Source organism: Phyllobates terribilis, unplaced genomic scaffold (genome assembly GCF_046119375.1).
Source record: "Phyllobates terribilis strain yellow unplaced genomic scaffold, ASM4611937v1 Scaffold_5__5_contigs__length_657084704, whole genome shotgun sequence".
Classification (NCBI taxonomy): domain Eukaryota; kingdom Metazoa; phylum Chordata; class Amphibia; order Anura; family Dendrobatidae; genus Phyllobates; species Phyllobates terribilis.
Genome location: NW_027362765.1, coordinates 249460463 through 249587458, shown reverse-complemented (window position 1 = coordinate 249587458; position 126996 = coordinate 249460463). Strand labels below are relative to the sequence as shown.

The 126996-nt window shown below is 44.1% G+C and overlaps 1 protein-coding gene across 2 annotated transcripts; it reads left to right on the top strand.

Annotated features, from left to right (window-relative positions):
* Positions 1-7695: 7695 nt before the first annotated feature.
* UNK (unk zinc finger) lies at positions 7696-126581 on the top strand. Of its 2 annotated transcripts, XM_073683992.1 has the most exons (17): positions 7696-7925; positions 52755-52964; positions 83409-83585; positions 83727-83857; positions 84929-85064; positions 86025-86142; positions 86224-86308; positions 86466-86608; positions 98925-98972; positions 108770-108955; positions 109102-109167; positions 110707-110881; positions 119353-119454; positions 119537-119725; positions 121117-121298; positions 121807-122067; positions 124155-126581. In XM_073683992.1, exons 1-17 carry the CDS (start codon positions 7732-7734, stop codon positions 124311-124313), a joined length of 2562 nt encoding a protein of 853 aa, XP_073540093.1. In that variant the 5' UTR covers positions 7696-7731; the 3' UTR covers positions 124314-126581. The 2 variants fall into 2 exon arrangements, with proteins under 2 accessions (XP_073540093.1, XP_073540094.1); XM_073683993.1 differs by lacking the exon at positions 98925-98972.
* The last annotated feature ends 415 nt before the right edge of the window (positions 126582-126996 follow it).

Sequence of the window (126996 nt, the reverse complement as noted above, 5' to 3'; positions counted from 1 at the left end):
GTGTAACATACCTGGCGGCGTCCTTGCATGGTGGTCCATCTCCCACTGTGCAAGAGCGCGCACTTGATCTCCAGTCCAGAATGTCTCTCTGGCTTCCCTCCTTGCTGTCTGTTTGTCTGTTTCTGCTGCTTAAGGGCGGCGCCCGATCACTTCCTGCTTTTTGTACCTGCTGTGGGTCACACCCCTTGTGCGTCCTCAGCCTATTGCTGTCTGTCACCTGGTATATAGCTCAGCTGCTCCCATCTATCCCTGCCTGTGCATAGTGTTTCATTCAGTGTGTGCTTTCACTCTGAAGGTGCCAGGTCCCGTTCTTTGTCTCCTGCCTTGCGGTATCAGTTCCCGTGTCTGAACTGAGTCCTGTCTATGTCTCCTGCCTTGCGGTATCAGTTCCCGTGTCTGAACTGAGTCCTGTCTACACGCTCCTTGCCTGTTCGTCCCGCCTCTCTGGGGGCCGATTACCCAGACCTGCTCCTGTATCTTGTCTGTCCTGTCTGAACACGCTCCTTGCCTGTTCGTCCCACCTCTCTGGGGGCCGTATTCCCAGACCCGCTCCTGTGTCCCGCTGCAGTGTCGGTCTCGTCCGTACACTCAGTTCCAGTCTGTACTCTCTCCTATCTTTCATCTGTCTTTTCTCTATGTCCATTCCTTTCCTTTTTCTGCAGAGTCTGAACTCGTACCTAACTCCTGCCTGTTGTCTCTGTACTCCCGTTTGTGAGTTTGTGGTCCACTCGCTACTTCACTGCAAGTACCCTGTGGGTGTCTGGCTCTGCCTTTCCCTTCCTGTCTGTTCCGTGTGAACAGAGCCCTGTCCCCCCTACTCAGCCTTGCCTGCTCTGACTCCTTTGCTCACCGCTCCGGCGGTTCTAGTCTGCTCTGACTCCTTTGCTTACCGCTCCGGCGGTTCTAGCCTGCTCTGACTCCTTTGCTCGCTGCTCCGGCAGCCTTGCTCCGCTCTGACCCTTTTGCTCGCTGCTCCGGCAGTCTCGCTCCACTCTTGCTCACCGCTCCAGGCGGCCTCGTCCTGCTTTACTCTTGCTCACTGCTCCGGCAGTCTCGCTCAGCTCTGACCCTTTGTTCACCGCTCCAGGCGGCCTCGTCCTGCTTTACTCTTGCTCACTGCTCCGGCAGTCTCGCTCAGCTCTGACCCTTTGTTCACCGCTCCTGGCGGCCTTGTCCTGCTCTACTCTTGCTCACCGCTCCAGGCGGCCTTGTCCTGCCCTGTTCTCGCTCACCTCTCTGGGCGGCCTCACTCTGCTGTGTTTGTCCGCCACATCTGTGGTTCTGTTCCTGAGTCCCAGTGTGTACTGGGTCCTATCCCGCCAGTGTCCCTACCTGCTAGTGCCTCCCTGTCTGCACTCTAGCTGTGCTTGCCTGTACCCCTCTGCCTGTATTGTTCCTGAGTCCCAGTGTGTACTGGGTCCTATCCCGCCTGTGTTCCTACCTGCTAGTGCCTCCCTGTCTGCACTCTAGCTGTGCTTGCCTGTACCCCCCTGCCTGCTTACCCGCCTGCCTGCATACCAGTCATGCCTACCTATACCCACCAGTCTGTGTGCCAGCCTACCAGTCTGTTCCTGTATTCCCCTGTGTGGGTCAACAGCCGTGTCCGGGGTCTGTCCTGGAGTAGCACCTGGTCCCTCTGCTCGGTTCCTCCTTGGTGCACTGGCGTCGTATGCCGTCGTGCGACCCTGGTCAGATCGGGTGAATACCTAGTTAAGCCCCTCCAGGCATTCACTCTCCGGCACGGTCCAGTGGAATCACTACAATCACACGCACACGCCGCTCAGCCCGGGCGTGTGCATTACAGAAGGACTATATAGGGCCCATTATTCTGTACGGAGGACTATGTGGGGCCATTATATTGTATGGAGGACTACGTGGGGCCCATTATTCTGTATAGAGGACTATGTGGGGCCCATTATACTGCATGGAGAACTATGTGGGGCCCATTATTCTGTATGGAGGACTATGTGGGGCCATTATTCTGTATGGAGGACTACGTGGGGCCCATTATACTGTACTTTATGGAGAACTATGTGGGGCCCATTATACTGTATGGAGGACTATGTGGGGCCCATTATTCTGTATGGAGGACTATGTGGAGCCCATTATACTGTATGGAGAACTATGTGGGGCCCATTATTCTGTATGAAGGACTATGTGGGGCCATTATTCTGTATGGAGCATCATGTGGGGCCATTATACTGTATGGAGGACTATGAGGGGCCATTATACTGTATGGAGGACTATGTGGGGCCATTATACTGTATGGAGGACTATGTGGGGCCCATTATACTGTATGGAGGACTACGTGGGGCCCATTATACTGTATGAAGGACTATGTAGGGCCCATTATTCTGTATGGAGGACTATGTGGGGCCATTATACTGTATGGAGGACTACGTAAGGCCCATTATTCTGTATGGAGGACTATGTGGGGCCATTATTCTGTATGGAGCATCATGTGGGGCCATTATACTGTATGGAGGACTATGAGGGGCCATTATACTGTATGAAGGACTATGTAGGTCCTATTATACTGTATGGAGGACTATGTGGGGCCATTATACTGTATGCATGACTATGTGGGGCCCATTATACTGTATGGAGAACTATGTGGGGCCCATTATTCTGTATGGAGGACTATGTGGGGCCATTATTCTGTATGGAGCGTCATGTGGGGCCATTATACTGTATTGAGGACTATGAGGGGCCATTATTCTGTATGGAGCACTATGAGGGGACATTATTCTGTATGGCGGACTATGTGGGACCATTATTCTGTATGGAGGACTATGTGGGGCCATTATTCTGTATGGAGGACTATGTGGTGCCCATAATACTGTATGGAGGACTATGTGGGGCCCATTATTCTGTATGGAGGACTATGTGGGGCCATAATACTGTATGGACAATTATGTGGGGCCCATTATTCTGTATGGAGGACTATGTGGGCCCATTATTCTTTATGGAGGACTATGTGTTGCCCATAATACTGTATGTAGGACTATGTGAGGCCATTATTCTGTATGGAGGACTATGTTGGGCCTATAATACTGTATGTAGGACTAGGTGGGGCCATTATTCTGTATGGAGGACTATGTGCTGTCCATAATACTGTGTGGAGAACTATGCGGGGCCCATTATTCTGTATAGCAGACTATGTGGGGCCCATTATTCTATATGGAGGACTTTGTGGAGTCCATTACACTGTATAGTGGTTGGCCCTCGACTTTGTCCAAGTTTTTAATTTTGGCCCTCTGTGTGTTTGAGTTTGACATCCCTGATTTATTCAAAGGGCTTAACCCACTGTCCATGCAGCCTTCTTTTAGATTAGAATTTGATTGACATGCAAATTACACCGCGTGCAGAATTATTAGGGAAATGCATATTTTGATCACTTTGATACTTTTTATACATATTGTCCTACTCCAAGCTGCATAGGCTTGAGAGCCAACTACCTATTAAGTAAATCTGGTGATGTGCATCTCTGTAATGAGGGGTGTTGACTAATGACATCAACACCCTATATAAGGTGTGCTTAATTATTAGGCAACTTCCTTTCCTTTGGCAAAATGGGTCAGAAGAGCGGTTTGACGGGCTCTGAAAAGTCCAAAATTGTGAGATGTCTTGCAGAGGGATGCAGCAGTCTTGAAATTTCCAAACTTTTGAAGCGTGATCACCGAACAATCAAGCGTTTCATGGCAAATAGCCAACAGGGTCGCAAGAAGCGTGTTGGCCAAAAAAGGCGCAAAATAACTGCCCATGAATTGAGGAAAATCAAGCGTGAAGCTGCCAAGATGCCATTCGCCACCAGTTTTGCCATATTTCAGAGCTGCAACGTTACTGGAGTATCAAAAAGCACAAGGTGTGCGATACTCAGGAACATGGCCAAGGTAAGGAAGGCTGAAAAACGACCACCTTTGAACAAGAAACATAAGATAAAACGTCAAGAATGAGACAAGAAATATATTAAGACTGATTTTTCAAAGGTTTTATTGACTGATGAAATGAGAGTGACTCTTGATTGGCCAGATGGATGGGCCAGCGGCTGGATCTGTAAAGGGCAGAGAGCTCCACTTCGACTCAGACGCCAGCAAGGTGGAGGTGGGGTACTGGTATGGGCTGGTATCATCAAAGATGAACTTGTGGGACCTTTTTCGGGTTGAGGATGGAGTGGAGCTCAACTCCCAGATCTACTGCCAGTTTCTGGAAGACAACTTCTTCAAGCAGTAGTACAGGAAGAAGTCGGTATCGTTCAAGAAAAACATGATTTTCATGCAGGACAATGCTCCATCACATGCATCCAACTACTCCACAGCGTGGCTGGCCAGTAAAGGTCTAAAAGAAGAAAAATTAATGACATGGTCCCCTTGTTCACCTGATCTGAACCCCATAGAGAACCTGTGGTCCATCATAAAATGTGAGATCTACAGGGAGGGAAAACAGTACACCTCTCGGAACAGTGTCTGGGAGGCTGTGGTGGCTGCTGCACGCAATGTTGATCGAAAACAGATCAAGCAACTGACAGAATCTATGGATGGAAGGCTGTTGAGCGTCATCATAAAGAAAGGTGGCTATATTGATCACAAATTTTTTTTGTTTTTGTATGTCAGAAATGTTTATTTCTAAATTTTGTGCACTGATATTGGTTTAACTGGTGAAAATAAACAAGTGAGATGGGATTATATTTGGTTTTTATTAAGTTGCCTAATAATTCTGCACAGTAATAGTTACCTGCACAAACAGTTATCCTCCTAAGATAGCCAAATCGAAAAAAAAAAACACTCCAACTTCCAAAAATATTAAGCTTGGATATTTATGAGTCTTTTGGTTTGAGAACATAGTTAGTTGTTGATCAATAATAAAAATAATCCTCTAAAATACAACTTGCCTAATAATTCTGCACACAGTGTAGAAATGAACAATGAAATAAATAGGAGCATTAGGAAGTAAATATACAGTGTACAATGCAATAGAAAGTGACTGATGTTGTTTTCTTGCAGAGATAAAATGTTAAAACCAGAAATCCCCTTGCATTTACAAAAGCATGTATTACCATCCAAGAGAAATTTACTGATTTTTTGCTCAGGTGTTATCGTAGTTGCTTCCATTTTTTTTCACTGAAGGAGGTAGACTGTCTGAACTTTTTTTTTATTAATTGACTCTTAGGGCACGCTCCTACGAGCGTAGAACACGGCTGAGTTCTGTTTGATGTTTTATCTGATATCACTCGGCTCACTGTTATACTATGGGGCAGTGCCAATCTGTGATTATTTTTTCATGCTGTCGTTTTTTCTCCGTCTTCTCCGCACCTGTGCTGTGAAGCTCTTATGCGAGAGAATCCAATCACACTCAGCTCAATCTCTGACATTGTTTGATCCGGGAGTATTTGCCTAATTGGCCTGATTCTCTCGCATGAGAGAATCGACGACCGTGTAACCCCGGCCTTAGCAATGGATCATGGATGGAAAACTGACGTACAAAGTATGTCTTCTGTTTCATCCCCAAATACTACAATGTCTGATCCCCAAAACAGATGAGAATGGTATCTGGTCTGAGTCTTATGGACCAAAGACAAGAATATGTTTTTTAAAACAGATGTTTGTATGGATCAATGAGACTCTATGGGTCTGTGTACAATCCAAGATAAAGAAGAAAATCACATGGATGTGAATGCAGTCTAAGGGCAAAGACAGACTGCTGTATAACTTGTGCCATGACCGCATCGCAGTGCACGGACTGACCGGCACCTCTCCTGACCTGAGCATGACAGCGTGATGGATTTCTATGAATCTGTCAAGCTCAGGTCAGGAGAGGTGCCGGCCAGTACAAGGTTTACCATGCGATCCTCGCACACGAGAAATACAGCAGTCTGACTCTGCTGTAAAGCTGGGAATACACAGCAATTTTGGAAAAGACACAGGTAGTGCTGGAAAAAAAAATAAATGTTTGTGTTACATCACAGAATAATGCACGTGAATGGGGTCACAAAGTACCACAGCAAGTAAGTTGCAAAAGATCCAACTGGTTGCAACTTTTTAATACTTGCTAGTCGCTGTACCTTTCAGATTGCAATTCATGTATTTGCATAATGCGTGCGGTAGCAGCCAGCAATCTTCAACCACATGGCCTGTGTCGCAGTTAAAGCCCCACACTAAAGGGGCATTTACACTGCAAGTCCAAGGCCACGTTCACACGATCAGTATTTGTAAGTCAAAACCAGGAGTGGGTGATAAATACAGAAGGGGTGGCGTGTTTCTATTATACTTTTCCTCTGATTGTTCTTCATCGGGTTTTCGCTTACAAATACTGAGGAAAAATACCGATTGTGTGAACATGGCCTCAACACGCTGCTGATCACCCAGTGAATGAGCAAAACGCTTGTTCATTGGGTGAAATAATTTTTGGTTTTCACAAGAGCTTTTCGTTCTTCGCAGCACATGTCCTGTGATAACTGGACAATGGCAGCCTATGCGCACTAACACTCTATTACAGACTGCTGCAAAATCAGGTCATCTAAACCCACCTTTACGTAAAAAAAATATATTTTTGATCAGCTGCCTTCTGGTCAACATTTATCATACGTGTGTGGCCAAGATAAAGTACCAGCCAAATGGGCTCTTTATTGGAGCAATTATAGCCTCATACACAGATTTGGGCTGATGGTACACTACTGCAGACCCCAGGTTACTGCACAATCTGCTGACACGTGTCACACACTAAGGAGCTGCTGTGGTGAAAGCCCATCACAGACATGTGATCGCTAGGGTGAGAGCCCATCACAGACATGTGATCGCTAGGGTGAGAGCCCATCATAGACATGTGATCGCTAGGGTGAGAGCCCATCACAGGCATGTGATCACTAGGGTGAGAGCCCATCACAGGCATGTGATCACTAGGGTGAGAGCCCATCACAGACATGTGATCGCTAAGGTGAGAGCCCATCACAGGCATGTGAACACTAGGGTGAGAGCCCATCACAGACATGTGAACGCTAGGGTGAGAGCCCATCACAGACATGTGATCACTAGGGTGAGAGCCCATCACAGGCATGTGATCGCTAGGGTGAGAGCCCATCACAGGCATGTGATCGCTAGGGTGAGAGCCCATCACAGGCATGTGATCGCTAGGGTGAGAGCCCATCACAGACATGTGATCGCTAGGGTGAGAGCCCATCACAGGCATGTGATCGCTAGGGTGAGAGCCCATCACAGACATGTGATCACTAGGGTGAGAGCCCATCACAGGCATGTGATCGCTAGGGTGAGAGCCCATCACAGGCATGTGATCGCTAGGGTGAGAGCCCATCACAGGCATGTGATCGCTAAGGTGAGAGCCCATCACAGACATGTGATCGCTAGGGTGAGAGCCCATCACAGACGTGATCGCTAGGGTGAGAGCCCATCACAGACGTGATCGCTAGGGTGAGAGCCCATCACAGACATGTGATCACTAGGGTGAGAGCCCATCACAGGCATGTGATCGCTAGGGTGAGAGCCCATCACAGGCATGTGATCGCTAGGACACAGACTTCTGCTAGTGCAAGCTTTACTACAAAGCCAGCCGGAGCGCAAATTCCTATTTATTAAACTACAACTCCCAAGATGCCGTGCGGCACACACCTCCCACGTCACAGCTTGCTATTTACAGCGCTTGGCGCCCTCTAGCGCTCTACCATTCACACTGCACAGTATTCCCTCAGTGCCTCGGAAGCACTTCTCATTTCCTTTCATGGCGGCCGCGCAGGCGCATTTGGCCTCCACCGCGGCGTTCCGCGTAGACCCAGCGATAAAAGGAACGGAGGAGGGAGGCCAAAGGATGTCTAAGGGCCCTGTCCCAAGTTCCCCGTCCGCTTCGGCTAGCTCCCCGGCAGCGGCGGCAGGCGGGGCGCTCCAGGCGCAGCCCGAGAAGCCTCAGCACTACACGTACGTAAAAAAAAACCAGCTCGAGACGGCTGACGTCAGCGGGGAGGCGTGAGTCACGCGGAGTGCCCCGCGCCCAGGCCGGCGGGAACCGGTCAAAGCTGGCTAGTGCAGGGGGCGGGGCCGGGGCCGCTGGGGCGATGCCTGCTCTGTGCCGCCTGCCTCACACCGTGCCAGGCTGTGCGCCTTGTGCTGCCGCAGGGCTGCATTCACATTGAGATAATAGTGTACAGGGTGCTCTTCTGTAGTCACAGGGTCTGCTGGTATTACCACTTCTTATATATTAAAGAAACAATACATGCAAAATGGTGGCGGCGCCTGAGGGTCTGCGCCGAGCGGACTGACCGATCTCTGGGCCATTCTAAAAGAATAATGAATTGATTACCGGTTTGTGTATACAGGTACCGTGCAGACCAATGTGTCTCCATGGTGCAGACTATACAGTACTCGCCAGGTCTTGTCACCCATGGCTGAAGTACAGAAAGGGGTTGTGGCCCCGCTGTATGTAGGTCCGGATGCACCACTGTGCCATACCAATGGACGCCCAATGCTGCCATTCAAGGGGGTCTCCAAAATCGCCCCCCCCCATCGCACTGGTCCTAGTTAGGTAGTAATGTGCATCATCAAAAACTGCTTTAACCCTTTGCTGCCGCAGACGATTTTTGTTTTTTCAGTTGCATTTTTGCTTCCCCTTTTACCCCAAAAGCCATAACGTCTCTCCCTCCATCATCCTAGCCACACGAGGGCTTGGTGTTTTATTTATTTTTTTTGGGATGAGTTTTAGTTTTGAGCGACATCATTAAAGGGGTTGTCCACTACTTTTTATTATCCCCCTAATGTACCCCCCCCGGGGCCCATAAGGGTTTTTGCAACTACCTTGCGTTGCAGTTACTGCCTGTGAGCGGCGCCATCACTGGCCACTCACAGGCATCACGTGACCCCCGGCTGCAGCCGGCTCTGACATCCGCTGACGTCACTTCATGATTCCGGATGCAGCTGGGGGTCTCTCTCTGCTGCGTTCCACGGTGGATGCTTGGCTGTTGGAGGGGTTACCCGCGTGTCACACCCGGCATCCACCGCATACTCTCTCCTCATTCATTGGGAAAGCGTGCAGTGGATGTTGGATGTGACACTGTAGGAAACCCCGCCCACAACCCAGCAGCCACCGCGGGGACCGCGTCACTGATGTCACACCTCACTTGACATGACATCAGCGGGGAGTCATGTGATGCCTGTGTGCGGCCAGCGATAGCGCCGCTCACAGGCAGAAACTGCATCGCAAGGTAATTACAAAAACCCTTATGGGCCCCGGGGGAATACAGAAGGGGGATAATAAAAAGTACTGGACATCTTCTTTAATCTTCACCTGTAATGTACAGAAAAAGGAGGAAAAAATTCTAAGTGGAATAAAATGGTAAAAGAAAAAAAAAAATAATGCAATTTCACCATTATTTTTTAGCTTTTGTCTTTATGACTTTGATTGTATGGTCAAAATGACCTGGTCAGTATTGCATAGTTTTTTTTTAATTACTTGGTAAAAAAAATAAGCAGAAGTTTTGTTTAAAAAAGCAAAAACAAAAAACAAAACATAGTCAATTTTCCGAATCCTGTAACATTTTTATTTTTCCGTCTACTGAGCTGTGTGAGGTCTTGTTTTTTGCCGGCTGTTATATTGCTATGGATTTGAGGCACATATGACATTTTGATCGCTCTTTGTGGCTTTTTTTTCAGGGACCACACAGCCATATATTTTTTTAAGTAAGGGGGGTAATAGGGTAATTCAAATTTTTATATTTTACCAGCTTTTTTTTATTTTGTTACATTAGGGGACCTGAACTTGTGATCACCCTCGTTATTACTATATACTGTAAAACCACAATATTGTAGTATACAGTGAAAATCTGTTTTCTCTGAAGCTAAGCTACAAAGATGGCAGCAATTGTTACCCCATCTGTTCCCCATGATCACATCGTGGGGGGCCGATGGGAGCAAGTGCGCACAGGCACTTGCAACCGAACCATTTAAAGGGGTTATCCAGGACGATTTAATTTTTTTTTTTTACTATGGGCCTAAGAACTAACAGGCAGGTTGTTGCTAACTACCCGCGTGTTGTGCCTGGCGCCAATCTCTGCCAGGCTAATTGCGTGGAGCCGACTGCGAGTTCGGCAGTCAAGCCCTGTCGACAGACAAAGCTGGAATTGACAGGGCTGCTCCGTTGACATGGAGCAGCTAAATTGCCAGCAGGAGCAGTTGGTGACCGCTCTAAGCCGGCGCGGGGTAGAACAGACAGGTAGTTGCCTCTGTTAGCAACTACCTACCTTTTAGTTTTTAGGCCCATAGTAAAAAAATAAAAATTAATAGTCCTGGACAACTTCTTTAAACACTACTGTCAGAGAATGACAGCAGCATTTAAATGGTTGACAGCAGCAATCGGTGCTCAGCTGCTGTTAGACACAGATACTGACTGCAACATAGCTGCGATCAGATGAGAGTTTAGCTCCTGAGCCCCCCCCCCCTCCATGTGGCCCTCCGCAATTACGTACATGTAATTGTTTATGTGTTGGGAGGTTTAAAAAATGATTGAATTTTATGACCACCAAAAAAAAACCATTACATTTGCACCTAAAACTTTGCCCAGTTTGCGATTATTTCCTTGTAAATTTGTGCTCCTCTAATTTATAAACATCAAAACTCAATCATGAGCTGAACAGAGGGGGACGAGCAGGACATGATTGTCAGGAATCGAAACACAAAGTTTATAAACTTTTCTTTCCATAAGACTGGAAATCCCCTTTATGATCATTGTCTCATTACTCTGGTATTGCAATGTTGGTGGTTTGTGCAATAAATTATTGCTGATTTTTTTTTTACTGTGGCCTGGAGGAAAGAGGCTTGTAGAGCGACCCTTTTTTCCCCCTTTATGTTCGATTTCGGACTTCCGATATTTTTGTTTTCGGTGAGATAAGTTGCTGTCAGAAGAACACAGGAGCGCTCGGCAGAGTGAGCCGACCATTATCTATTGTGTATGGGGTCGCTTAGGCGAGGGGCAAATGGTGATGTATGTCGCATTGCATTTAATCCTATGGAGTTTCATTGTGACTTACTGCGACTGCAATGAAGAGTCGCAAATATTTTCATAAGTGTTGTTTGCAAGTCGCCCATGACATACCGGCCATAGACCAGGGGTCTCAAACCCGGCTAAGTATAGAAAAATGTGAATTTGAAGCGCCGCATTCTTTGCAGGATGAGATGACATTTTTAGTGATACCATATTATTTTTTTCTATACACCTTTTGATCATTTCTTTTTAAACATTCATGGCTTGTTTATTTTATTCTTTTAAATTGCATTCATCGTATGGGCTCTGGTACAGTTTTATAGCTTGGGTCATTATGGGTGCGGCGATGACAAACATGCAGTTTTTTTGTTTACTTTTAGTTTATACATAAAACAGCTTTTTTTACTGTAAAAACATTTTCATACTTTTATTTTGATATATATTTTTTTCTTTTACAATTTTTATTTCCATTTTGTGTTCCCTAATAGGCCACATACAGTAATTTGTCTTACAATTAGCACCATATAGTAATGCTGATCAACATCTTATACAACCCCTGGCAAAAATTATGGAATCACCGGGCTTGGAGGATGTTCATTCAGTTGTTTAATGTTGTTGAAAAACATCAGATCACAGACATGGCACAAAACTAAAGTCATTTCAAATGGCAACTTTAGGGCTTTAAGAAACACTAAAAGAAATCAAGATTAAAAATTTGGTATTCAGTAAGGGTAATTTTTTTCAGACCAAGCAGAGGGACAAAATTATAGAATCACTCAATTCTGAGGAAAAAATGATGGAATCACCCTGTAAATTTTCATTTCCAAAACTAACACCTGCATCAAATTAGATCTGCTCGTTAGTCTGCATCTAAAAAGAAGTGATCACACCTTGGAGAGCTGTTGCACCAAGTGGACTGACATGAATCATGGCTCCAACAGGAGAGATGTCAGTTGAAACAAAGGAGAGGATTATCAAACTCTTAAAAGAAGGTAAATCCTCACGCAATGTTGCAAAAGATGTTGGTTGTTCACAGTCAGCTGTGTCTAAAATCTGGACTAAATACAAACAACATGGGAAGGTTGTTAAAGACAAGCATACTGGTAGACCAAGGAAGACATCAATGCGTCAAGCAATAAAGCAATATGTCTCCAAAACAGGAAATCCACAACAAAACAAATGAGGAACGAATGGGAGGAAACTGGAGTCAATGTCTGTGACCGAATTGTAAGAAACCGCCTAAAGGAAATGGGATTTACATACAGAAAAGCTAAACATAAGCCAACATTAACACCTAAACAGAAAAAAAAACGGTTACAATGGGCTAAGGAAAAGCAATCGTGGACTGTGGATGACTGGATGAAAGTCATATTCAGTGATGAATCGCGAATCTGCATTGGGCAAGGTGATGATGCTGGAACTTTTGTTTGGTGCCATTCCAATGAGATTTATGAAGATGACTGCATGAAGAGAACATGAACATTTCCACAGTCATTAATGATATGGGGCTGCATGTCAGGTAAAGGCACTGGGGAGATGGCTGTCATTACATCTTCAATAAATGCCCAAGTTTACATTGATATTTTGGACAGTTTTCTTATCCCATCAATTGAAAAGATGTTTGGGGATGATGACATCATTTTTCAAGATGATAATACATCCTGCCATAGAGCAAAAACTGTGAAAACATTCCTTGAAAGAAGACACATAAGGTCAATGTCATGGCCTGCAAATAGTCCGGATCTCAATCCAATTGAAAATCTTTGGTGGAAGTTGAAGAAAATGGTCCATGACAAGGCTCCAACCTGCAAAGCTGATCTGGCCACAGCAATCAGAGAAAGTTGGAGCCAGATTGATGAAGAGTACTGTTTGTCACTCATTAAGTCCATGCCTCAGAGACTGCAAGCTGTTATTAAAGCCAGAGGTGGTGCAACAAAATACTAGTGATGTATTGGAGTGTTCTTTTGTGTGTTTGTTTTTATGATTCCATAATTTTTTTCTCTCTGCTTGGTCTGAAAAAAATTACCCTTACTGAGTACCACATTTTTAATCTTGATTTCTTTTAGTGTTTCTTAAAGCCCTAAAGTTGCCATTTGAAATGACTTTAGTTTTGTGCAATGTCTGTGATCTGCTTTTTTTCAACAACATTAAACAACTGAATGAACATCCTCCGAGTCCGGTGATTCCATAACTTTTTTTGCCAGGGATTGTAGTAGTGGCCTCATCTTGTAGTACGGTAATTTCCTCCCCATCTTGTAGTGTTCCCATCCTGGAACCCCATCTTTCCCCAAATCTGCCACTCTTCACATACACATTAAAGAAACAATCCTTTGTCACCTGACTTTCTCTCCCTCGGCGAACAGCGTCCTCTTCGCCGCCGGCTTGCCAACTACAGCCGAAGCCTCTGGTTGGCCGGTGGCTCGTATATACAGCGCAAGGATATTTGGTGTCTGCGCAGCAATACATTTCAATTGAATATGCGTCCAAGGACGCATATTCAACTGAAAAGAATTGCTGACCGATAGCCCCTGAGACTGGGCTGCTATCATCACGGGACCTCAGGGACCGCATGCAGCCCGCGAGCCGAGACCATGCAACTTGTCAGTTGATTTGTTTTTTTTTATACTTACTGGTACTTGGCTTTGACATAACTTTGATACATGTTTGTACCAGTAGAATTTCCATATCTGATGCAATTCAACCGGGAAAAGCCACAAAACTGTTCCCACAAAAGAACTTGACATGTTGCAGATTTAATAAAAACGCACCGCAGGTCATTTTATGCAGCTTAAAAAAAAAAAAAAAAAAAAAAAAAGCCACAGTGGGCATGATGTTTCTATAAATCTCATCCACTTTGCTGGAACGTTAAGGCCACAGTCACATGTTCCGTATTTGGTCAGTATTTTACCTCAGTATTTTTAAGCCAAAACCAGGAGTGGGTGATAAATACAGAAGTGGTGACGTGTTTCTATTATACTTTATCTGATTGTTCTACTCCTGGTTTTGGCTTACAAATATGGAGGTAAAAAAGTCACCAAATACTCAACGTGTGCATGTGCACAGTGAAGATACTGTACAAAGTGAAAAAGTGATTGTGGGAACTTCTAAGGCTATGTGCCCACGATGCAGAAATGATGCAGAAAATTTCTGCATCTCCCTGGCAGAAAAAACGCATGCAGATTGTGCATGCGTTTTTCCTGCCGAATACATACGGAATACATGCAGATTCACATGCGTATCCACATGCGTTAACGCATGTGTTTCCGCATGCGGACTGACAAGCACTTTCCAAGCAATAGCATCAGTTGGAAAGTGCTTGACAACTAGGTCACACTGTATAAATCCATGCAAAAGGCATGGATTTATACAGTGTGACCGTAAAAATAAAAAAATAAAGCTATACTTACCCCCGATCCCCCGCCGCGTGTGCTGTCGCGCTCGTCCTGGCTTCTTCCGGGCTTACCGGCACATCGGCTCCAGTGCTATGGTCACTAGTTAATAAAACAAGTAGTGAACTCCAGTGCTATGGTCACTAGTTAATAAAGCAAGTAGTGAACTCCAGCGTTATGGTCCCTAGTTAATAAAGCAAGTAGTGAACTCCAGCGCTATGGTCACTAGTTAATAAAGCAAGTAGTGAACTCCAGCGTTATGGTCACTAGTTAATAAAGCAAGTAGTGAACTCCAGCGTTATGGTCCCTAGTTAATAAAGCAAGTAGTGAACTCCAGCATTATGGTCCCTAGTTAATAAAACAAGTAGTGAACTCCAGCGTTATGGTCACTAGTTAATAAAACAAGTAGTGAACTCCAGTGCTATGGTCACTAGTTAATAAAACAAGTAGTGAACTCCAGTGCTATGGTCACTAGTTAATAAAACAAGTAGTGAACTCCAGTGCTATGGTCCCTAGTTAATAAAACAAGTAGTGAACTCCAGCGTTATGGTCACTAGTTAATAAAGCAAGTAGTGAACTCCAGCATTATGGTCCCTAGTTAATAAAACAAGTAGTGAACTCCAGTGCTATGGTCACTAGTTAATAAAACAAGTAGTAAACTCCAGCGCTATGGTCACTAGTTAATAAAGCAAGTAGTGAACTCCAGCGCTGTGGTGACTAGGTAATTCTGCATATAAGCCCCCAACACGACCTGTAAGTTAAGAAAAATACTTTTTATTATACTCACCTGGAGGGGCGGTCTGGTCCGATGGGTGTCGCTGGTCTTGGTCCGGCGCCTCCATTCTTCTTGCGATGAAGTCCTCCTTTTGTGCTTCATGTGGATGAAGCATCCTTACGCCATCCACGCGGTTCCCTGCATCGCGCTCCTGCTCAGCCGTACTTCTCTGCCCCGTCGTGGGCAGAGCAAAGTACTGCAGTGTGCATGTGCTGGAAAAGGTCAAAGAGCCCCGGCGCCTGCGCACTGCAGTACTTTACTATGTCCTCGACAGGCCAGAGAAGTACACCTGCACAGGAGCGCGATGCCGGGAACCGTGTGGATGGTGTATGGGACGCGTCATCCACACGAAGCACAGAAGGAGGATGGCATCAGAAAAGAAGGGAGGCATCTGACCAAGACCAGGGATGCCTTTCGGACCTGATCTCCCCGCAGATGAGTATAATAAAACATCTTTTTCTTGTCTTGCAGACCAGGTTGGGGGCATATATACAGCACTCTAAAATACTGTATATCAGGGCTGAAAGGTGGTGGTCTTACCTCATATGGGACAAACCTGGTGACCTATTCCGCAACATCTGTAACCCATGTGGTTGGTGATAAATATGTAATCACAGAGACCCCATTGATTATGTAAATGGGTCTCCTGTGTGAATAGAGAGGATGAGGCTGAGTGCCCACGTAGCGTTTTTCAAGCGTTTATGCTGCGGAATTTCCGCAGCGGAAACGTTTGTAAAACGCTAGGTAATCCGCACCCCATGGTCCCCAAGGGGATTCCGCATGTTCTATGCACATGCTGCGGATTTTTCTGCAGCGTTTATGCTGCGTACAAAAATCCGCAGCATGTCATTTAATTTTGCGGAAGCGCAGCGGAACTCCTGCCATTGACTTGCATTGAAACGCATAGAAACCGCGACTGTACATTTTTACAAGCGGCTTCTATGCGTCTCTATGTGCGGATGGTACCCAGTTCTGGAGAAGAGGAGACTCTCATCCAGACCTGGGTACCATTGTACCTGTTAAAAAAGAATAAAATAATAAATAAAGTTTTATATTCACCTGTCCGGCGGCTTCTCTCTGAATGCCGGCATCGCTTGAGGACCTGCGGTGACGTCACAGTCATGTGACCGCAGGCCCTTCACCGCTCTGTCTCACGATATGCCGGCAGCCGGGAACCAGCCAGGAAGCAGCGCTGCAGCCACGCCGGGGCCTCGGGGGTGAGTATAGCTTTATTTGTTTTAATTTTTACTGTTCACACTGTATAAATCCATGCTGTTTGCATGGATTTACACAGTGTGACCTAGTTGTCAAGCACTTTCCAAGTGATGCTATCGCCTGGAAAGCGCTTGTCAATCTGCATGCGGGAACGCATGTGAATCCGCATGTATTCTGCAGGAAAAACGCATGTACAATCTGCATGCGTTTTTTCTGCCAGGGAGATGCAGAAATGCTGCAGAAATTTTCTGCTTCATTTCTGCATCGTGGGCACATAGACTGATGCACACATGGGTAATCACAGCTCTGTTTATTTTCCCATGGATCTCTATATAGTTGTTTTTTTTTCCTGTTACGGAACACATGTATGAATGTGACTTGTATTTTGATATCCCATCATGTAGTCCTTTGAAAACTCTTAGGCTGTGTGCCCACTATGCGTTTTTCATGCGGAATTTCCGCATCGTAAACGCTTGCAAAACGCTTGGTAATCCGTGCCCCATGATCCCCAATGAAAATCTGCATGTTCTGTGCCCTTGCTGCGGAATTTTCCGCTGCGGATTTTCCTTGCGGAAAAATCTGCAGCATGTCCATTATTTGTGCGTTTCTGCATGCGGATTTGAAGTCCCAATGCATTTGAAAAACGCAAGTCAAATCCGCATGTAAAATCCGCAAGCATTTTTGACTGCCAAGAACATGCAGAAACGCTGCAGAAATTTTCTGCATCGTGGGCACATACCCTTAGGATCACATGATCAATGAATCACATGATGCTTGAAACTATTCAAAAAATAAAAAAAAAGCCACATTTACTTTAACTAAGCAACAAAATAGGAAAAATGACATCAAAAATTAATGTAGAAAAACACTTGACTTTTTTAATTTATTTTTTTGCTTTGTGTTTTTTAGATCCAAGCCGTGATGGTATCCTTAAAGGGGTTGTTATCAATATCAGATTGTTGGGTGTCCTTCACCCAGCACCCCCTTTTGTATTCCATTGGCCAGCTACCAGTAAACAGCACGACTCCATCCAGTGCGTAGTGGCCATTGCTGAGGACTGCCGCTTAATTCCTATTTAGGTGAATAGGAGCTGAGACGCAGTTCTAGGCAACGACCACAACACAAAAAGGGGAGTCGTGCTGTTCTGGCTCAGTATCACAAAGCAGGTAATTCTTATAGGCCTTGCTCCCACATAGTGTTTAACTCTGCGGTTTGTGCGAGAAATCTGCTGTTATTAGTAGAGTTAGTGCAAATTAATTTGAAAGACGCAGTCCATTATCCACGTCAGTATTGTGTGGCTGCTCGATGGAAGTCCAGGGCTGTGGAGTTGGTAAGCCAAACTTCTGACTCCTCAACTCCTCTGACTCTGACACCACAGCCCTGCCTCACTACTGAGCATGTACATAAAGTGCAGCACAGATTCATCTCACTGCCTCACTACTGAGCATGTACATAAAGTGCAGCACAGATTCATCTCACTGCCTCACTACTGAGCGTGTACATAAAGTGCAGCACAGATTCATCTCACTGCCTCACTACTGAGCATGTACATAAAGTGCAGCACAGATTCATCTCACTGCCTCACTACTGAGCGTGTACATAAAGTGCAGCACAGATTCATCTCACTACTGAGCGTGTACATAAAGTGCAGCACAGATTCATCTCACTGCCTCACTACTGAGCGTGTACATAAAGTGCAGCACAGATTCATCTCACTGCCTCACTACTGAGCATGTACATAAAGTGCAGCACAGATTCATCTCCGCTAAAAGCCTAGATCCTTGGATCAGGAACAGACCAGACATTTATAGGACATTTCATAACTTTCCCAAATTCTTAAGAAAACATTTTACAGTGCATCCTGCACAGGGCTGTGGAGTCTGTAAGCCAAACCTCCAACTCCGACTCCTCAATTTCTGTAACATCGACTCCGACTCCACGACTCCCTTATACATGGCTCATGTTTAAGTTATAAATTTACTGTAGCACAGATTCATCTCAGCTAAAAGTCTAGACCCTTAGATCAGGAATAGGACATTTCATAACTTTCCCAAATTCTTATGAAAAAATATTCCCCACAAACTGCATTGAACTACTGTACCCAATTTATTATACATTTTAGGAGTCGGTCCATTTTATACTGACTCCAACTTCACAGCCCTGGATGGAACCCCTGAGAACTACCTTTTACGTGCCAGCATCCATGGCTCCTCTTTTGATTATCCTGCCTGGAGCGATGTTACAGCGCAACAATGACTCCAAGCTTAAAATTGTCATTTTAAGCTTGGAGTCCATTCATTTCTGCAATAAAAACTGCATTAAAAAGTGCTATGTTAAATATGCATCAAAAATGGGGAAAATGCAATAATCGGAGGGGGAAAAAACGCATTTTTACCACATTTGAGAACATGACCTTGAAGTGTAACTACATTTACAGGTAACTTTTCAGCGTCTACATGAGGGACACCAATATTTCTGGCCATTTTATGTATCCTGCACTTTCAGCTATTCTAGAGGCCTCAGCACTAGTGTTGAGCGAGTATGTTCTGACCGAGTATGCTCGGGCCGAGCTCCGAGTAGTTACAGCTGCTCGGTGATAAGGTTGAATCGCTCCCGTGTGTATGATTTGCAACTGTTTGACATCTTTATTACATGGGAGGAATGTGTAAGAAATAGACATTCCTCACATGTAATAAAGCTGTCAAACAGTTGCAAATCATACACACGAGAGCGATTCAACCTTAACACCGAGCAGCTATAAATACTCGGAGCTCGGCCCGAGCATACTCGGCGAAAGGGTTAATAGAACATACTCGCTCAACACTAGTCAGCACTTTTTCCTTAGGCCCGTGTGTGTAATAGGATAACCAATTTATCCGTGTATTGTATTTGAGTCCATTAGTCATTTTAGTTTTTAGTTAATTAGTAAATGTTAGAGATGAGCAAATTACTTCAAGGCAAATTGAGTTCAACTGGAATTTGAAAAAAAAAAGAGATATACGGTATATGGATTTGCCAGAATCCATTTTTTTTCAATTAGATTAATGTGAATCATGCAAAATGGTGGCTAGACAATCAGCGTTTTGCTGGAATCAAAAGTCTTCACCGGTCTTCTTTGGTTATTGGTGCTGTCTTTGCTGGGTCATTTTCGGCGTCTCCTGCGCTAGCCTAGTAAGTGCTGGATACCAGAAAATGCATAAGATTTTTTTTTATCTAAATGTTTTATTATGCTTTGGAGAGACCTCAGGTTATAATGAGGTCCATTTCATTTGCATAGAATAAATGCGGTGCAAATCGAATTTCCTGGATCAATTTGATTGAACTTTTGAATTTTGGAAATTCGCTCATCTCTAGTAAGTGTTCTTTTCAATGGACATATTTCTGAGTACTGATCAGTGCTCACTTAACATGGCACAATGTGGGAACAGTTTGCATATTGCTGCCAGCACATCCCCAGTGCATATGGGAAGATGTGTTGCTGACAACAATTATTTTGGGCTGCATGAAAGGTACAATCAGCCCTTCGCCTGCTGATCGTTCTCATGTGATTGGGAACAAGCGTTCTCATCCTTGCAAGCATTTGCCCTATCAGCTGCCTGTGCCATAACATTGTTTAGTGGTGCGATCTCAGTAGACTTGCACCCTTGTCTATAGAGTTGGTAGCTGGGCGGTATTATAATGCCTGTTGACCAGGTTGTGTTCTGTAGTGTGTAATCATCATGATGTTTGTGGGCATTGTGAAGCTGATACACAGAATAGAAATACTGTACAGTGTCCATTTTAGGACATGATCAGATATCAAAATCAAACATCAGAATGATGTAGTTTGAGGCTAAATACCCTGTCTGAGAACTGATTCTGACGAGCGACTTTTACAAATGTAGTAATTAATAATAATAAAAAAAAAAAAAGTAACTAGTTGCTGATGGGACTTGAACCCAAAATTCTGTGTCCCAAAGCCAGTGCACTAACTAACTACTAAGTAGTGTTGAGCGATACCTTCCGATATCGGGAAATATCGGATCGGATTGGATCGGACCGATACCGAAAAAGTATCGGATATCGCCGATTCCGATACCGGAAACCAATGCAAGTCAATGGGACATAAATATCGGAATTAAAATAAACCCTTTCTTTCCTTGTAGGTTATTTCTACATGAAGGAAAACAACTAAGAATAATGTAGAATGTATTGGGGGAGGTGGGGGAGACAATAAAGGCATAGAGGTTTAGCCCAGTCAAATGGAATAGCAGGAATTAATATTTTTTTATTATGTTCTGAGTTACGGAAATATTAACTATGTTAAGTATTTTTATATTTTGTCAGATATTTATGTTTCACTACTTCCATGCTCTTCACCTTCTTTTTTACTTCTCCCACACTTTCTCCTTCATCATCCTCAGCATCTTTTTCATCCACTTCTTCTTCACCTTCTTCTTCTTCACCTTCTTCGTATTATTCTTTTTTTTACATTCTTCATATTCTACTTCTTCATCTTCTTCATATTCTTCTTCTTCATCATATTCTTATTTGTGACAGGCATTCCTGTAGTTGTTATCTATAAAAGGTTGGACATTACACCTTTCGTTCTGCCCGTCACAAAAGATTTACAACAGGATTTGTCCGCGTTCAGTTTGGCCTGCAGCAGCAGGTCTTTTCCAGGGGCACCACGAGGAGGAACGGACTCACCCCCATACACTGCTTAGTCATCTTCTGCTTATAATTTAGATATTATCTTTTGCTCTGATTTTTAGTCTTATGCTTAATGTTCTTCCGCTTTTTGTTCTGCAGCTTCTTGTATTTCTGCTTCTTGGTTTTCTGTCTCTTGTTTTTCTGTATCTTGGTGCTTGTCTTCTCTTCTTTGTCTTCTTGGTCAACTTCTTCAGGGTCATCTTCTTGGTCTTCTTCGGGGTGGTCTTCAGGGTCGTCGTCTTCGGGGGTCCTCGTCTTCGGGGTCCTCGTCTTCTTCGGGTTGGTCTTCTGGGTCCTCGTCTTCGGGGTCCTCGTCTTCTTCGGGGTGGTCTTCAGGGTCCTCGTCTTCTTCGGGGTGGTCTTCAGGGTCCTCGTCTTCTTCGGGGTGGTCTTCAGGGTCCTCGTCTTCAGGGTCATTGTCTTCGGGGTCCTCGTCTTCTTAGGGTTGGTCTTCAGGGTCCTCGTCTTCAGGGTCCTCGTCAGGGAGATCCAGAGTGATTACCAAGAACCATTTCAAAAAGCTTGAACTTGGAAATGTAGCAGAAGGTACAAGAAAGCTGAGGAACTACCGAGGACCAGCTGATGTTACTGGAACCCGGATGGGTAGCAGAAGGTACAAGAGCCAATGGAACTACCGAGGACCAGCTGATGTTACTGGAACTCGGTTACTAAGCAGGAGGTACCTGTGCCAGAAAGCACTACCAAGGACCAGCAGACGTTGGTGGAACTTGGATACCGAGAAGGAGGCACCTAATCCAAAGGCACTGCCGAGAACCAGCTGACGGTACTGGAACCCGGATGGGTAGCAGAAGGTACCCATGTAAAAAAAAAGTTCAAGGCCGCGAGCCGGCCGCAGTTACCAAAACCCACAGTCCTACAGAGGGTGCTTGTCCTATTGGCACTATGGAACCAGCCTTCATTGCCAGATCCCGCAGCCCACATAGGAGTCACCTAAACTGCAGGCACCATAGAGTCGGCTAACCCGACCGCAACACGACAGGACAACGCATTGGAGGCAAAGTGACGTTGACACTACCCGGAAACAGCTGGCGTGCTGGAACCAGGCTGGGCAGGAGGGAGTACCCGTGCCAAAGACACTGCCGAGAACCAGCTGACGGTACTGGAACCCGGATGGGTAGCAGAAGATACAAGAGCAAATGGAACTACCGAGGACCAGCTGACGGTACTGGAACCCGGATGGGTAGCAGAAGGTACAAGAGCCAATGGAACTACCGAGGACCAGCTGATGTTACTGGAACTCGGTTACTAAGCAGGAGGTACCTGTGCCAGAAAGCACTACCAAGGACCAGCAGACGTTGGTGGAACTTGGATACCGAGAAGGAGGCACCTAATCCAAAGGCACTGCCGAGAACCAGCTGACGGTACTGGAACCCGGATGGGTAGCAGAAGGTACCCATGTAAAAAAAAAGTTCAAGGCCGCGAGCCGGCCGCAGTTACCAAAACCCACAGTCCTACAGAGGGTGCTTGTCCTATTGGCACTATGGAACCAGCCTTCATTGCCAGATCCCGCAGCCCACATAGGAGTCACCTAAACTGCAGGCACCATAGAGTCGGCTAACCCGACCGCAACACGACAGGACAACGCATTGGAGGCAAAGTGACGTTGACACTACCCGGAAACAGCTGGCGTGCTGGAACCAGGCTGGGCAGGAGGGAGTACCCGTGCCAAAGACACTGCCGAGAACCAGCTGACGGTACTGGAACCCGGATGGGTAGCAGAAGGTACAAGAGCCAATGGAACTACCGAGGACCAGCTGATGTTACTGGAACTCGGTTACTAAGCAGGAGGTACCTGTGCCAGAAAGCACTACCAAGGACCAGCAGACGTTGGTGGAACTTGGATACCGAGAAGGAGGCACCTAATCCAAAGGCACTGCCGAGAACCAGCTGACGGTACTGGAACCCGGATGGGTAGCAGAAGATACAAGAGCAAATGGAACTACCGAGGACCAGCTGACGGTACTGGAACCCGGATGGGTAGCAGAAGGTACAAGAGCCAATGGAACTACCGAGGACCAGCTGATGTTACTGGAACTCGGTTACTAAGCAGGAGGTACCTGTGCCAGAAAGCACTACCAAGGACCAGCAGACGTTGGTGGAACTTGGATACCGAGAAGGAGGCACCTAATCCAAAGGCACTGCCGAGAACCAGCTGACGGTACTGGAACCCGGATGGGTAGCAGAAGATACAAGAGCAAATGGAACTACCGAGGACCAGCTGACGGTACTGGAACCCGGATGGGTAGCAGAAGATACAAGAGCAAATGGAACTACCGAGGACCAGCTGACGGTACTGGAACCCGGATGGGTAGCAGAAGGTACAAGAGCCAATGGAACTGCCGAGAACCAGCTGGCGGTGCTGGAGCCCAGGGTAAATACTAAAAACAGAAGAGCCAGAGGTGTATTTGGAGGAGGTTTTAAATCCGTACTACAGTGGATGTGGACAAAGCAGGAGAATTTGCCGGACACACAGCTGGGGATCAGCTGACGTTACTGAATCCCAATAACACTGGAGCAAGCGTTGACTGTGCAGACGGCACTTCTGAGCAGCAACTAGCGGTATTGGAGCCCAGGGTAAATACTAAAAACGGAGGAGCCAGAGGTGTAATTGGAGCAAGTTTTAAATAAGTAGCACAGTGAATATGGACAGAGCAGGAGAAATTGCCGTGAACACAGCAGGGGAACAGCTGACGTTACCGAACCCCAATAACACCGCAGCAAGTGTTGACTGTGCAGACGGCACTTCCGAGCGCCAACTGGCGGTGCTGGAGCCCAGGGATAAGAATGAAAACAGAGGAGCCAGAGGTGTAATTGGAGCAACTTTAAAATCTGTAGTAGTGAGAATGTGGACAGAGCAGGAGAAATTGCCGTCCGCACAGCAGGGGAACAGCTGACGTTACTGAACCCCAATAACATGGTAGCAAGTGTTGACTGTGCAGACAGCACTTCCGAGCGCCAACTGGCGGTGCTGGAGCCCAGGGATAAGAATGAAAACAGAGGAGCCAGAGGTGTAATTCGAGCAACTTTAAAATCTGTAGTAGTGAGAATGTGGACAGAGCAGGAGAAATTGCCGTCCGCACAGCAGGGGAACAGCTGACGTTACTGAACCCCAATAACACGGCAGCAAGTGTTGACTGTGCAGACAGCACTTCCGAGCGCCAACTGGCGGTGTTGGAGCCCAGGGTAAATACTAAAAACGGAGGAGCCAGAGGTGTAATTGGAGCAAGTTTTAAATAAGTAGCACAGTGAATATGGACAGAGCAGGAGAAATTGCCGTGAACACAGCAGGGGAACAGCTGACGTTACTGAACCCCAATAACATGGTAGCAAGTGTTGACTGTGCAGACGGCACTTCCGAGCGCCAACTGGCGGTGCTGGAGCCCAGGGATAAGAATGAAAACAGAGGAGCCAGAGGTGTAATTCGAGCAACTTTAAAATGTGTAGTACAGTGGATTTGGACAAAGCAGGAGAAATTGCCGTCCGCACAGCAGGAGAACAGCTGACGTTACTGAACCCCAATAACACGGCAGCAAGTGTTGACTGTGCAGACGGCACTTCCGTGCGCCAACTGGCGGTGTTGGAGCTCAGGGATAATACTGAAAACAGAGGAGCCAGAGGTGTAATTGGAGCAAGTTTTAAATAAGTAGCACAGTGAATATGGACAGAGCAGGAGAAATTGCCGTGAACACAGCAGGGGAACAGCTGACGTTACCGAACCCCAATAACACCGCAGCAAGTGTTGACTGTGCAGACGGCACTTCCGAGCGCCAACTGGCGGTGCTGGAGCCCAGGGATAAGAATGAAAACAGAGGAGCCAGAGGTGTAATTGGAGCAACTTTAAAATCTGTAGTAGTGAGAATGTGGACAGAGCAGGAGAAATTGCCGTCCGCACAGCAGGGGAACAGCTGACGTTACTGAACCCCAATAACATGGTAGCAAGTGTTGACTGTGCAGACAGCACTTCCGAGCGCCAACTGGCGGTGCTGGAGCCCAGGGATAAGAATGAAAACAGAGGAGCCAGAGGAGTAATTGGAGCAACTTTAAAATGTGTAGTACAGTGGATGTGGACAAATCAGGAGAAATTGCCGTCCGCACAGCAGGAGAACAGCTGACGTTACTGAACCCCAATAACACGGCAGCAAGTGTTGACTGTGCAGACGGCACTTCCGAGCGCCAACTGGCGGTGTTGGAGCTCAGGGATTACAGTTCAGGTGGTAGAAACATGAACAGAACAGGAGACCTGGATACTGTTGCCAACCAATTATTTATTCTGGAAGAGGACTGGCAAATTCATGAGAGATCCAGGCCTTGTTCATTTTGAGAAAAGTAAGCCGGTCAACGTTATCGGAGGATAGTCGCATGCGACGGTCTGTTAGTACACCACCTGCGGCACTAAAGACGCGTTCCGATAATACACTAGCAGCAGGGCAAGCTAGCACCTCCAGTGCATACTGACTAAGCTCTGGCCATGTATCCAGCTTACAGACCCAAAACTTGAAGGGAGAAGAGCCGTCTGGGAGTACACTAAGAGGGCAAGACATGTAGTCTGTCACCATCTGACGGAAACGTTGCCTCCTGCTGACTGGAGCTGTCTGTGATGGTGTAGACATTTGTGGCGGCGGGGACACAAAACTTTGCCACATTTCGGCCATACTGGTCTTGCCTTGTGCTGAGGCGCTGCTTCTGCTCCCTCTTTGTGCAGAGCTTCCTCCACTGCCTCGACGCACTGAGCTGCTTTGTAAAGCACTAGCAGCACTGCTCTCGGTTGGAATGGAGAACATGATGGAATGCACCAGTGCGTCTTGGTACTCCCGCATTTTACGCTCCCGGTTCAATGGTGTTATGAGGCTTTGTAAGTTGTCCCGGTAGCGAGGATCTAGGAGGGTGGACACCCAATAATCAGCCGTGTTGAGAATGTGGGCGATGCGGCGGTCGTTTCTGAGGCACTGCAGCATGAAATCAACCATGTGCTGCAGACTGCCAACTGGCCAAGAAACGCTGTCCCCTGCTTGAGGCGTGATCTCTGCCTGCTCTGCATCACCCCACCCTCGCTCTAGATACTGACTACTAGAGCATTGTGTACCTCCCTCCTCTGGACAGATGTCTTCCTCATCCATTGACTCCTCCTCATCCTCCTCACAAAGTGTCCCCTGCCTAGGCCTTTGTGAGGAACCACGTTGCGCAGACTGTAGAGAAGCAGATGGCATTTGTGACTCCTCATCCTCCACCTCTTCCAAAACCTCGTCCCTTAGTGCTTGCAGTGTTTTTTCAAGCAGGCAGATAAGGGGGATAGTCATGCTGACTAGTGCATCATCTGCACTCGCCATCCGCGTGGAATAATCGAAGGCACGCAAAACGTGGCAAATGTCCTTCATAGAGGCCCACTCAGTGGTGGTGAAGTGTGAACGGCGCGCACTGCGACTTGTTTGCGCCTGCTGCAGCTGGTACTCCATTACTGCTGCCTGCTGCTCACACAACCTCTCCAACATATGTAACGTTGAATTCCACCTGGTGGGTAGGTCACATATGATGCGATGTTCCGGAAGACATAATCGGCGCTGCAGAGCTGCAATGCGTGATCTTGCATTGCTGGAACGCCGCAAGTGAGCGCACTCTATGCGGACCTTGTGAAGCAGTGCATCAAGATCCGGATAGTCCCTCAAAAAACTCTGCACGACCAAGTTGAGCACATGTGCCAGACATGGGATGTGAGTGAGGTTGCCTAGGCCCAGAGCTGCCACCAGATTTCGGCCATTGTCACACACTACCATGCCTGGCTGGAGATTCGCTGGCACAAACCACACGTCACTCTGCTGCTTGATGGCATTCCAGAGCTCCTGCGCTGTGTGGCTTCGATTCCCCAAAGAAATTAATTTTAATACGGCCTGTTGACGTTTGGCCACGGCTGTGCTCATATCGGTCATCATAACAGGTAACCGTTCACGGGTCGATGTGGAGGTAGACCGTGACGGCTCCTGCAGCGCTGATTCAGAGGAACTGGAGTATGAGGAGGAGTCAATGTGTACAGACTGGATTCCTGCAATCCTTGGAGTTGGCAGAACACGTACAGCGCCACTCTCAAGATCTGTACCCGGCTCCACAACATTTACCCAATGGGCAGTGAGGGAAAGGTATCGTCCCTGTCCATGCTTACTGGTCCACGCATCAGTGGTCAGGTGGACCTTGCTACTGACGGCGTTTTGTAGCGCATGTTTAATTTTTCCCTCCACATGATGTTGCAGGGCAGGGACGGCTTGCCTGCTGAAATAAAAGCGGCTGGGCACGTTGTATTGTGGGACTGCCAATGCCATAAAGTTACGGAATGTGTCAGTCTCCACCAGCCTGAATGATAGCATTTCAAGGGCCAGTAGTTTAGCAATGCCAGCATTCAGAGCCTGTGCTCGGGGGTGGTTTGCCGAGTATGGGCGCCTTTTCTCCCATGCCTGTGCTAACGATGGCTGTAGACTGGCCTGGGAGTGTGAGGATGACTGGGAAAGTGGTGCTGTGGGTGGAATTACACTGTGTCTCTGTACAACAGTGCCAGAGATTCTTCCATGGCGATCCTGTGAGGAAGCCGAACCAGCTGTGTGTGAGCTGGAGGAAGAGGCTACAACACGAGCTGAAGAGGTGGTAGGTGGCGCTGTAGGTTGGCCTAGGTCTTCAGTGTGTTTGTGTAACTCCACCACGTGCTTGGTCCGCACATGTTTCCACATATTTGTGGTATTGAGGTTGCTGACACTTTTCCCTCTTTTCACCTTCTGATTACACAGCTTGCATTTGACAAAGCAAATGTCATCTGCAACTGTGTCAAAAAAGGACCAGGCACTGCAAGTCTTGGGAGCGCCCGCTTTGGATTTTGGAAGAGCCATGCTCCTAATGGGTGCCGAAGTGGAGGCTACAGGCAACCAAGTCTGCCCCCTCCCTCTCCCTCCTTTTTGGGCCGTTCGGGGAATCTCTTCCTCAGAGCTGCTCCCACCACCTTCCTGTCCCTCACGCCATGATGGGTCAAGGACCTCATCATCTACACCACCCTCTTCAAACAACTGCTTCTCCTGGGTAGTCTCGACAGCACAGTACGCACCAGAAAGTGGCACCTGAGTCTCATCATCAGATGCGTACTGAGGTGTGCTGCTGACCATAGGCACTGGCCCACCCGCCTCTTCAGATTCAGAGAGACAAAACGGTTGCGCATCACTGCATACTACCTCTTCTTCAAATTCTCGAATTCTGCTTGGCTGGCCCCCTCTTTCCAAGCCAAGAGATTCAGAGAACAGAAGTAGAGATGGCTCCTGTCCAGGGCTCTCTGACTGCCTGGGCAATTTGGCAGGTGGTGAAGAGACAGATGGGTGCTCTTCAGTGCTCAGGACCTGAGAGGATCTGGAACTAATTGAAGTCGATGCGTTAGCTGCCATCCATCCGACAACGGCTTCAATTTGGTCCTCGCGCAGCAGTGGGGTACGGCTAGCTCCTACAAAGCTGCGCATAAAGGACTGTTCCCTGGTAAAACTGGGGGATGCTGAGTCACTGGTGCCCGCAGCAGGCACAGAATCCCCACGTCCTCTCCCTGCAGGCACAGAATCCTCACGTCCTCTCCCTGCAGAAACTCCACGCCCACGCCCACGACCACGACCACATGCCTTACTCCCTGCCTTCTTCATCTTGGTAGACTGATAAAGATAGGCAGAAAAGTACTAAGGGCTTAGTGTGCTTATTCCTGAACAGCTGCTAACAGGTATAAGAAACACTAATTTTATAAAGTGTGGACTAGACTTTAATATGAGCTAATGTGGCCTACACAACTGTAAAGTGGAGTGTTTGGTGAACTTTATTTAGGTTTTTTTTGTCACAAAAAGACACTGGATGTGCCTAAAGATGTAATAACGATAGTATCACAAACTTTTTGTAGCTATTACAATGTAGGAAGGTAACCTACAATGCAATAGATGAGGCTGCAAAAAATAGGCTAATACTAATCTGGCTGGGGCTGCAGGGCCCAATGCTGCAGAAAGGCTCCTCTATCTACTCCTATATAGTGTGTTTGGAATCAATTTAGCTGAATATGGATGGAACCACCACACTAATAGGAGATATCAGGAAAAATTATGAATTGGCAATAAAGGACAATGTATGAGGCAGTGACACACACTGAGTGCACTACAACCAGACGGGGTTGAAGCACACACTACAGGGTGAGCTGCACTCACACACCAGACCTTGCAGACAGCGGTGAACAGTACAGATGCAGAGCACTGTGCACTAGTGCTGCAAGACGGAAAAAAAATTCTCTATCTACTCCTATATAGTGTGTTTGGAACCAATTTAGCTGAATACAGATGGAACCACCACACTAATAGGAGATATCAGGAAAAATTATGAATTGGCAATAAAGGACAATGTATGAGGCAGTGACACACACTGAGTGCACTACAACCAGACGGGGTTGAAGCACACACTACAGGGTGAGCTGCACTCACACACCAGACCTTGCAGACAGCGGTGAACAGTACAGATGCAGAGCACTGTGCACTAGTGCTGCAAGACGGAAAAAAATTTCTCTATCTACTCCTATATAGTGTGTTTGGAACCAATTTAGCTGAATACAGATGGAACCACCACACTAATAGGAGATATCAGGAAAAATTATGAATTGGCAATAAAGGACAATGTATGAGGCAGTGACACACACTGAGTGCACTACAACCAGACGGGGTTGAAGCACACACTACAGGGTGAGCTGCACTCACACACCAGACCTTGCAGACAGCGGTGAACAGTACAGATGCAGAGCACTGTGCACTAGTGCTGCAAGACGGAAAAAAATTTCTCTATCTACTCCTATATAGTGTGTTTGGAACCAATTTAGCTGAATACAGATGGAACCACCACACTAATAGGAGATATCAGGAAAAATTATGAATTGGCAAAAAAGGACAATGTATGAGGCAGTGACACACACTGAGTGCACTACAACCAGACTTGGCTGAAGCACACACTACAGGGTGAGCTGCACTCACACACACAGACCTTGCAGATAGCGGTGAACAGCACAGGGAACTGTGCACTAGCACTGCAAGGCACAGTGATTTAGAAAGTAGCTTGGGTAAAGCAGTATAGAGCAAATAGGTAGCTAAAACTGTCCCTCAGAACAACAGCGTCCTATCCCTAACTGAATTCACAGCAGAGTGAGCTCAAAATGGCGGCGGTGGCTTTTATAGTGCATCATGACATCATTTCAGCAGCCAATCACAGCCATGCCATTAGTTAAGATGCCTACATGCCTAACAGGATGTGCCCACACTTCTTAGGATCCTCATTGGCTGAATAAAATGAAAATGTCTCATTGCATTATGGGAACTTCCGATTCCGGTATACGATATTGCAATAGTATCGGAATTAAGTATCGGAATTCCGATACCGCGAATATCGGCCGATACCCGATATTTCAGTATCGGAATGCTCAACACTACTACTAAGCTATTAACTTAGTTGTAAAAACCTTGGAGTTCTACTTGGTTATATAATTTTCAGTGCAAACTTGTCTAAAACCCATTGGTACTTATGTACAGACTGCAAGCAAGCCAAATTCAAGTGATGTTTGATTCTGATGTGAGTCTGATGTGTGACTTTCTTCAAACATCAGAATCACAATGACTTTTAGTCACCCTGAGTATTTTCATGGTTGATCTCATAAGACAAGAAAAGCTGCCAGTTACTATCACTTGACTGGATAGTGCAATGGTAAGGTATCAGCCTCTGAAACTACAGATGTCATTGTTCAAATCCTAATAGAAATTGGAGTTATTTTTTTATTATGCCTGTTTAGCACACAAACTACAGGGGTGTTTTACTTTTAATATCTGACACTGATTATCATCCTGACGTGTTAAGAGTTTCAGACACGCTGTCTATTTGCATGGTAAAAACATTGGCAAAGTAAATTGGGAGGCAATAATTTATTACATATCTATTTCCAAGTGACTTTATATTTGCATAATTTCTTAAAGGGGTCTAATGATAAAATGTCTTTATTGTAAATTTTTATTTCCATCCACCCAAGAACTGGCTGCAAACTCCCAATTTACTTTGGCTATGTAATTTACCATGCAAATATACAGCATGTCTGAAACTCTTAACACATCAGGATGACAATCAGAGTGTCAGATATTAAAAGTAAAACACCCCCTGTAGTTTGTGTGCTAAACAGTCATAATTTAAAAAAAAACAAACAAAAAAAAACATTCATCTTCCTATCAGGATTTGAACTCTGATACTGTAGTTCGAGAGGCTGATGCCTTACCGTTGTGCTATCCAGTCAAATGATAGCATCTAGTAGCTTTTCTTGTCTTATGACATCAACCATGAAAATACTCAGGGTGACTAAAAGTCATGATTCTGATGTTTGAAGAAAGTCACACATCCGAATCAAACATCATTTGAATTTGGCTTGCTTGCACTCTGTGCATACGTCCCAATGAGTTTTAGACAAGTTTGCACTGAAAATCATATAACCAAATAGAACTCCAAGTTTTTTACAACTAAGTTAAGTGGTTAGTGCACCGGCTTTGGGACACAGAATTTTGGGTTCAAGTCCCATCAGCGAATAGTTACTTTTTTTTATTATTATTATTATTACAGTTGTAAAAGTCACTTGTCAGAATCACTCATCAGAATCAGTTCTCAGACAGGGTATTTAGCCTCAAACTACATCATTCTGATGTTTGATTTTGATATCTGATCATGCCCTAAAATGGACACTGTAATACTGGTGTGCTAAGAAACATCAGGATCTATTCACATTGACATTCACATCTGCTCTATGAATGATTTGACTGACTCATTTCAAAAAAAGATGAAAGACACACATGCACAAGATCATTGCACTTCCTAAATTTAAAAATGTAACTTTTTATTAAGTAAGAAACACAAAAACCTAGACCAGACAAATAAAAACATTTAAATATGGGCACATTGTGCAAGATCCTGTTTCCCAGTCCAAACTTCGGCACTGAGATGCAACCCATGCCAACTGCATGATAATCAATAGAGGCATGTGAATGTGCTGGATATCTGAGATAAGTATGATGGACACTGCCCCTAAAGTAATGTCTAGCAGTATTCAGCAAAGAAAGGCGCAATGCACATGTACAGACAATAAATAATGCAGTATCAAAAAAATATAAAAGAAAGTATGCAATAACTATGTGCTATAAAGTGTCATGTGCAGAGTAAACCATATAAATTGGCTCATAGGAAAAGCATCATATAAGGACCCCACGTGTATCGTCACTGGAGGTGGCTTCCTCAGGGGTTTGACCCACACACATTAGAAGATTCTTATACCAGGATCCGTAACTTGCTGCCTATTGTTTTGACTGGAAGAATAACACTTCCTGTCAAATCTGACAATCAGAGTTTTCAACACCGATGTGAACAATGCCTAACAGAAAAAGAGTTATGTGCAGTAGCATGCACCCGTGAAAATGTATAGAATAACAAGAGATTAATGATGATAGAGATGCTGTCTATTCACATCGTCATGTAATAAAACAGTAAGTGGATATTTCCTCATGTACAAATACGGTACATGCAGAGAATCTATATAGAATGCAAAAGTTACTTCAAAGTAACAAGCCATCCTATAGGTGCTGGCAACTAAAATCAGCAGGTACATTCCTTTACATGTCAATAGAAAATGACCTATTGTTTAAACTAGTTCTTTATCTAAACTGTATCTTTTTTTATTTATTTGATAATGTTCTGGGATTTTTCTTTTCATATCCTGATCTGTATTACAAATCTTGTAATTTCTCACACTGGCCTCTAGACTTGATATTGGATTCCTGCTATATGTTGGGCTCATGGTCATGAAAGGGTTAACACCCCCCCCCCCCCAAAAAAAAACAACAACAACAACAAAAAAAAACCAAAAACAACAAGTTATCCTCTATCCATATTGATAGCCAAGAACTTGCTTAATGCTGGGGGTCTGACCGGTGGTACCCCCGGCGATCCCGAGATCGAAGTTTCAGAACCTGAGAACTGGGCTCTGCTGTCCTGTTCTGAATGGAGCAGAGGAGTACATGTGCGGCCTCCACTCAATTCATTGTCTATGGGACTTGCCGTGCACTGTTCTCAGCAGTTCTATAGACAATAAATGAAGCAGAGGCTGCGATCAGCAAGTTAATCCCTATGCTATTTTTTTTGGTAAAGACCCTTTAACCCCTTAAGCCCCGAGGGTGGTTTGCACGTTAATGACCGGGCCAATTTTTACAATTCTGACCAGTGTCACTTTATGAGGTAATTACTCTGGAACGCTTCAACGGATCCCCCTGATTCTGAGATTGTTTTTTCGTGACATATTGTACTTCATGATTGTGGTAAAATTTCTTCGATATCACTTGCATTTATTTGTGAAAAAAACGGAAATTTGGCGAAAATTGTGAAAATGTTGCAATTTTCAAAATTTGAATTTTTATGCCCTTAAATCAGAGAGATATGTCACACAAAAGAGTTAATAAATAACATTTCCCACATGTCTACTTTACATCAGCACAATTTTGGAATCAAATTTTTTTTTTGTTAGGGAGCTATAAGGGTTAAAAGTTGACCAGCGATTTCTCCTTTTTCCAACAAAATTTAGAAAACCATTTTTTTAGGGACCACATCACATTTGAAGTCACTTTGAGAGGTCTTTATAACAGAAAATACCCAAAAGTGACACCATTCTAAAAACTGCACCCCTCAAGGTGCTCAAAACCACATTCAAGAACTTTATTAACCCTTCAGGTGCTTCACAGGAATTTTTTGAATGTGGAAGAAAAAAATGAACATTTAACTTTTTTCACAAAAATGTTACTTTAGACCCAATTTTTTTTATTTTCACAGGGGTAACAAGAAAAAATGGACCCCAAAATTTGTTGTGCAATTTCCCCTGGGCACGCAGATACCCAATATGTGGGGAAAAAACACTGTTTGGGCGCACGGCAGGGCTCGGAAGGGAAGGAGCGCCATTTGACTTTTTGATTGTAAAATTTGCTTGAATAATTAGCGGACGCCATGTTGTGTTTGGAGAGCCCCTGTGTGCCCAAACATTGGAGCTCCCCCACAAGTGACCCCATTTTGGAAACTAGACCCCCCCAAGGCACCTATCTAGATGCATAGTGAGCACTTGGAACCCCCAGGTGCTTCACAAATTGATTCGTAAAAATGAAAAAGTGAAAAAAAAAACACTTTGAGAGCTATAATTTTTCCAGATTTTGGCAGACAGTCATGTGACGACTCGTTTTTTGCGGGATGAGTTGACGTTGTTATTGGTGCCATTTTCAGGCACGTGACATTTTTTGATCGCTTTCTATTCCGATTTTTGGGAGTCAGAATAAACAAAAATCAACAATTCAGGAATTGTTTTTTTTTTTTTTTTTTTTATTCTGTTCCGCGTGTGGTAAAAGTGATAAGGCAGCTTTATTCTTCGGGTCAGTACGTTTACAGCGGTACCACATTTATATCGTTTTTCTATGTTTTGCACTTTTACATAAAAGCAATTTTATAGAAAAAAATATTTTTTAGCATAGCTTTATTCTGAGAGCTATAACTTTTTTATTTTTCGGCTGATGGAGCTGTATGTCAGCTTGTTTTTTGCGGGACGAGATGACGTTTTCAGCGGTACCATTTTTATTTACATTCGTCTTTTTGATCGCGTGTTATTCCATTTTTTATTTGGCGGTATGGTGATAAATGTAACGGGTCCGGGAGGCGGAACCTCTGAGCTACTATACAAGGGGGCGGCCCTTGTAAGGGAGCGGGTGGCAGTCTCTGGGTGAACGGACAGGGAGTTACGGCAAGTGATCAGGGCAGTCTCTGGGTAAGGGGTAGGTACGACCTGTGATGGCAGAGCCTCCGGGTAGGCTAGCAGGGAGATGGTAGATGTGTGCTCCCAGGTGAGCAAGCGAGAGTCTCTGGAATAGCAGGTGGTCACGGCACGTGACGGCGGAACCTCCGGGCTGGCAGGCAGGTAGGTAACGGAGAAGCGCTCCCAGGTGAGCGGGCAAGAGTCTCTGGAATAGCTGGTGGTCACAGCACGTGACAACGGAGCCTCCGGGCTGGCAAGCAGGCAGATAACGGAGAAGCGCTCCCAGGTGAGCGGGCAAGAGTCTCTGGAATAGCTGGTGGTCACAGCACGTGACAACGGAGCCTCCGGGCTGGCAAGCAGGCAGATAACGGAGAAGCGCTCCCAGGTGAGCGGGCAAGCTGGTCCATAGACAGACTGACCGGAGTAGTAAGGCAGACCGTCGGACCTCAGGCAAGCAGGCAGGTAGCTGATATGCGCTCCCAGGTGAGCGGGCAGGCTGGTCCTTTAGACAGACTGACAGGAGTAGTAAGGCAGACCGTCGGACCTCAGACTGGCAGACAGGTAACAAGTATTCAGGCAGGAATCAGGCAGGTAACTGGCAGGTAACTGGCAGGTAACTAGCAGGAAACTGGCAGGTAACTGGCAACGGGACCTGAGGGCTGAAGCACAGGTGAGACACAGGTGCAAACAACATTGCTCGGGCACCTCCATTTTGGAGGAGGTGCCTTATATATGATGAAGTCCTCCGGCCATTGGCCGGGGACTCTTTAGGGCGGCGCGCGCGGCCCCTTTAAGAGGAGGGGAGCGCGCGCGCCCTAAGCGCAGGGGCCGGGAAGGAGCGCGCGCTGAGAGCAGAGCAGGAGGAGGACGCCGGGACGGAGCGCGCGCTGACAGCAGAGCGGGGGGAAGATGCCGGGCACGGAGCAGAGCGGTGAGGGGAGCAGCGTCCCTGCCTAGCAGAGGGCAGGGACGCCGGCACTACAATAAAGCATTGTTTTTTGCTTCGTTTCCTTTTTTTTTTTTTTTTTTTTTTTTTTACCGTGTTCACTGAAGGGGTTAACTAGTGGAACAGTTTTATAGGTCAGGTTTTTCCGGACGCGGCGATACCAAATATGTGTACTTTTATTGTTTTTTTTTATAATAATATTTATTGATGGGTACATTATATTTTTATTTTTTGTGGATTTTTTTTTTATTTTTTTTTATATTTTTGCAATTTTATTTTAATTTTTTTTTTTTCACTTACTGACAGTTTTTATACTTTATTACTTTGTCCCACTATGGGACTTTCACTTTTTTTTCTCTGATCGCCTGCATGGCACAGGAATGCAGCACCATCCCTGTGTCATACAGGCTATCAGCGCTGCACAGTGAGAAGATTGTTTGGACATGCACTGCGCATGTCCAAACAATCTTCCTGCTGTCTGGTGACCCGGATGTTGTCATGACGACATCGGGTCGTCATGGCAACACCCGGGAAGCCTTTGCAGACAGTGCTGGAAGCCGGAAGAGGAGGTGAGTATCTGCGATCACCTCCCCTTGCCCCCGCAATGCTGCGATCAGCTGCGATCGACTTCGATCGCAGCATCGCAGGGGTTAATGTGCTGGGAGCGGTGCAGGACCGCTCCCTGCACATAGTGACACCCGGCGGCGATCGCGCCCGCACAGCCTGTGTGCGCGCGCGATCGCGATGACGTACTAATACGGGTCTGGCTCTTAAGTCCCAAGGCACAGACGCGTATTAGTACGTCAGATGTTATTAAGGGGTTAAAGGGGTTGTCCAGGCTTGGAACAAAAGTCTGCAGTTACTTTGTGACTGCACACTGTTATAATTCCCCAGTATTCCCAGTGCAAGCGGGCAGTCACGTATGCATGCTTGTGGTCACATGCCGACTAGACTCGTCCAATTTTTCTCAATTCACTTCTGTTGTGAGAAACCAAACTTGTCTAGTCGGCATGTAATCGCAAGTATGCAAATCACATATTTGTGCTCACGTGAACACTCAGTCAGACTGTGAATATCGGGGATTTGTAACGGCTTGTGCACCACATGCTGTCACAATTTGGCAGTCACATAGCATGACCGTAAATTTTTGTCCCAAGGCTGGACAACCTCTTTATTGCAAAAATATTGACCCAGGCCTTACTGAATTGTATTGACATATTTAATGAGCACGCTTTTATCATGGCAAAAATTATTGTGCAGAATAGGTGATCTGTGACATCATCTACAGTCCTGCTCATCGTTATTGGCACCCATTAAATTTAAAGGGAACCTGTCACATTATTTCTAGCATCTAAACTGTCCCCAGTGCGTTGTTAGTGATGTAATGTGCATCACTAACACGTTTTTTTCATTAAAACGGTGCTGTAATGATGTCCAAAGAGCATTTTATATAGTTAGATCGTACCTGCTCATTTAGTCATATGGGTGTGCTTCATTTTCGTTCAGTTACGGGCATGGCCGCCCACTCAATTTGATTGATTTTCCTGGTTGCGCCGATGTCATTTGAATCCCGCGCTTGTGCAGTGTTGATCGGCGCAACCAGGAAAATCAATCAAATTGAGTGGGCGGCCATGCCCGTAACTGAACGAAAATGAAGCACACCCATATGACTAAATGAGCAGGTACGATCTAACTATATAAAGCGCTCTTTGTACATCATTACAGCACCTTTTTAATGAAAAAAAAAACGTGTTAGTGATGCCCATTGCATCACTAACAACGCACTGGGGACAGTTCAGATGCTAGAAATGACATGACAGGTTCCCTTTAAGTACATAATGTGGAATATCTCATGAAAAAAAATGAATCAAGTGAAACTGTTTTTTTGTATAGTATGAAAACACATTTTGACTCGCCTGTGGTAAATCACAAGAGATTCACCTGTGATTAATTGTCGGTGCCCATGGGACAAGAATTAGCCAATGAATAATAACTTCAGTGTTTTAAATAGCCCCATGGTAGGCCCTGTTCCTTTGTCACAATGGTGAAGACAAAGGAGCTGTCTGAGGACATCAGAACTGCTATTAGCCAACACAAGTCTTCCAAGGGTTTAAGGCAATATCCAAAGACCTTGGTATCCCAGTTTCAACAGTGCGCAAGGTTATTAAGAAGTTTGCCAAGCATGGAAACGTCAAGAACCTCCCTGGATGTGGGGAAAAAAGGAAAATTGACAAGAGATGTATTCGAAGCTTGGTGCAAATGGTGGAAAAAATCACCACGTCAAACATCCAAAGACCTGAAGGCCAACCTGGAACAGTCTGGGGTCATGTTTTCAACAAGTACCATACGCCGTACACTAAACCAAGCAGAGCTTAATGGGCGAAGGCCAAGGAAGAAACTATTGCTGAACAAAAGACTTAAAAAGGAACCACTGATCTTTGCCAAAGATTACCTTGACAAACCACAATCCTTCTGGGATAATGTTCTATGAACAGATGAAACAAAAATAGATCTTTTTGACAATGCAAAGCAACACTTTGTTTACAGACAGCGCAATGAAGCTTATAAGGAAAAGAACACCTTAACAACTGTTAAGCATGGTGGAGGATCCATAATTCTGTAGGGTTGCTTTGCTGCATCTGGTACTGGAGGCCTTGACCATATCACAGTGATAATTTTTTGATTTCATGATCAAGAGATTTTAGAGTGAATTGTCCTACCCAGTGTAAGAAAACTTGGTTTGAGTTGAAGATTATGGGTTCTCCAGCAAGACAATGACCCAAAACACATCCAAAAATACACAAGAATAGTTGAAAAAGATAAAATGGACTGTTTTAAAATGGCCAGCAATGACTCCTGACCTCAATCCCATTGAAAATCTTTGGGGTGAGCTGAAATCTGCCATTAGAAAAAAAAACCCTGCAAACATTCAAGAGCTTGAACAAACTGCAAAGGAAGAGTGGGAGCAAATTCCAGCTGAGAAATGCAAGAAGCTTATAGATGGCTACAAGAAACGTTTGGAGGCTATCAGCAATGCTAAACGGTGTGCAACCAAGTATTACCGTATTTTTCAAACTATAAGACTCACTGGACCATAAGACGCACCTAGGTTTTAGAGGAGGAAAATAGAAAAAAAGGTAAGCAAAAAATGTTGTCACGATGCACTGTTAAGGGGGAGGGGATCTGCTGCTGACACTGGTATAGGGGTAATGTCCCCCAATTCTGATAATATCCTCCATCCTGGTATATATGCCCCCCTTCCTATTATGTGGCCCCCATCCCTATCCTGGTATGCATGCCACCCCTCATCCCTAACCTGGTATGTATGATCCCCCTCATCCTTATCCTGGTATGCATGGTCCCCCTAATCCCCATCACGCTCCACATAAAAAAAAAAAATAAAAAAAATAAACACTCCTACTCGCCTTCTTTCTCTCTCCTCCAGCGCTGCCATGTGCGGCTCACAAGGAGAGATCAGCTGCAGGGACTGTGTTCATGGGGAACATTGACTTCATGCTCCTTAATAGCTGGCACACACCGAAGCCGCAGCGCAACTTCTGCTGCTACCGGGCGTTCGCTTCTGCCTGCTATTAAAGGGCATGAATATTCACTCCCTCACCACGCCCATGGGCATGGAGAGGGGATGAATAGTCATGCCCTTTAATAGCGGGCACATGCGATCACCCGGCAGCAGCAGGAGCCGCACTGCTGATACACTGTGTGCTTCTATTAAGGAGAATGTATATTCAGTGCTCCCCACGCTCATGGGCATGGGGGGCACTGAATACTCATTTTCTTTAGCAGCAGGGACAGTGTAGGCTGCAGCAGGCGACTGCTGCCTCCTGTGCCCCGCTCCTCCACCCATACCACTCCCCCCCCCCCCCCCCCCCACACACACACCACACAGTATGTTTGTATGCGTGTGTGTATATATGTATATGTATGTATGTATATATATAAAAAAAATTGTATTATGCCCTCCTCAATATTCGTACAATAAGACGCACCCCCCATTTTCCTCCAAAATTTTGTAGGAACAAAGTGCGTCTTATAGTCCAAAAAATACGGTAATTAGGGATGCTTTTATTGCTGCTCATGCTGTTTATTCTGTTTCTAATTTGAAATTGCAACATGGAAGTTGAAAAACAATGTTTTACTGTTGTATTACTTTGGACCACTAATTAAAAAATCTTGAGGATATAACTTTGGTACATTTCCATTTATTTCTGAAGATATTGTACAGTCTATGGAAAAAAATAAAGGGTGCCAATAAGGGTGAGCAGCACTGTATGTTGGAAGGTTGTTCCTGTGCAAACTACTATACAGTAGAGATGAGCGGTGTTCGACTCGAATTGTTTGCCAATCTCAAATTCGAGCTGTTTTGGGCGGTGTTCGGCGAACACGAATGATTTGAAAAAAATCCGGCTGTTCGAGGTTATGTTTCTTTAACTATTCGTGCACCAAAATCATAACTGGATTTTTTTCTCAGTAATGCTGAAAATTAATATTAATACGCAGTTTGAGTGTACAGCGGGGCGGGGGAAGGGGCAGGGGATGGATCTCTGCAGAAATATTGAAGATCTCCATTTTTTTTTTTTCTCTTTCCCGCATTTACAGTGGGGAGGTGCAATCTGTCAGCCTATCAGCAGTGCACACACGGAGCGAAGTGCTTTTTTTCACACAAGCAAGGGCATGTGTCATTGGCAGTGTATGTCACATGTCCTTGCCCTATAAGACCCAGCCATTTTCCCCGTCGCCACCATTTTCTCACTGCTGCAGCTGCGTGTTAGACGGCACCGCTGTTGCTGTGTGCGCTATACCTTGTTAATTTCAAGCCAATTTTCGCACAAATGTACAGGTAGCTTGGGAGTAGGGAATAGTTGTGATTGCAGTCCTTTTGAGGACTAGGTTACATCATTTCCTACGACTTTTATCAGGCAGGTCTGTGCTCTTAAATAGATAGGTTGGGAGTAGGGTCTACTTGTAATTGCAGTCCTTTTCAGGACTAGATTACAGCATTTCCTAGGACTTTTTGCCAGTTTGGTCTGTGCCAGTGCTGTGCAAGTTTTTTTTCACAGCATTTGGCTAAATCTAGCTAAGCAAATCCTTTTTGGCCTCTTGCAGTGTGTGTTAGTCAGTGGAGAAGCCTATCTGTGTTGCAAGCTACACCACCTGTGTATAGAATACAATTTTTTTTACTGCACCTAGCCAAGTAAAACCTTTTGGGCATATCATCATTCTATTAGTCCATCTATACTAACCTCCACCAGGTTGCAAATTTAAAAATAATTTTTATCTGCATTTAGCTCTGAAAAAAAATTTGGGCTTGTAGCAGTGTGTGGGACTTGTTCTATTAGTCCATCTATACTAAGCTCCACCACCTGTGTATATAATAAAATAGTTTTACTGCATCTAACCCAGCCAATACTTTTGGTGTAATACCACGGTTTGCCCACTCAGCTCTGCTCGGTTCCCATCCATTGTTTTTTGTGCAAACAACTCCAGAGTTGTCAATTAGTTAATCACCAAAATGAGTGGAAAAAGGCCTGCTGATGGTGGAAAGGGGAATAGGCTTGTTGGGAAGGGAAAAAAAGGTTGTGTCCGTGGGGTAGGTGTTAAAGCAACAGTAACATCTGCAGAAGACAGACCATCTTCCAGCCAAACTAAGATGTCTACTTCTTTTAGTGGACAATGTGATAAGATCCCTTTCTTACGGCCACGCCAATCGCTACAAATTCCAGATGAGGCACAAAAACAGCAGGTGCTTCAACGGATATCAAGTGCTCCTTTAAGTGGGCTCTCCTCCACCTCAACTTCAACATCACAAATACTCCAGTCCTCAGAGGTGTCACCCCAATCGCACTTGCTTCCTCACAGCTCCCAAGTCTCCAGCTGCCCGTCTGAGTATGGGGTTTGAACAGATGGTTGAGTCTGCAGAGCTGTTTACTCATACTATAGCCTGGGAATCAGAGGTCGGCTCCAGAGCTTCTGTGAATCCAGACGAGGAAATGATCTGCACTGATGCCCAGAATCTTTATGAGTCGGATCCAGGAACAGACGCAGAAGGTTCTGACCATAATGTAGACCCTCGTTCCCAAACTGTAACTCCTGTTGGTGGAGACAATGAGGAAGACTATGAGGAGACTCAAATACCTGATTGGAGCGACAACTTTAGTTTTTTGTCAGGGCAGGAAAAGGTTGGCTCTGACGACGACGGGTGTGATAACACACAGGGTGATGATGACGAGGTTGGAGATCCCACTTACTGTCAACCCACAGTCAGCTAGTCGATGAGGTCAGTGGAGGAGGATGCTAGTGACGACGAGGTCAGGTTGCGCCTTCCTGGACAGAGACGTGGTACTGGAAGCACGTCAACAACTGCATCCTCAAACACAACTCTGCCTCTGACCACAAGTCGTGGTGGCTCTTCAGGTCGCATGGGTGCTAAGCCTTGCATAGCCTGGGCATTTTTTCAGATCGATAAGGATGACCCAACTCGTGTTATCTGTAACATTTGTCAGCAAAAGCTAAATAGAGGCCAAAAAATACATAGTTTGAGTACTTCATGCATGAACCGGCACATGGATATGAAGCATAAGTTGCAGTGGGAAGCTCACTGTGCTACAATGCGGCCTAGCCGGCCGGGCCAACCACCGTCTGCCACATCTTGTGCATCCAAGGCCTCTTCATCCTCTGTGACTGGGGGGACAGCAGTCACACCTGTTTTGGGACGCAGACCTGCCACCTCTTTACCCGCAACAGCCAGCGTGATTGGCAGGTCATCATTTTATTTGGAGGTGGAAACACCAGCTGGTGTTGAGCGCTCTCCGACATCGATAGCTCCACCTTTGGATCAAGGCAACCTAACATGTCCGCCTGCATCTTCCTCACAGACCGGCAGTTTGTCGGGGACACCCTTCTCAAACCCGTCTAAGCACAACAGCCAGCCCTCGGTCCCTCAGATGTGGACAAGTAAAAGACCATTTCCTCCTAGCCATGAGAAAGCTAAGAGGTTGAATTTCACCATCTGCAAGCTCTTGGCTACAGAAATGCTGCCTTTCCGCCTGGTGGACACAGAGGATTTTCGAGACCTTATGTCCGTCGCAGTGCCCCAGCACCAGATGCCCAGTCGGCACTACTTCTCAAAGAAAGGTGTGCCTGCTCTCCACCAGCATGTTGCACACAACATCACCGCTTCTTTGAGAAACTGTGTGTGTGACAGGGTGCATTTCACCACAGACACTTGGACGAGTAGGCATGGACAGGGGCGTTACATGTCGCTGACTGGGCACTGGGTAACTATGGTGACAGCAGGACAAGGGGCTGCTGTCCAAGTCTTGCCATCCCCACGAGTTGTGCGTCAATCCTCTTTATGTCAAAGTTCCTCCACTGCTTCTGCCTCCTCAACCTCCTCTCAGTCCTCCACCTGCACCCAAAGCCTGTCTGGTCATGCCACAAGCTTTCTAACTGCGCAGAAGGGATCCTGCACACCTCCTTACTATGCTGGCAGCAGGGCTCAACGTCATCAGGCGGTTTTTACTTTGAAATGTCTGGGAAATGTGAGTCACACAGCTGAGGAGTTGTGGTCAGCTCTGGAGAACCAGTTTCATGAATGGTTGTCTCCACTGGACCTGAAACCAGGGAAGGCCGTGTGCGACAATGCTGCAAACCTGGGTGCGGCCCTTCGCCGGGGCAATGTCACACACGTGCCTTGTATGGCTCACGTGTTGAACCTGGTTGTCCAGCAATTTTTAGCCCACTATCCCGGACTAGATGGCCTTCTGCAGAGGGCATGGTCGCTGTGTGCTCACTTCCGCCGTTCGCATCCCGCAGCTCAGCTACTTACATCTCTACAGAAGTCGTTGGGCCTGCCACTTCACCGGCTAAAATGCGATGTGCCTACCCGGTGGAATTCAACTCTGCACATGTTGCAGCGACTGTGGCATCATCGACAAGCCCTGGTGCAATATGTTCTGACGTATAGTCTGGGCCAACGAGATCCAGAGATGGGGCAAATCACGCTGGAGGAGTGGTCTCAGACCAGGGACCTATGCACCCTTCTGCACAGTTTTGAAATGGCGGCGAAGATGTTTAGTGCTGACGATGCCATTATCAGCATGACTATTCCGGTGATTTACATGCTGGAGCACATGTTAAACAGAATTCGGAGTCAGGTGGTGGCACAAGAGGAGGTGGAGGAAGTAGAGGAGGAGGAGTTGTATACGGAAGGGCTAACATCTGCAAGGTCCAGACGGTCGGCAGCACCAAGGCGGCAGGCATGTGAGGGTGGGGGAGCTGGTTTTACCAGGGCGCATGGTAGCAGCCAAACTAGTGAGGAAGGTGCAGGAGCCCAGGAAGAAGTGGAGGACGAACTGATGGAAGACTCATCAGATGAGGGAGACCTTGATCACATTTCTGTTGTGCGAGGTAGGGGGGAGAGGGCAGAGGAAGGAAGCATGATTGTTACCTCGCCACCAACACAACAGGGACTTGGTGCTCCTGGATGCGCAAGACACATGAGTGCCTTCTTGCTGCACTACCTGCAACATGACCCTCGAATTGTGAGAATTAGAAATAATCCTGACTACTGGGTTGCCACACTGTTAGATCCCAGGTACAAAAGTAAATTTGCAGAAATTATTCCTGCCATAGAAAGGGATTCATGCATGCAGGAGTATCAGCAGAGACTGTTGCAGAATCTTACATGTGCTTTTCCACAAAACACCAGTGGTGCACGTAGTGAATCTCACAGTTCCAACTTGCCAACAGTGGGACCGTCCAGTGTTCAGCACTCAAAACGTAACAGAAACACAGTATCTGCTGGTAACATCAATTTTGTGGAATCATTTCACCACTTTTTTAACCCATCCTTTGCAAGGCCACAGGAGACAAGAAGTCTGACACATAGTCAACGCCTAGAGACGATGGTACAGGAGTATCTCCAAGTAAACATTTAAGCCATGACTGTGTCACTGGACCCTTGCTCTTTTTGGGCTTCCAATCTGGATAAATGGCCGGAGCTCACCACTTACGCCTTGGAGATCTTGTCATGCCCCACAGCCAGCGTTCTGTCTGAACGTGTGTTCAGCGCTGCTGGTGGTGTGCTGACAGATAAGCGCACGCGGCTGTCCACTGACCATGTAGACAGACTCACGTTCATAAAGATGAACACATCATGGATCCGCAAGGACTTTTCTACCCCTGTGTCATCCTGGGGAGAGTAAAAGCTTGAGGATTTGGTTAAATCACCTCACCAACCGTTTTAAGCTTTCAAATTAATTATCTTTTTTATCTGTATCTTCCCTATAAAATAATTTTGGCCTTGTAGCAGTGTGCAGTACTGATTCTATTAGGCCATCTATATTAAGCTCAACCAGCTTTCAAATTAATAATAATTTTTAGCTGCATCTAGCCCGGAAAATAATTTTGGGGCTCCTAGATGCGCAAGACACATAAGTGTCTTCTTGCTGCACTACCTGCAACATGACCCTCAGATTGTCAGAATTCAAAATAATCCTGACTACTGGGTTGCCACACTTTTAGATCCCCCACACTCTTCGATCAACCTTTTCATTTTAATAAAGACCAAAAAATGGTCATTTTTGAAATTATAAGCATTAGCAGGTTATTAGAAACTGAAATCAAACCGTTTTCAACTCAAAACTTTATTCTAGGTGATGTTACATTTGCACATAGGACCCCTTGTTTGAAAGGAGCTTCTGAACTCTCTCGTCCATTGAATTTGTCAGGTTTTGGATGGTTTCTGCTTCAATTGTTTTGCATGAGGACAGAATACCCTCCCAGAGCTGTTGCTTAGATGTGAACTGCCTACCGCCATCATAGACACTCCTTTTGATGATGCTCCAGAGGTTCTGAATGGGGTAGAGGTCAGGGGAGCATGGGGGTCACACCATAAGTTTGTCCCCTTTTATGCCCATATCAGCCAGAGATGCAGATGTGTTATGTGCAGCATGAGACGATGCTTTATCATGCATGAAAATGATCTTGCTGCGGAATACACGGTTCTTCTTCTTGAACCATGGCAGGAAGTGCTGTTTGAGAAACTCCACATACATTATGGAGTTCATCTTTACCCCTTCAGGGATCCTAAAGGGGCCGACAATTTCTCTCCCCATGATTCCAGCCCAAAACATTACTCCACCTCCTCCTTGTTGGCGTCGTAGCCGTGTTTGCATGGGGTGTCCATCAACCAGCCATCCTCCACTCCATCCATCTGGACCATCGAGCGTTGCACGGCACTCATCGGTGAACAAAACAGTTTTGAAGTCAGTCTTCATGTATTGTTTGGCCCACTGGAGCCGTTTCTGCTTGTGTACAGTGGATAGAGGAGGTCGACAGGATGGCTTACGCACAGCTGCAAACCTCTGAAGGACCCTGCATCTTGTTGTTCGGGGGACGTTGGAGGCACCAGCAGCTTCAAAAACTTGTCTGCTGCTATGACGAGGCTTTTTTGCCGCTGCTCTTTTAACCTGACATAATTGCCTGTAGGAAAGAGTCCTCAATTTTCCCTTATCAGCACGCACCCGTGTGTACTGTGAATCAGCTACATACTTCTTGATTGCCAAGACACTTCATCCTGATCATCGCACAGTGTTGATTGTAGTCATGCCTTGACCTAAACACTCCACAATTTGTTGCTTCTCATTAGCTGACACATCCTTTTTCTTTCCCATTTTGGCAGAAAATGTAGGCTGCTTAATAATGTGGGACAGCCTTCTTAAGTAGTCTTGCCTTTCATTGGACACACCTGCCAAACTAATTAGCATAGGTGTCTGCAATTGCTTACAGTGATATAAAGAGCCCTGACACACATCACCATCAATGAGTTTAACTGACAAACAAACAAATTCTTACCTTATCACTCCTAAATACTTTTTGCATAATAATTTGGAACACAGTGTACATGTGCTTTTCCACAAAACACCAGTGGTTCAAGTAGTGAATCTTACAGTTCTAACTTGCCAACCGTGGTCGGTATGGAGTTGCTCAATAAAGGGCACAAAATTAAGATAACATAGACGGGAGAGGTCTCTATGAATAGGAATTCCTAAGTATTTGATACCCTGTGAGGGCCAGGCAAAGGGAAAGTTGGACTGGATGGAATCCTGTATGGATTTGGGGAGGGAGACATCGAGGGCCTCAGACTTCGCTGCATTGATTTTAAAATTTGACCATGTAACAAAGTGATCTATTTCAGCCATAACAGCAGGGATGGATATATGTGATTGAGTGATATATACTAGGACATCATGAGCAAATGCAGAACACTTGTACTCGGTGCCTCCCACCTCAGTCCACCTAATATTGGGGTTATGGCGAATTGATGAGAGCAGGTGCTCCGTCACTAGGATGTATGAGAGAGGGGACAGAGGACATCCCTGCCTTGTCCCATTGGTGATTATGAAAGGTGATGAAAATGTTCCATTTATCTTCAGCCTAGGTGACGTATTGCGATACAGGGCCGTGATTTTGCCTATAAAAGGGTCCCCTAGACCCCTATCCCAAGCTTTTTAAGAGAATAATGTATGGCGTGCCAGGAGACTCTATGGAATGCTTTCTCAGCATCCAACGAGAGTATTACAAATTTTTAACTGCATCTAGCCCAGGAAATACTTTGTGCCTAGTAGCAGTGTCTGCTAGTCAGCGGATTATCCCGGCTGTTAAGCAAGCTACACCACCTGTAGTTTGGACACTTAATTTTTTCAAAGGAAATGCTTCGGGCCCCCGGGACACTCAGTGAAGAGCATCGGGAGGCACCCCAAGGCACAGGGTCTGGGACTGGCGGTAGGACGCCTTGCGGTGGACCGCCAAGCTCGATCCTTATAAAAGCTTTTTAACTGCAGCAGCTTTAGTGGATGCTACTGGAGCTGGAATTACGTGGCTGCTGGCATCAGACTTGCCCTCCAATAGATCCTTGTAAAAGGATTTAAAGTGTACTCATTCAAATTAGAGAGACAATTTAAATTAAAATGCTTAGACCTGCCTCCACCGCAGGGGGGCTCGCTCGACCCACCAGCGGACAGGAACCAGTATTGGGAGAGGGGGGCTGGCCGTCAGGGTCCACCGCAGCTCTGGCAAAAACCCGGCGACACGGAGGTCGCACGGGCAGGAACGGACTGGCCGTGTCGGCTTCGCACTTTTTTTGGTTTTAGAAGGGCATGACATGCCTATATCTGTGTCTCCCCCCTCCTTTTACTCCTCCACCTCTTTTCTTTTCGCATGACTATATGTACTTGTCACTTTTCCATGTGGTAGTTGTCTTCTGAGCAGTTTGTCAGCTTTTGGACACCTTTTGAAGTGTTTTCTATGTGTTCCTATGTATTTTTGTTTGCCTGGCATTGGTTTTAACGGTGTTTGAAGGTGTTAAACGAACAGTTCGGCGAACATACGGGTGTTCGACGAACCGAACTCGAACACTACGGGGGTGGCTCAACTCTACTATACAGTTGTGCTCAAAAGTTGACATTCTCCGGCAGAATTTTTCCTTTCTTGGCCTTGTTTCAGAGACTATGAATAATAATAAAAAAACTTCTTCTCCACTCATGATTATTGGTTGGGTGAAGCCATTTATTGCCAAACTACTGTGTTTTCTCTTTTTAAATCTTAATGACAACCAAAAACATCCAAATGACCCTAATCAAAATTCACATACCCTGGTGATTTTGGCCTGATAACATGCACAGAATTTGACACAAATGGGTTGGAATGGCTACTAAAGGTAACATCCTCACCGGTGACCTGTTTGCTTGTAATCAGTGTGTTTGCATAAAAGCTGATTGAGTTTTTGGGATCCAGACAGACTCTTTCATCCAGCCACTGACGTTTCTGGATTGTGAGTCATGGGGAAAACAAAATAATTGTCAACGGATATACGGGAAAAGGTAATTGAACTGTATGACAAAGGAAAGGGATACAAAAAAAATATCCAAGGAATTGATAATGCCAGTCAGCAGCATTCAAACTGTGATTAACAAATGGAAAATCAGGGGCTCTGTAAAAACCAAACCACGGTCTGGTAGACCAGGAAAATTGTTTGGGATTCAAAGAAAAACCCACAAATAACCTTAACTGAAATTCAGGACTCTCTGAAAACTAGCGGTGTGGCTGTTTCAAGATGCACAATGAGGAGGCACTTGGAGAAAAACGGGCTGCATGGTTGAGTCGCCAGAAGAAAGCCATTACTGCCCAGATGCCACAAAGTACCTCGCCAACAATACGCCAGACAGCACAGAGACAAGCCTCAAAACTTCTTGAACAAGGTAATTTGGAGTGATGAGACCAAAATTGAACTTTTTAGCCACAACCATAAACGTTACATTTGGAGAGAGGTCACCAAGGCCTATGATGAAAGGAACACCATTCCTACAGTAAAGCACGGAGGTGGATGGCTGATGATTTGGGGATGTGTGAGCTACAAAGGCACAGGAAACTTGGTAAAAGTTGAAGGAAAGATGAATGCAGCACGTTATCAGCAAATTTGCACTCATCAGCCCGGAAGCTGCGCATGGGACGTAATTGGACGTTCCAACATGACAACGATCCAAAACACAAGGCCAAGTTGACCTGTCATTGGCTACAGCAGAACAAAGTGAAGGTTCTGGAGTGGCCATCTCAGTCTCCTGACCTCCATATCATTGAGCCACTCTGGGGAAATCGCAGTTCATGCTAGACAGCCCAGGAATTTACAGGAACTGGAGGCTTTTTGCCAAGAAGAATAGGCAGCTTTACCATCTGAGAAAATAAAGATCCTCATTCACAACTACCACAAAAGACTTGAAGCGGTCATTGATGTTAGAGGGGGCAATACACGGTATTAAGAAAAGGGGTTTGTGAACTTTTGATCAGAGTCATTTGGATGTTTTTGGTTGTCATTAAGATTTAAAAAGAGAAAACACAGTAGTTTTACAATAAATGGCTTCACCCAACCAATAACCATGAGTGGAGAAAGTTTTTTTATCATTCATATTCTCTGAAACAAGGCCAAGAAAGGAAAATTCTGCTGGGGTATGTAAATTTTTGAGCACCGCTGTATATATAGACCCTTAATTGAAAATCTGTCTCTGATGATAATGAAATTACTGAAAAGTATTCTATACAGAACAGGAAGTTTGAGTCTAGTATAAGGTCTAGGGGTGAGAGAAAATTGAAAAAAAGATGAAAGGATATGGGCTAACCAATGACAAAGTAACTGTTTAGGGTGGAGGTGAATAACCTTGTGTTATGTGCCGTGCCTCTCTAAAACCAAGTGTACTAAATATGGTCAAGGTCTTACTACATCTTAAATTATGAGCGTGACTTTATGGACTTAAAAATATATTTTAAAGGTATTTTCACACAAACTTTTTAAGTGGGCTCCCCTTTCGGTTATGTTGTTTGGGTTAAAACTACTTTTGTCTTGTTACAATCTGATTATTATTATTATTATTTTTTCTTTGTGTCTGGTCATTTTTCCTTCCAAGAACCGTAACTTTTTTTTTATTTTCCCAGCAATCTAGTCATATAAGGGCTTTTTCTTTTTTATGAGACTAAATTTTAGTTTTGAATGACACCATTAATTTTAGCTAAAAAAAAAAAAAAAAAAAATCACAGCAAAATGTGGGGTGGGGGGACAATGACACAATTTTGCTATTGTTTTTCAGAATTTTCTTTTTATTGTGTTCATTATATGGTAGAATGATCTGGCAGCATGATTCTTCAGGTTAGTACAATTACAGCGATACCAAATTTGAAAGGTTATTTATTTTAACATTTTAGTGATTGAAGGGCTGTCAATAAAAACCCTGTCTCCAGGTGAAGTTTTTAAAAAAACAAAAAAACAGCACACCTTGTGCTTGACTCGCCTTCCCTGGGCCGAGCACGAAACCGCCACCGCTGCTGCCAGTGTCTGTTTTTGGCTGCAGTGCTGATGACATCGACAGAGCTGAAGCCAATAACTGAGCTCTGCAGCTCATGCTGTCTACTGTGCCAAAGCCGCTGAGCTCCGTTATTGACTGCAGTGATTGACGTCGTCAGCCCTCCAGACAATAACAGACATAAGGAGCTGCGGCAGAGACTCGGCGCTGGACCCCGGGAGGGTGAGTCGAGCACATTTTTTCATTTAATAAAAAAACAAACTGGAGACCGGTTTCTGAAATCGAGGGAAGAAAAGCCATTTTCCGAGACCCCTAACTGTATTTTTCCATCAATGAATGTGTGTGAGGGTTAATTTTTGTGAGCAGAGATTGTTTTTATTGATCGTATGGAGTACAAATATTTTGATTGCATTTTTGGGAGTATGTGCACTGACTGAAACTGTAAATATGTCTTATTTTTATTTTAATTTTTTTTTTTTTACTTTTTAAGGGATTTAAATTTGGGATCGCTTTTACTATATACTGCAGTGTGACAATGTTTAGCTAAATTTGTAACCCATTGGCACCCTGCAGTCATGTCACAACCAGTGATTGACAGCAGCGTTCAAATGATTAAGCAGCAGCGATCGGAACTAGCTCCATTGGCTGCTGTTAGTTGCTGCCTGTGTAACACAGCTGGCATCTGCCCCTTAAGGAGCTGACTCCATTAACGTGCACCCTGAGTGTGACATACAGTTATGTCAGGATGCATGAAGGATTTAAACTTGTGCAGAATAAACAAACTGTTACTCCTAACAACCAATACGATTGTAATTTTCCTGTAAAAAGCAGAGCAATAGCTCCTTTTCCTTTTGCACCAGTTTTTGTAAATCTGCTCTACTGATGCTGCTACCTGTAAGATCAGTCTCCTATAGCGAGGTTTACAGCCTTGGACTACACACATATGTATAGGATATACAGTCTTCAAACAGGTTATCCCCTTTTTTGATCACCTGAAAGCCAGATTAACATGACCATATAAAAAAAAATAGTTTCAGACAGAAAACTTGGGTGATTTTTTTTTTTCTCTTGTGTTAATATACAATCCTTATTCAATCTTTTCTTTTCACCAGCAGCTATTTTATATTATTTATAAGGCTATGTGCCCACGTTGCATTTATGAAGCAGAAAATTTCTGCTGCATAAATGCAAGTCCTCTCCCGGAAAAACGCATGCGGAATTCCGCACGCGTTTATCGCGCATTTTTCGCGCGTTTATCACGCGTTTTCCACATGCGGAATTGCCTTGCGTTTTTTATGCATTGGACTAAGGCAATTCCGCTTGCGGAAACGCAAAATTAAATGACATGCTGCGGATTTTTGAACGCGGCATAAACGCTGCGGAAAAATCCGCAACATGTGCATAGAAGTTGCGGAATCCCATTGGGGACCATGGGGTGCGGATATACATGCGTTTTTCAAGCGTTTACGCTGCGGAAATTCCGCAGCATATACGCTTGAAAAATGCTACGTGGGCACACAGCCTAAGACCATTTACAGTTTCTCATGCTAAAGAATTGCAATGTTTCTGTAAAAAACACATGTTATATGTATGGCATCCGATTTTTATTTTTTTTATTTTTATCACTTATGTATCAAAATTAAAAGTCCACGGGTCTATGAAAAGCACATGGATGGTATTATTGTGTAAATTTTTGTGCTGTTCGTGATTGCCATTGTAATATGTAGGCGAAGCTTTGAAATTTATTGTTTTCACATGTGAAAATCACTGATTGTAAAAACTGATTCACTTATGCAACTTGGATCCAAATCATTGACACTTGAACATTTTTTTTCCTGCACATGCGAAAAATCACTGATATCTGAATGAGGATTAAAGGTTTCACCATGATCATAGATGGTCATTTATTAATAGTGATTTATTTGATCCTATTTTTTTGCCTTTTATATTGCTTTAATTGTGGTCATTGTTAATCTAGTGATTCTCCTCACTATTTATTTGCTTGTTTTCTCAGGTACCTGAAAGAGTTTCGGACCGAGCAGTGCCCACTCTTTGTGCAACACAAATGCACCCAGCATCGACCTTACACCTGTTTCCATTGGCACTTTGTTAATCAACGACGGAGAAGATCTGTAAGACGTAGAGATGGGACATTTAACTACAGTCCGGATATTTACTGCACAAAATATGATGAAACATCAGGGCTATGTCCTGAAGGAGATGAGTAAGAGTCCTTAATGCTGTAGCATTTCAATGTTTGTCAGAAGCCAAACGTTCTTTAGCAGCAGTAGTTAAAGGGGCTTCATCATGGCAAATATGCCAGGCAGGCAGGCTTTAGTTAACTGTGGCGATTAGTTTTTATTGCTAGGGAAAGATTTGTTTTGGCATATGCAAATAGTAGTATAAAATCCCTGCTAAATGGCTATCCCTTTATGCTATCGCTGACTTGAGAGTAGCTGTAATAGGCTGCGATATTACTACCAGGACAGGACTAAAAGAGGGTTGGGTCAAGTTGTGCTAGTGATTGCCAACCCTGGCAACATTATCACAGGGTCTAGCATATTTATAGGGGCAAAAAAATAAATTACCCAAAGCTAAATTTTATATATGCATCATTATAATCTTCACAAAACTAAATGAACTCCTTCCCATCTCATGATGTACTTTTAAGTCACAGAGCAGGCTCAATAGCGGAGCCTGCTCCACACAAGACATGCATCAGCTTCATTATACAGCCAATGCCCACCTTTTTCAGCAGCAACTGGACCTTAGTTCCCTCTGATTGCTGCTGTTAAACCCTTAACCAGAGATTGACAGTGACGTTTAAATGGCACAAGCATGGTGGAGTGTCCATTCAGACGCACTACAGCCGCAACAGTCGCAACCATTGTCGTAGCAGCCGGCGGCCTGCTGAATGCCCCCATGACTGCTATCTTAGTACGCCTGTGAATCCCAGCGACACGCATGTATTGTTTTTGACTATATACTGCAATGCTAAAGTATTTAGTATTGCAACGTCTGTAAAAGTTCGATCTATAAAAGTATAAAAATACTTAACTAATCAGTCGATATGTTGTAATAAAAAGATTGCAATTTTTGGGGGCTCACCACACTATTCCTCCATTCCCCCCCAAAAATGCAATAAAAAACCATTAGTATGCTGTATGTATCTCCAACTGTTGTCAGCAAAAACGTCAGTTCATTATTCAAAAAATAAAAAACGTAATACAGCTCCATTTATTAAAAAATTAAAAAAATTATGGGTCTCAGAAATTAACAACACAAACCATATTTATTTATTTTTTCCATACTTAAGATTTTTTCTTTTCATTAGTCAAATGTTATCGGCATTATCGCACGTTGTAAAAACAAAACCAATGGTGGAATTGTATCATCGCTTGTGGAATTTCCTATTTCTCATTATATTATATGGTAAAGTGAATAGAGTAATTCAAAGCTATAACTCATGCCAGAAATAAAAAAAACAAGCCCTCCTATGACTACATTGACAAAAAAAATAAAAAAGGTTATTGCTGTTGGAAGAAGACGTGGCATATATGAATTTGCAAAAATTAAAAGTGGTGTCATTAAGGAGTTCATAAAGATTAGATGTTAAACTATACTTACAGAATTATACCTGGACTCTGAGCAGATAGATATTTGTTTGCAGGACCATGTGTGGTTTTCTAGTCCAAAAATAACAAGCAGTATGGCCAAACTTCCTGCTGTTGACTAAAAAGTGTCGTTGTATAGTCGCCGGCCGCCGTCTTCTCCCGGGTATCACCCCTGCTACGTTCTTTACATCAAAACACTTGTGATCTGACAAATCACACAATAGTTGCTGTGTGGCCCAGAGGTCACTTTCTAAATGTTCATAATATGTCTTTTGAAAAAAAAGCTTTGTAGCCTTGTCCTGAGTCTTATAGACTGATACTGTAATCACTGCTCCGCACAGTGATACCGCAGGTTATAGAGGTAGTCGCGCTAATACCAGCGGCCGCTAAGGGGCCTTATACTCTAAATACAATTTTAAAACCGCAATCGGGAATAAATGTATAGCGCCCCCAGGGTCACAAAATCTCTGGGGTTTGGGGTAGCTGAGACCCTGGAGAAACAAATTGAGGCTGGTTTTTACAGTCCCCGATCACTTAAAAGAAAGTGAAACCTGCATTAGAAATCATTTCTCTTTCCTCAGACATGATCTAATATATCTGAGGAGAATAAAATGTTGTCCCCAAGCCCCCCATGGTACCTCGGTACCGGTAACGCTATCCCTCAGCCCCTCCTCCTCTTCCTAGTGCAAAATGGGGGTCTCATGCACTGTGTGCCCTCCAAGATCTGCCTGCCAGCACCTGGCAACATCAGGAACCAATCTAATTAGATTCTATCAAACATCAGGAACCATCACAGTGATCAAAGCCCCTGTTTAGTAAATATGGCAGCACTTGGGCTGTACATCTCTTTTCTCCCCTTGTTGTTCTGAACGAGACACTACATCCAAGTGCTGTCCAATCTCCTAATCACCCCTTGGTTATCCCCCTCCTGTGTCATCCCCATACTCAGATTAAATATTACATTTTCATATATTTTTTTTATAATTTCTTTCTTTGATACTAGGGTTGCATTTTTTTTTTTTTTTACAAGTTACAAAAAATGTGTATATACAGTGCAGACCAAAAGTTTGGACACACCTCATTTAACCCCTTAAGCCCCGCGGGTGGTTTGCATGTTAATGACCGGGCCAATTTTTACAATTCTGACCACTGTCACTTTATGAGGTAATTACTCTGGAACGCTTCAACGGATCCCCCTGATTCTGAGAATGTTTTTCGTGACATATTGTACTTCATGATTGTGTAAAAATTTCTTCGATATCACTTGCGTTTATTTGTGAAAAAAACGGAAATTTGGCAAAAATTTTGCAATTTTCAAAATTTGAATTTTTAAGCCCTGAAATCAGAGCGATATATCACACAAAAGAGTTAATAAATAACATTTCCCACATGTCTACTTTACATCAGCACAATTTTGGAACCAAAATTTTTTTTTTGTTAGGGAGCTATAAGGGTTAAAAGTTGACCAGCGATTTCTCATTTTTCCAACAAAATTTACAAAACCATTTTTTTTAGGGACCACATCACATTTGAAGTCACTTGGAGAGGTCTTTTTGACAGAAAATACCCAAAAGTGACACCATTCTAAAAACTGCACCCCTTAAGGTGCTCAAAACCACATTCAAGAACTTTATTAACCCTTCAGGTGCTTCACAGGAATTTTTTGAATGTGGAAGAAAAAAATGAACATTTAACTTTTTTCACAAAAATGTTACTTTAGACCCAACTTTTTTTATTTTCACAGGGGTAACAAGAAAAAATGGACCCCAAAATTTGTTGTGCAATTTCCCCTGGGCACGCAGATACCCAATATTTGGGGAAAAAACACTGTTTGGGCGCACGGCAGGGCTTGGAAGGGAAGGAGCGCCATTTGACTTTTTGATTGTAAAATTTGCTTGAATAATTAGCGGATGCCATGTTGTGTTTGGAGAGCCCCTGTGTGCCCAAACTTTGGAGCTCCCCCACAAGTGACCCCATTTTGGAAACTAGACCCCCCAAGGCACCTTTCTAGATGCATAGTGAGCACTTGGAACCCCCAGGTGCTTCACAAATTGATTCGTAAAAATGAAAAAGTGAAAAAAAAAACACTTTTTCATTTTTACGAATCAATTTGTGAAGCACCTAGGGGTTCCAAGTGCTCACTATGCATCTAGATAGGTGCCTTGGGGGGTCTAGTTTCCAAAATGGGGTCACTTGTGGGGGAGCTCCAATGTTTGGACACACAGGGACTCTCTAAATACAACATGGTATCCGCTAACAAATTGAATGGAAAATCGGCTCAAATTGTTAGCGGACACCACATTGCGTTTGGAGAGCCCCTCTGTGCCCAAACTTTGGAGCTCCCCCACAAGTGACCCCATTTTGGAAACTAGACCCCCCAAGGCACCTTTCTAGATGCATAGTGAGCACTTGGAACCCCCAGGTGTTTCACAAATTGATTCATAAAAATGAAAAAGTGTTTTTCTTTTCACTTTTTCATTTTTACGAATCAATTTGTGAAGCACCTGGGGGTTCCAAGTGCTCACTATGCATCTAGATAGGTGCCTTGGGGGGTCTAGTTTCCAAAATGGGGTCACTTGTGGGGGAGCTCCAATGTTTGGGCACACAGGGGCTCTCCAAACGCAACATGGCGTCCGCTAACAATTTGAGCCGATTTTCCATTCAATTTGTTAGCGGACACCATGTCGCGTTTGGAGAGCCCGTGATGTGCCTAAACAGTGGAGCTCCCCCACAAGTGTCCCCATTTTGGAAACTATACCCCTCAAGGATTTTATTAAGGTGTATAGTGAACATTTTGAACCCAGAGGTACGGCACAGAATTTGTTTACATTAGGTCATCATATTGAATAAGTTGTCATTATTCTTGAGCGCAAGTGCTCGCTACTTGAGTTTGCATCGGGTACTCAGGTATGCACCATGTACAGCGTGTGCTCGAGTGACATGCTCGAGTCCCTGCTCCGCATGTTTCACGGTTATTAGACACCCAAAAAAAAACATGCGGGGATCGCTCGTGCATGGCAGGCAATCCCCGTAAAGTTTTTTGGCCGCGAAGCATATGGGGCAGAGACTCGAGCATGTCACTAAAATACCCACGATACTCAATGCATACCAGAGCACCCGATGCAAACTCAAGTAGCGAGCACTTGCTCTCAACACTAGTCGCCATATCGTCATCTTTTTTTCTTACTTTTGAAAAAAATCCCAACCCCAGCCCTAGCCCTAGCACAACCCTAGCCCTAGCACAACCCTAGCCCTAGCACAACCCTAGCCCTAGCACAACCCTAGCCCTAGCACAACCCTAGCCCTAGCACAACCCTAGCCCCAGCACAACCCTAGCCCCAGCACAACCCTAGCCCCAGCACAACCCTAGCCCCAGCACAACCCTAGCCCCAGCACAACCCTAGCCCCAGCACAACCCTAGCCCCAGCACAACCCTAGCCCCAGCACAACCCTAGCCCCAGCACAACCCTAGCCCCAGCACAACCCTAGCCCCAGCACAACCCTAGCCCCAGCACAACCCTAGCCCCAGCACAACCCTAGCCCCAGCACAACCCTAGCCCCAAACCCAGCCCTAACCCTAGCCCAATCCTAACCCAAGAGTTTATTTTTGACGCCGTTCCTTGTGCGGTATAAGTGATTAGACGACTTTATTCTTCGGGTCGGTGTGATTACAGCAATGCCAGAATCATATGGGGTTTTTATGACTGACAGCTGTCACACACTAAAAGACGCATTTTTTGTAAAATCTAGTTTTTGCATCGCCATATTTTGAGAGCTATAATTTTTCCAGATTTTGGCAGACAGTCATGTGACGGCTCGTTTTTTGCGGGATGACTTGACGTTGTTATTGGTGCCATTTTCAGGCACGTGACATTTTTTGATCGCTTTCTATTCCGATTTTTGGGAGGCAGAATAAACAAAAACCAACAAATCAGGAATTTTTTTTTTTTTTTTTTATTCTGTTCCGCGTGTGGTAAAATTGATGAGGTAGCTTTATTCTTCGGGTCAGTACGTTTACAGCAGTACCACATTTGTATCATTTTTCTATGTTTTGGCGCTTATACACAATAAAAGCTATTCTATAGAAAAAAATATTTTTTAGCATCGCTTTATTCTGAGAGCTATAACTTTTTTATTTTTCGGCTGATGGAGCTGTATGGCGGCTTGTTTTTTGCGGGACGAGATGACGTTTTCAGCGGTATCATTTTTATTTATATGCGTCTTTTTGATCGCGTGTTATTCCACTTTTTGTTTGGCGGTATGGTGATAAAGCATTGTTTTTTGCTTCGTTTTTTTTTTTTTTTTTTTTTTTTACCGTGTTCACTGAAGGGGTTAACTAGTGGGACATTTTTATAGGTCAGGTTGTTCCGGACGCGGCGATACCAAATATGTGTACTTTTATTGTTTTTTTTTTTTTTTTCTTTTTATAATAATATTTATTGATGGGTACATTATATTTTTATTTCTGTTTTTTTTTTTTTTTTTTTATAATATTTTTGCACATTTTTTTTTTTTTTTTTCCCACTTTCACACAGTTTATACACTTTATTACTTTGTCCCACTCTGGGACTTTCACTTTTTTTTTTCTGATCGCCTGCATGGCACAGGAATGAAGCACCATCCCTATGCCATGAAGGCTGTCAGAAGTGCACAGTGTGAAGATTGCTTGGAGATGCACTGCGCATGCCCAAGCAATCTTCCTGCTCTCTGGTGACCCGGATGTTGTCATGACGACATCGGGTCATCATGGCAACACCCGGGAAGCCTTTGCAGACTGCGTTGGAAGCCGGAAGAGGAGGTGAGTATCGCCGATCACCTCCCCTTGCCCCCGCAATGCCGCGATCGACTTCGATCGCAGCATCGCGGGGGTTAATGTGCTGGGAGCGGTGCAGGACCGCTCCCTGCACATAGTACCGGGTGTCAGCTGTGACAATTGTAACGGGTCTGGGAGGCGGAACCTCTGAGCTACTATACAAGGGGGCAGTCCTTGTAAGGGAGCGGGTGGCGACCAGGCAGGCAGTCACAGCAGGTGACCGGGACAGTCTCTGGAAGAACGGGCAGGAGATCACGACAAGTGACTGGGGCAGTCTCTGGGTGAACGGGCAGATGGTCACGGCAAGTGACCGGGACAGTCTCTGGAAGAACGGGCAGGAGATCACGGCAAGTGACTGGGGCAGTCTCTGGGTGAACGGGCAGGTGGTCACGGCAAGTGACCGGGGCAGTCTCTGGGTAAAGGGTTGGTACGACCTGTGGCGGCTGATGGTAGACTTGAGCTCCCAGGTGAGCAGGCGAGAGTCTCTGGATAAACGGGTGGAAGACCAACAGACAGGCGGCAGGTGAGCGCTCCCAGGTGAGCGGGCAAGCTGGTCCATAGACAGACTGACGGGAGTAGGAAGGCAGACCGTCGGACCTCAGACTAGCAGGCAGGTAGCAGATAATCAGGCAGGAATCTGGCAGGTAACTGGCAACGGGACCTGAGGGCTGAAGCAGAGTAGTGAACAGTGCAACAACATTGCTCGGGCACCTCCATTTTGGAGGAGGTGCCTTATATATGGTAAAGTCCTCCGGCCATTGGCCGGGGACTCCTTAGGACGGCGCGCGCGGCCCCTTTAAGAGGGAGGGAGGGCGCGCGCGCCCTAAGCACAGTGGCCGGGAAGGAGCGCGCGCTGCCAGCAGAGCGGGAGAGGGACGCCGGGCACGGAGCAGAGCGGTGAGGGGAACAGCGTCCCTGCCTAGCAGAGGGCAGGGACGCCGGCACTACAGTACCCCCCCCTTTAGGCCCCCCCTTTTTTAGGCCAGATAGAAATTTAGCTAGGATGAGAGGGGCATGGATGTTCTCCCGGGGCTCCCACGTTCTCTCCTCAGGACCAAACCCCTTCCAATCTACCAGAAAAAAGGTCTTTCCTCTTACCCTTTTGGTGGCAAGAATGTTCTCTACCTCAAACTCGTCCTCAGCAGAAACCGGAGCAGGAGGCGTACCTGTAGACTTGGAAAAAGAGTTAAGCACCACGGGTTTGAGGAGAGATACATGGAAGGAGTTAGGGATCCGTAAGTTGGCCGGGAGTTTCAATTTATAGGCCACCGGGTTGATCTGACTGATGACCTCCAGAGGACCGATGAACCGAGGCCCTAACTTGTAAGAAGGTATCTTGAGTCGAACATATTTAGATGAGAGCCAGACTTAATCTCCTGGACGAAATTGTGGAGGATCCAGGCGTTTTTTGTCAGCGTGTCTTTTCATACGCTCGGATGACAGAAGGAGTGCGGACCGGGTACTCTCCCATATGGAGGAAAATTTGCTAACGAGAGATTCCGCAGCCGGGTTGTCCACAGAGGTGGAGACAGGAAAAGGAATCCGAGGATGCTGACCAAAGACTACAAAAAACGGGGATTTGGAGGAGGATTCGCTCTCGTGATTATTATAAGAGAACTCGGCCCATGGTAGGAGATCCACCCAGTCAGAATGGTGGGCATTAACGAAGTGCCGGAGGTAACTGGTCAGGTTCTGATTGATCTGCTCCACTTGACCATTGGACTGTGGGTGGTAAGCGGAAGAGAAGTCCAGGGTGACGTCTAGTAGTTTACAAGTGGCTCTCCAGAAACGTGAGGTGAACTGTACCCCACGATCCGACACGATGTGGAGGGGCAGGCCATGAAGACGGAAGATGTGGCGGATAAAGTCTTTAGCCAGCTCGGGTGCAGACGGAAGGCCTGGCAGGGGAATAAAGTGAGCCATCTTGGAAAAGCGGTCAGCGACCACCCAAATGACCGTACAACCGGCAGAGACGGGAAGATCTGTTATAAAATCCATTGCTATATGCTGCCAGGGGGCAGCAGGTACAGGAAGCGGAAGGAGGCGTCCGGCTGGCAGATGTCTCGGGACTTTGTTGCGGGCGCAGGACACACAGGCAGAAACAAGGTCTATTATGTCCTTGTGCAGGGTAGGCCACCAATAGTGCCGGGCAATAAGCTGGAGGGTCTTTTTCTGACCGGCGTGGCCAGCTAGTTTAGACGAATGGCCCCAGTGTAGGATCTTCTCCCGATCAGGTACTGAAACAAACGTCTTACCGGGAGGGAGACTATTTAGACTCACGGGAGCCACCTGCATTACTCTGGCAGGATCGATGATATGTTTAGGTTCTTCCTCGAGATCGGACACCAGAAAGGATCGGGACAAGGCGTCTGCTTTGACGTTTTTGTCAGCCGGGCGAAAATGAAGGACAAAATCAAAGCGAGCAAAAAACAAGGACCACCGGGCTTGGCGCGGGTTAAGTCTCTGGGCATGCTGGAGGTAAGCCAAGTTCTTGTGGTCAGTGTAAATTATTACCGGATGAAGAGCCCCCTCGAGTAGGTAACGCCACTCCTCCAACGCCAGCTTGATGGCCAATAACTCTCGGTCTCCTATGGAATAGTTGCGCTCAGAAGAGGAGAAGAGTTTGGAGAAGAAGCCACAAGTTACCATTCTCCCGGAAGATGATTTTTGAGTAAGTACCGCTCCGGCTCCAGAGGAGGAGGCGTCAACTTCCAGGAAGAACTGCTTGTTGCCGTCCGGGCGATGCAGCACCGGGGCGGAAGAGAAGGCCTGTTTTAGGGAAAGAAAGGCCTCCTCTGCTTCGGGCGGCCACTCTTTGGGATTAGTACCCTTACGGGTGAGCGCGGAAATTGGGGCAGTCCGGGAAAAGAAGTGCGGGATGAAGAGGCGGTAATAGTTGGCGAAGCCCAGGAACCGTTGAATAGCCTTCAACCCCTCTGGTCGGGGCCATTTCTCGATGGCAGACAGTTTCTCAGGATCCATTTGTAGGCCGGTCTAAGAGATAATGTAGCCCAGAAACGGAAGCGAGGTCTGCTCAAAGAGGCACTTCTCATATTTAGCGTAGAGATGGTTCTGCCTGAGCCTGAGCAGGACCTGACGAACATCCCTCCGGTGAGTCTGGAGATCCGGAGAGAAGACCCAAGATGTCGTCCAGGTACACCACTACGCAGGAGTAGAGAAGGTCCCGGAAGATGTCATTGACCAACTCTTGAAAGACGGCAGGAGCGTTACAGAGGCCAAAGTGCATTACCAGATATTCATAGTGGCCGTCCCGGGTGTTGAATGCCGTCTTCCATTCATCCCCCTGACGGATACGAACCAGGTTGTAAGCCCCACGGAGGTCCAGTTTGGTGAAGATTCTAGCCCCTCTCAGACGATCAAATAACTCCGGAATGAGCGGAAGGGGGTACTTATTTTTCACCGTGATCTGGTTAAGGCCTCTATAGTCTATACAGGGACGGAGAGAGCCGTCCTTCTTCTTTTTTACGAAGAAGAAGCCTGCTCCCGCCGGGGAGGTAGACTTCCGGATGAATCCCCTGGCCAGATTCTCCTCAATATATTCGGACATCGACCGGGTCTCAGCAGCGGATAATGGATAAATACGCCCACGGGGAGGAGTAGTACCGGGTAACAAGTCGATAGGGCAGTCGTATGGTCTATGAGGGGGTAGTGTCTCTGCTTCCTTTTTATTAAAGACATCAGCATAAGACCAATAAGGAATCGGAAGTCCAGGTAGATTAGCTGGGGTAGGAGAAGGACGGACGGGATGGACGGGAACCAGACAGGTCTTATGGCAGTCCTGTCCCCAGCGAAGGACTTCTCCGGTCTGCCAGTCAAGCACGGGTGCATGTCTCTGGAGCCAAGGTAGACCTAGCAGGAGGGCGTGAGAGAGTCCAGGCAGAACATGAAAGGAGATACTCTCAGAATGCAGCATTCCCACTTGCAGAGTAATGGATTCGGTGATGAGTTGGATGGGGCGTGGTAAGAGACCCCCATCCACGGCAGCAACAGACAAGGGTACAGCCAGAGGTTTGGTGGGGATGCGGTACTTCTCTACCAGGGACTGTGAAATAAGATTCCCGGCTGCTCCAGAGTCCAGTTGGGCTAGTTCGAAATAACGGTTCTCCCCGCAGACGATTGAAACTGACAGCAGCAGAGATGGAGAGGATTTATTCTTGTCTAGGTCGACCTCTCTGAGCGAACCTAGACACAGGCGTTTCCCGACCTCTCTGGGCAGGCACGGATCCGGTGCTCCTTACTGCCACAGTAGAAGCAGCTCCCCTCGGCACGGCGTAAGTCCTGACTGGTTTTGACCATCTTGGTCTGGTCGGCCTGCATAGGCTCAGGAGAGTGTACCTGGGGAGAGACGGGTTTCTGAAAAGTAGGAGCTAGACGTGGAAACCTCCTCTCACGGGTGACCTCTTTGGCACGCTCCTGGAACCGTAGGTCAATCCGGGTGGCAAGAGTTATTAGGTCATCGAGAGTGGTAGGAACGTCCCGACCGGCAAGTTCATCTTTAATACGGCCGGACAGACCCTCCCAGAAGACGGATACCAGAGCGTCGTTATCCCAGGCCAGCTCCGAGGCAAGGGTACGGAACCGTATGGCATATTGGCCCACGGTGAGACTTCCCTGACGGAGGCGTAGCAGAGACGATGCGGATGAGGTCTTCCGTCCGGGTTCATCGAAGACTTTCCGGAAAGCCGTGAGGAAGGCAGGCAGGTCGGACACCAGGGGGTCTCCTCTCTCCCATAGAGGATTTAGCCAGGCCAGGGCCTCCCCGGTGAGATGGGACATGATGAAGGCAATTTTGGCCCGGTCAGAGTTAAACTGGTGGGACAATAGTTCAAAGTGCAGGGTGCACTGATTAATGAAGCCCCGAGCCTGGGCGGGGTCGCCTCCGAAGCGAGGAGGTGCAGAAAGCCGGGGTCCGGGGTAGGATACCATGGTATTGGTGGGCAGCGGAGCTGCCGGGTTGCGAGTCATGGCACTGGCGGTGGTTGTTGGTGGAGCAGTCAGAGTGTCCAGGCGAGAATTGACATTCCGCAGGTGACCCAGGATGGACTCCTGTTGGGACCTCTGACGGGACAGTTCATGACAGAGGTCCGAGAGCGAGGGAGCTTGGGTGCCACCGGGTTCCATGGCCCGAGCAAACTGTAACGGGTCTGGGAGGCGGAACCTCTGAGCTACTATACAAGGGGGCAGTCCTTGTAAGGGAGCGGGTGGCGACCATACAGGCAGTCACAGCAGGTGACCGGGACAGTCTCTGGAAGAACGGGCAGGAGATCACGACAAGTGACTGGGGCAGTCTCTGGGTGAACGGGCAGATGGTCACGGCAAGTGACCGGGACAGTCTCTGGAAGAACGGGCAGGAGATCACGGCAAGTGACTGGGGCAGTCTCTGGGTGAACGGGCAGGTGGTCACGGTAAGTGACCGGGGCAGTCTCTGGGTAAAGGGTTGGTACGACCTGTGGCGACTGATGGTAGACTTGAGCTCCCAGGTGAGCAGGCGAGAGTCTCTGGATAAACGGGTGGTCACAGCATGTGACGGCGGAGCCTCCAGGAAGACCAACAGACAGGCGGCAGATGAGCGCTCCCAGGAGAGCGGGCAGAAGTCTCTGGACAGGCGGGTGGTCACAGCACGTGACGGCAGAGCCTCCAGGTAGGCTAGCAGACAGGCAGCAGATGAGCGCTCCCAGGTGAGCGAGCAGGAATCACTGGACAGGCAGGTGGTCACAGCATGTGACGGCGGAGCCTCCAGGTAGACTAGCAGGCAGGTAGCAGGTGAGCGCTCCCAGGTGAGCAGGCAAGCTGGTCCATAGACAGACTGACGGGAGTAGGAAGGCAGACCGTCGGACCTCAGGCAAGCAGGCAGGTGGCTGGTGTGCGCTCCCAGGTGAGCGGGCAGGCTGGTCCTTAGACAGACTGACAGGAGTAGCAAGGCAGACCGTCGGACCTCAGACTAGCAGGCAGGTAGCAGATAATCAGGCAGGAATCTGGCAGGTAACTGGCAGGTAACTGGCAACGGGACCTGAGGGCTGAAGCAGAGTAGTGAACAGTGCAACAACATTGCTCGGGCACCTCCATTTTGGAGGAGGTGCCTTATATATGGTAAAGTCCTCCGGCCATTGGCCGGGGACTCCTTAGGACGGCGCGCGCGGCCCCTTTAAGCACAGTGGCCGGGAAGGAGCGCGCGCTGCCAGCAGAGCGGGAGAGGGACGCCGGGCACGGAGCAGAGCGGTGAGGGGAACAGCGTCCCTGCCTAGCAGAGGGCAGGGACGCCGGCACTACAACAATCAGCTGACACCCGGCGGCGATCGCGCCCGCACAGCCTGTGTGCGCGCGCGATCGCCATGACGTACTAATACGGGTCTGGCTCTTAAGTCCCAGGGCACAGACGCGTATTAGTACGTCAGATGTTATTAAGGGGTTAAAGATTTTTCTGTATTTTCATGACAATGAAAATTGTACATTCACACTGAAGGCATCTCTGGGAGATTGTTGGAAGACCATTTCCGGTGACTACCTCTTGAAGCTCATCAAGAGAATGCCAAGAGCGTGCAAAGCAGTCATCAAAGCAAAAGGTGGCTACTTTGAAGAACCTAGAATATAAGACATAGTTTCAGTTGTTTCACACTTTTTTGTTAAGTATATAATTCCACATGTGTTAATTCATAGTTCTGATGCCTTCAGTGTGAATGTACAATTTTTATAGTCATGAAAATACAGAAAATCTTTAAATGAGAAGGTGTGTCCAAACTTTTGGTCTGTACTGTATGTGTAATATATATATATAGTATTCAACCCCCTGCAGATTTAGCTGGTTTGATAAGATGCAAATAAGTTAGAGCCTTCAAACTGCAAACGAGAGTAGGTTTTATGAACAGAAGCATAAATCTTACAAACCAAAAAGTTATGTTGCTCAGTTGAATTTTATTAAATTTTAAACATAAAAGTGTGGGTCAATTATTATACAACCCCTATGTTTAATATTTTGTGGAATAACCCTTGTTTGCAATTACAGCTAATAATCGTCTTTTATAAGACCTGATCAGGCCGGCACAGGTCTGTGGAGTTATCTTGGCCCACTCCTCCATGCAGATCTTCTCCAAGTTATCTAGGTTCTTTGGGTGTCTCATGTGGACTTTATTCTTGAGCTCCTTCCACAAGTTTTCAATTGGGTTAAGGTCAGGAGACTGACTAGGCCACTCCAACACCTTGACTTTTTCCCTATTGAACCAGGCCTTGGTTTTCTTGGCTGTGTGCTTTGGGTCGTTGTCTTGTTGGAAGATGAAATTACGACCCATCTTAAGATCCTTGATGGAGGAGCGGAGGTTCTTGGCCAAAATCTCCAGGTAGGCCGTGCTATCCATCTTCCCATGGATGCGGACCAGATGGCCAGGCCCCTTGGCAGAGAAACAGCCCCACAGCATGATGCTGCCACCACCATGCTTGACTGTAGGGATGGTATTCTTGGGGTCTTATGCAGTGCCATCCAGTCTCCAAACGTCACGTGTGTGGTTGGCACCAAAGATCTCGATCTTGGTCTCATCAGACCATAGAACCTTCAACCAGTCTGTCTCAGAGTCCTCCAAGTGATCATGAGCAAACTGTAGACGAGCCTTGACATGACGCTTTGAAAGTAAAGGTACCTTACAGGCTCGTCTGGAACGGAGACAATTGCGGTGGAGTACGTTACTTATGGTATTGACTGAAACCAATGTCCCCACTGCCATGAAATCTTCCCGGAGCTCCTTCCTTGTTGTCCTTGGGTTAGCCTTGACTCTTCGGACAAGCCTGGCCTCGGCACGGGAGGACACTTTCAAAGGCTGTCCTGGCTGTGGAAGGCTAACAGTAGTTCCATAAGCCTTCCACTTACGGATGATGCTCCCAACAGTGGAGACAGGTAGGCCCAACTCCTTGGAAAGGGTTTTGTACCCCTTGCCAGCCTTGTGACCCTCCACGATCTTGTCTTTGATGGCCTTGGAATGCTCCTTCGTCTTTCCCATGTTGACCATGTCTGAGTGCTGTTCACAAGTTTGGGGAGGGTCTTAAATAGTCAGAAAAGGCTGGCAAAAGAGATCTTTAATCCACACATGTGAAGCTCATTATTCTTGGTGCCTGAACTACTTCTTAATACTTTAGGGGGACCAAACAGAATTCTTGTGGTTTGAGGGGTTGAATAATAAATGACACTCTGAATTAACTTTTTACGTTTTTAAAAAAAGCAAAAAACAAAAAAACAAAATTTGCTGCAGTGCATTTCCCTCTTCCAGGCTGATCTACAGTACAAATGTCACAATGCCAAGTTAATTCCGCATGTGTCAACCAGCTAAATCTGCAGGGGGTTGAATACTACTTGTAGGCACTGTGTATATGTATATATATATATATATATATATATATATATATATATATATATATATATATATATATATATATATATATATATATATATATATATATATTATATATTTATAATATTATGAAAAAATACTAGTGCTAGATTAGGTTTACTAGTGTTAAATTAGATTTCGTTTTTTTTTTGTTAGGCAGGCATAAAATATGCCTGCAGAATGTTTACCGCGGAGCAAAAAAGATGCCGGGTTAGTAGGAAGCACGATAGAAGGAGTGATTCCTAGTATTCTTGCCCCATGTTCACATCTCAACCAGGCCTTTGTGTCACCCACTATTTTGAGATCTACCACGCAACTTCCCATTATTAAAGTGACATGAATGACCACTACAGTGAGTACGGAAAGTATTCAGACCCCTTTAAATTTTTAACTCCTTGTTTCTAAAAAGTTCATTTTTTTTGTCATTAATGTACACTCTGCACCCCATCTTGACTGAAAAAAAACAGAAATGTAGACATTTTTGCAAATTTATTAAAAAAGAAAAACTGAACTATCACATGGTCATAAGTATTCAGACCCTTTGCTCAGTATTGAGTAGAAACACCCTTTTGAGCTAGTACAGCCATGAGTCGTCTTGGGAATGATGCAACAAGTTTTTCACACCTGGATTTGGGGATCCTCTGCCATTCTTCCTTGCAGATCCTCTCCGGTTCCGTCAGGTTGGATGGTGAACGTTGGTGGACAGCCATTTTCAGGTCTCTCCAGAGATGATCAATTGGGTTTAAGTCAGGGCTCTGGCTGGACCAGTCCAGAATGGTCAGAGTTGTTCTGAAGCCACTCTTTTGTTATTTTAGCTGTGTGCTTCGGGTCATTGTGTTGTTGGAAGGGGAACCTTCGGCCAAGTCTGAGGACCAGAGCACTCTGGAAGAGTTTTTCATCCAGGATATCTCTGTACTTGGCCGCATTCATGTTTCCTACAATTGCAACCAGTCATCCTGTCCCTGCAGCTGAAAAACACCCCCATAGCATGATGCTGCCACCACCATGTTTCACTGTTGGGATTGTATTGGGCAGGTGATGAGCAGTGCCTGGTTTTCTCCACACATATCGCTTAGAATTATCACCAAAAAGTTCTATCTTCGTCTCATCAGACCAGAGAATCTTATTTCTCATAGTCTGGGAGTCCTTCATGTGTTTTTGAGCAAACTCTATGCGAGCTTTCATATGTATTGCACTGAGGAGAGGCTTCCGTCGGGCCACTCTGCCATAAAGGCCCGACTGGTGGAGGGCTGCAGTGATAGTTGACTTTGTGGAACTTTCTCCCATCTCCCTACTGCATCTCTGGAGCTCAGCCACAGTGATCTTGGGGTTATTCTTTACTTCTCTCACCAAGGCTCTTCTCCCACGATTGCTCAGTTTGGCTGGACGGCCAGGTCTAGGAAGATTTCTGGTGGTCCCAAACTTCTTCCATTTAAGGATTATGTAGGCAACTGCGCTCTTGGGAACCTTGAGTACTGCAGAAATTCTTTTGTAACCTTGGCCAGATCTGTGCCTTGCCACAATTCTGTCTTTGAGCTCATTTGGTAGTTCCTTTGAGCTCATGATTCTCTTTTGGTCTGGCATGCACTGTGAGCTGTGAAGTCTTATATAGACAGGTGTGTGCCTTTCCAAATCAAGTCATATCAGTTTAATTAAACACATCTGGACTCCAATGAAGGAGTAGAACCATCTCAAGGAGAATCACAAGGAAATGGACAGCATGTGACTTAAATATGAGTGTCTGAGCAAAGGGTCTGAAAACTTATGACCATGTGATATTTCAGTTTTTCTTTTCTAATAAATTTGCAAAAACGTCTCCATTTCTGTTTTTTTCCAGTCAAGATGGGGTGCAGAGTGTACATTGACCCCTTAAAAGCCCAAGATGTACTAATACGTACCTGCGCCCTGGGACTTAAGAGCCAGGTACGGAATAGTACATCATGGCGATTGCGGCCACACAGGCTGTGCGAGTGCGATCGCCGCCGGGTGTCAGCTGATTATCACAGCTGACACCCGGTGCTATGTGCTGGGAGCGGTCCCGCACCACGCCCAGCACATTAATCCCCGTAATGCTGCGATCGAAGTCGATCGCAGCATTGCGGTGGCAAGGGGAGGTGATCGTGATACTCACCTCTCCTGCCGGTGTACAACGCTGTCTGCCGCGGCTTCCCAGATGTTGCCATGACGACCCAATGTCGGGTCACCAGACAGCAGGAAGATACTTTGGTCATGCACTGCGCATCTTCTGCATCTGCAGCGCTGACAGCCTGTACAGCACAGGGATGGTGCTCCATCCCTATGCTATACAGGCGAGCAGAATAAAAAAAAGTGAAAGTCCCATAGTGGGACAAAGAATAAAAGCAAAAAGTGTTAAAAAAATAAAAAATTTGTAAAAAAAAAATAATCCACTGAAAATAAAAATATAATGTACCCATCAATAAATATTATTATGAAAAAAAAAAACAATAAAAGTACACATATTTGGTATTGCCGCGTCCGAAACGACCTGACCTATAAAACTGTCCCACTAGTTAACCCCTTCAGTGAACACGGTAAAAAAATAAATTAAAAAACGAAGCAGAAAACAATGCTTTATCATACCGCGAAACAAAAAAATGGAATAACACGAGATCAAAAAGACGAATGTAAAAAAAAAATGGTACCGCTTAAAACGTCATCTTGTCCCGCAAAAAACAAACCGCCATACTGCTCCATCTTCCGAAAAATAAACAAGTTATAGCTCTCAGAATAAAGCAATGCAAAAAAATATTTTTTTCTATGAAATGGCTTTTATTGTGCCAAAACCTAGGAAAACGATATAAATGTGATACCTCTGTAAACTTACTGACCCGAAGAATAAAGCTACTTTATCAATTTTACCACACGCGGAATAGAATAGAAAAAAAAACAATTCCTGAATTGTTGGTTTTTGTTTATTCTGCCTCCCAAAAATCGGAATAGAAAGCGATCAAGATTTGTCACGTGCCTGAAAATGGCACCTATAAAAACATCAACTCATCCCGCAAAAAACAAGCCGTCACATGACTGTCGGCCAAAATATGGAAAAATTATAGCTCTCAAAATATGGCGCTGCAAAAACTAGATTTTACAAAAAAATGCGTCTCTTAGTGTGTGACAGCTGTCAATCATAAAAACCCGATATGAATCTGGTATTGCTGTAATCGCACTGCCCCGAAGAATAAAGTCGTCTAATCATTTATACCGCACGAGGAACGGCGTAAAAAATAAACTCTAGGGTTGGGGTTGGAGTTTGGAAAAAAAAGACGACGATATGGCGACTAGTGTTGAGCGCAATTGCTAGCTACTTGAGTTTGCATCGGGTATTCGGGTATGCTACATGTATTGCGCGTGCTTGAGTGACATGCTCGAGTCCCCGCCCGCATGTTTCACGGTTATTAGACACCCAAAAAAAAAAAACAAGCGGGGATCGCTCATGCATGGCAGGCAATCTTCGCGGGTTTTTTTTGGCCGCGAAGCATATGGGGCGGAGATTCGAGCATGTCACTCGAGCACCCGCGATACTCGGTGCATACCCGAGCACCCGATGCAAACTCGAGTGACATGCTCGAATCTCCGCCCCATATGCTTCGCGGCCAAAAAAACCCTGCGAGGATTGCCTGCCATGCATGAGCGATCCCCGCTTGTTTTTTTTTTTTGGGTGTCTAATAACCGTGAAACATGCGGGCGGGGACTCGAGCATGTCACTCAAGCACGCGCAATACACGGTGCATACCCGAGTACCCGATGCAAACTCAAGTAGCGAGAACTTGCGCTCAAGACTAATGACAACTTATTCAATATGATGACCTAATGTTATCAAATTCTGTGTCGTACCTCTGGTTCAAAATGTTCACTATACCCCTTGATAAAACCCTTGAGGGGTGTAGTTTCCAAAATGGGGTCACTTGTGGGGAGTTTCCACTATTTAGGCACATCAGAGGTTCTGCAAACACGACATGGCGTCCGCTCTCGATTCCAGCTCATTTTGCGTTCAAAAAGTGACACAGTGCTCCTTCCCTTCTGAACTCTGCCGTGCGCCCAAACCCTGTATTTTCCCCACATATGGGGTGTTGGCGTACTGAGAAGAAATTGCACAACAGTTTTTGGGGTCCATTTTCTCCTCTTACCCTTGTGAAAATAAAAAAAATTGGGGCTAAAACATAATTTTTGTGGAAAAAGTTTGATTTTTTATTTTCACAGCTCCATGTTATAAACTTCTGTAAAGCACTTTTGGGGTTCAGGGTGCTCACCACACATCTAGATAAGTTCCTTGAGGGGTCCAGTTTCCAAAATGGTGTCACTTGTGCCTAAACAGTGGAAACCCCCCACATCAGGGGCTCTCCAAACGCAACATGGCATCCGCTAATTATTCAAGCAAATTTTACAATCAAAAAGTCAAATGGCGCTCCTTCCCTTCCGAACCCTGCTGTGCGCTCAAACAGTGGTTTTCACCCAGATATGGGGTATCGGTTTACTCAGGAGAGATTGCACAACAAGTTGTATGGTGCAATTTCTCCTGTTACCCTTATGAAAATGCAAAATTGGGGGCTGAAAAACATTTTTGTGGGAAAAATGTGAAAATTTTATTTTTACGGCTCAATGTTATAAACTTCTGTGAAGCACCTGGGGGTTCAAAATGCTCACCACACATCTAGATAAGTTCCCTGAGGGGTCTAGTTTCCAAAATGGTGTCACTTGTGGGGGGTTTCCACTGTTTAGGCACATAAGGGGCTCCCCAAATGCAACATGGCGTCCGCTAATTATTCATGCAAATTTTACATTCAAAACGTCAAATGGCGCTCCTTCCCTTCCGAACCCTGCCGTGCGCCCAAGCAGTGTTTTTTCCCCACATATGGGGTATCTACGTGCTCAGGGGAAATTGCACAACAAATTTTGGGGTCCATTTTTTCCTGTTACCCCTGCGAAAATAAAAAAAAATAGGGTCTAAAGTAACATTTTTGTGAAAAAAGTTAAATGTTAATTTTTTTCTTACACATTCCAAAAATTCCTGTGAAGCACCTGAAGGGTTAATAAACTTCTTGAATGTGGTTTTGAGCACCTTGAGGGGTGCAGTTTTTAGAATGGTGTCACTTTTGGGTATTTTCTGTCATAAAGTGACTTCAAATGTGATGTGGTCCCGAAAAAAAAAAATGGTTTTGTAAATGCTGTTGGAAAAATGAGAAATCGCTGGTCAACTTTTAACCCTTATAGCTCCCTAATAAAAAAAAATTTGGTTCCAAAATTGTGCTGATGTAAAGTAGACATGTGGGAAATGTTATTTATTAACTATTTTGTGTGACATATCTCTCTGATTTCAAGGCATAAAAATTCAAATTTTGAAAATGGCAAAATTTTCAAAATTTTCGCCAAGTTTCCATTTTTTTCACAAATAAACGCAAGTGATATCGAAGAAATTTTACCACTATCATGAAGTACAATATGTCACGAAAAAACATTCTCAGAATCAGGGGGGTCCGTTGAAGCGTTCCAGAGTAATCACCTCATATAGTGACAGTGGTCAGAATTGTAAAAATTGGCCTGATGATTAACGTGCAAACCACCTTGGGGGGTAAAGGGGTTAATGAGAAAAAAAATGAACTTTTTAGAATTTACCAAATGGCTGCAATGAAACAAAGAGTGAAAAATTTAAAGGGGTCTGGATACTTTCTGTATCCACTGTAATTCTGTGGTGGTCTTTTTTTTTTTTTTCTCCAAATAATTTATATTTTCTGTTTAGTGGGCCTCAGTAGAGAGGAATTTTTATTGGACAAGTGATAAAAAGAATATTTTTAACAGTAAAACACATTTCACAATTCATTCCAGGCCACGATCATCACATGCTAAATTATTATTCAGACAAATTCTGGTCCACATATCCACGTCTGTATACTCCAGAATGTCGACCCCACAAATGTTCTTGAAAAGTCAGGTCATCTGACAAGTAATTCCAGACTTTTCTTTGCATTTATATTGCTTATATATTTATAATAGTGATACGGGCATGATTATTTTATTGGAGGATCTCCAACAATTAGACTGTTCCGTACTTATACACTATGAGCTTTACTGCATGGTTCTTGCCGAACCTCCTGTACCAGGCAATACTTTCAGAATTCTGTAGGGGATTGGTTGTTTTGTGGCACATAGAGGCTCCTACCTTGGCGAGCAGGAGCGTACCATGGTGTACCACGTCTATTGGCACAGTCGTCTCTCATATTCATATACATTTTGGTGGAGTCTGAGTTTGAGTCAGTATAAAATGGACGGACTCCGACTTCTAAAATGTATAATAAATTGGGTACAGTAGTTCAATGCAGAATGTGCTGTAAATGTTTTCATAAGAATTTGGGAAAGATATGAAATGTCCTATAAATGTCTGGTCTCTTCCTGATCTCAGGATCTGGGCTTTTAGTTGAGATGAATCTGTGCTACACTTTATGTACATGCTCAGTAGTGAGGCAGGGCTGTGGAGTCTGAGTTGGAGTCGGAAGTCAGGGAAATTGAGGAGTTGGAATTGGTGGTTTGGCTTATCGACTCCACAGCCCTGGTTGTACAACCAGTCTCTGAAAGATAAACCTGTCATTCTAGCCCCTGCTTGTGTTTTTTCATCTATGTGGCAAACCTGAGTTTGTTCCATAGTTGGCTGCATTTTCCTCCACATTTTGAACATTTTGCCCTTCACTCCAGTACAGTTTATTCTTCCTGCTACAATATACGCAATTGTGGGACAACTGTTTTGTTAGCAAGACCAAGTTTTATGATTAGCAAATGTGTTTTTCTGCTGTTTAGACATCTTAGGGGCCCTGCAAATGTGACACGGTGCTCGCAATCTTTTTCAGCCAAATTTGTGTTCCAAAATTGAATTATTGCTCCTTCCCTTCCGAGCCTGGTCATTTGTCCAGAGGTTTATGACCACATGTGGGGTATCAGCGCGCTCACAGGAGACTAGGTAACAAATTTTGTCATGCTATTGACGCGCCCCTGGGCCTGTGTCGCGCTGCGTTGCGCACGCGGGAGCTTACCCGGAGCCGGATCTCTTGAGGGTTGTAGTCTCGTGGCGGTGACCCGGTCCGTGCCCAGGGAGTCAAACTGAGCGGCGATGTAACAGCGGTAGATGCAGGACGACTACGCCACCCGTTGAATGCAGCTATGGAGCTGCCGCTGCAGGACAGTCCGCTGAGGCCGGTGGATGGATGGTGCAGCGTAGATGGTATAACCCCCAACGGGAGGGGTATGGCCTCAGGGCAGCAGATGTGGATGATGGGGGTAGCAGGAACCACTCAGACGGTGCGGTGTAATTCAGGGTCTTTACTGGTAACAACGATAGACCCTCCCGGAGTACTTGCTAGTGAACGGGGCCTGGTCAGTCCTTGAGCAGATGGGATCTCCCCTGGCCAGGCGGAGTTGTAGGCCTCCCAAACTGACTGTACTCTTCTGGCTACCTTGCTAGAAGCGGATATAAGTAGCCCACGTCCCTGAGTGTACCGTGTGGTGCTCACCCGTATGGCTGGTGACTCGGGGCCTTCTATTGGCTTCCGCTCCACGATGGCGGTGCTGGTCCCACACGTGTGACCGTGCCTTCGGGTTTCTGGGCCTGAGGACCTGAAATCCCCTGCCGGTCGGCTTCTGCTGCTGGGTAAGAGTTAGTCCCCACAGCCTCGGACTCCGGGTCCGGTGAGAAATCTTCTCAGTCAGGGCGAGCTCTGCAGCTGCCAGCCCCTGACTTGTAGTAGTATTGCTCCCACTGAGCTTCTGCTGTTTCTTCCTATGACTGTTTCTTGTCTCTACTCTCCTTGACTGACTAACCCTGCTTCAGCCCCGGGTTTATATAGGGGAAGTTCTTCCCCTCCCAAGACTGGGCAGGAGGTGTGGCATGCACAGGATCCCCGACCAAGAGACCTCCCACCTGCTCTCAGACATAATATCTCTATCACTGTGGCAACCAGACCCCTGGGGTGTCACATTATCCCTTGTAAAAGTGAAAAAATTGGGGCTAAAGCAATATTTTAGAGGTAAAATTAAAAATAATTTTTTTCATTTCAGTTTGCATTAATTCCTGTGGGTTAAAACATTTCCTGGCAGCAGTTTTGAAGTATTTGTGGGGAGAGGTTTTTTAAATTGTATCACTTTTGGGGAGTTTCCAATATATAAGCTTTTCAAAGTCCATTAAAATCTTAATAGGCCCCTAAAGAAACAGGTTTTGTAAATTTCTCGGGAAAAAAATGAGAAATTGCTGCTAAACTTTTAACCCCTTTCACATCCTAGCAAAATAAAATGACAAAAATGATGCAGATGTAGACATATAGGAAATATTATTTATCAACCCCTTCAGCCCCCAAGGCTGTTTGCACCTTCATGACCAGGTCAAATTTTACAATTCTGACCACTGTCACTTTATGAGGTAATAACTTGAACGCTTCAACGGATCCCGCTGACTCTGAGATTGTTTTTTTTGTGACATATTGTACTTCATGATGGCGGTAAAAATTTCTTCGATATCACTTGCGTTTGTTTGTGAAAGAAACAAATTTATCAAAATTTTTTACATTTTGCAATTTTCAAACTTTATTTTTATGCCCTTAAATCAGAGAGATATGTCACACAAAATAGTTCATAAATAACATTTCCCACATGTCTACTTTACATAAGCACAATTTTTGAACCAAATTTTTTTTGTTAGGAAGATAGAAGGGTTAAAAGTTGACCAGCGATTTCTCATTTTTCTGTCAAAATTTGCAAAACCATTTTTTTTTTTCTTAGGGACCACACCACATTTGAAGTGATTTTGAGGGGTCTATATAACAGAAAATCCCCAAAAGTGACACCATTCTAAAAACTGCACCCCACATGGTGCTCAAAACCACATTCAAGAAGTTAATTAACCCTTCAGGTGCTTCACAGGAATTAATAGAATGTGGAAGAAAAAATAAACATCTTTTTTCACAAAAATGTTTCTTTAGACCCAATTTTTTTTACTTTCACAAGGGTAACAGGAGAAAATAAACCACAAAATTTGTTATACAATTTTTTTTCTGAGCACGCCGATACCCCATATGTGGGGGAAAACCATTGTTTGGGCGCATTGCAGGGCTCTGAAGGGAAGGAGCGCCATTTGACTTTTTAAATGTAAAATGCGTTGGAATAATTAGTGGACGCCATGTCGTGTTTGAAGAGCCCCTGATGTGCCTAAACAGTGGAACCCCCCACACAAGTGACACTATTCTGGAAGCTAGAACCCGCAGGGAACTTATCTAGTTGTTTGAGGATCACCTTGAACCCCCAGGTGCTTCACAGAAGTTAAGTAATGTTGAGCCGTGAAAATAAAGAAATCACATTTTTTTCACAAAAAATGCTTTCAGCCCAAAATTTTGCATTTTCACTAGGGTAACAGAAGAAATTGCACCATATAATTTGTTGTGCAGTTTCTCCTGAGTACACGGATACCCAATATAGGGAGAAAAACTACTGTTTGGGCACATGGCATGGCTTGGAAGAGAAGAAGCGCCACTTCTTTTATCAGATACGATTTTTATTGAATTTTTCCAAATTATAGCATAAACAAACATTAACACAAATTCCCATATAACTCCCCTCCCCTCTTTGTTCGTTCTAGACCTTGTTGGTATAATTTAATAATTAATGGTACAAAAATTAGAGGCTGCAATATTTTTCCAAGTTAATTACACCTATATTAGTAATCACATTATCAATACAAAGATAATAAACATGTTCATAGAAGCGTGTGAGCAGATTGTTGTACTCTATCATTTTGTGGTGTGCTCACATCTATTTTTCATAGACTTACACTGTGTTCCAAATTATTATGCAAATAATATTTTCTCAGATTTTCCCAAATTACCTATATGAATTGCAGTCATTGTAATTTTCCAGTCAAATAACTATTAGAGTACAATTGAAAGGTTTTTGTACAAACTGCCTATGATAACAGTATATTTTTAAAAAAATAAAAAGCTCAAACTGCACTCAAAATGCAAGTTCCAAATTATGCACAGCAGAGTTTTCAACCTTTTCATTTTAATAAAGAACAAAAAAATGGTCATTTTTGAAATTATAAGCATTAGCAGGTTATTACAAACTGAAATCAAACAGTTTTCAACTCAAAACTTTATTCTAGGTGATGTTACATTTCCACATATTAAAAACAGACAGCATAGCCAGAACAATAGACGTAATGGTGACCTTGTGAGTGGGGGCTTCACAACTCTGCGATGCACGGATAGGGTGCCGGGCATCCCGCCTAGTCGAATAGTAGGGGCGTGTAATAGGATGCTGGCTAGGCACAGTGCCGCGAGTGTGTGAATTGCACCCTACTGCAAGTTTCATCTGTGTGCAGTTTTAGTGCTGGGTAGTCGCCCCTCCAGTGAGAGTGAGTGAGGGCGATTGTTCATTAGCATTCTGCACCTGTGTTACCTCCTTCTAACAAAAAGGGGGCCGGCCGTGTCCTGGTGTGCATTTTTTCTTGAAACCTTGGCTGGTGAGTACCATTGCCTTTTGCTATTTTCTACATTTCCACATAGGACCCCTTGTTCGAAAGGAGCTTCTGAACTCTCTCGTCCATTGAATTTGTCAGGTTTTGGATGGTTTCTGCTTCAATTGTTTTGCATGAGGACAGAATACCCTCCCAGAGCTGTTGCTTAGATGTGAACTGCCTCCCGCCATCATAGACACTCCTTTTGATGATGGTCCAGAGGTTCTCAATGGGGTTGAGGTCAGGGGAGCATGGGTGCAACACCATAAGTTTGTCCCCTTTTATGCCCATAGCAGCCAGAGATGCAGATGTGTTATGTGCAGCATGAGACGGGGCATTATCATGCATGAAAATGATCTTGCTGCGGAATGCACGGTTCTTCTTCTTGAACCATGGCAGGAAGTGCTGTTTGAGAAACTACATACATTATGGAGTTCATCTTTTCCCCTTCAGGGATCCTAAAAGGGCCGACAATCTCTCTCCCCATGATTCCAACCCAAAACATTACTCCACCTCCTCCTTGTTAGCGCCGTAGCCGTGTTTGCATGGGGTGTCCATCAACCAGCCATCCTCCACTCCATCCATCTGGACCATCGAGATCATTTCATGCATGATAATGCCCCGTCTCATGCTGCACATAACACATCTGCATCTCTGGCTGCTATGGGCATAAAAGGGGACAAACTTATGGTGTGACCCCCATGCTCCCCTGACCTCAACCCCATTGAGAACCTCTGGAGCATCATCAAAAGGAGTGTCTATGATGGCGGGAGGCAGTTCACATCTAAGCAACAGCTCTGGGAGGGTATTCTGTCCTCATGCAAAACAATTGAAGCAGAAACCATCCAAAACCTGACAAATTCAATGGACGAGAGAGTTCAGAAGCTCCTTTCGAGCAAGGTGTCCTATGTGCAAATGTAACATCACCTAGAATAAAGTTTTGAGTTGAAAACTGTTTGATTTCAGTTTGTAATAACCTGCTAATGCTTATAATTTCAAAAATGACCATTTTTTTGTTCTTTATTAAAATGAAAAGGTTGAAATCTCTGCTGTGCATAATAATTTGGAACATGCATTATGAGTGCAGTTTGAGTTTTTTATTTTTTAAAAAATATACTGTTATCATAGGCAGTTTGTACAAAAACCTTTCAATTGTACTCTAATAGTTATTTGACTGGAAAATTACAATGACTGCAATTCATATAGGAAATTTGGGAAAATCTGAGAAAATATTATTTGCATAATAATTTGGAACACCGTGTATATTCATCCTGTGTAACTTAGGTTGTTATATATTTAATGTAACATTCCAACGTATAGCTTATTTAAAAGTGAGAAATTTACCCAGATATAGAACCTAGTAAAGATAAAATCGACGTACCATAAAAGGCTTTCCATCTTCCTCATATCTTATAATATTTGTCCAAAGCTTTGCTTTTTTGTATACCCCTTCCTCTAACCGAACCAATAAATGCATCTTCTCACTAAATTCTTTAAATTTTGGAGGAGAATTATTTCACCAAATAAAATAAATTATAGCAGCACACTGGTTAAGTGCCCTTTTTAATAGCCAATCTTTCATTTTCATCTTCAATTACTCCATCTACATACCCTAGCACACAAACTATAGGTTGCATTGGGATATTTATATCAGACACCATTTAAGTAACCAACAGTGCGTTTCCAAAAATTTTCAAGAGAGCTACATACCCAAAACATGTGTAAAAATATCAGCGGGACCCATCCCACACCTTGGATATACATCATCTGCTCTCACTAATATTTTATGGAGAAATTTAGGCATTCTATAAACCTGGTGTAATAGGTATAACTGTGACAATTTCTGAGCTTCACTAGTGGACAGCTGTGGAACTGAGGACATTATTATGTCCCATTATCAGGATCAATTATACCAATATCCTTCTCCCATTTTTCGTTAAGGCTTAATGGATGTATTGAAATAAAGTGTTCTAGTAGTATTCTGTAGAATCTAGAGATGGCTCCTTTTATATGGCTCTGGTTTGTAACCTTAGAGAATAATAAATTATTATCTATTTAAAATTTTTAGATTTTGTCTTGTTTAAGCCAAGCATGTCATATTTTGAGATATTGGAAGAAATACTTATTTGGGAGAAGAAATTCCTCTTTTAGCTGTTGGAAGCTTTTAAATACCCCACTTATCTGGAGTTGGGCAATAGTAGCCGGACCAGCTTTTCTCCAGGGGTTAAAGCCCTCTAATCTAAACATCTCTGGAAGTCTAGGGTTTTGCCATATAGGGGTAAACTGTGTATACTGCTTAGCTTTTTCCCATGTCTTTATCATAAGGAGCACCGTTGGAAGCTTTTTTTGCTGCCTCCCCTGGTAGCCAACCTCCAAAAAGGGGATAATCGGGATACCTTCTGTATGATCTTGCAGCACGGTCACAATATTACCCTGCAGTAGTTTGAACTGTTGACGTTGCGTCGCTAAAAAATACAGCCATGGAATTGGTGCAGGCTACTTGACTTTTTGAATGCAAAATTTGCTGGAATAATAAGCGGATGCCATGTCACGGTTTGCAGAGCCCTAGATGTGCCTAAACAGTGGAAACCCCCCACAAGTGACACTATTCTGGAAACTAGACCACTCAGGGTACTTATCTAGATGTGTGGTTAGCACCTTGAACCCCCAGGTGCTTCAGAGAAGTTTATAATGTTGAGCTGTGAAAATAAAGAATTCAAATTTTTCCACAAAAAAAAATGTTTTTAGCCACAATTTTTTTTAATTTTCATGAGGATAGCAGGAAAAAATGGACCCCAAAATTTGTTGTGCAATTTCTCCTGAGATACTCCATATGTAGAGGAAAACTACTGTTTGGGCGCATGGCAGGGCTCAGAAAGGAAGGCGTGACGTTTTGAAATTCAGACTGAGGGATGGTCTGCGCTTGTCATGTTGCTTTTGGAGAGCCCCTGTTGTGCCTAAACAGTGGAAACCCCCCACATTTGACCCCATTTTGGAAACTAGACCCCTCAATTAATTAATCTAATGGTGCTGTGATCATATTGATACCACAGGTGGGTCACAGAATTTTATACCATTGAGCAGTGAAGAAAAAGTTACAATTTTACCACCAAAATTTTGTTTTAGCCCCAGATTTTACTTTTTCACACTGGGAAATGGGTAAAAATTGCATCAAAATTTGTTGCACAATTTCTGCTGAACGTAGAAATACCCTATATGTGGCTGTACAGTACTGCTTAGCTACACGGCGAGACTCCGGAGGGAAGGAGCGCTATTTGCCTTTTGGAGCCAAGATTTTTCTAGAATAGTTTGCAGACTCCATATACAGAGCCCCTAACTGCTAGGAGAGCAGAATTCCCCCTCAAGTGACCCCATTTTGGAAATTATACCCCATTGTGAATTTATCTACAGGTGTAGTGATTATTTTGACTCCAGGGGTGTTTTCTAGAAACAAACAGTAGTGGAAGTTACTGAATGAAAATTGCAAACTGCCAATGTAGTGCCCAGTACATTATGCCCAGCTCGTGTTTCTGGAGCCATGCACCCGTAAATTAGGCGGGCTCTCATCGCTAACTGTGGTTTAGGCACACTGGGGCTCAGAAAAGAGAGGGCATTTGTATTTGGAAGCGCAGAATTCGCTTGATTTATTTTGGGGGGCAAAGAGCCATTTTGCTTTTCATGAGCCTTTGTGCTACTAGTAATGTGGAAGCCCCCTATATATTCTATAACAGATGATGGAGATGAGTGGGGATTTGCTTTTTTTGTGGATTGAGTTGAAGCTTTTGTTAGAGAACATTTTACATAATGTTTGGGATCACATTTATCCTTTCTAGCTCTTTTACACAAAACTATTTTATAGAAAAAATAATTATTTTTGCATAGCTTTATTCTGAGAGCTATAACTTTTTTTAACTTTCCACTGATGGAGCTGTATGGCGGCTTATTTTTTTGCGGGACAAGACTGTTTTCAGCGATACCATTTTCATTTACATTCGCCTTTTGATTCAGTTTTTTCCCACTTTTTGTTCGGCGGTATGATAAAGTATCGTTTTTTGCTTCGTTTTTTTTTTTTTTACGGTGTTCACTACAGGGATTAACTAGTGGGACAGTTTTATAGGACTGGTCGTTCCGGACGCGGCGATACCAAATGTGTACTTTTTTGTTTGTTTATATATATTTTTCTATCATAAAATTACTTATTTATGGGTGAAATAATTTTTTTTATATTTTTACAATTTTTTTCCACTTTGTCCCATAGACTGTGTGACTGTATGAGAATTTCACTCCTATGGGACTTTCACTTTTTGCAGGCTGATCGCTTATAAAGGATAGCAATGCTATGCTTTACAAGCTGTCAGCGCTGCACTGGCAAACAGACTTGCTACATCATGCACTGCACATGATCTAGCAAGTTTGCTAGCTCTGGTGACCTGGATGTCGTCATGACTACATTAGGTCACCATGGCAACAATCAGCCGCAACGAAGCTGCCTCCAGCAGCGATACGCGTAGGGTTCCATCACAGCAGGTAACTTACATATTGTCATCTGGTTACGATTACCACCTCATCACTATGATTGACTTACTATAACCTTGACCAGAGGTGTTATATACAATACTTTTTTTGGGCATATTGCTAGCCTTTCATCTAAGGCAGTGGGGGCTTCCTCCCTCTGCCTGCTCTCTAAATGCTGTGATCGATTTCGATTGCAGCATTTAGGGGGTTAAAGTGCTGGGAGCAGTGAATCAGCTGACACCCGGCGGCGATCGCGCACGCACAGCTTGTGTGCGTGCAAAATCGCCTGGACATATCCATACGTCCAAGGTCTGTAAGTGCCTACCGACCTGGACATATGGATACGTCCAAGTTCGGGAAGCGGTTAATTATTTTATACAGCATCACTAACTGGTCTAAGGATATAGAAAGTGAAAGTTTAAAAAAAATTATGTGCTTTGTTCATAATTTTCACCAAAATTGCGATAATGTCACAAATAAACACAGTATTGACCTAAATTTACCACGAACATAAAGTACAATGTGTCACAAAAAAACAGTCTCAGAATCTTTGGAATATGTTGAAATGTCCCAGAGTTATTATTACATAAAGTGACACTGGTCAGATTTCTAAAATTTGGCTTGGTCACTAAGGGGTTAAAGTCGTTCACTATGAATAGCCCCTGTATAAATATATTAAAAAATGAAGGAACTTTTTTTTTTTTAAGGTGTTTTCTGTTGAATGTGTTTTCTTTGCTTTTAGTTTCTTAGGTCGTATCTATAAACATCTGGATTTCAGGTCTTTAATCCAATTTAATTATATCCTTTTGTATTTGTCCAGTTGCCCCTTCCTGCACAGAACAACAGGTGACACAGAAAGAAGATACCACCTGCGCTATTACAAAACAGGCATCTGCATCCATGAGACAGACTCTAAGGGTCATTGTACCAAAAATGGTCAGCACTGCGCCTTTGCCCATGGTCCCCATGATCTCCGTTCACCAGTATATGATATAAGGTAGACATATGACTTCTCTTGCTTCCTTCAGTACTACACCTGTATGATAAAATGTAACAGACTTTGTGCTGTATTTCTGAATAAGCTGTTGTCAGAGAGACCATAATTACAGAAGATTTGTCTCCTACTTCTCTACCATAGAGAGCTTCAGGCTATGGAGGCCTTACAAAATGGACAGCCAACCCTGGATGGAAGCTTGGAAGGACAAACTGCAGTGGCCGCAAGTCATGCCATGATTGAGAAAATTTTGGGAGAAGAACCCCGCTGGCAGGGTGAGGGGCTTTGTGCAATATGCAAAGCATGAGTGATGTCCAAATTCAGGACAGGAAGCAAAATGGACCTTTCTTTGGCACATTTTTGCAGTCATACATTCAAAATGGATTTTACATCTGAGTATATCAGAATTAGAATCCACAGCCTTTTGCATTAACATATTGTCAACAGGTAGTAGCCATGATTGACATTGTAGCAGGTAGCCTTGTCATTAGCCATTTCCTTTCGTATGTCGGTTTGGAAGTTGCATCACATGTGCAGATGGAGCAGAGTATTGTGGACCATTCACGCCTCATGACATGAACAGTTGTGCCAATTTGGCTTTTGTTTATTTATTATTTGCATTGCTTTGCTTTAATTTGACTGTAGATGGTATGTACAGTGTATATAAAATGTTTGTACACCCCTATTAAAATGACAGGTTTTTCTGTAAAAAATTACACCACGAAGAATAATTTCAGAACTTTTCCCACTTTTAATGTCACCTCTAATCTGTACAACTCAATTGAAAATAAATAGTGTTTACCTTTCCACACCTGTCCACCATAGTCCAAATGGAGGTCCCACGACGATCCCAATTTTCTTCGTCCAGCGTATGGAGCCCAGTTTAGAGAATGAATCTCCATAGACTGGAGCAGCAGCCATTGACTGTTCTCGCGCTGCACTCTGTGAGAACCCGGCTGATGTCACCGCTCATCTTTCACGCTGCGCTCTGCAATCCATGGACATTCCCAGCCTATTAATATCAGCCCACAGCTGTCTGCTTAGCCTTTGCTTGTCATTTAAAATAGGGGGACCCCCATGTAACTTTTTCTTTAGGGTCCCCCCATTTTTAATAGCCAGTAAAGGCTAAGCAGACATTAGTGAGCTCCTCCTCCTCCGCCTCCACTTCCACCTCGCACATTTTTTTGCCTAATGTATAGTACCTGGAGAAGTCTGATTTAATAATTGTGTATGCACCATGTAAAATAATAAATATCATAGATAGTGCCTTGCTACCTTTTTTAAATAACACAATTTAGAAATATCAAGAAATTCTTATTTTGGGGTCTATGTCCTCTTGCATGCAGACACTACCTATGTGCTTGGGCACTACAAGACAGAACAGTGCAAAAAGCCTCCCCGTCTCTGCCGTCAAGGATATGCATGTCCCTATTACCACAATAGTAAGGACCGCAGGAGGAGTCCACGCCAAAATAAATACAGGTATGCATAAGGAAATAAATGTTAACAAAGTATGTGCACTAAACTCTGAAGTTCTTTTCACCTTCTATGGATTACTGAAATGATAAAGACATTAACTCCTAAATGTCCCCATACACATTAGACTAATGTTGGCTGCTCCCACCGATATCTGTGGTTTCGACCTATGCTCTAATTAGTATGGGGTTGCTGGCAAACTGATTGTTGGTGGAGATGTCACTCAGGCATGTCTGATTATGAAATGCCTATTGCTTTGTTCTCCCAGAGATAAGCCGCTGGCTAACATGTTGGTCAGCGGCTTTCTCCTAGAAAATGCAGGAGCGCTCATCCGAACGAGCGCACAGGTGTTTGGGAGAGACGGCCCAGATGGCTGTTGGCTGAAGCATTGTTCACCTGACAGCCATCTAATGTATGTTGTTGGCTTTAGTGTGGGGAAAAACATTTGTCTGGGCCCTGATCATCTGATCATATCGTTCTTCTGCCCTATAAAAAGAATGTGTTCACCTTGTGCGCGTTAGTCTAGATTATACACCTTTTGAATTACCGTGGGATTTTGTTCTTCACTTGGTTCGCTAAAGAGTCAGAGAATCCTCCTTACCGTCAGCTGTCTGGTACAGTATAGATGCTCAGCCACATTGTGATCCTACGGCTTCAGCAGTCATCATTCACACTTGTGCATTACTTGCTCCCGGTATTTATCATTTTTTAGGTCATTTCACAATTCACCTCAAATTCCTACTTGATAACTTGACACACGTCATCACAGTTTACAATGCAGTTAATTAAAAGTGTGCATAGGCTTCTGTACAGCCGTTTAGATAATTTAATCTGATGGGCCCAAAGTGTCTATTGTATACTTTCTTCTACACCTAGAACTGTTAAGGGGAAAACTTTAGATTCCCCTTTTAATGTCTTTCCACCGGTTCCTGTGTTCGTTTTCTTTAATATGACGGTTTGTTGTAGGTCTTCCCCTTGTCCAAGCGTAAAACACGGAGATGAATGGGGAGACCCCAGCAAGTGTGAAAGTGGGGACTCCTGTCAATATTGCCACACTAGAACAGAACAGCAGTTTCATCCAGAGGTAATTGCCTTTCTTGTCTAGTTTCTATTGTTGCCCTGATTCTAGATGGTGTGATTGGTAATCTCCTGCCATCCCCCACAGATCTACAAATCCACGAAATGCAATGACATGCAGCAGTCTGGAAGCTGCCCACGTGGGCCCTTCTGTGCCTTTGCACACATTGAACGTACGTTGTTTTATTAATCGACTCTATGTACCCTGGGCTTCTACGTATACAAATTAGGGCATGTGATAATTTTTTAATGTAATGTATCTCTTAGAAATGTTTACAATTGTTTCCTCTTTGTCAAAATCCTCCTAATAATGTGCTAATCTTGTTACAGAATCTCTTCTTTGCGATGATCTTCAGTCTACTTCATCTGTGTCCAGCCCTACACAGTCCGGACCCATCATGTATATGCCATCTGCGGCAGGAGACTCCGTCCCTGTGAGCCCATCTAGTCCACATGCACCAGACTTCAGCAGTGTATGTCTTCTATTCTCTATAAGCCAATATGATATTGTCGGTGTGAAGTGCATGGATTTCCCCAGTTTTGGTGCAGATAGTCATTTGTCTTTATTATTTCTTGTTACTTTGCACTTGCCCTTTTTGTTTGAAGGGCTCCTTGTTTGTAAGTTGATCGCTGGATATTCTGCGGCTGCAGCCCCCAGTGATTAGCTGTAAACTAAGGAGATCATACATGGGCATTCGCTTAAACAGGAGCTCAGCTGCCGTACCCAGCGGCCTCTACAGTGAACAAAGCTGTGCCATTCCTGCTCCATTCACAGTTTACATCTGACCGCCACAGGAGCTGGTAACAACTGATTGGTTAGGGTCCGACAGCTGGTATCCCCAATAATCTGATAGTGAAGACCTATTCTAACGCTAGGTCTTAAATGTCAAATTAGTGGACAACCCCTTTAGTTTTAAAAGTTTTATTGTATAATAATAATAATATTTTTTATTTATATAGCGCCAACAAATTCCGCTGCACTTTACAATTAAGCGGGGACATGTACAGACAATAAATTCAATAAAATTTAAGACCGTTTAAACAGTTACATTAGGAGTGAGGTCCCTGCTCGCAAGCTTACATTCTATAAGGAAATGGGGGGACACAATAGGTGAAAAGTGTTTGTTATTTCAGCTCTGGCAATTATAATAAATAGGGATTTTCATATAAAGCTGTATGATCCGGTCATCAGCCTGTATGTTTAAGTGCAATACTCAATTACCAAGTGCAGTTATCGTGTGCATGGAGGGTGTGGAGACAGCTGAAGAGTAGGGAACAGGTTCTGAATGATATTTAGAAGGAGGGAACAGGGGAAAGTTAATTTACTGAGTAGTTAAGGTGGTAGGCTTGTTTAAAGAGATGGGTTTTTAAAGCGCGCTTGAAGATATGGGGGCTAGGCATCAGTCGGATCGCCTGGGGTAGTGCATTCCAGAGAACTGGTGCAGCACGAGAGAAGTCTTGGAGACGAAGGTGCGAGGTTCGGATTATGGGGGATGTTAGTCTTAGGTCATTTGTAGAACGGAGGGCACGTGTAGGGCGATAGACAGAGATGAGAGAGGAGATATAAGGCGGTGCAAAACTGTGGAGAGCTTTGTGGGTGAGAGTGATGAGTTTATATTGGACCCTGAGGCGGACCGGCAACCAGTGTAAAGACTGGCACAAGATGGAGGCATCGGTGAAGCAGCTGGACAGAAATACGACCCTGGCTGCCGCATTCAGGATGGATTGAAGAGGAGAAAGTTTGGTAAGAGGGAGACCGATCAGAAGAGAGTTGCAGTAGTGCACATGAGAGTGAACAAGAGCGACAGTAAGAGTTTTAGCAGTTTCAAAGGTGAGAAAAGGTCGGATTCTGGAGATGTTTTTAAGATGCAGGTGACAGGAGCAAGTGAGTGATCGGATATGGGGGGTAAAGGAAAGGTTAGTGTCGAATATGACCCCCGGGCAGCGGGCGTGCTACTTGGGAGTTATGGTTTAACCCTCCAAGGTAATTTCGATGTTGGGTTAGTGGAGGGGAGAAACACAAGCAGTTCAGTTTTAGAGAGATTCAGTTTAAGATATAGGGAGGACATGATGTTAGAGACAGCAGACAGACAATCCTTGGTATTTTGTATTAGGGTAGGGGTGATGTCAGGTGAAGAGGTGTATAGTTGGGTGTCGTCAGCATAGAGATGATACTGGAACCCAAATCTGATGATTTTTTGTCCAATAGAGGCAGTGTATAGAGAGAAGAGGAGGGGGCCTAGGAATGAGCCCTGAGGAACTCCGATAGTAAGGGGACGAGGAGAGGAAGAGGAGCCGGCAAAAGATACAGTGAAGGAGCGGTCAGAGAGGTAGGAGGAGAACCAGGAGAGAACGGTTTCCTTGAGGCCTATAGAATGGAGCATAGTGAGGAGGAGCTTGTGATCCACAGTGTCAAATGCTGCAGAGAGATCCAGGAGAATCAGCAGAGAGCAGTGACCTTTGGATTTGGCTGTTAGTAGATCATTAGAGACTTTAGTGAGGGCAGTTTCAGTGGAGTGTAAGGAGCGGAAACCAGATTGTAGAGGGTCGAGGAGAGAGTTATCTGAGAGATAGCGGATTAGACGGGAGTGGACCAAGCGTTCCAGGAGTTTAGAGATGAAAGGAAGGTTAGAGACAGGTCTGTAGTTAGCAGTGTAGTTCTGGTCCAGGGATGGCTTTTTAAGTAAAGGGGTTATGATGGCGTGTTTAAATGAGGAGGGAACGATACCTGAAGAAAGAGAGAGGTTAAATATTTTAGTCAGGTGAGTGGTGACCACCGGTGAGAGATACTGCAGGAGATGTGACGGAATGGGGTCACTGTTGCAGGTTGTAGGTCGAGAAGAAATGAGGAGCTGGGTAACTTCTTCTTCTGTAACAGGCTCAAAGATGGCTAGTGAGCTTGAAGTGCGGCAGGGACAGGGATCCAGACACTGAGGAGATTGGGCTGAGATGTCCTGATGGATGTGGTTGATTTTTTCTAGGAAATAAGTGGCCAGATCCTCCCCGCTGAGGTTGGTGGTGGGGGTCTGTGCTTAAGGGCTCAGGAGGGAGTTTAAGGTTTCAAAAAGTCATTTTGGATTGTTGGACAGTGAAGTGATGAGAGTGGTGAAGTAGGATTGTTTGGCCAGATGAAGGGCAGAGTTATAGGTTTTGAGCATGAATTTATAGTGGATGAAGTCCTCGACTAAAAGAGATTTTCTCCACTGCCGCTCAGCACACCTAGAGCTACGCTGAAGAAAGCATGTTTGCATTGTGTGCCAGGGCTGCCGTTGTCTGTGTCTGGTCTTTCTGCGTGTAGAAGGTGCGGCTTCATCTAGGGCACTCTTCAGTGTATTATTGTAGTGTGACAATGCTAAGTCTGGACAGGAGAGGGAGGAGATGGGGGCTAAAGATGTGTGGAGATTGCCCATAAGCTGCTGGGTATTAATGGTATGTGTATTCCTATAAGTTTGGTAAGTGGGGATGTCCCGGGTGAGGAGACGGTTCTTGACAGAGAAGGAAAGAAGGTTGTGGTCAGAGAGCGGGAGAGGGGAGTTAGTAAAGTCATGCAGCGAGCAGAGACGGGAGAAAACCAGGTCCAGAGTATTCCCGTCTTCATGCGTAGCAGAATTAGTAAATTGTGAGAGGCCGAATGAGGAGGTTAGAGAAAGTAGATGAGAGGCAGATTGGGAGAGGGGATCATTGATGGGGATATTAAAGTCTCCCATGATGATGGTGGGGATGTCACAGGATAGAAAGTGAGGAAGTGAGGTGGCAAAGTGATCCTTGAACTGGCGGGTGGAGCCTGGAGGGCGATACACGACCGCCACTCGCAGGGAGAAGGGTTTGAAGAGTCTGACGGTGTGCACTTCAAAGGAAGGAAACAACAGTGAGGGAACTGGGGGGATGACCTGGAAAGCACATTGTGGTGAAAGGAGCAAACTAACACCTCCACCCTGTCTATTCTCAGGTCTGGCAGTATGTGAAAATTTCAGCCCACGAAATGAGAGAGCAGCAGCTGCTGTGGTGTCTGAATGTTGGATCCAGGTTTCTGTAATAGCCAGAAGGTTAAGGGAATTAGAGAGGAAAAAATCGTGAATGTAAGTTAGTTTATTACACACAGACTGTGCGTTCCAGAGAGCGCAATGGAAAGCGATAGGAGAGGGCATGCACTGAATGTTAATAAGATTAGCAGGGTTTCTATATGCAGCTGGAGGAGAGTGGTGTATGCTAGCGGAGGGAGGCCCAGGGTTGGGGGAGATGTCGCCAGCGTCTAGGAGAAGGAGAAAAAAGAGAGAGAGCAGGTGGTGCAATGATTTGTATGAACGTTTTGAGTGCTGTATGGAGGTGGTGGATGGTTTGGAGTAGGTGAGAATGGTCAGTAGAGCCTCAGAGTTATACATGGGAGATGGGAGAAGGGAGGGGTGGATATGGAGTGAGTGCACAGAATGTGTTAAAGGGCGGACGAGATGAGAGAAAGCAGAAGTTAAAATAAGTAAGAAGCAGATTGCTATGACCAATGCATAATGCAATACATCTGACCAAGAAGCAGTATGTTTGTATGAATATCTTATACACCTTACCTGTCTCCTGCCCTGTCTATCTGCCATTGTATAACTGCTTATTAAAAGCACTTTAAGCTATTGCACTAAGGCTGTGTGCCCACGTAGCGTTTTTCAAGCGTTTATGCTGCGGAATTTCCGCAGCATAAACGCTTGTGAAACGCTAGGTAATCCGCACCCCATGGTCCCCAAGGGGATTCCGCATGTTCTATACACATGCTGCGGATTTTTCCGCAGCGTTTATGCTGCATACAAAAATCCGCAGCATGTCATTTAATTTTGCGGAAGTGCAGCGGAACTCCCGCCATTGACTTGCATTGAGACGCATAGAAACCGCGACTGTACATTTTTACAAGCGGCTTCTATGCGTCTCTATGTGCGGATGGTACCCAGTTCTGGAGGAGAGGAGACTCTCATCCCGACCTGGGTACCATTCTACCTGTAAAAAAAGAATAAAATAACAAATAAAGTTATATTCACCTGTCCGGCGGCTTCTCTCTGAATGCCGGCATCGCTTGAGGACCTGCGGTGACGTCACAGTCATGTGACCGCAGGCCCTTCACCGCTCTGTCTCGCGATGTGCCGGCAACCCGGAAGAAGCCAGGACGAGCGCTGCAGCACACGCCGGGGCCTCGGGGGTGAGTATAGCTTTATTTGTTTTAATTTTTACGGTTCACACTGTATAAATCCATGCTGTTTGCATGGATTTATACAGTGTGACCTAGTTGTCAAGCACTTTCCAAGTGATGCTATCGGCTGGAAAGCGCTTGTCAATCTGCATGTGGATCCGCATGTATTCTGCCGGAAAAACGCATGCATAGTTTGCATGCGTTTTTTCTGCCAGGGAGATGCAGAAATGCTGCAGAAATTTTCTGCTTCATTTCTGCATCGTGGGCACATAGCCTTAAAGTCTGTTGCACGCGTGACCCAGCACGCCTGCTATCCTGAGCCAGAGCTGAATATATATGAATTGAAATGTCTGCTGCTAACATGCAGCACCAATTGGCCAGACTGAGTAATTAGCCAATTAGCACAAGGCCAGAGCAGGCAATGCTATGCAGGGTAAGCAAACCAATATACAGCAGAGGGCCATAAAACAGTGAAAAAGAAAGCTTTGAACACTTCAAAACAGAGCCAAAAAAACAAAAAAAAACCCAGCAGCAATGGATTAAATACCATGAAGAAATCTTGCTACAATCTTCAGGGGAAAGAGGAAGTCAACTATAACGACGCAACGCAGTGCACCAATCTCAACAATCCCATGGCTTGAGGACGAAGAATACAAAAAAAGGAAAGAGAAGAGATGTTCATAGGAAACAAAGTAGGCGGGTGATTAGAAAAAGGGCATTGAGTGGAAATGGATGAGCAAGGAGCCCAATTGCATAATATTTATTTTGAAGGCCACTAAGGACCCTAGAAGAGTATTTTTGGCAATTTAAGAGTATTTTAGAGTTTTGGAAACCAACTGAAGGTTCTCTGTAGCGCAAACTGATTTTTGGTGGCTGTAGTTGCTTCAATGTTACGTAGGTTGAAAACACACCTAGATCCATCAAATTCAACCTTTCTCCACCAATTGTACATATTGTCACTAAATTAACTATAACCCACAATGTTATGTGTATCGAGGAAATCACCCAGTTATTCTTTAAAAGCTGTTATAGTGTCTGCCATCACTACCTCTTGTGGTAGTGTTCATAGATCATAAGGTTAGTTTTGTCCTTGATGGCCATAAAGAAGAGAGATTGGGTGGTCTCCATTTCGTTGCTATATGAATCTTTGCCGCTATAGTGTAGAATTGAATCAATCAATGGGTTTTGTAACTCATCTGCTTGATAAATAACAGGCTCAACAGAGTTTTTACTAGCGGACTGGTCCACTATATATGCCAAGTGTCACAACCCCTAAAACATCTGTTAGACATTTGTGTATATTCTATGGAAGAGTATGGAGATTTAGTATATATTATGTAGTAATCATACTGAAGTTTCCACTAAGGAGACTTGATGACTTTTAGATAATACCTACAAAGAACGAACTATGGAGTAGCTGAAAAATCTACCAAGTAAATATATATGAAAAAACATGATTTTTATAAAATACCATTAAAACATTATTTATAGAATAAGAGGTCAATGAGGGAGGAAAGTTTCACAGCAATCCTATAGCACGATCAAGCTCAAGTGAGACAAATGGTAAAATCAATCCATACATTTACCAATGCTGACACCAATCATATATGATGACCTTAATGAAACAGATATATAGCAGTGTTGATTAACACCTTCATGACCGGGCCAATTTTTTTAAATCTGACATGTCCCTTTATATAGTAATAACTCTGGAATGCTTCAACATATCCCATTGATTTTGAGACTGTTTTTTTGTGACACATTATACTTTATGATAATGGTAAATTTAGGTTGATATGTTTTTGTGTTGATTTATAAAAAATATCAGACATTTGACAAAGTTTTAAAAAATTGCAATTTTCAAACTTTGAATGATTTTCCCATTAATCCCAATAGTCATACCACACAAAAACATTAATAAATAACATTTCCCTCATGTCTGCTTTACAGCAGCACCTTTTGTAAAGTGTTGTTTTATTTTGTTAGCATTTTAGAAGGTTTAAAAATGTAGCAGTCTTTTAAGGTTTCTTGATGAGGGAGAGAAACCTTTTATTTGTGGCTCCCACATTGTAAAATAGTGGAGCTTGAGTAGAAATAATGTAGTCTTAGAAGTTTGGCGGCGTTCCACCTTTGGAATGATCTAGGCTGTAGACATGGGGGAACATTGGATTGTGAAATAGATTCATAAGTGGGCGACAGTGATTTTTGCAGTTTTAAATTGACAGAGGACAGAATGCTATAATCGTAAGAAATGAAAGGTGAACATTTTTTTTTTTTTAACCTTTGTAATGAAAGAGGGGGGCCTTTAGTCCATGGTCCAGTAAAGCTATTAGGGGCTATCTGCGCCTGTTCGAGGAAGATCATTCATTTCAAGTTGTGCAATTTGTGCAGCTTTATAATATTCAGTAAGATTAGCGGGAGAGAGACCACCTTTGCTTTCATGGATAAACCTTGTTTTAAAGAGTAGCCATCGTATTAAATTTTCTTTTTCATAAATTGATAGTACATATGAAAATTAGTAGTTTTAAATATATTTTCTTAGTGAAATTCACTTTATTCTGCTCCTGGACTGATCTTTCATGTTCAGAATTTTCAGTTCACAGGTAAAATCTGTAGTCCGTGAAAACAGACTTTCTTATCACTGAGATATAAAATGATAGTTAGTGCTCGTAAAGTTCTATGGCGCTTACAGTTGAATTTTTGTTTGCTCTTCCCGCCTCCCTTTTGTATAGATTTTGAAACCTTTCGCGCCAGAGCCTGTTTTCGCCTTCGTGACCGGGCCAATTTTTTCAATTCTGACCACTTTCACTTTGAGGTAATAGCTCTCGAACGCTTCAGCGGATCCCACTGATTTTGAGATTGTTTTTTTTGCGACATATATATACTTCATGATAGTGGTAAAATTTCTTCGATATGAATTGCGTTACTTTGTGAAAAAATCGGAAATTTGGCGAAAAGTTTGGAAACTTCGCAATTTTCAAACTTTGAATTTTCATGCCCTTAAATCAGAGAGATATGCCACACAAAATAGTTAATAAATAACATTTCACACATGTCTACTTTACATCATCACAATTTTGGAACCAAAATTTTTTTTTGTTAGGAAGTTATAAGGGTTAAAAGTTGACCAGTGATTTTCTCATTTTTCCAACAGAATTTACAAAACCATTTCATTTTTTTAGGGACCACATCACATTTGAAGTGACTTTGAGGGGCCTTTATGACAGAAAATACCCAAAAGTGACACCATTCTAAAAACTGCACCCCTCAAGGTGCTCAAAACCACATTCAAGAAGTTTATTAACCATTCAGGTGCTTCACTTGAATTTTTGAAATGTGGAATGTGGAAGAAAACCATGAACATTTTAACTTTTTTTCACAAAAAAATTACTTTAGACGCAATTTATTTTATTTTCGCAAGGGTAACAGTAAAAAACAGACTACAAAATTTGTTGTGCTATTTCTCCTGAGCACACCGATACCCTATATGTGTGGGAAAACCACTGTTGGGGTGCACGGCAGGGCTTGGAATGGAAGGAGAGCCATTTGACTTTTTGAATGTAAAATTTGCTTGAATAATTAGTAGACGCCATGTCGCGTTGGGGGAGCTCCTGATTTGCCTAAACAATGGAAACTGCCCACAAGTGACCCCATTTTGGAAACTAGACCCCTCAAGGAACTTATCAAGATTTGTGGTGAGCACCTTGAACCCCCAGGTGCTTCACAGAAGTTTATAACGTAGAGCCGTAAAAATAAAAAAATCTAACTTTTTCCACAAAAATTATCTTTAAGCCCCAAATTTTTTTGTTCACAAGGGTAAGCGGAGAAAATGGACCCCAAAAACTGTTGTTCAATTTCTCCGGAGTACGCCGATACCCCATATGTGGTGAAAACTACTGCTTTGGCGCACGGCAGGGCTTGGAAGGGAAGGAGCGCTATGTTGGCATGCGGACACCATGTCACATTTGAAGAGTCGGTGACCTGCTGAAACAGAAACTCCCACAAGTGACCCCATTTTATAAACCTCTCAAGGAATTCATCTAGGGGAGCAGTGAGTATTTTTTAACCCTCAGGCGATACACAAACTTGTATAACATTGGGCTGATTAAATGAAATATCACTATTTTTTTCCTCTAAAATGTTGCTTTGATCCCAAGTTTGCAATTTTCAAAAGGGATAATAAGAGAAAATGTTACACAACTTCTCTTGAGTACATCAATACCCATAAGTGGTCAAGAACTATTTTTCAGGTACAATGCAAAGCTCAGAAGGGAAGGAGCGCCATATTACGGTGCCGATTTTACTGTTGTGGTTTGCAGGTGACATGACCCACTGGGAGAGCCCCTGAGGTCCCGGAAACAGAAACCCCATGCATAAGTGACCCCATTTTACAAACTACACCTCTCAATGAATTCATCGAGGGGTGCAGTGATCATATTGACACCACATGTGACTCACAGAAATTTATACCATTGGGCGGTGAAGAAAAAATAATTATTTTTACCACAAAAAAATTGTTTTAGCCCCAGATTTTACATTTTCACACAGGGCAATGGGTAAAAATGGTGCCGAAATGTGTCACACAATTTCTTCTAAACGTGGCAATACCCCATGTGTGGCTGTACAGTACCGCTCAGCCATACGGCGAGATCTGGGGGGGACGGAGCACTATTTGACTCTTGGAGAACAAATTATTGTAGAACAGTTTGCGGGCTCCATATACAGAGCCCCTAAGTGCTAGAAGGGCAAAATTACCCCTCAAATGATGCCATTTTGGAAATTATACCCCTTTGGGAATTTATCTACAGGTGTAGTGACTATTTTGACTTCAGGGGTGTTTTCCAGAAACAAGCAGCAGTGGATGTTGCTGAGTGAAAATTTCAAACTGCCGTTGTAGTGACCAGCTCGTGCTTCTGGAGACATGCACCCGTAAATTAAGAGGGCTCTCGTCGCTACAGAAATGACAAACATGTGGACCCTAAATATAGTTTAGGCACACTGTGGGGCTCAGAAGAGGGGGTAGGGCATTTGGAATTGGGAGCACAGAATTTTCTGAATTTCTTTTGGGGGGCAAGGGTCATTTTGCTTTTCCAGAGCCTTTGTGCTATCAGTAACATGGAAGCCCCTTATATTTTTGTTGACAGATGATGGAACTGAGTGGGGACTTGCTTTTTTTGTGGATTGAGTTTAAGTTTTTATTGGGAGTATTTTACATAACGTTTATCCGGCGCTCTAGGCTGAGCACTTAAATCTGAGTTTCCATCTAAATCTCCAAGTGTTGTAATTCAGATGAAACCCCCGCAGGATCTATTCACTATAGTGGACTCAGCCTAGCCTCTGTTTATGAGTGTCCTTTTTTTCAGATGTGCACAAAACTGTGACCAACCGCACTTTTATGCACGTCTAAAAAAACTGACACCATAGGATCATAGGCCAGACTTCATCCATCCTCCATGACAATGCCAGATCTTATCACGGGGGCCGTCGGAAAGGTGAGTGGACGACCCCCTCTCCCTCTCACTATCTTCTACATGCCACGATCGCTATGGATTGCGGCATCCAAAAGATAGCAAAGGGTTAACATCATTGGGAGCTGATCCAATCAGGTCCCGATGATGCTACCTGTCTGAGCTGTCGCTCTGCAACGGAATTGCAGCACTTGCAGGACCCTGGGGGTCCTGAGTGCTCCGAGACCGCCAACCATTCTTAAACGTCGGCGCTGCACAGAGCCCAGCAAGCGCCGACGTTTATGTACAGTAGGCAGTCAGGAAGTGGTTAACCCCTTCACGACCATTTTTTCAGGATTTTTCCATTTTTTGCATTTTCATTTTTTCCTCCCCTTCTTCCAAGTGTCATAACTTTTTTATTTTTCCGTCAATATAACAGTATGAGGGCTTGTTTTTTGCAGGACAAGTTGTACTTTTGAATGACCCCATTGATTTTAACATCTATTTTACTGGAAAACGGGCAAAAATTCAGTGCAGTGAAACATTTTTGCTAGCCGAGCCGGCGTTTTTATTGATACCATTTTGGGGTAGATACGATGATTTGATCGCCTGTTATTGCATTTTATTGCAATGTTGCGGCCACCAAAAAAGCATAATTTAGCAAGTCCTCTATCAATTACTTGAGTTAAATAACTCTGAGCTCATCCCTTACTCTTCTGCTTGATTTTTTTTTTGTTTTGCACTGCGTCGCTCCATTGCAGAGATATTTTCATTTGTTGATTTTGAAGTGCAATATGTGAAATCTCTCCTTATAGAGCAACTGGACATTTCTTCAGAGTCTTCTTTGGGGGAATATACGAGGTTGATAGCTTAGCTTCTCAGCTGTTATTGGCAGAGACAAGGCGGGAGGGTTGAAATAATATGCCCCTACAGAAGACTCTAAAGAAATGTCTAGTTGCTCTACAAGCAAAGATTTCCCATATTACGCTTCAAAAGCCGCAAATGTGGTTTCAATAAGGATGATTTTTTCCCCTGTCCCGACTCTCCACGTTTATCTGATCCAACCTTCCCCTTGGCCCTTTTCTTTCCTTACCCTTCCACATCCTTTTCCTCTTGCACCTACCCTTATTTCTCTCTTGATTCTTTTTTTGGATAGAACTTCTTACTTGTTTTGTTGAACTAGTTTTAGATCATTCTGTTATGTTTTATCACTCACTTTATTGACTATAACTATAATCCCCTCCCTAAAAGTTGTTAAAAAAATCCCCCCAAATAAAAAAAATATTATTGAAAAGCAGCAAATGTGAATATCTCTGCAATGGAGCAATGCAGTGCAAAATGGAAAAGAAGCTGCTGAATAAGTTGAGCTCAAGGATTTTTTAGAAGGTATTTAACTCAGTTTTTTTTTTTTTTGAGGAATTGACAGGTCCTCTTTAAGAGTAGTTAAAACAGGTGGCAAGCCTTATTTTGAGAGCGTAGCAATTGAAACGGAGCAAGATATGCTATCAAAAGCTTTTTTTGATGTCAAGGGATAGCAAAGTGAGAGGCGATTTTGATATTTAGAACGATCTATAAAGAAATCACTCCTATTAAACAATTAACAAAATGTATAATGTATTAAGTATATTAGAATTGACACCAGACATAAACTAAAAGAATATAAAAACCGAGAATTAGATACAGTGCATTACCATGATCAAACAGCAGATGACAGCATAGTTGTTATATCCAGATGTATATAAGAAAATCAAAATGGCTAGGAAGCCGTGTAATGTAATGCTGTAAAAACCAGCCTAATGAGTTTCTAATCATGAAATGCAGAAGTCTGCTTTAAACAAACATGATCTCATAAAATAGGGAAAAAAAGTAATTAAACCACATTTCTTCGTCCATATTAAGTTGTTGTGTTTGATGGTTTTGTACAAATTGTTGTATGAATGTACAGAGATAAACAGAAGTGTATAAGATAGCGAAATGACCTTATTTATTCCTGTGCTAATTGCGGATTACATCTATGAAATGTCTTTATTTTTGGGAAAATCTGTAGTAAAAATAGTTACATAAAATGGCAGCACTGAAAATGTTTGGCAGGAGTAAAAAGCATGCCAGAGGCAGAAGTTTTTTGGTGCTCAGCGTCATTAAAATCATCTCTCCCCTCATTTTAATTTGAAGGTATGGGGCAAAATGAGCCACCTTCCCACTAGTCCAACGTCAGCAACTGTGAGTATTAGTTATTATTTTTTTTTATTATTATTATGATTTCTTTATCTTAAGTTGAGGACAGGCAATTAGTTATAGTGAAGTTCTGGGCAAATTTTCATAATTAGTAAAACTGGATCAGCCAGGGCCTTTGGACATAATCAGATTTGTAAGTTCTGTCAATCTTCTGTACACTATATACATTCTTAGTATTGCAGGAAATAAAATATCTGCATATCACTGGACTATACAAAACTTTGTCCAGTGTCTCATTTGACTTGAGACTTTACCTCTCAAACTTGCTGCTGTGTCCTTCTCGCCACGTGCTCTGCATAGAACACAAAGATCATTGCCCCAATTTAGCTGCTTTTTTTTTTTTTTTGCATTTGGACCAGAAAACAGTGGGACTTTCCTGGGGTAGAGGCTATAGCAGCCAGTAGTAACAGCAACATATGCAGGTGGTAGAAAGTGCAGGACGTCTGTGGGTACAGCGCCAGCTGATAGCTGCAGAGCTGGAAGGGATGCCAGGGAAGGTGGCGTAATTGGGAAACTTCTCAGTTTTTTTTTATAGACCTATAACATACAGTCATCATATTTTTCCTGTGACGTTAAGGACCTGTAGTCCAGAATGCAATAAATACTGACCCTGTTATATTGCATGTATCTGTTTATTATTATTATTATTTACAGTAGGGAAAGTAAGTATTTTACACACTTCTGATTTTGCAAGTTTTCCCACCTACAAAGAATGGAGAGGTCTGTAATTTTTATCCTAGGTACACTTCAACTGTGAGAGACAGAATGTTTAAAAAAAAATTGAGAAAATCAAATGGTTTGATTTTTACATAATTAATTTGCAGTTTATTGCATGAAATAAGTATTTGATATAATAGAAAAACAGAACTTCATATTTACTACAGAAATCTTTGCTTGCAATTACAGAGGTCAGACGTTGCAACAATGACTTTCAGCTCCCTCCAAAGATTTTCTATTGGGTTCAGGTCTGGAGACTGGCTAGGCCACTCCAGGACCTTGAAATGCTTCTTACGGAGCCACTCCATAGTTGCCCTGGCTGTGTGTTTCGGGTCATTGTCATGCTGGAAGACCCAGTCACGACCCATCTTCAATGGTCTTACTGAGGGAAAAAGGTTGTTGGCCAAAATCTCGCTATACACCCCATCCATCCTCCCTTTAATACGGTGCAGGCGTCCTGTCCCCTTTGCAGAAGAGCACACCCACAGTATGATGTTTCCCCCACCATGCTTCATGGTTGGGATGGTGTTCTTGGGGTTGTTTTCATTCTTCTTCGTCCAAACACGGCGAGTGGAGTTGATGCTAAAAAGTTTTATTTTGGACTCCTCTGATCACATGACCTTCTCCCATGCCTTCTCTCGATCATCCAGATGGTCATTGGAGAACTTATGTAGCGAAAAAGGTGGTACCCAATATTAGAATATAATTAGCAAAAGATAAAACAATGTCTCTTTTATTATACCTTATTTAAAACAGCTGGATGCTGAACAATACTAGACACAAAGCATGTAAAAAGACACACACAGTGTACTGATTGAAGAAATGATCACAAGTGTTAGGTCAGCCTAAATGAGATTTGACCTGACTAAACCAAATGGTATAATGTGGTGTAATCCCTAACAATATAAGGCCCTCCAGACAAATATGTGTCTCACCAATGGTCATAAGGACCCATACAATGTGAAAATCATGTGACACATACACTACCAAAAATTAAAAAAACAGTACACATAAACCGACGCACTAAATGCGTGATAACACCAGATAATTATTAGAGTATGATAATGGATAGTGGTTAGGCAATGTCATATACCACTCGGACCATACAGATCTACCATCTCTAATTGTACCAAAAAATAGACCAGTGCACATTGAAGGCTACCTGGTCATATAGTCACAGCAATATATCTGAGTCAGTGGGTACAGCTACCTCTCACAAACTTCTGTACATCCACACAATCACCCGCCGGATACATACTCTTTACACTTGGGATGGCAGGATTCCTGTCGACAGGTATTGACACCAACACTTGGATCACAGAGGCCAGGGAGGTCTTCTCTGACCGTACTTTTGTACAAAAACAATATACCCCGTCCTTTGGCACAGCCTTTAAGGAGCTCACCAAGGTAGATGGGGACCAAATTACGTCATGGTGGGAGGTGCAAAGCTTGGACAATTATATTAGATCAGGAATTGTCCCACGTCACCTTAGAATTGCTCTCTCACCAGGATACAGATATGAAAACCCTGTTCTGGTAGCAAAGTGGGAGAAAGAAGCAACTGATAGCTCCATGAGACTTATGAAACTCCTCTTAGAGGAAAGGGTCACCTTGAATAATCTGAATGAGTCTCTGAAAGAACATATTGAAATCACCAAAAAGTTTGCCTCTGAACCTGATTTTTCTGTTAAAGAAACCGGTCTTCAAAACAGCTTGGAAAAGTTTCAGTATCTTCTTAAAGAATTTAAACACAAACTGTTTAATAGAGACCTACAAGAATTTCGAGAGAATAAAGCATACTCTCCACTGGCCGTGGTCAAAGATTGCCTGAGACAGAGATCTCCTCATCAGAAACGGAAATCTCAGATACCGAGACTAGGCCGAGATATCAGAGAGGCTGAGGCAAAGGAAGGAGTGCCCATCGGTAATAGAGGGGGTGGGAGAGGTCTCCTCAAAGAGACGCTTTTTTAGAGTACAATTACCCATTGAGAAATCGTCTAAATTTGAACGGAGGTATCTGAACCACAGCTCCTCTGAGTCAGTGGGAAAATTAGTGACTCCTGCTCCACCTGTCATTCACCAGTCTATCTCTACAGTGAGCACCTCCTCCTCACGAGAATCACGCATTATTAACTTATCTTCGAGACCACTCAATAATCTGGAGATGTGTGTTCTGAGCAAGGGATTGTCCTTTGTCCCCACCACTGATTTTAATTGCTTTGAGACGATCAAGGACCTCCACCTTTTCATTCGTAAGTTAAGGTGGAAGAAACATTTCAGTAGGGAGGATAAAAGATCATGTATGGAATTTGGTATTGCGGAGAACCTTCTTGAGGATGTAAGTTTCCTTTTTCATTTGGGAGACACCAATCCTAATAGTAACGGGGATGGCCCATTTACATCACTTAAGAATAAGAGCAAAAACATGCCTCCGCAATCAGGGGACCCTGGGTCCATAGATGTTTTCCTTAATTTGGTCACCAGTGACATTTTGGAATTATCCCAGTCTAAGCTCATGGGTAAACACAGTCTCACAAAACAGGAGATGCAGTGTCTCTGTAATCTTGAGAATGATCGTACCGTCACGATTAAACCATCTGACAAGAACGGTAATATCGTTATCATGGATTCCTCGTCCTATAAAGAGACTTGCATGACCCTGCTTGGAGATCGTACCAGTTATGAAGTTGTGGCGGGAAATCCCACGATTGGTCTCTTGAAGGAACTTAAGCGTCTCGTTGAGGAGGGAGTGCATAATGGTGTAATTGACAGGAAGGAGAGAGACTTCCTCTGCCCCACACACCCCACCATGGCCACTTTTTACTGTCTCCCTAAGGTGCACAAGGGACTTGACCTCCTTAAGGGCAGACCTATCGTTGCAGGCACTAACAGTTTAACACAGAACCTGGGGATTTATTTGAACCAGATATTAAAACAATTTGTAGGGTCCTTGAGCTCGCATGTCCGTGACACTACAGATCTACTGGGCAAGTTGGATGGTATTTGTCTTGAGCCTGATATGATTCTAGGCAGTATAGATGTGGAGGCACTGTACACATCAATTCCACATGGCAAGAGTCTCCGGGCCGTGGACCACTATCGGAGTACGAGAGGTTGTTCACCAGACATAACAGGTTTATTTTACAATCACTGGAGTTTTGTCTGAAGAACAATTTTTTTCTATTTGACAATAAGTACTTCCACCAGCTCAGGGGCACAGCGATGGGGTGTCCCTGTGCCCCTTCGTATGCTAATTTGCTCCTGGGCTGGTGGGAGGAAACTGTGGTCTTTAGCGAGCCTCCGGTTCCCATGTGTGATAGGGTGATCATTTGGTTACGTTATTTTGATGACATCTTCGTGGTGTGGAAGGGACCGGAGGCCCTTTTTAGTGATTTTGTCAAACAGCTCAACACTAATAACATTGGCTTACGTTTCACGCATGAATGCAACAATGCTGTTCTACCATTTCTTGATGTTTGCATCCGTAAAGGTGAAAATGGTGAATTGACTAAGAGCAATTACCGGAAACCCACGGCCACTAACTCCTTACTGAGGTGGGAGAGTGGACACCCAGGCCCACTGAAAAAAGGTATCCCTAAGGGGCAATACCTAAGGATTCGCAGAAACTGTTCTGACATCGGCACGTTTAAAGCACAAGCTGATGATTTTCGTGAATGGTTTATCGAGAGGGGTACCCTCAGAAAATCCTAACTGAGGCCTATAAGAATTCCATCAAAAAATAACGCAGGGATCTACTCATCCCCAGGGTCAACAATAATGAATCGAACCTAACCCGTTTCATTACTACCTACTTCAATGGAGCTAACGGGGTTGGGGAGATCCTTAAACGCCACTGGCCAGCGTTATTAATGGATGCAGACATCAAGGATACAGTTGGGGCCCTTCCACAGGTCACCTATCGCAGGGGGAGGTCCTTAAAGGATAGATTGGTCCACAGCCACTTTATAGACAATTCACATCCATCTTGGTTCGGCACCCAAGTCAAGGGGTGCTTTAAGTGTGGTCATTGCAGTGCCTGTGTATCGGTGGCACAGGCCAAGGGCTTCAGCAGTAGTGTGACGGGTAAATACTATACCATCCGACAGTTCATCAACTGCCGTACTGCTGGGGTGGTCTATAAGGCCACATGTGACTGTGGTGTCGAATATGTGGGAAAGACTAGACGTGAGTTCAGGAGGAGGATTAGGGAACACATACGAGAAATCATCAATAAAAGGGATACTCCAGTTGCCAATCATATTAACAATGTTCATAGTGGTAACCTAGACTGCTTGCGATTTGTAGGCATTGATAGAATTAGGCCTCCAGCCAGAGGTGGGAATTGGGATCAAAAGATCCTATAGAAGGAATGTAAATGGATCTTTTGGTTGAGAACTATGAAGCCTCACGGCCTTAATGAACAACTTTCCTTCACTTCTTTTCTATAATAGGGTCAGTACAGGGACCCAGTTAGTGAGGAATAGCCGCCGTTGAGTGGGGGCGCCATTTGCGCAGTCCCCCTAGGGTGCCAACCTCCACGGTAGGTAGGGACCAGCTTAGAGAGGGCTCAGTCCGTAGAACCAGCAATAGTTCCTCTCTCTGTCCCCTTCCCACTCATCCCTCACCATGTCCTTTCCCACCTTTTTTAGTCACATTTTAAGCACGACTTGCGAGTTCAGGGACCCTAGTATACCATCTAATCGTATATCTGTAACTTCTGTATCTGATGAGACCGACCTCCTTGGCCTCTATATGTTTTTTCCGCGTCTTTTTGGTCTGGTATGTTGGATGTCTATTTATCATGTCCAGGAACTGACCTCTTTCCTGTGGTTTATGATCATTTTGACAGGCCCATGTGGGCAGGCATGATCATCTACATTGGCATTAGTAATGTCTTATAAGGTGGTTCTTCTAATGCAGTTTATGTTTGGGGCTGGAGCTGTCTCCATGGCGGATTGCTGGGAGGTATAGCTGCCTCTGATCTGTGTGGGTGCGCGTGCACACTAGATGACTGTGGGATCCGTGCCCGCGCATGCGCAGCACTATGCGTTCCACGGTGCGATGCAAGAGCCAGACGTGAGTATGTATCCGGTGGGATGTGCTTCACCTAGCTGACACATGACAACCCGGAAGCATGCCGCACGCCGGCGATCAGCTTGCGGCGTTTATAAAAGACACAGGGACAATCTCTTCTCAGCATATGTACCTCTGTGATGGCGCAGAACATTGGGCTATGAATGGGCTATGCACTCCCCTGATGATGAAGGAGAAACGCGTCGGGAGCCCGCCTTTAATATTGGAGCACTGCTAAAAATACTGGAAAGCTAAGTAGTGGTTTCTTTCTATTGAGCTATGAGTGTCTCCTATTTTTTCGCAAATCTAGTGATTGTGTGGATGTACAGCAGTTTGTGAGAGGTAGCTGTACCCACTGACTCAGATATATTGCTGTGACTATATGACCAGGTAGCCTTCAATGTGCACTGGTCTATTTTTTGGTACCATTAGAGATGGTAGATCTGTATGGTCCGAGTGGTATATGACATTGCCTAACCACTATCCATTATCATACTCTAATAATTATCTGGTGTTATCACGCATTTAGTGCGTCGGTTTATGTGTACTGTTATTTTAATTTTTGGTAGTGTATGTGTCACATGATTTTCACATTGTATGGGTCCTTATGACCATTGGTGAGACACATATTTGTCTGGAGGGCCTTATATTGTTAGGGATTACACCACATTATACCATTTGGTTTAGTCAGGTCAAATCTCATTTAGGCTGACCTAACACTTGTGATCATTTCTTCAATCAGTACACTGTGTGTGTCTTTTTACATGCTTTGTGTCTAGTATTGTTCAGCATCCAGCTGTTTTAAATAAGGTATAATAAAAGAGACATTGTTTTATCTTTTGATAATTATATTCTATCATTGGCAAACTTCAAACAGGCCTGGATATGTGCTGGTGTGAGCAGGGGGACCTTGTGTGCCCTGCAGGATTTTAATCCATGACGGCGTAGTGTGTTAGTAACAGTAATGTTTGAGATTGTGATGCCAGCTCTCTTCAGGTCCTCGACCAGGTCCTCCTGTGTAATTCTTGGCTGATTCCTGACCTTTCTCACAATCATCCTTACCCCACGAGGCGAGACCTTGCATGGAGCCCCAGACCGACTAAGATTGACAGTCATCTTGTATTTCTTCCATTTTCTAATAATTGTGCCAATAGTTGTTGCCTTCTCACCAAGTTGCTTTCCTTTTGTCCTGTAGCCCACCCTAGCTTTGTGCAGGTCTACAATTTTGTCCCTGGTGTCCTTAGCTCTTTGGTCTTGGCCATGGTGGAGAGGTTGGAGCGTGATTGATTCAAACAGGTGTGAGTCAGAATTCTTGCTGGTTAGTAGGTGATCATATACTTATTTCATTCAATAAAATGCAAATTAATTATTTAAAAATCATTCAATGTGATTTTTCTGGTTTCTTTTTTTAAATTCTGTCTCTCACAGTTGAAGTGTACCTACGATAAAAATTACAGATCTCTCCATTCTTTGTAGGTGGGAAAACTTGCAAAATCGGTAGTGTACCATATACTTATTTTCCCCACTGTACATGACATTTATAATTATTTGCATGCAATATAAGTATTACTATTTAAATTTATTTATTTACATGTAATATATTAATCACAGGTTATTAAAAATATTAATTATGTAAATGTGCCCAGAATCTGCCTTAAAGGGGTTTTCTCACGAACAAAAGTTAATTTTAATCAATGGCTGTGTCTGACTGTGTATGGAACATACCACATCTCCTGGGCAGGGGAGGAAGCAAAAGACAATACAGGCAGGGATCGCAGAGGATTCATTTTTTGAGGTAAAACATTTCACTGCTTGTTTTTGAACAATATTTTACCTCCTAAAATGAATCCTCTGTGATCCCCTGCTGTAATGTCTGTATTGTCTTTTGCTTCCTCCCCTGCCCAGGAGATGTGGTATGTACACTGTCAGACACAGCAGTTGATAAAAATTAACTCTTGTTCGTGGGAAAACCCCTTTTTGATGGGAGAATACTGAATGGGGGTATTATGGGAACCCCTGGATCTCGTTCATCTGCTTCTGGGTAATTTCTGTGGAAAAGCTTTGGTTATCATTATACCTGTAATGGGGGCTTTGGTTGCCACTACTGAGAAGGGGGCAGAAGCTGAATGTGGCTCGCGTCCTTCTCTGTGGGCTGAATGTGGCTCGCGACCCTCTCTGTGGGCTGAATGTGGCTCGCGACCCTCTCTGTGGGCTGAATGTGGCTCGCGACCCTCTCTGTGGGCTGAATGTGGCTCGCGACCCTCTCTGTGGGCTGAATGTGGCTCGCGACCCTCTCTGTGGGCTGAATGTGGCTCGCGACCCTCTCTGTGGGCTGAATGCAGCTCGCGACCCTCTCTGTGGGCTGAATGCGGCTCGCGACCCCCTCTGTGGGCTGAATGCGGCTCGCGACCCCCTCTGTGGGCTGAATGCGGCTCGCGACCCCCTCTGTGGGCTGAATGCGGCTCGCGACCCCCTCTGTGGGCTGAATGCGGCTCGCGACCCCCTCTGTGGGCTGAATGCGGCTCGCGACCCCCTCTGTGGGCTGAATGCGGCTCGCGACCCCCTCTGTGGGCTGAATGCGGCTCGCGACCCCCTCTGTGGGCTGAATGCGGCTCGCGACCCCCTCTGTGGGCTGAATGCGGCTCGCGACCCCCTCTGTGGGCTGAATGCGGCTCGCGACCCCCTCTGTGGGCTGAATGCGGCTCGCGACCCCCTCTGTGGGCTGAATGCGGCTCGCGACCCCCTCTGTGGGCTGAATGCGGCTCGCGACCCCCTCTGTGGGCTGAATGCGGCTCGCGACCCCCTCTGTGGGCTGAATGCGGCTCGCGACCCCCTCTGTGGGCTGAATGCGGCTCGCGACCCCCTCTGTGGGCTGAATGCGGCTCGCGACCCCCTCTGTGGGCTGAATGCGGCTCGCGACCCCCTCTGTGGGCTGAATGCGGCTCGCGACCCCCTCTGTGGGCTGAATGCGGCTCGCGACCCCCTCTGTGGGCTGAATGCGGCTCGCGACCCCCTCTGTGGGCTGAATGCGGCTCGCGACCCCCTCTGTGGGCTGAATGCGGCTCGCGACCCCCTCTGTGGGCTGAATGCGGCTCGCGACCCCCTCTGTGGGCTGAATGCGGCTCGCGACCCCCTCTGTGGGCTGAATGCGGCTCGCGACCCCCTCTGTGGGCTGAATGCGGCTCGCGACCCCCTCTGTGGGCTGAATGCGGCTCGCGACCCCCTCTGTGGGCTGAATGCGGCTCGCGACCCCCTCTGTGGGCTGAATGTGTCTCTCAAGGTCAGAAAGGTTGGGGACCACTGGGCTATAGAGAAGGACACTCACCTTTTGGATACCCACAGCTCATCTTCCGGCCTATATTAGTGGGAGAGACATATGAAGAGAAAAATCTGATATTTGAATCAGGGGGTCTGAAAATTAAGTAATAGTGTGCAAGTTTTCCAAATAAAGGGGTTGTCCACTACTTGGACAACCCCTTCTCGATCCCGAAGGTGAGGGTAAGAAAAATAACACTTACCCTCACCTCCGGGACTGGCGCTGTTCCGGCGTTGTCAGCACTGTCTCTCCCGGGGATCGTGTGATATTGTTACGTCTCACCGTCCATTCAGCCAATCAGCACTGGCTTCACTCTCCCTGCCTTCAGACGTGTCGCATACATCTTTTCAGGTTAGGACAGGTTGTTTTTTTTTATTAACATAGAAGCCTATGCATAACATTTTTCATTGTAAGTCATGGGGAGTGTGACTGCTTCATCAGACTGCAGTTACTATGGATGCACATATTTCTATATAGGGGCTGTAAACACAAGCCAGTAGAACCTTTTTCATCATGTGGATTTTCTGAGTTGCTTTTTTCCATTGTGATATTCTACAACCGAGAAATTTAAAAAGAAAAATCTGCTACTTTCTTTTGATGAGCTGAAGAGAAACAGATGTATTGTTTAGCAGATTTTTGTGATCTCTAATACGAGCTTTGATCACTTCTCTCTCAGATGCTATGTGCCAGTTTAGGAAGCCCAACTAACCCATGTGGATCTCCTCCTGGATCTCTTGGCAAACCTCACAGTTTAGATAACCTTGGTTTTCATGGTGACCTGCCAGGCAGCTATAAAAAAGCTCCCGGATGTGAGAGAGAAGACTCTATAGGAACAGATTATCTCAAAAGCTTTAAAAGCCAGGTCAGTAGTCCAATCTCTTTCTGGCATGTCTGATGTCTGCCGGCTGTACACTGATGTATGACCCCGGCTGTTTCCAGAACTCTGTGGATCAGCTGCTATGAATAGGTTGCTCAGAGCTTTCACCATCTCTCTGTTGTTTTACAAAGGCAAAGTTAAAACCGCATTCATTGGAACACAGAAGCCAAGAACAACCTCTACTGCAGACTAAACAGGTGAGGCTGACATCGATCCACCTAATAATGCTTTTATGTCACCAAATGTGTATTTCCAGCCTTTACATTGATGCTTTTATTGCTGTTGAAGGTTTACTACAGAAATGAGGTTCCCCCTACAGTGCTTTTCCCATCAGTTACCTCTGTGCATATGTCAAATTAAGCCTCATTCAGACATCCATGAATCATGTAGGAGTTCTATGTATGGTTTTCAAAGTCACATACTCCTTATAGTCTTGGGCTGTCCCCATGTCTATGTTTTTTGGGGGTTTTTGCGGACCGCATGTCCACAAAAATATCAAGGACACATGTTTGCTTTCCATCACAGAAGCTGATCAGAATCACCCATACAAGTCTATAGGTCCATGAAATCACAAACTGCACTTGGACCCTTTTTTGCCATACATGAAAAATCAGAGACATTATAATGAGGCCTAAGCCATATGTAGGTTGTAGGGGTAGATTCCATGCTTTCAACCCGTCTATCTCTCTATGGACCACCACGGTCTGGTGGAAAAGGATTGTTCCCCCAAACAGTATCTGCTTTTTGGGGTTGACCTCAGAAGGTGGAACTATATTACAGTGGTTGGCTATCTTTCCACATTTGCTAATGACAATAAACATGGAGTCAGAAAGGCAGAATATTAAAGTGTGTTCCCAAAAATTTTTTTTTCATTAAAATTTCTGTGTATTCCGCACAAAATAACCCTCACAAACTGAATTACTGTGGTTTTAGATGATAAATCTGTGTTACAATTCATGATTTAAAAACCCTTCAATAAGTGATATGTAGCTTATTTAAGTGGATTTTACACAATTCAAGACAAAAACTACTGAATTAAAAGGTCTTACTGCAAATCGTGGCAGAAATCTGATTTTTGACTTCGATTTCAGGGCAAATGCACATTGAATTTTTGCACACTAAAAATCCACTGTTTGAACATACCCTAAATATCATGGATTTCTATACATAGCTTATCGCCAGTGTTAAGGACGTGCATGTCTAACAGAGGTCTGTGATGGATGCCATATATTGATATCCATCACCTAAAATATATATATATATACCCCATGGTGTACATTTTCTTGCAGTTCAAGTCTGTATAGAAATGCGACTCTGCGGCACCTTCCTGTACAGGTAAATCAAAGGTATGGTGATGGAAGTTAAAAGGACACACTCTTGGTCTCCATCTGGTTAGTGGGGCCCTATGGAAACATTAGCATATAATACAGGATCTTTTCCCAGTGTATATGTTTTGCTAACTGCTTCAATTGCATTATTCAGCCTGATTTTAATATAATAATATTAGAATAATAGTCAGTAAACTGGAGTATAGAAATTTGGGATATGTATTCTACTTGTTTTAGGGGCCATGTACACCGCTCTCCTGTCTGGTCCCTGGGTAGCATTGGCTGTGTCATAGCTTAGTTGAACGAGCATTGTAATATTACTTGATGAATTACGCTGATGTGTAAATGAGCTACATAATGTTTTAACCCTTCCAGATGCTCATATTCCTACCTTTGTTATTGCTCTAGGATGCCCTAGGAATCCTGCCCATGGGAAGCCCGTTAACCTCAAGCATTTCGTCTAGCATCACATCTAGCCTGGCTGCTACACCTCCCAGTCCAGCAGCTATAAGTGGTACCTCCGGTATGAATGCCAATGCCCTTCCCTTCTACCCAACCAGTGACACTGTAGAATCAGTAATAGGTGAGAATTCTGTCGCCTTTGCAAAATCTCATGTAAACAGAGTTGCAAACTTTGCATTTCTCAATAAATGTGGAGAGATATTTCAGTACAAGAAGATGTAGGTTAGTCGGAAAATAAAACTTAATTCTATATTTCCCTGCAGGGCAACATAGCGAAGTTATATCTGGCTTTGTCTATTTCTCATTTTAGAAAGACCACACTTATTTTTAAAAGAAAATGAAGAAAAAAAATGAGTAAAACTGGCGTTGGACTCTCATAAAGTTGGCTTGGATGCCATTCTTTTCATTGCAGTTGCAGTGGATAACCGTATTAATTGACAGTGGATAACTACTAATAGACTAGGCAGTTTTCAAATGTAAGGAAAAAGGAATAATCATCATTAAGGGTGCTGCGACACCTGAAATGCGTGGATGCCAGCACTAATTTAGCATGAAAGTTTTTCGTATGTCCATTGTATTATATTCATCTGAATAAAGAAGATTGTTTGCTCGTCGAGCTGGATTATTCCTTCTTTCTTGCCGATATTATCGTGCCAAGGCAGAGCCGTCATCCGTACTCCGGACAGCACAGGAATCATTACCGGTGAGCTGGAGTCTTTCTAGTTCTAAAATTTAAAGTGTCTCAAGCTGAATGATGAGCTTGGTGCATCTTTAATGATATTACGCACAAGCACTTTATTATTTTCTGCTTAGTGCTTTGAGAGCACAATATTTGATCCTGTCACTGCATTGATGTGCCATTAAGCTTTGTCCATTCTCAAAATATTTTCTAGTTTGCATGAGTGTATCTATTGGATAAATGGCAGATTTGGAATGGTAAAGGATACAGTGCACAGTAAATTTAATTTGAATGGGTTACCTTAGACTATTGTCAAGGGTGTATTGATTTGGTATACATATATTGTTCCAAACATTTTCTACCTGCGTCTCTCACACAAGATCCATCTGTTTTAACCCTTTTTCATGTTGTCATTTCCCTAGGATATTGTCAATAAAGTTTAGCAATTACATTTTTCTAGTGTCTATTTTGTCCACTCAGCTCCTCTGATGGAGGGTATGCACTGAGTGGCAATCTTTTAATTTACAAAGGTACAGAAAGTGTCTAATATAAATACATTTGATGAAAGACAAGTGTAGATGCAAACTAGGGCACAATTCTGGTGCTATTAGCATAAAAAAAATCTCCCTTTTATGTTTTGTATGAAGAACATGTGAATGGCAAACTTGTTGTTGCCTCTTTTTACCCTGCTCTCAAGAATTTGTACAGGCAAACTTTTTTTTTTTTTCAGTATTCAAGATCAGGCTTTCCAAGTCTTTAAAAAGTCAAAATATTCTTTTTATTTCACAAAATAACAAATGTATCATGGGTTTGAGAGCTCCTTTGCAGAGCCCCTAATCCTGAAAGTTTTAGTAGGAAATCTCAGGCGACCACTAGGTGGCGCACACAGCACATGGATTTCTACAGTTTCCATTGAGCTTACTGAGAACTGTATAAATCAGCAGTGAGTTCTCCTCTCCCTACAGCATGGCGGCTGTACCGGACTTTGTCGCCTACCTCAACAATAATAATTTAAATTTGTGATTTACTCATTTTATGCTTAGCTTTCAAATTTCATTTTTAGATATTTATTTATCCAGTGACTCCAATACCGGTAAAGTTCACACAAAGAAGTTGCTGGCAATACTATATTATTATCATCAAGCTGTTATCCACATCATACCATAAAAACTATCCCTTATGGTGAATTTGTCAAAGCCAGGCAGGTCTGTTTCGATGACAGTGCCTTCCTTTGGGAGGCAGCTGTCATCGGAAACAGACTTTCCAGTAGAGGTTATAATGAATATTCTGTACAATCTGCACTTACTAAAACGAAAGCCTTAAGGTTGAATTTCTGGATTTGGCTATGTGCTCACGATGCAGAAATGCTGCATATTTTTTTCGCTTCTCCCTGGCAGGAAAAATGTATGCGGATTGTACATGCGTTTTTCCCGCCAGGTAGTAGCATTTGTCAAGCGTTCTTCACATGCATTTCTGCATGCGGGTTATCAAGCGCTTTTCCAAGCGATTTTAGCTTGGAAAAGTGCTTGACAACTTGTTCACACTATATAAATCCATGCAGCCGGCATGGATTTATAGTAGTGTGACCAAATTAGTTAAAAAAAGAATAAGAATGGTAAAAAATAAAAAAAGTTTATACTCCCCTTCCGTTGTCCTCCCGGTGTTATCTCTGCTGCGTCCGGTGTGTTGGGCGGCTCGCGGTGGTGTGAAGGACCTTCGGTGATGTCATTGAGCCATGTGATGGGTCACATGACTCATTGACGTCATGGCAGGTCCTTCACAACAGCGCGAGCATTGCAAGAGACCGGACAGAGCAGACAAAACACCGGGAGGACATCGGAAGGGGAGTATAAACTTTTTATTTTTTATTTTAATTTTTTTTTTTTTTTACAGTTTCTATGGTACCCAGGTCTGGATGAGAGTCTCCTCTACTCCAGACTTGGGTACCATCCCACATAGAAACGCATAATATCCGTGTGTACAAATGTACTGACACGGATATTATGCGTTTCAATGCAAGTCAATGGCGACGATTACGCTGCGTGTCCGCAAAATTAATGGACATGCTGTGGATTTTTGAGCGCAGCACAAACGCTGCGGAAAAATCCGCAGCATGGGCATTGACATTGTGGCTTGTCATTGTGGACCATGGGGGGCGGATTACCAAGCGTTTATGCTGCGGAAATTCCGCAGCATGAACGCTTGGAAAACGCACAGTGGGCACACAGCCTTATACAATGATGGTTCCAAGCACAATGATACCACCCTTCCCATCACATTCAGCACATCATATAGCTTACAATTCAATGTTCTTAAACACATTATTGCTAAATATTTGCCAATCATCAATCAGGATGACATATTGAAAAAAAAATAATAGATGGAGGTTGCAGGTATATCGCCAGGAGAGGCCGATCCCTAGGTAATATTCTCTCCCCCTGTCCCTGTCTTTTTTTACACACAATCTGCTATTCCCAGTTGGTTGTCAATTAGCGACTTTTACAAATGCGCAGACAGTGGATGCAATGGATGCAGTTTTGCTGCAAACAAAAAACATCAGTTTCATCTACCACAAGGTGACAGCCACGCTATCGACTCTTTTTTTTTTTCTTTCTTTTTTTTATTAATTGCGACTCGCGCCATGTTATATACCGCATCGAATGCTGTGATTGTAATATGCAGTACATTGGGAGCATAACTCGCAAATTAAAAAAAAACGAATTGTCGAACATTTGTCAAACTTTTGCAATAAAAACAGCTCCTACACTGGAGCTGCTAAACACTTTGTTAAAATACATAAAACTTTAGTTTAGGGACATCACTATTTTGGCGGTGAAAAGGTCACACAACCCAAAAGAGGAGGCAGTTGGCAGAAAAAATAAACCCTGCGTGAAGCCTTCTGGATTCTAGCTCTCGATAAAAAATATCCTAATGGCATGAGCTTTAAAAATGATCTACGGTATATTTATTAACGTATGGTTAATTTGTATGTTATTCCTTTTTGATGTTATTAATTTAATCATTATAGCAACGCATGTCCATTTAATCCACTCACAGGCAGTATTGCTCAGTGCGAGTAATTACATTACCATGTGATTGGTCCATATGTGTTTAAAACAAACTCTCCATGACTCCTTGTACTATACTATGACTAAGATCGCCTAGTGCGCCTGAAACGCGTCAGTTTTATCATGTCTTCAGGACAGATCAGTTTGTTTTAAAGCTTTGTCATTTTACCGGATGGTTGTGCCGCCTTCAATCCACTTTTCCTTCATGAGTCCTCACTAGTGGTGTCTACAAGTTAACACCATTTAGTCAATGGGAAGTCATAGCCCGGTCTCACCTTGAGCCCCATAGCAGCAGTGTGGTTTTCCTCCTATGTTTGGTATCCCATCTTTTTTACCTTTTTAATCACTAAATGTGAATTGTACAATTCTTTAGGTAATAGAGTATAACAGATTGGTGTAATACTGTACAAAATCTCACATTCAACCTACTTTAGTCTTGCTGTATTCATACAGATCAAGAAAATTATTTTAAATATTCAGACCGTTAAAGGGTTTTTTCCCACGAACAAAAGTTCATTTTAAAAATTGTCTGTGTCTGACCGGGTACAGAACATACCACATCTCCTGGGCAGGGGAGGAAGCAAAAGAGTATACAGACAGGACAGCACGGGATCACAGAGGATTCATTTTGTGAGGTAAAATATTGTTCAAAAACAAGCAGTGAAATGTTTTACCTCACAAAATGCTGTAATGTCTGTATACTCTTTTGCTTCCTCCCCTGCCCAGGAGATGTGGTATATTCCCTACGCGGTCAGACACAGACAATTTTTAAAATGAACTTTTGTTCGTGGGAAAACCCCTTTAATACCTTAACGCATGTCTAATTTTTTACAATATTTTGCATTTTATAAAGAATTAACACTTGCGTAGGAAGTTGGGTATACTTGGAAATATACTGCATTGCCATTGTGTACAGGGGTAAAGCTTGTATTACACTCCAGAGATACATTGCTTTCTTATCTTAATGTCTACTGGCAGCTTAACCTAATGATTTGCATCCTAGAAAGCCTGAACACACTATAGTAATGGGTTTTAGGAACCATTAATGTAGGGAGAAAATTAGTCAAGTTTAGTTGACACTTAGGAAAAGAGGGGGGGTCCACTACATTGTATAATGCCCCCATCGATTTACACCTTTTGACTAAGTATTTTTGTAAATCCCTTCGGCTTCCCTATGTGCCTGTGAGCGGCGCTATCGCTGTTTGCTCAGTTCGCATCAGGTGACCCCTGTTGCAGCCGCTGGTGACATCCGCTGATGTCACGTCAACTTCCGGACACCCTTGCATCACCCAGGTGTGATCCAGTCGCATGCACCCCCTCTAATTGACTGTGCTGTGGGTGGCGTTTCATCACACGTCACAGACCAGCATCCAGCACACCCTTTCAGCCATTGAAAGCAGAGGAGAGAGGGAAAGCGCGCGCTGCCCACAGTCCAGTCAATTGGGGGTTGCGTGTGAATGGGTCACGCCTGGCTGAATCCAGGAAATCTGGAAGCTGACATGATGTCAGCTGCAGCCGGGGTCACGTGATGCAGACTGAGCGAGCAACGGTAACGGCACTCGCAGGCACATATGGCAGCAGAAGGTATTTATAAAAAATACTTAGTTTAAAAGGTGTAAATCGATGGGGGTATAATAAAATGTAGTGGACCACCTCTTTAATTTTCTAATGACGACTAGCAAAATGATGAATGAATTTCTGAACTGGGCTGGCTGTAACAGCATTAAAGGGTTTTTTCTCATTTTCAATTTTCAGGAGCACATTGCTCCCATGCCTCCTTGCTTCCTGTTTGACGGGAAGGGGGCTAGTGCATGTCTAGTGATTGACTTGACTGTGCCGCTGGCCTGAACTGTGCGTTCTCCCATGCTACAAGCAGAAGCAGCTCTGTCTCTGCAGCATCAGGGGAGAATGGGTCACTGAAGCTGGCCAGATCCAGTGATTTGGCTAGCTTCAGAGCAGCACTTACAAGCTCTGCGCTCCTTACCTACGAGACAGGCCACCACTGATAGACTACGGAAGTGGCCGGTAACCTAGCAACGAGCAGTAAACAATTAAAAATCACTCTGCATCCTAATATATATATATATACAGTGCTGGCCAAAAGTATTGGCACCCCTGCAATTCTGTCAGATAATACTCAGTTTCTTCCTGTAAATAATTGCAATCACAAATTCTTTGGTATAATTCACTTCATTTAATTTGTCTTCAATGAAAAAAAACACAAAAAGAATTGTCCTAAAGCCAAATTGGATATAATTCCACACCAAACCTAATAAAGGGGGTGGACAAAAGTATTGGCACCCTTTGAAAAATCATGTGATGCTTCTCTAATTCGTGTAATTAACAGCACCTGTAACTTACCTGTGGCACCTAACAGGTGTTGGCAATAACTAAATCACACTTGCAGCCAGTTTACATGGATTAAAGTTGACTCAACCTCTGTCCTGTGTCCTTGTGTGTACCACATTGAGCATGGAGAAAAGAAAGAAGACCAAAGAACTATCTGAGGACTTGAGAAACCAAATTGTGAGGAAGCATGAGCAATCTCAAGGCTACAAGTCCATCTCCAAAGAGCTGAATGTTCCTGTGTCTTCCGTGCGCAGTGTCATCAAGAAGTTTAAAGCCCATGGCACTGTGGCTAACCTCCCTAGATGTGGACGGCAAAGAAAAATTGACGAGAGATTTCAACGCAAGATTATGCGGATGGTGGATAAAGAACCTCGACTAACGTCCAAACAAGTTCAAGCTGCCCTGCAGTCCGAGGGTACAACAGTGTCAACCCGTACTATCCGTCGGCGTCTGAATGAAAAGGGACTGTATGGTAGGATACCCAGGAAGACCCCACTTCTTACTCCGAGACATAAAAAAGCCAGGCTGGAGTTTGCCAAAACTTACCTGAGAAAGCCTAAAACGTTTTGGAAGAATGTTCTCTGGTCAGATGAGACAAAAGTAGAGCTTTTTGGGAAAAAGCATCAACATAGAGTGTACAGGGAAAAAAAAAGAGGCATTCAAAGAAAAGAACACTGTCCCTACAGTCAAACATGGCGGAGGTTCCCTGATGTTTTGGGGTTGCTTTGCTGCCTTTGGCACTGGACTGCTTGACCGTGTGCATGGCATTTTGAAGTCTGAAGACTACCAACAAATTTTGCAGCATAATGTAGGGCCCAGTGCGAGAAAGCTGGGTCTCCCTCAGAGGTCATGGGTCTTCCAGCAGGACAATGACCCAAAACACACTTCCAAAAGCACTATAAAATGGTTTTAGAGTAAGCACTGGAGACTTCTAAGGTGGCCAGCAATGAGTCCAGACCTGAATCCCATAGAACACCTGTGGAGAGATCTCAAAATGGCAGTTTGGAGAAGGCACCCTTCAAATATCAGGGACCTGGAGCAGTTTGCCAAAGAAGAATGGTCTACAATTCCAGCAGAGCATTGTAAGAAACTCATTGATGGTTACCGGAAGCGGTTGTTCGCAGTTATTTTGGCTAAAGGTTGTGCAACCAAGTATTAGGCTGAGGGTGGCAATACTTTTGTCCGGACCTTTTTTGGAGTTTTGTGTGAAATGATCAATGATTTGATTTTTGCTTCATTCTCTTTTGTGTTTTTTCCTTGCAAGCAAATTAAATGAAGATAATAATACCAAAGAATTTGTGATTGCAATCATTTTCAGGAAGAAACTGAGTATTATCTGACAGAATTGCAGGGGTGCCAATACTTTTGGCCAGCACTGATAGATATATATATATATATATATATTTATTATTTATTTATATATATATATATATATATATATATATATATATATATATATATTTATTTATTTATATATATATATATATATTATACTATGCTAATTATAATTACTACTTTATTAACATCCTATTATAAATTCTCTATTCTCAAAAGCAAAGTTACCATAAACTGCACTGTCATTTTTTCCCATTTAACAAGATGAAACAACCCTTCTTTGCGGAATAATGATTAATCTTCATATGGGATTATCAGGTCAACCAGTCACATTGCAGCTTTTAGACTTATTTATGCAAATAGCCTCTTCTGAGAGGAAGAGGACTGGAACTCTACTGCCATCTTTTCTGTGCAATCCGTATAGAAATGAAAGCTGAGCTGAAATTGGTTACCTGTTTTTCGGTCAGACAAGGGATGTGGCTGGCTGTCACTAGCAGTCGGGAACAAATTGCACCTGGTCGATGGCAGATTGGTAGGATGTGTTAGGATCCCAGTTGTTGTCCCCTAAGAATGTCCCAATCTCGTTTTGCGAAGGAAAAGTAATTTCTAAGTCATCCTATCCATCTCATCCACTAGTAGCTGTATGAAAGCCTCAATCTTAGGACCAAATTTCAGATCATTTTGGCAGGACCTCTTCAGGGTTGCCAACCGTCCAGGAATTCTAGGACCGTCTGTAAAAATAAGGCACTTTATTGACCTGTCCATAAAGAAAAATGTAAGGAGTCCGTGATTTTTTTTGAGGCTGGAGAAACTCATACAGATTATTTTGATTGTAATTATCATCATTTTACAGTTTACAGTGAATGCAGCTGATGTCTTCATATCAGAATTATGAGCTGTAGACATGGATCACTTATCGTAATGATTTATTACACATTTTCCAATATGTCTGTAAAAATTGTCTGTCTGTGACTTTTTGATAAGCTGTCCAGAATAAATAGTCAGGTTGGCAACCATGGACCTCTTTCATGTTTTCATTGATCTCTTACATTTTTGCCTTGTCTTAGAAAACCCTGCCATGAGCTTTGGTTCATATGTTTATTTAGAACTTATTTGCATAAAATGTTATACTTTTTTTTTTTTTTTTGTTACATTTCCCAGAATCTGCTCTAGATGACCTCGACCTTAATGACTTTGGAGTTGCCGCTTTAGAAAAGTCATTTGACAACAGCTCAGTGTCAGCTCCTGGAGGCATCATGATAGGTAATGACTATTACAGCTGGTCTCGTCTTGTGATATAGTGTATAAAGGCATCAATATGATTGTTCTCCTCTTCTTTATTCAGGTGGAAGTTTAATGCAGAGCTCGGCTCCTGTAAATATCCCTGGCTCCTTGGGGAGCTCGGCATCCTTTCACTCTACCTCGCCATCGCCCCCTGTCAGCATCTCCTCACATTTCCTTCATCAAACACCCGGGCCTCATAGACAATCAGAAAATACCTTTCTTAGTACGTCAGCTGCACACGGTTCATTGGGTGAGTGCCTGGATACAGTGGGGATGTAAAGAAAAAATTGTGGAGTGAAAGCTCTTTATATCTAAATTATTGTGCTAATTTCCCTGCTAATAGTTCTTCTACACTAGATTTTTAAATTCTATGACAGTACGGGAAGCTGAACGCCTGGTAGGCAATTGAGTGGGTGTATATCTCCAGTGAAAATAGAATTCAGACATAAAAATCTGATTCAGATTCCCCCGTCTTCATCATCAGAAGTTGGGTCATATAAATGTGTGTGATTTACGACCGTTCCTCATAGTGATTTCTTACATTTTAACATTATTAAGAGTTGTCCGGGACTTTACAATTAATGCTTTCTTCTTAGGACTGGTCATCAATATGAGGTCAATGGGAGTGCCGGAGCTGAAATCTTTATAAATAATATACAGGGCGAACACCGCAGCCCCGTATACTTCTTAGTGGGCACCAATAGTGGCAGTGGCCAATAAGCAATGTACAGGAGCTCCTGTTTTCTGCACTGTACATTGCTTGCATCCGGACGGAGCAGTTTTCAGCTGACGGGATGTCTGCAGTCAGATCTCCACTGATCTCTGGATAGTTCATCAGTTGTAAAGACATAGACAAGCCCTTTAAGTTGACTCCCTTCCAGAAGGATTTCTGCGCTTGCCAGTTTAATAAATCTTCATATTCCTCATTGTGTTGTGCTGCCCTTATGTTTTTCCTCTGAAAAATCTATGAAACAATTGACAGCTGAACATTGACACTTTGCACCAAACGATATATACAAGAGGAAGAGCAAAGTTTGTTCCAATGACAAAGAAAAAGGAAATAAGAAGTAATAACACGCTACTTGCTCATAGTGAAAATAGCGAAACACGCTGTATTAAAACACCTACATAAATGAAATATAAGGCACTGTACAGGCGTATGAACCTAATCACCTGAAATATGCATATACACTATAATATATATAGACTTATCTAAAATGTGTGGTAGCTACGCCAACCTGTTTCCACATATGAGTTCACAAGTCCGGTTCCTTATTTAGAATCTGTCATGCACAACTTTTAACATTAGAAAATGGAAATACCCAGCTGTCAATTTATTCACACTTTTTTCCAGGGAGGAATAGCCGAGGAAAAATACAAGAAAGAAAAGCTTTTCCAGCATTATTATTTTATTGGGAATAGAAGAATTTATTAAAGCTGTTGGTCGGTAATTTATTGAAGCCTAATCCATTTTCAATGTGTTGTAAAGACCTCTCCTTTCTGGTATCCAGTACAATCCTGGTTAGTTGGAGAGAAAATTGAGTCTTTTGGTTATTTTATTTATTTATTTTTTGATTGAACATAATTTGCTTAGATTCTTTTAGTAATGCCGGTGTCTTGTCCATCTTGCTATCCATGCAGGTCTGAATGGGATGAATAATAGCATATGGGAGCACTTTGTATCTGGTAGCTATTCCCCAGGAACATCCCCAGCATTTCCATCAGGTCCAGGAGGAGCGGAGTTGGTAAGGCTCCGACAAGAACTGGAGGAAGCTAGTAATACCATCAAGCAATGGGAAGACTCATGGAAGCAAGCTAAGCAGGTACCCTATGGAGCATGTTGCCATCTGCCTACTATATTTTTCCTTAAATGGAACCTGTCACCTCATGAAATGTTATTTACCTGCAGATATAGGGATAATCCCTCAACCCTTCATCCTTTCCTGGAAGCACAGCTAAATATTACAGCCATGCTCACTGCGTAGTTAGTGGTGACAGTAACAGCTTATGCCCTGATTTCTGGAAGTGAGCAGCTGCAGGAAGAATAAAACTTTTTCTCGCTGTAGCTGCTGCTCCAGTAAGCTGGCTATACAGGATTTACATGCCGTCTACCTACACGTTACCCCTATATCTACAGGTAAATATAGTTTCTGAACGTGAGTTTCACTTTAAATCTCATGTATCTAATCTACAGTCACAATAATTTCCTATAGATTATAAACATGTCTTGGTTGTTAATATGGCTTATAAAATGTCATAAATCTTATGCAGTATAGACAATAGACCACACCTAAAATGCAAAAACCTAGTTCTCTTCTGTTCTCTCACCAGGCCTGTGATGCGTGGAAAAAAGAAGCCGAAGAGGCCAATGAAAGAGCCACAGCAGCCAGCATGGAATGTGAATTAGCCCGGGAGCAAAGAGACGCTCTAGAGCAACAGCTAAAGAAACTGCAGGAAGATCTGGAGAGAGTCCCAGGAGTACAAGACTCCAAGCTACACAGCGGTGCGGTTAATGAACTGGAGGGTCTTCCTCTCTCTACTTTATTTAGCATTCAGAAGCAGCTACATGCCAACCTTGAAAGAGTTGATAAGGTTAGTCTGAGGGAGTGGGTCATTGAAAGGTACCATATGATTGCATATGTCCACTGTAAAATTATGCTAAATCTTAATTCTTTTGTTACAATTAAAGATTTTAAAAATATAAAAATGTCTAGCCTGGTTTTAAAGGGGTTGTCCGAGTATGTGATGTGTGACTCATGTAGTGGTAGTGTCAGTAGGTATGCCGAGACCAGTGATGGCTGCATCAGTCACATGCACTTTTTTACTGGCAGCCTGCAACCAGTCGTCTACTGGATGATCACTGGAGCATTGGATGATTTTCCACACTCTACTTCCCTTTAAAAAATATATATATGTCACCAGAAAATTACATTGTATAATTCAGGTTTTTGTGTTAAATTAATATTTTTGGCAAGGTTTTAATTACCGTATATACTCGATTATAAGCAGACCCGAATATAAGCCATGGCACCTAATTTTACCACAGAAAACTGGGAAAACTTATTGACTTGAGTATAAGCCTAGGGTGGGAAATGCAGCAGCTACTGATAAATTTCCCCATCCTGGTATGCATGGCCCCCGCATCCCTAATCCTGGTATGCATGGCCCCCGCATCCCTAATCCTGGTATGCATGGCCCCCGCATCCCTAATCCTGGTATGCATGGCCCCCGCATCCCTAATCCTGGTATGCATGGCCCCCGCATCCCTAATCCTGGTATGCATGGCCCCCGCATCCCTAATCCTGGTATGCATGGCCCCCGCATCCCTAATCCTGGTATGCATGGCCCCCGCATCCCTAATCCTGGTATGCATGGCCCCCGCATCCCCAATCCTGGTATGCATGGCCCCCGCATCCCCAATCCTGGTATGCATGGCCCCCTCATCCCCAATTCTGGTATGCATGGCACCCCTCATCCCCAATTCTGGTATGCATGGCTCCCCTCATCCCCAATTCTGGTATGCATGGCACCCCTCATCCTAAAACCTGGTATGCATGGCACCCCTCATCCCCAATCCTGGTATGCATGGCTCCCCTCATTCACAATCCTGGTATGCATGGCCACCTCATCCCCAATTCTGGTATGCATGGCACCCCTCATCCCCAATTCTGGTATGCATGGCTCCCCTCATCCCCAATTCTGATATGCATGGCTCACCTCATCCCCAATTCTGATATGCATGGCTCACCTCATCCCCAATCCTGGTATGCATGGCCACCTCATCCCCAATCCTGGTATGCATGGCTCCCCTCATCCCCAATCCTGGTTTGCCCCCATATACTCGCGTATTTTAGCCAACACTCCCATACACAGGAGCGCTCATTCCGCTGTTCTCTGTGAGATAGCCACCAGCTGACTTGTCAGCCCATGGCTTATTTTAGGGAGAGTGTGATCGGCAGTCCTGAAATCGGACATGCCTGATTTAACATCTCTCCCGACCATCAGTTGGCAGGCGCCCCATGCACATTAGTGTTGGCCAAACCTGTAAATATCAGCTGGTTCAGGCGACTTTAGTCTGTGTATGGGGGCTATAAGTTTCTATTGTTTAAGGAAACAAAACATGTACATAGGCAAAAAGGGTCAAAGTCTGACCAATCTTTCTTATTGAAGTGTCTAATGAACCTGTGCAAATATCATTGTGAAGGGAAAGGGGCGCACGGTCAGCTGTGACATCACCTGTTGTGTCCTGTGTTGTCAGCAGTGTGTAGAGGTTACCTGCCATTGTTATCCTGCCTCTGATAATAAGGAAACTGCTGAAATCTCTTCCTTAAAGAAGCACTCCCATCAAACTTGTTATCCTCTTCATATATTGCAATCATCATATTGTAAAGCACTGTGTACATAAAATTGCTCCTTTTGCCTTTCTTATGATTAAGAAACATGGTGATTCGAAACGAGTCATCTTCCTAACTTTTTGGTCATTTTTTTCACCATGTTTTTAATATTTTTCTATTAAATGTGAAGTTACGCTATATAATTATTATTATTTTTTGCCATTGCTGGATCTTTTTTCTGTTTAATGCGGGTGTAATGTCAGCTTGTACAGGATCATATTGTGTGTTTGTACATTTCTTTTTGTAAGTTGTTAGTCTAATGAATAATAATCTATTATATTGCAGGCCGTTTTCCAGCTCCAGACGATGAAATGTCGCAAGTGTCAGGACCAGAACCGAGCAATGTTACAGTGCCAACATGGCGTGCTATGTGAAGTTTGTGCGGCCGAGGAAGGAGAGTGCCCTAACTGTCAGCTTACTATACAACCTGTTCTGCAACCATGACCCTTGCAAGCCTGGACCCAGGCTTTATCGAACTCACCTGTTTTTTATATACTTCTATAAATATATATAAATATATTCATACAATGGAATCTAACAAAAGCTGAGCACTTTTAACAAAAAGTTTTTCATTCCTTTGGAAATTGCCACAAAGCATCTAAATTTGTTTCCCCTCTGAGACACTCTGCATTAAATCAGTTCAGAATCCTCCATGTTGGGGGTGGCTGTCCAGGCAAATAGTGGCTTACTTGTATGCAACAAATCTGTACTATGTGATCTTTATTAATGGGACCAATGGTGTGTATATTTTGCCCACCTACAGTCCACATGATGAGGAGCTCTCCAAAGTCTTGGCTTTTGTGCAGATGGGAACACGGAACTTCAATGAAGATGGCAAATAAGGGCTTCCCTGTGGCAAGAGACAAGATGGATCATGAATTTGGACATATTGTATTAGCAGGAATTTCTATGATTGCTCCTTGTTCACCAGCGTTTTATAGGAGTACAGGCATCATAGAAATGTTGGGTTTATGGTCAGTGTCAATTTTTCCCAGCTAGGCAAAGCTGTTGTGTGAAACAAGCAGATCCTTATCCCTATAAGTAATTCTTTCAGTATTATGTCCTAAAACTAATCTCCTTCAATGAGATGCATAAAGGCAGCCATAATCTTGTATGTAAAAGGGTAGTCTCCTTCCTTTTTTAAAGGTGTATTCTCTTTCAGCTAAGCAGTGTCCTCCTGTTGGTGCCCCATCGAATACTTTCGTACACCCAAAGTTCAGCTTTTCTGCAGCACCACCACAGTGGAAATGAGGCATAAGGCTATGTGTCCACGATTCAGAAATGCTCAGGATTTTTCCTGAGCGTTTCTGCATCTCCCTGGCAGAAAAAACGCATGTGGATTTTGCATGCGGATTGTACATGCGGACTTTACATGCGTTTTCCTGCCCGGGACATGCGGATGTGAAGCGTTCTTCACTTGCATTTCCGCATGCGGGTTGACAAGCGATTTTAGCATCACTTGGAAAGTGCTTGTCAACTTGCTCACACTATATAAATCCATGCAAACAGCATGGATTTATATACTGTGACCCGAGAGAATGTCAAAAAATAAATATTATACTTACCCTCCGATGGCCCGCTCTGTCTTGATTTCCTCCATCCCGGCTGCCAGCAGCGGTAGAGTGAAGGACCTGCCGACTTCAGCGTCGCGTGACCCGTCACATGACTCTGACGTCAGCGCAGGTCCTTCATTCCATCGCGAACTGCTGCCAAGCAAGGAGGAGCGCACCGCGGGCCGCCAGAAGGTAAGTATATATATATATTTTTTATTTTATTCTTTTGTTTACAGTTTTCAATGGTACCCTGGTCCGGAAGAGAGTCTCCTCTTCTCTACACCCGGGTACCATCCGCACATTAGAATGCATGGAATGCGCATTTACATATACAGTGATGCGGATTCCATGCGTTCTAATGCAAGTCAATGGCGGCGAAAACGCAGCGCTTCCGCAAAATAATTGGTAATGCTGCGTTTTTTTCCGCAATGATAATCCGCAGCGGAAATTTCCGCAGCATGTGCACAGCACATGAGGATTATCATTGGGGAACATGGCTGGCCTTCTACCATGCGTTTTTTAAGCGTTTCTGAAGCGTTTTTGCCGCTGCAGAAACGCTTAAAAAACTCATCGTGGGCACACAGCCTATCACTATTGCTATTTAAAGCGAACCTGACAGCTTATTAATGCTGCCCAAGCCACGAGCAGCATGATTCAAATCCTGGATTTATGACCGCAGGCTGGTATATTTATCTCTGAAATGCTCTAACATTTCAGAGACAGTATAGTTAGAAGATTTGGTCCTGGGCCATAATGCGAGACAAGACTAGTCTGACACCACTCCTGGCCACCTTCTCTCCGCACTGCTGTAGGTAATGGTCGGGTTTTTACCATATGTAGACATGGGGAGAGACCTGTCAATCACCTGGAGTGGTGCTGGGAAATGCTGACTCGGGGCAGCGCCTGACTAGTCTTGTTTCTGCCTATAATACCCAGTCGGCGCTTCAATCTATATTTAATTTATGTAATATACCTGACAGCAGTCGTACAGCCAGGCTCTGATTGATTCTGCCATTGATTTTGATTTGGGCAGCATGAATCGACTGACAGGTTCCCTTTTTAAAGGGGTTGTCCACTACTAGGACAAATCCTTCTTAAGCTAAATGTTCGGCTCCTATAAAATAATAAACCCTATACTCTCCTCCCGTGCTGGCTCCGTTCCAGCAGTGTCAGCACTTGCGATCCCAGGGCTGTGATGCGGTGGAATGACATGTGATGCCCGGCGCCCAATCAGCGCTGGCGTCACAGTCTCTGCCTTCATACGAACTGAACATGAAGAGGAAGTCATGGCTGTAGCTGATCCCGGACTTCCTCTTCATGTTCAGTTTGTCTGAAGGCGGAACTGTGACGCCAGCGCTGATTGGGCGCCGGGCATCAGGTGTTAGTCCACCGCATCACAGCCCTGGGATTGCAAGTGCTGACACTGCTGGAACGGAGCTGGCACAGAAGGAGAGCATCGTTTTTTTTTATTTTATCAGGGCCGAACATTTAGTTTAAGGAGGGGTTGTCCTAGTAGTGGTCAACCCCTTTTAAATGTATTGGTTGTTTGTGAAATGCATTGTATATATCAGGAG

Bases quoted from the DNA above. Each gene is read 5' to 3' on its own strand.
- UNK (XM_073683992.1), top strand. From the start codon at position 7,732: ATGGCGGCCGCGCAGGCGCATTTGGCCTCCACCGCGGCGTTCCGCGTA. The intron at 52,965-83,408 runs GTAAGAGTCCTT...GTATTTGTCCAG, and splicing joins CTATGTCCTGAAGGAGATGA to TTGCCCCTTCCTGCACAGAA. The intron at 86,609-98,924 runs GTATGTCTTCTA...TTTAATTTGAAG, and splicing joins ATGCACCAGACTTCAGCAGT to GTATGGGGCAAAATGAGCCA.